The sequence below is a fragment of the Chenopodium album genome, chromosome 7 (genome assembly GCF_948465745.1).
Source record: "Chenopodium album chromosome 7, dcCheAlbu1.1, whole genome shotgun sequence".
Lineage (NCBI taxonomy): Eukaryota > Viridiplantae > Streptophyta > Magnoliopsida > Caryophyllales > Amaranthaceae > Chenopodium > Chenopodium album.
Window position 1 is genome coordinate 69,680,940 of NC_137840.1, and position 110,704 is coordinate 69,791,643.

The window sequence follows — 110,704 nt, forward strand, 5'->3', positions numbered from 1 at the left end:
TTTGAATGTTTGTATTCCCTTTTTCAAAATAATTTTGTAAAATAGAAGTAAAAAAGGGAGGCAATTTGATGATTTTACTCTTTAACGCGTGGCTTTGCACAATTATACTCAAGTAACAAGTTATGTACGATTGGAAAAGTTCATGTGCTACTATGCAATTAATTTTGTAAGTCATGTCACATCCAAACCAATTGTGCAATTTTTTTTATTTTATTTTATTTTTTTATGCTATGGAGTATCTCCGTTTGTTATTACTCTGTACTCCGAATTTGCAACTAAGGGCCTGTTCATATTTACTGAACTGAGCTGAACTGAACTGAACTGAGCTGAACTGAACTGATTGGAGCTGAACTTAACTGAACTGAAAATAAGTAAATATGAACAGACCCTAAGGAGTAAGGAAAGGAAGTAGTATATTCTACTACCTCCGTTACATATTATTTGCAACGATTTGACATAAAGTAGAGAGGGAAAATGTCTAATCGTTGCAAATAATATGTAACGGAGGTAGTACTTAATTTCTACAGATTTGCAATATCTATATATTCCCTCCGTTTCTTATTTCTTGTTACATTTGCCATTTTGGGGTGTGGTTCACATTTCTTGCAACAAACTTATTTTTTTCCTTATTTGGAAACTTTTTTCTGTTAAAATGACCCATATACCCTTATTTAAAATTTTTTAACACATAATGCTACACATAATAACAATCCATTATAACCTTAATCTAAATTAATTATGTATGAAATCACACCCAAATAATCAAACCCATTATCTTTCTCTCTTCTTCTTCATCTATCATTTCATCATCTTCATCTTTCATAATCAAATTCCAAACCACCCTTTTAGTGGGTTTCAGATCTGATTGTTGGTGAGTTTGATGGTTCGTCGATGATTTTGCAGGTGGTGTCGTGGGTTTTTGTGGTTCGGTGGTAAAGGTGGTTTTTTTGGTTTTTGGTTTCACAGGGGTGGAGGAGGGTCGTGAGGTTAGTGGCGTGGTTCTTGAGCTGGTCGTTTTCGATGGTGTTGGTGGTGTCGGTGGGTCTAGATCTGGTAGTATCGGTGGTGTTGGTGGTTTCGCAGGGGTGGAGGAGGGATTTTGGTGGTTTCGTGGGTTTGGTGTGGTGGGTCTGGGTGGTGGTTGTGGGTGGCGTGGGTTCTAGATCTGGGTGGTTTCGGGTAGAAGTGGTTTCGCTGGGTGATTTCAGGTGGTTCTAGGTGGTTTCTGGGTGGTTTCGTTGGTGGTTCTAGGTGGTAGCTTTTCGTTGCTGGTGGTTCTGGTGGCGTGTGCGTTGATCAGTGGTGGTTCTGAACTTTTAGTTCTTTAATTAATTATTCACTCTCTCTCCTTAATTACATTATTTACATGCCCTTACTTTTTAATAAAACTCTTCAGAGTTTCCACAAATCTACTCTCCTACATAATTAAAACTGCAAAGTTTGTGACTGCTAAAATAGATTGTAAATTCAAGTGAACTGTAAATCAATGACATACATGATAAGGATTGACTACTATAGTCAAGCTTTGTCACAACTTGAAGAATACATACACAGTATCTAATTTTGAAAGCTGATGTGCTTTTGAGATTAAAGAGCAGAATCCACTCCAAACATCGATCATCTCTAATCTTTGCAAAGGACCTGAAACGGCTGTTGAACAATTCAGGAGAACAATGGTTTGTATTAGACCAACTAAAACTGTTGACAAACTTTAAAATTAAGACATGTAAAGATAATCATACGACGAGTACCATTTAAAGAATCTACCTATTAACATACAGCGAAAATGAATACATATTAAAAGCTACCCTACAGAATTAAAAATATGACCTGAAACGGTAGCAATGAGGCTAGGCCATTTTGCTAACTGATATGAATATTTGGGATATGTGAGATGTGAGGCCATTCATATCCACCGTCTTTGGCACATCTTTCTGTCAAAAGTGGGCAGTCAGCAATATATAGAGCTTGTAATGTAGCATGTTTTAAAGGTAGAAGACATTTCAACTTGTTGCAGTGCAGTAAAGTCAAGGACTGAAGAGATGACAGGTTGCCTATCCACTCTGGAATTTGTTCCAATTCATCAAATCTAAAAATTTCTAGAGAATGAAGGGTAGAAGGGAGGAATTGTTGATGCAGAAACTTGATATTAGGGAAGTCTTGCAATGATAGGTTCCTTAGGGAATGGGGATACGTAAGCTTAGGAAGATTCGGGGTATTTCCAAATCCACCAATTTTTAATTCCCAAAGGCTATGAAGATTTGGGATCCACTGCAGACAGGGAATCATCAACTCCCCTGAATTTATCAAATACAATTTTACAAGTCCCTCCAATCTGCCCAAATCTGGGATGGGACCCTTAATCAGTGGACACTCACAAATACACACGAGCTCTAAAGATGAACATTCCTCTAGACTTTTTGGCAAACTTTGTAACCCTTCACAATCAATAACAATCAATTCACGCAGAGACGAGAGGCCATCTGGAATACAAGCTAGCAATGGGCATACTCGAATTTCCAATGTATTCAGAGAAGAGAGGTCATCTGGAATACAAGCCAGTGATGGGCATTTCTGTACCGCCAATTTCTTAAGGGACATCAGGCCATTGGGTATACACTTCATGTTTTCACAATACCTCACAGTCAAATTCTCCAACTTTGAAAAATATGACAGCTTTTGAGGTAGGACCTTCATTTTTTCCATTTTCAAGGATTGTGTGTCACCAACTTTGTCAAGTTTCAAATCCTTCACTGATTGTAACTGTAAACAAGGTACCTTTTCAAGTTGCGGGCATCTTTGTATCTCAAGAGTTTCAAGTTTAGGAAATAAAATTTCTGATTGTATATAGGGTGATGCTGGCATCCATATGGTCAGCCTTTTACAAGTCATAATGCGAAGCTCTTGTAAAGATGGAAATAATACCTTTTTTTCTGCACTCCCAACCACAATGGCCTCAATACCGGCACTAGAGTTGTTATGTCCACTTTGATAAAATGTCTCCCCTATACATTCCAAATCATCCAACATACCAACCATCAAGATCCTCAATAAAGGTAGTTGCCCAAGCGAAGGAAGCTCTAGGCATCTCAGGCAACGTAATAGCCTCACCTCTACAAGATTCATATGTGCTGTCATTATCCACCAAGGAAACCTCACACCCATGAACATATCCACGTATAATGACTGTAAGTTAGAATGAGGTTCAAGGCTATCCAAAACATCCTCATCATTGTTGACTTGAGAGACTGCTTCTCTATCTGCACGCCACTGCAAATGTAATTTGACAATCTTGTCCTTCCTCCCAAGCCCAGCTTGTCTTGCTTCTTCTTTGTTTTTCACATGTTGAAGACCTCTTATTATAACCTCACCCTTAAGTTGATCTAAAGGTCCTAGTTCATCAATGGTCCATCCTTCACCATCACGCAGCTCAAGGGGAGGTAAAGTCTGAAGGTTAGTTAACTGTCGTAGTCTTGTTGATGCCAACAGGGTATCTTGCGTCACTATGTGTCTTAAGTTTTCCAACCTATGCAATTCCCTGGGTAGTGGTTCCAGTTTACTGCAACCAAATATTCTAAGTGTTTGTAGCTCATAAAGTTTGCAAATGCATGCCGGCAGTATATCAAAATCATTATAAGATAGGTCAAGATACCTTAAATGAACAAGCTGCCCAATAAAAAATGGAACCTCTGTTAGCCCAAGATCATCCATGATTAATACTCGCACAAATCTTGCACTGCCAAACAAGTTTTTCCAGCTTGGCACGCTACCCCGAAAACATAATGTTCTTAGCTTTCTTGTCGTCAACCAATGAGAAAAAGTTTCAGGTGGTGATTCATTCTCTGCTAAATCAAACACCAAATGTCGAACATGGGAGAAATCTACCCGTTTGCTTCCAACTTTCCAGACCAACAATTCATTCTCTAAAATGTAGGCAGCAAGATCATGCACTAAATCGTGCATCTTGTACCTTATTCCATCAACGTAATAACCTTCTTTCTTTTCTAAGAAGGAATGATTCAGCAAGATATTAAAATATGTCTCACCAACCAATTCCATTGTCAAAGTGGAGCTGCTAGTTGCAGATTTATCATGAAGAAAACCTTGTGCCAACCACAGATTAATGAATTGATGCTTGTTCATATTGAAATCTTTAGGGAAGATTGCGCAATATGCAAAACATTGCTTAACGTACACATGATTCAAATGGTTGAAGCTCAACATTAATGATGGAAGGATATCATTTATATCTCCTGGTTGAAAATCCCATTGTTCACTATTCTCTATCAATTCCCATTCATACACGTGCTTCTTTGACTGCAATGTGCCACCGATTGCTTTTATGGCCAAAGGAACACCTTTACACTTGTTAACAATTCTTCTCCCAACATCATTGAAAGTAGAATCATATGGACATGTCTCACTAAAAACTATTTGTTGTAACAAAGCCCATCCTTCATCTTCAGATAAATATGGCAATTTATGTTGATAGAAGGCACGTGCTTTCTCTGCAACATCAATGCTACGGGTGGTAATCAAAATTACACATCCTCGTAGATCATCAATACTCAGCAATGAATTTTTGAAGAAATTCCATGAGTCTTGATTGTTTTCCCAAACATCATCAAGCACGAGAAAGAATTTCTTCCCCTTTAAATGTTCTTCAAGTTTATTTGTAATTGCACCTGTGTTTGTCAAGTCACATTTGGATGATGTTAGATGTTCCACCATCTCATTCAAAAGTCTGTCAACTTTGAAATCCTCAGATACACAAATCCAAATTTTCTTGTCAAAATGGCCATCATGTTCATAGAGCCTCCGAGCTATAGTTGTCTTGCCAAGTCCTGTTTACATAAGATAAAAGATTATTATCCATTATTAATTTGTAAGACCCATTTATGAATGAAGCAATTTAGTAGTAACTAACTGAGAGATACATCAATCAAAATTCTAAATGTTGAAAATGTTAAAGGTGAAGGGACTCATGAATTATTATCATGATGAATCAATGTCAAAGTTTGGTTAAGCATAGCACTTAATTCAAATTCTAATAATTTATTTGAGAGGGAAATGTTGAACCTTAAAAAAGTATGTGTAATTTGATTAAAAAAAAAGAGGGGGGGGGGGGGGGGGGGCAATTTCTTGGGGAGACCGGGACGATATCCATTTGATCAAGTTCTGAGTGATTTTATACTTGTATGTTACTTTAGCACCCAATAACATAACAATATTTCATTAATATAAATGAATAAATGTAAGCAAAATCAAGTCAGGTAGATAACACTATCATGAAATGCTCTAAGAACAAATGACAATGGAAAATAATATACCTCCAATTCCAACAATGGCAACAGTGGAAAGACGATCAACATCCTTGCCAGAAGGATTCAGAATCATTTGCAGCAACTTCTCCTCATCAGACTTCCTCCCAACGAACTCTGAACCTCTCGCACCAGCATGTTTCCGATTTTGATGCAATGCTTCATCATCAACATAGTAGCCAACATTAGTCGATGCTACTGCTTCTCTGGCTAGCTGCCCGAGCTGTATACCATTTTTCTTAGCTTCCTTGTGCAGCTCATCAAACTGGGAGAGGATCTCACGAACCCGATGACTCATCCGAATGCGGAAGACAGCAGGGTTAGTAGCAGCACTAAAAAAGTTGCCACACATTTTCTTGAATGAAGGATGGTTGTTCTTCAGCTCAATTTTCCTACGGAGTAACTCATATTCATAGTCATCCATGAGTTCATCAGCAGAGTAGGCAAGATCAGTGAACTTTTTGAGCCAGAGATTCACAAATCTGCTCTTCTCAACAAACTTAGCACTTCCCAAATCCTCCAATAATGCCTGAATGTTGGAGAATTTGTCATGGAGCTTTACAAGTTGATCTTGGAAACCACAAGCAAGTGTTATCTCATCCAACACCCGAGCTGTCACCAACTTTGTTGCGGCTTTTGCAGCATCTACCGCTAATCCTGTTGCTATTGCTTCCGCCATTGGTCGGTCGATCAAGCAGCTGTATAGAGAGAGAGACCAGAGAGTATAAGGGTTGTTTGTATGTTGGAATGAAGTAGGGCTAGATGCTAGTAATGAAGCTTTAGTTATGATGAGTGTGAAGTATTGTATCTGCAACTTTTATTTTATTTTTTTGGGTTCGGGAAATGAGTACTCTGTAGTTTTTGAGAATTTTTTAAATACATCTGGATATACAGTGTATTCAAAGGGTTTTTTTATTTTTTTTATTTTATTTTTTTTCTCTTGTTTTGATGATCGTTACTTATTTAATCATCACTGCATCGAGCATCTTATTTTGTTGTATTGTGAAGTTGGAAAAAGAGAAAGAGCTGGGAGTTTCAGAGAAATTTTATAAAATTGAGGAGTGTTTAGTATAACAATAATTAGTATTCTTTATTCCATATAATTACTGACACAATTGGCTAAATTACTCCGTTAACTACGGCCTTTCTCTTTTAGTGTGTAGCTTTTGACAAAATGCCTCCCACTCCAACTGGAATAAACAAAGCACCAAAAAACTTAATTCTTGTTTTATCACTTCTAATGATTTAATTTTCAATTGCCACTTTTGGATGTATCTTTGAAGCTCCACTACAAGGTCTACACAGGCCCAAGAAATAAGTGTTTAGCCGTTTAGGTAATGATTAAATGTTATATACAGCATTTGGGTACCAATGCTCAAACTACTATGAGAACAATTGGTAATAATTGACATCTATATGCAACTCTTAATTTTTAACAACTACTCAACAGCTAAAAGCTATCCGTTACTACTAATTTGACGTATGATGTCTAGTGCCTAATTTGTTCGTTCCTTAAACTTCGTGGAATCAGGATGAATGCGCTAAGCATTTGAGTTAACTATCCCTCACACTCTATTAATTTGTTCTAAACATGTACAAGTATTCCGTACGATGTACAGAGTTTCATAGAAATTGGTTAAAGCAAAGCCCTTATTCAACTATAAAAAAAAAAAAAATTGAACAGCTCCAAATCAAGAAATTAATTAAAATTAATAGATGCGAGATTACAATTGAAAAAACAGCACAAAATTGTTAAAGGAGAAAAATATAATACCTGCCCAAGAATAAGCACATCATAAAAAAATGAAAATGGTGGAAAATATCTTGATTGTGGAGAATTGTTTTTGGGGTAATTGCATTGCTGACCCATTTTCCTATAACAAAAATAAAAAATAAATATACAATTGAGGTGAAAGACAAAAGCAGAAATGCTTGCATTATATAATTGAGTATAGACTACTGATTAATTAAAAATTAACATGCAATACAAAAATCAACCATTAAAATCGAATTGGAATTTACTACTTACTAACTAAAATTAAAAAATTGATAACCTTTGAAGAAGCAGAAGATGCACTTGGTGTCTTGATATTAAAGCCTTCGGTATTTACCAAAAAAAAAAATGTAATCAAGTTGCAGTTGATTAAATTTGGAAAGGCTCTCGTCAAAAAAGTTGAAAAGGAAGAAGTTTTTTTGTTTTCTTTAAAAAGGAGTCCAAATCCTCTCAATCCCACTATTGTGTTGACAAACTGAACTCACAAAGCCACGTGGGACGATTGAAGAAAAAGTTAATTTGACAATGGAGGGCAATGTTGCCAATTTAAAAACGCAAGTACTTAATGCAGTACAAAATAACCTAAATGGAGAAATTAATTAATGATATGAAAATAATAAAATGACTGAAATACCCTTTTCCAAAATAAAAAACTGATTTGCCATTTCACCAAGCTTTTTGTTTTTACATTTAATTTTTTTTTCTGGGTTTTTTTTCGATTTGAAGTTTTTTTTTTTCTGGGTTTTTTTTCGAGTTCAAGTTTTTTTTTCTGTCTTTTTTTTCGATTTCAAATTTTTTTTTCTTTTTCTGGGTTTAATTTTTTTTTTTCTGGGTTTTTTTTCGATTTCAAGTTTTTTTTTTCCTGGGTTTTTTTTCGAGTTCAAGTTTTTTTTTCTAGGTTTTTTTTCGATTTCAAGTTTTTTTTTTTCTAGGTTATTGTTTTGATCGATTTCGAAGTTTAATTATATTAATCAATTTTTTTTTTGTTTTAATTGGTGCAGGTATGAATTCTAGATCTGAAATCGAAGAAGCAAGATACAAGAATGAATGGGATTTTTTTTATTTTTTTATTTATATTGTAATTTTTTAAAAAAATTTATATTGTAATTTTTTTTTTATTATTTATATGCTGTAATTAGGGGTGTTCAAAACCCGAAAACCCGGGTACCCTCCTCCGGGTACTTGAAAATTTGTCCCATGTCCCGACCCGAATATTTCGGGTACCCGGGTTCCGGGTACCCGAATTATTCGGGTCGGGACATTGGGTACCCAGATCTCTTTTTATTTTATTTTATTTTTGATAAAAAAAGTCATGAAATTAAAATAATCTAGTAGCAAAACATATCAAATACAATAATAATCTTTATCCTTAATTCATTAATCAAATAATTGTATTAGCATATCATAAAAAGTTGAAAAAAAAAAAAAAAAAAAAAACTTTGATTTAACCCCAACAATATCAAATCTATTGATGAATAATTGAATATACAAATTCAAACACAATAAAATTAATTTACTACTAATTGAATTGTAAAACACTAAAACCCAGATTAAATTGGGTAAACATATTCATCCCTAATTAACAAGTATACTCCATTAATATATTGGAAACTTGTAATCTTGTAGATCTGAGCATGAGAAGTCATGGTCAGCCACCTTATCGAAGCAAGCACACCACCGCACCTACCACAATGTTGCTTCGATTTGCTAAGAATTGTTGTTGCTTTGTTGTTGCTAGACGAAGATCCTTTGTTGGGGTTGTTGTTGCTTCGGATTGCTGGATGAAGAGAGCGTGACGGAGAGAGAAAGATGGGAACGAAAAAAACAGAGACATGAAGGAGAGGGACAGCCGGACAGGGTAGAGATGAAGGGAGACGACGAAGGAGACGAAGACGGAGACGGAGGAGAGGGACGAAGAGAGAGAAATGGACATAGAAGATGGAGGAGAGAGATAGGGGGAGATGAAGGAGAGAGAAGAAGGTGGCTGTTGTGAAATGAAAAAAACCCTAGCAAAGCTGTATATATATTTTTTTTTTTTTAAAAAAAAACAACTTATCGAGTCTGCGGGTACCCGTCTAACATATAGGGCGGCCCATGTCCCGACCCGGATAACAAGCAATTTTCCCGGGTCGGGTACCCATCCCGGAAAAATAGTTTTTTCCCCAAATTTCCCATCGGGTATTTACCGGGTCATCGAGAAATTGGGTCGGGACAATCGGGTCGGGTTTTTTGAACACCCCTAGTTGTAATCAAAATTTTTATATGTTGTAATATTTTTTTGATCATATATTGCAAATTTTGATGATGATTGATATTGGCTTTATGTTTTGATGTTGTTATTTATTTTAGGCTATTTAATTTTTAGATGGAAAAAACAATATATATATATATATATATATATATATATATATATATATATATATATATATATTTGGGCATTTTTGGTACCGGTTAACCGGTGCCAAAAACAACAAAAAAAATTTTGTTGACCATTTTTGGCACCGGTTAACCGATGCCATTGCCAAGTTTTGGCACCGGTTTGAACCGGTGCCTTATTAAACCACTTTTGGCACCCCCCACATTGGCACCGGTTCAAACCGGTTCCTTAGGCCGGGTTTGAACCGGTGCCAATTTCATTTTTTCACGTAGTGAATAAAAGTACATGGGAAAACAAAATTTACGTGGGAAATATAACTTTGCACAAGTATTGTTGCAAATTGGAGGGAATTTTAGTAAAAAATTAATGTTAATGGTTGTTAGAAAAAGCAAATGGGGTGAACATTTTGGGACTAAAATTTGTCCATAAGGGACTATCAAAAGGGGACGGAGGTAGTATTATATACTTCCTCCGTTTCTATTTAGTTGACGCGTTTGATTTAGGCACATATATTAAGGAGAGGAGAGAGAGTGATAGAGAATGAAAAAGCAAGTGGGGTAGCTTTTAAATGCAAGGTAAAAAATTTACCCAAAAAGGAAACGTGCCAACTAAAAAGAACCTTCCTAAAAAGGAATATGTGTCAACTAAAAAGAAACAGAGGTAGTATATATTTGGAGTCACTAAATGGACAGTAATGAGAATATATTCCAAGATCTTTTGTAACAAGGAAAGAAACACTAACCACTTGAATTATGCCTCAATACCTCATGTAATCCCCCGTATTTTTAAATATTTTATAAATGAAAATTTATTTTATTTATAATATTTATTTGTTATTTTTCATAATTTAATTTCAAAAGTTTCAAATTATTAATCTGGGTCGAAATTTATTTGAACAAATTATTTTATGCACCTTTATTCTACAATTTATGTCCAATCACACAAGTCTAACCCATTTGTTTACTTAATCGACCCATTATTTTTATGAGGCCCAATATTATTATTTACCCTACAATTCTCTCCTATAAATACCCCATAAATCCCCAAAAAAATTTCCCACACAAAAAGGTTAGTCTTATTTTCTTTCTCCTTAGTTTTATTAATTTGTGTAATTATAATTATTGATTTATGGGTTTTGATTTTATTGTTTGAAACTAATTTAATTAGTATCAAATTGTATTTTGATGATTAAACTTTATAATTTCAGATTTTATAAGTGTCATAATTCTCAGATTTTGTAAATTTTATAACCTAGGGTTTTTAATTAGTGAAAATCATGATTTTAGGGTTTTTATGAACAATTGATTTAGGGCTTTTATAGTAATGATGTTTTGAAATTTTGGTGATTATAACTACTGATTATTTTAAATTAATTCCAGATTATTTTAAACACTTAAATTCGTGTTTTAATTTTAAGATTTCCGTTCATTAATATTAATCCCATTTTAATCCCGATCAGCATCTGAACTCATCCGATTTTGACAAAAAAAAGTAGTGTTTTCCATGTGGAAACAACGTTTTAAGAAAGACTCACTACCTTTGGTAGTGAGCACCACCCTCTCGTGGCCAAATTCAGCCTCTAAATATGATTTTCGGGCAGTTTTTTATTTTAACGAAGTTTTTTTATACTTAAAATACTATCCTTGAGTTTGATTAATAAAATTAATTATGTTTAAAGTTAATTAAGCATAAATATATGTTTTTTTATTGAATTTTTAAGTGTTGGAAATAGTTTCTAAGTACTACTTTTGATGTTTTATAAAGAGGGTTTAATCACCCATTAAAAAGGGAGATTATTAGGGGTTTTAAAATAATTTTCAGATTTTTATTAGACTTTAAACTTGCTGTAATTTCATGTATAAGAGTGTATTTTAAGGTTTTTATGAATAAAATTTAAAGAACTATATATAAGCCTTTAATTTTAAACTAAAGGGAAGAAGGTTTTAGAGTGTTGTTTGATTTGAATTTTGAAGGTTTTAAAGTAAGTTAGTATTGCTGTAAATTTGATTGATTGGGTATTGATTGAGATGTTATTATTTGGCTTAGGAGAGGAGTTTATTGAAGGTGATTTCTAGTTAATAAAGTGGCATACCAATTTGTTTGCTCAAGGTACGTACAAGTTACGAAACCTTTCTTTTAGGTGCATGTTTAAGGACGAGAGAACTTAGTATCATGTATAGGGATGACCGAGTTAAATTGTTTGGTTATACATTGTGAATTTCGTATGACGTGCACTATTTTATATTGCAAGTATTATTTGTGCTCTAATTATGCAAGGTGCGCTTAGAGGCAAAGGTATATGATTGGTGTAATGATTAATTTATTACTCATTCATGATTATGCAAGCAGGATGAGTAAGGGAAGAATTTAAGTCTTCTAAGACGAGGTTAAGGTTTTGGGGTGCCTTATGCACTCAAGGTGTTTATACACCGAGGTAGTAAAGGAATAAATAATAAATGTTGCTTGCCACTAATAAATCAAGAATTGAAATTGAAAAGTTGTTTTACTTGATTGAATTGATATTGGATTGATTGTATTGTTATGCATATGAGTCATCACCGAGTCTAAACCTGTAAATCACGTAAAGTGCAAGATGGATGAGCAATAAAACTCTGGATTGGTGCACTTCTGGAGTAATGACAATCAGGGGTTGGGGTACATGGGGTATTAGCCGTGTACTTTTCTCGAGGCCGTCTGATCTACGAGTCTCTTATTTCAAATATTTTTCAAAACTAGGAGTTAGGTGAGATCTCATACTAACTACGGTCACGGAGTCGCGCCCGTGGTCGTTGGATGTTTATTGATGTTTCCGAAAGGAGGCATGGGGTTTTTCTTTTATTGATGTTCCAAATGGAGCATGGGTTGGACAACCTTGTCTATTGCGTAATCCAATGAATAAAAATAATTATTTACCTATTATTAATTAATGGAGTCTTAGTAATATAAATAGTTGAGTCGTGTGTTGAGTCTATAATTTAATGGTGCATGATGATTGATTATTAGTAGCATGTTATGGATTTCTTAATTTATTTTGCAGCTTGTATGTACTCAGCTTTGCTGATTGCGTGCTTTTGTGTATGTCTTTCTTTGGTCATGGCCTTCGCCTTTCAATGACCCTGTGACGATCCAATTTTTACACTTGTAATATTGGGGAGCAGAATTACCACAGGTTCTTACACATGCAGCATTCATCAGGGTTGTGGGATCTTGAGTAGAGAGTTGGTTGTTTGCATTTTATTTCTTTTGCAAGTTTGAATTTATTTTAATTCGATTTTATTCGACACTATTTCTTTTGGGTTTGAAATTATTTGAACACTGAATTTAATCACTTACTACTTTTATTGGGTTTTGAATAAGGGCCTTAATGGTTCCAAGTTGTATGACTTAATTTGGTTTCATTCGTTGGTTTTGAAACTTATTTATAGCTGATTTAGTTTTTCTGCTGCTATTTTCTAATAAAGCTTTAACGTTTGAACACGTGGCGGTAGCACGCCAGTAATTCTCTTGAATATTGTTCAGGGTCCTCACAGGTTTAAAGAGAGAATTATTGGGGTGTTACACCTCATTCTCAAAATATCATTAATGTTGTGATTTGGATATGTTCAAGGACAAGTCAGTTGCATCGAATACTTGGAGAGGGATCATGAGTAGTGTGGACATTGTTCGAAAAGGAGTGAATATGGCAGTGGGAAATGGGGGAAGAACCTTTTTCTGGCATCACAGGTGGGCAACCAAGGCTTCATTATTGGAAAGTGCACATCCTGAACCACCTATAAGCATCCAAGACTCGACAGTTAAAGAGATGTGGGATCAACACACGGGATGGAAATTCGAGTTGTTTGTCGATTTCCTTCCTCGAGAAATATTGGGAGAGATTGCTTCCCATGATCTAGTAGAAGATGAAGAGGCAGCGGATGAAATTTATTGGAATGGAAGTGCCTCAGGGGGTTTCACGCTGAAGTCGGCATTGGACATCATCCGAAATGGTGAAGAGATCAATAATGCTGACTCAGAAAAATGGAAAGATATTTGGAGAATGCCAGTCCCTCAGCGAATTTGTTTCTTCATGTGGCTTGCAATTCAAGATCGGTTAATGACAAACGCAAATCGCTTTGTGAGAAATCTAACAGATGACCCTCGCTGCTATGTGTGCGGAGAGGCAGAGGAGAATTCTGAGCATATCATCCGAAATTGCCCTGCTGCTAAAACAGTATGGAATAAACTAGGCGTTCGGGATGATGCGGAGAGACAAGGACTTGGTTTAGAATCATGGATTTTGTGGAACATTAGAGAAGGGAAAGATGTTCGTGGGAATGAAAAGTCAAGGGTATTTGGAGTGGCTTGTTGGTGGCTATGGCGGTGGAGAAATGAGAGATGCTTTAGGGATAATCCGGAAATTCCAATCGACCAAGTTAGCTTTATTTTTGCAAGAGTGGGGCTGATAAAGCAAGCAGTGGAGAGGAAGCATACTCAAAGAGGCACTGGTACTGGAACTCGGGTACAGGTTTTCATAAGGTGGCAAGTTCCAAAGGTAGGATGGGTAAGATTAAATACGGATGGGGATTCGAAGGGTAATCCGGGAAGAGCCGGAGCTGGGGGAATCATTAGGGGATGCAATGGAGAGGTTTTTGAAGCTTTTGCAATAAACTGCGGAGTGTGTACATGTACCAAAGCAGAGTTGCAAGGCGTGCTGAGAGGTCTGATCGTGGCTTGGGAAGCAGGGCACAGGAAGATACAAATCTCAGTAGACTCCGAGGTGGTAGTAAGATTGTTGGCGGAAGAACTTCTAGACAACTCACCATATATTCATATACTCCGGAAATGTAAGACACTCATTTTTTGAAGGGATTGGGAAGTGACGATTAGCCACTGCTATAGAGAAGCAAACCGCGCTGCGGATTGGCTTGCAAACTATGGGGTGGAATCGGTAGAGAAGGTTGTTATGTTTGAGGCGATCCCTTCGGATCTTCGTGTAGTTTTATTGGAGGATCTCAGTGGGGTGGCATGGTCGCGGATGGTGCCGAAAGAGGGAAGCAATTTCTAGCTGGAGAGATTGGCTTGATGGTCTATGAGTTGGAGTATTTAGCCTTTTGTTTTTTATTTTAGCTTACTTTTACTGCTTTTTGTTTCAATCTTTGTTTTAATCTTGGGGATTTTCCCCACTTGTCCACCAAAAAAAAAAAATAAAAAAAAAAAATAGTATCATTAATGTTACAAATGCTTTAAAAATGTTTTGGTCAACCTTGTTGCAGCCAGTTCGTTTTGGACTAGTACAAAATCCCAAATGAGACATCTTATTTGTAGATAAACTAGATAATAAAATCAATTAGAACATAGATAGAGTTATCCTTTTATAGAAGATAATCTGTCAATTTTACAGCATATTTTATAACAAGTCAAAGTGTCAAATTTATCCAAATAGTTACAAAGATTAATAATAAAAAAACAATTAAATAAGCTCACTGTTATCTTATGGCACTCCCTAAAAATAAGGCGATATGTCCTCCCTTCCAAGTTTATGGTAAATTCCACAAGCACCAAAATTGTATGCATTTTCTTTGATACGTTGAAAATTTCTTTTTTTTTTTTTTTTTTTTTTTGTTATTTTGACATAGAAATTCAAAAAATTATTCTTTGAACATAATTGTCATTGATTCATTAAAATATCAAGATATCTAAGAGGGGAAACAAAAGATTAAACAGAGAGAAGCAACAAAGGAAGGAAAAGATGCTGCATAGGGCAGCAACAAGTGCATATTCATGGTGGTGGGCTAGCCATATTCGAACCAAACAGTCAAAATGGCTAGAGCAAAACCTTCAAGGCTAGTTTCTTTCGCTTTATTTTTTTCCTCTTTCAAATGGCCATATTTGATTTCGGGTCAACTTTGATCATAAAATTGTCAAAATTTTATTGTATTATAATGCGAAAATGATTTTATTGTATTATAATGCGAAAATGACATTAATAAATTTTTCATTTTTTCCGTAGTTAATGCTCCGTATATTTATGGGATTTAATGTTATTGCTAATAAAGTTTTACCATAAAAGTTGACGTGGCCTATTATTCTAAGACGTAGTTTGAAATTGTTTATGGTTAATCTTAATCATCAATAATTTTTGCCTTTCTAACAACTAGTTGATTAATACTCCGTATAATTTATTATCATCAAGGATTGCCTAATTTATAATTTAATATTGTTTCTTTTGCTTATCAAGAAGTTATTTTGAATTGATTGAGAATTAAAGCGGGTTAATAAGATAATACAGTATTGTTTATAGGGTAATAATGGTAAAATAAATAGATTTTTCGGAATTTTAATTCTCATTGCACGGAATATATGTTGTCAAGTCTTTCAATGTGCATCCATTTCATCCTATTCCATAATTCGACACAACCTAGGTATCAATTCAACCAATTCCATAATTCAACACAACCAAGCGACCTAGGTTTTTTATTTATGCATTCCTCCAGTCCACTTACATAGCATAAAATTTTCAAGGTATTGTGGGACTTAAAAAAATCAAGCAAATATTGTTTGTTCTTTATTTTTCTTTTTGGTTATGAACATGATTTAGTTTTTACTTGTACACATCGAAATGCACATTAAAAAAGTTACAAATATAGAATAGGGAGGAAAATTTACTGACAAGTGACAACTTTGTTGTTGTTTCAGATATGGAGGAGAAGGTACAGTTCATGTTGAAGATCATAGATCAAGAGGGAGACTCATTCGCGAAAAGGGCCGAAATGTACTACAAAAAGAGGCCAGAGCTTGTAGGTTCTGTAGAAGAGTCATATAGAGCATATAGAGCTTTAGCAGAGAGGTTTGATCACTTATCAAAGGATCTACAATCTGCTAACAGAACCATTGCCACTGCTTTCCCGGAACAAGTCCAACTATCTATGGAAAGCGACGATGAAGACAGTTTAGCAGGCTCTACTTCTACTTCTCCTTCCCCTGATAGCTTATCAATGAGAAACTCATCCCCTAAAAATTTGCCAAAACCTCCAAAACTTCCCACTCCTAGGATGGCTAATGCCAAAGCACAAGCTATGTTGGCCACAAGGAGAGAGCAGCTCAGAAAAAATCTCACTACTTCAGGCACTGTATTGACTGCCAATTCAGGGCTAAGCAAGGAAGAAGCATTCAAAGAAATCGACACCTATGAAAAAGAGATTTTGATCATGCAAACAGAGAAGGAATTTATGAAGAGCTCGTACGAGAATGCACTGGCAAAGTTCTTAGAGCTTGAGAGTAAGATCACTGATTCACAAACCAAGATTGGCAATTTGCAAGATGAGTTTGGGTTTGGCGCAGTCATTGAAGATTATGAGGCACGTAATCTGATGGAGGGATCTGCCCTAAGGTCATGCGCCAAGGCCTTAGCCAAGTTGCAAGAGGAACAAGAAAAGTCAATATACGAGGTGAAGGATGAGTACAACAGAATCAAAGAAGCTCATGACAGGATTGAGGCTCTAAAAAAATACTGTGGACAGAATGAAGAGAGCTCCAAAGAAGGTTCGATAATGGGATCAAGCTTGAAAGAAACAATTGTTAGTATTGAGATAGAGGATGGAACAGATAATGTGGATGCACTACGGGAGAATATAAGGGCGCAATTGAAACTGGATTCTAGCACAGCTTTCACTGAGCCAGAGATGGCTGAGAAGATTGATAATCTAGTAGATAAAGTAGTTAGTTTGGAGGCTACAGTTTGTTCCCAAAATGCCCTGGTGAAGAGATTAAGACAAGAGATAGATAGGCTTTTGGGGCATATTGAGAGCTTAGAAGAGCAAAAACAGCGACTGCAGGAAGATTCTGTCATGAGAAATAGGTTGAGAGAATTGGAAGAAGAGCTTATCAAAGTTAAAAGCTATAACAAAGTAGTCGCAGATAAAAATAGCAGCATTGATGCAGAAATTACAGGGGCTAGTTGCAAACTTGATCATCTTCAGGAGAAATTGCACGATGTGAAGCCATATGAAGGGGCTGAGTACTCCAATGAAGGAAAATCTGAACAAGAAGCAGAAGAAGAACAAAAAGAGATCAGAGAAAACAATTCTGAAAAGGAGAGTTATAGTAGTGATACCGAGCCACAAAATGAGATGAAAGAGTTGGAAGAAGAGGAAGAGAAGCAAGACATATCAAGGACCGCAGAAAGTACCATTGAAACTGAAATACAAATAGGCGAAGAAGATGGACTTAATTGGAGGCAACTCTACATGAACAATATGGAGGAAAGAGAGAGGATTTTGGTAGAAGAATACAGTATAATCCTCAGGGACTACAAAGACATAAAGATTAAGCTTAGTGAAATGGAGAAAAAGCACAGAGACAATATTTTTGAATTGGCAAGTCATGTGAGGGAATTAAGAAATACAGTTGCAGCTAAGGATGAGGAAATTCAAATGCTACGAATTAAGCTTAGTGCTCTTAAAGGAAACGGAGATGGAAATACGGATTTATGGCTGGAAGAACATGGTGGCATGAAACCGGAAGATCAGAGTGAAAATAAGGAGTTTCATCATTTGGGACCTTCCTCCCATAGCACTGAACCAGAGAGAAAGCCACTTTTCTATCATTTGTACGGAGAAGATGTTGTTATCAATGAAACAGTTGAAGATAACGAAAATGAATATGAGAATATAGCTTCACCTAGTAATGAATTAGTAAAGAAAGTAAACATAAACCTTGTTACTAAGACAAGGTCAGTTTCAAGAACTGAAGGCAGGCTTCGTTCAGAGCTTGATAATTTACTAGAGGCAAACCTTGATTTTTGGTTAAGGTTCAGCACTGCATTTCACCAGATTCAAAAGTTCCAGACCACGATCACAGACCTGCAAGCAGAGATAGCAAAGTTAAAGCAAACTCAGGAAAACGGAGTATGCGATAAGGCCCAACATCAAGCAAAATCAGATGCTAGACCTCTATACAAACATTTGAGAGAAATACAGACTGAACTTACTTTATGGTTAGAACATAGTGGAGTATTTCAGGAGGAACTACGAAGTAGATTCTCCTCATTGAACAACATTCAGAATGAGATTACAAAACTATGGAAAACCAATTCCAAAGAAGAGAATGGGTTAAGTGATTATCAATCAGCCAAGTTCCAAGGAGAGATTCTTAATATGAAGCATGAAAACAGCAAGGTTGCTGAGGAACTACAAGCCGGTGTTAACCGTGTCAAAGCACTCAAGTTTGAGATTGGGAAAGCACTGGTGAAGTTAGACAAAGAGCTTCGTCTCTCTGATTCAAAGGGTTGTGTAACAAATCCACCGATCAAGCCAAGAATCCCACTGCACACATTTCTGTTCGGAATGAAGCTTAAAAAGTATAAGAAACCACCAACACAATCAATGTTTGCTTGTGTCACAAACCGATCATTATGTTAACGTTCAACATAGTCCATTGCTAGATAATTCACAATAGAATACTGTGTAATTTCTTCAACATTTACAAATATCAACAAAGGAATTTTATTAATCTTTAAAAATCGTCTCTTATACTGTAATTCGAGCTTAAGATACTCCCCCAAACCTTCTTATAGCAAGAAATTATGATTAGTGACTTTATGATCATACACCAATGTACTTACAATGTAATGTTTCACAGAGAAGTATAGAACAGTTGCCAAACAGAACTTGAACCACTATTTATAAACACTAACACAACAATAAGCAGAGAAAAATGGCAGACATTTACATATATAGACCTAACCACAGTACTATAAGTTTGTTTGGTTAGATATTTTGACACTAACCAATACTTCTTTTGAAACCTCCATCTTTTCAGCACCCTCATCAACGATCCTACTTGGTGGAACTTCAGGTGTTCCTTCCACACCTGAGGTACCACTTTGAAGATTCTGAACAGCAGAGAGCTTCTCATTATCACTTTTTAGGGCTGAACCTTCAAAGATCTGCTTGCAAGCATCATCTTTAACTTCATTCCTGGCTACATTTGCAGATTGAGAACTACCAATATTGACCATACATTTACTAAGACCCACATCTGCAACAGTAGATGTTGCCCGGCACTTATCAAGTGATGAGTCTGGCAAACATTGGGGATGGGAAGCATTATCTTCTTGGACTCTGGTCAATTTAGTATCTGAGCCTTGAACATCTACTGCAGTTGAAGTTCTATTTTCCATCTGTTGGGTAGCAGTAGTTCGCTCCAGTCCTACAGCAGATGGGGTTCTTGCCTTCGGAAGCTGAGATACTGCAGCTGGAGGAACAGGGGGCTTTATTGCACCATTACCCTTGGCTTGTTGCCCTGCAACACAGGATGCAGTTCCAGCAGAAGCCGTGAAAGTTGGTGTTGAAGATAACCCAGTGCGTATAAAATGTACATTGGGAGGCAGAGGGCTTGAACACCCCACAGCAGAAGTCTTGATTAAAGAATCACCTCCTCTTATATGCATTGCTTTTTTTGACTGTACAGCCTTGAACATAGATGCAGCAGCTGAGGGACTGACAATTCGGGCCCCTGCAGCTACTGCAGTAGCTTGAATGGAATCAGTACTGACACTTGGTTGAGCTACCTTTTTCTGAGGCTGAGCCTTTGGCACAGATGATGTTACGCAGGTGACCGGAGAGGACTGTGGCTGAGATGATGGAACAGAAGCTCCGGTAATAGTTAAGTCCGTTTTTGAGCCACTTATTTTAGGTGAAGTAGTTACGGCAGGTTCATTGCCAACTACAAAATGATACAAAGTGAGCAAGTTATCACCAGTCGGATAATATAATAAAATAAACAAAAGGAAGGCTATGACAGGAAGAGAAGGAGAGGGCGGGGAAAAAAAAAGGGGGGGAGGGGGGGGAGGAACACAAGAGAAAGAGCATCTTTAAGGCTTTAAAATCATAGAGGGAGAGCCTGTCAAAAAAAATTAAAATAAAATAATAGAGGGAGAGGACGGGGGGACAGGGAGAAAAGAGGAAGAGGGGAGGTGGGGTGGATACACAAAGAAAGAGTATCTTTAAGGCTTTGAAAATCATCTTGTTTAAAGCTTAAAGGATGTCCTGCAACTCTGCAGGCATTAATAGTTTCATTTTTCAGCACAAATTATATACTGATCGATGAGACCTCCATGAAATATAAGACCTTACCCCTACAAAAATAGATTAAAAATAATTATTAACTAATAAAAAAAAATCTAGAGAGGATTATATTAACACACACGAAGATATTCAATATACATCCCACTGTGTTTCGCTTGTTGGACCTTGGGGAAAGAGTAAATTATTCATTAGAAAAACACAGCCAAAACCAAGATGAATAAGACAAGTTCACCTAACCTATTATCAATAAGGCCCTTGGACAGAGAATGACGAAACAATAGATCAAGCATGATTTTCCAAAGCTAGAACAAATGGGGAGCCTGCGCTATCAATCATATCCCACTAAATTTGATGAAATGCTTAATCGTACCCCCTGATGAAAAGCATATGAAACACTTTGAAAAGGCTTCAAAAGTTGTTGATAAAGGAAATGAGACTCAAACAACAACAAAAATGCGAAGGAAAACCCGCTTCCTAAATTAACATGATAACTTATAAGGGACTTCAAAAACATTGTCAGATTGTTCAAAGTCTTACATGATTATGGTATTAATACGTATGAACACAAAGTAGGAAATTAGTGATACTGAAATAGCTACATAAGAAGTTCTCATAAAAAACAGTAGTAGATAATATAACAACACAAAACTGGAAGTTCCATATTACTTGAGCAAAATAAAATGCACAAAAACAATAAAGATCATACCAGTGCTACAACCAGTTGATAGCTTGTCCTTGAAAGCCATATCAAGAGCACGACGGGTAGCCAGCTGAGCCTCCGTAGGTTGTGGGCTAGCTATTTTGGCCCCTCCAATATTTAAGCTGCCCTGTTTCTTCCTTATAATATTCCACCTCTGCACACACAAGGCAACTCTGATATACAGCATTTCAAAAAGACATTTGCATAGACAACAATTTAAAAGCTTGTTTGAACTAACCAACCTAATGTAAACAAATCTAGCAAACTTAGCAATGAAAAAAATAAAAAAATAAATAAATAAAATAAATAAATAAAACAAAAAAGTACAGCCAAGGTATAAGTTCACCATCCCACCATGAATGTCAAGTTTTAAATATTCTGCGCTTTGCCTCATCCTAATATTTTTGCTCTACACCTTTAAGTCTGCCTATGTGCAAAACCACACTTGATGACTGATATTCCTTTGAGACAGAAATCTTCCCAAGATAAGGGCTAAACATTTAAGAACAAACATAAAATTTTCTTGACACAAAACTAAAATTAAAATTCATCATTACTACTGGCAAAGCATGAAACAAAGCAGTGTAAAATACATAAATAAAAACAGGGTAACATTAATAAGACCTGAGCTAGCTGAGTAGCGTTTCTATTCCCCTTGAATTCTCCTTTTAAGATTGCCGCCCAACTTCCCTCACCAAATTTTTGAACGGCAGTAATCAGTTCTAGATCTTCCTCCTCCGACCATGGTTTTCTTCGCTTCCGATTGATTGGTAATCCATTTGCATCCAGCCCTTCGCCAAAGTTTCCTGAAGCTTCATGTGATGAATTAATATTAAGTGCCCTACCCTCCACACTTGAGCCGTTGGGGATACTAGACTCGATAGCCGATCCAGAAGCAAGCACCTAAGCAGGCAAACTAATCAGCATATAAGACAAGCAATATGGTAATAATTTATGCATCAGACTTAGATATAGAAGCAGCATCAAATATATTGCAACAGAGATTGATGTTGCAATTAGTGACCCAGAACAAATCCATGAACTAGTCAATGAAACCAGAAACATCATACTACAATAGTCCATCAATCCACCAATAATATTCTCCTGGTCAGAGCTGATTAAAAAGAAATTGGTTAAGCACCAACCACCAAGTCTTTCACTTCTCGTGCTCCTGCCACAGAACAATCAACTATCCTCTGGCTCTTGGAGACAAGTCACTACAGCCACAGTGCCAGGTGAGTCAGCTTTCTGATTAGCCCCATATTTGAGCAATCTCTTTCAGGTGCAATACACTATTTTAAAAGATCAGGTTGCTTGACAAGCTCCAGTTCAATTAAGCAGTTATGGCTTGAGGAATGAGGATCACTGTGTGGTCCATATTCCTGATTCCTGAATCCAGAATGTGTTGTTTTGATTTTAAGTATGGAATGCAAGTCCTATACTCCGCCTTTGTTGGATCCCATAATGACAAGGAGACAACAAGTTTGATGATGAGTGAATTCTAAATATTCTAGAAAGTTGAGATTGCCCAACGAATTGGAGCATGAAGAGCAAACTTTGTATAGGAAGGGTGAGGTTGAGCGTCCCTACTCCATATATAATACAGTTAGTAAGTTGTTATCATAAAGCATGCCATGAACATGGAGATTGAATCCCTGCAACCAAGTTACATAGTTTGGCCTTTTCTTTGAATCTTACTCATGCTGTTTCCGCTCCGTAACTTCATGAAGCAGATTCAAGTGATCAAATTACATTCATTTGTATTAGATTTAGATCCAGGAAACATTGAATGCTGATGCAGGAGGGCCTTTGCTTTCTAAAAATAAGATAATTCAGTTTCAGCCAGGAATAACAAGGTTAAGATTGCTAATGTCCAACTTTTTGGAATATGTTTAACAAAATTGAATATTAACAAGAATCAGTTGGGTGCAGTAGCAAAACATAACAACACAAACGCCATTATTGCGGCTCCAATGACCATGGCTCTATTCTTTAAAGCAATAAGAGGGAAGCAAAATAGGATATTATCGTTCAGGATGTTTGGTTTTAAAATCCTGTAAGGCTAAAGGTGGTATTGTAGCTTGGAGAGAGAAGATTAAGAATTCAAAAGCTAGAACTCCTAAATGGCAAAAGCCAATTCAAATGGCACTGTAGTGGTGCATGCAGAGTAAAGAATGAGTGGATCTTTACGAGGCAAGCGCAAAGCTTGCTTACCTGACCTTCTCGCAGTTTTTATTTTAGTCCAGTATTTGTGGTTTGGGCACTTGAGAGTAGAAGGGACTAAAGGAGGGTAAGGGAATCCCTACCCACAAGGCCACAACCACTCTTGCTTGGCAAGATATGAACCCAAACCCCAAGGGTATGAGGTAAGAACCTTACCTAGTGAGCCAAGCCCTGGTTGATAAGCAAAGCTTGCTTGGCTTCAAGAATTTTTATATCCTATCTTCAAACAACGATGTATCCTAAGAGCATTAGCCAATCTCCATATTATATTCGAATCATTCATTAACACATGGCCAATCTCCAAACTTAACTACATAGAATAAAGTTTGCATCATCTGTTTTAATAAACTAGAGAGGAGAATAGGAGATCTAAATTCAGACAGCTAAGCAGACATCTAGAAAGCAGAAACAGAAGGTTAATATGGCAAGCGAACTTCCACTCAGGCAAAGATTTAAAAAAAGAACCCATTACCAGCATATAAATAGCTAAAAAAGACTAAAATAAAATCAACTCTGACATTACTCTCTTAAAATATAATTTATGTTGAATCTAACCTTTACACAGTTCAAAGCCTCCGTGGCAGCTTCATTGCTAACTGGGGGATGTGCTTCTAATTCATATTCCAGGTCACTATCATCATCCTGTATGCATTGGCATCTACATTAAGCTATAAAATGTTCATCTGAAACCAAGAAAACATGAAAAAATAGAATGCTTATGATGCTACATAGGGCATGTCATGCAATGTTACATCATTTATTATTAACACTTGCTGCCCATACAAATTAGGCACCCAGACATTACACTTTCTTATTCCTTAATTTATTCTTATTATGTTTCAATGTTTGACATATATTGGAGGAGTGGCTAATACAAAGAATTCACCAATCTATTTTTCCATTCAGTTATTAAGGCTAATTTACTTTGAGGGTGTTGTAAATAGTACTCCCAGCTACCCTCTAAGAGAGCTAACAACCCTTGGGAGGTAGAGAATGTATGTTTTTGTCCCTAACCCTCCTTTCGCAAATGGTTGATACTTAATTCCTGTCTTTCCACTACATATCTTTCTTAGCCAATAATATATCCAAGTTAAACAACACTACATCATCTATAATTAATCATGTCAGCAAGAAAAACAAAAAATTTCAAATAGTCTAAACACACGATTCTACAAATACAAACAAAACCTTGTATAGATTGGCAAAAAAATAAACCAAATCAATCCAAGTAATTTCCTTTTCACTTCAACACAGGTCACAGGCTCAAATTTTGCATTTTTGCACGACGAAGTTTACAAAAAACCAAGCAATAACCCAATTTCCTTTCAAGTAAGATACACGGAAAAGCAAAACAAATGAATTACTGAAACAATTAATGAGTCATTTTTCCTATAAAGTATCATTTCATAATTTCAAAAAGAGAGAACTGAGTTTCTAATTTTAAGAAACCCAAAATAAACTCTCACAAGAGTTTCTATCCATCAAAACTCAAATCAATTACAGGCAAGTTTCATGTCCTAATTAGTTATTACTATTGCTCCAAACTCGGCAAAAACGCAATCATGATTTTATTCAATTCATCTCAAGATCTCAGTGCCATTCAAAGTGCACATTTACCAAAAACAAAATCATGATCCAAAATCAATATACAAATCAAAAACTAACCGAAGGTTGATCCTCAGAATCAATATTCTCAATCAAGGGTTTGCGATAAGCCAAATGACGCCATAACATCTGATACTCCCTTGCAGTTTTGATTCCAGTTTTCGTCTTCTCCACTAACGCCTGCCAATCAATTTTCACCTCTGGAAATTGCGCAACTTCTCTAAGTAGCGACAAAACTGTCGTCGCTGAATACCTAATTTTTCACCAAAATCATCATCAGAATTTCATCAAATTCAACAAAAATCATACAATTATGAAGAATTAGAGGAGAGAGAAAGAGAAAATATACCTCTGTAAGAGAGTGCAGACATCTTCTTCAGTGACGGCAACTTTCTTGAGCTTAATCTCTGTAGCATCAACCATGGCTTCCGATTAATCAAAATTCGAAGCTTACTACAACATGATTTGGTGAAGATGATGAAATTATTTTGAAATTTTCCCCAAATTGAAGCTAAAACCCTAAGCTAGGGTTTAAGGTACAGTAATGGCGATGGAATTTTGAATGAATTGTTGTGAAATTTCAGCAATGGAAGGAGAAAGGGGGAGGTGAGGAGGTGGGAGGAGAGAGAAAGTATCTGAGTGACAATGACAGAGCATTGAAGAGCGTGGACAAAGATTAGTGAATAAACAAATTGCGTTTAAGCACTTAAGCTTGTTTATTAAATGTGGAGTTAAAAATATGAATTTCATGAACTTGTTTAAGTGATTGAACCAATTAAATGTGGAGTACTCATTTATATAATTTCATGAACTTCGCTAGACAAAAAAAAAAAAATCATATTTTTATGAACTTTTTATTTTTGTTCATCAATAATTTATAGGAAATATTATACATAGCAATAATGTATAAGTAACTTACAATCAATCAATTCAAACGCCAACAAAAATCTAAAAAATCGCAAGAAAATAAAAGTTTAGAACCACTGCGAAGACCGATGCTAGCTTAGTAGCAAGCTGTTGTTGTGGGGATGCGGTTTTTAGTGGGTGGAAATTCAAGGGTTGCTCTGCTTGTGGTTGGTGGAAATTAGTGGAGAATAGTGAAAAAAAAAGTTTTACGTTTCATTATGAGATGGAGGGAGTATTAGTAAACATTAGGGACATATCAGACATTAATAAAAACGTATAAGTCAACGCAAGAAATATATCAGTCAACAAATGTAACATATCAGGTAACAAAAGATACATATATATCGGACAACAGAAGGAATATATCAGCAAACAAATAAAGCATATCAGCCAACAAAATGATGAAATCAGCAAACAAAAGCACATGTTAGCCAACAAAATAAACACATCTGCCAACAAAATGAAATATATAAGCCGTACAATTAAAATATACATACCACCAACTAAAGAAATATATTAGCCAACTGATGTTTTATAACAGCCAACAAAGGAACAAATCAAAAAAATTTAAAAAAAGATCATATCAGCTAACAAAAGAAATATACTTTGTATTAGCCAACACAAAAACTATATCAACCAATACATGAAACATATTAGCCAACAAGTAAAATATATCAACCAGTCTGCCGCACGTATAATTTTGGGTACGACTCATTTGAATGCAGTAGTCTGCACCCAATAGCTTCTCTATTTATTAATATTCCTGAATAAGTTTGTTCATAATTGTTAGTTTAAGTTACTTGGTTCGAGCTGACCTACTACTACAACTACTAAGTTACTTGGTTCAAGCTGACCTACTACTACTAGGCTCTTTCTCTAAGTTTTTTTTTTTTTTTTTTTTCAATTTCACAAATGTTTCTTTTTCCTTAACCTTTTCTAAAAAAAGAATACAGAGTATAATTTAGTGAACTATTATCCAACTCCGTCATAGACCATTTTTAAATAATCATGGTTTGTTTATAGACTTATGTATGCAAATACAACGCTTTTACCAATCATCTAATAAACCAGAACAAGATGAAAAGCAATTGGTGAAGAAAGATACATAAAACTAAATTCCAATATAAACATAAAATTATAAGCTTTATTCTTGATCTTACATGAAACAAATAGTGCAATAAATTTCAAGTGTTTCCTAATGACCTACAATCTCTTGCGAGTATACTTGATAACTTCTGCAACTGCCACAGCCTTTGATTGTAGAAACAATAAATGTATATAGATTCAACAATGTTCTATCCTCTAGTCAGCCAAAAACGGTGACAATAGATACAGAAAAGTGGAGTAAACAACGGCTTACTTCCCCCGTCCACTATCATCTGCTATAGGAATTTTGAGTTTGGATGGAAAATGAGTCGACTGTGCTCAAAGAGCCCTGTAATTACTGCTCAGACGAGATCAAGGTAACTCCTAGATACAGCTTACCACACATCCCGAAGGTATCGTCCATCTGTCTGCAATTTCTTCACAACAGATTCTGCATTCGAGGAGTCTACCTGCTCCTGAAAACATATCACAAAACAGTATAAACTTTGTCAAATCTGTACAGGTTTTGTTATACTTCGTATATGACTGCCATACAAAATTGAGTCAGCCAACTGGAACAGAAGCTCCTAATCATCTTCATCCGTTTACTATACACACTACCGAGTACAAAAAAAGAGTTTTCAGTTTTGACAGCACTTGGTCAAGGCATAGAACAATAGCACATATTACTCTTCTATTCAACCTCCCCTTCGATGCCATTAAATGATAAAGTAAAATATCAGGTCTAGGAAGAGGGGCAGAGAAGGCATAGAGTCCAACAAAAATCCAAACCAGAGATCGAGGTCACTTCAAAGTTCAAAGGCATACGGATATGAACAAAGGCCAACTACCTATTGACTTCACAAGTCCTAATGTGGGCAAACTAACTGCGAATATGAAATTTATCTTGTAGTTTACGACTTGTTCGTATTAGAAAAATGTATATATTGGCCAATGAGAAGTAAGCATTTTAAGTAATTCAATTTATTTCCCCACATATACCTGATATCAATGTTCAACTAAATAGTTCACGGCTTTCATACTCTTTAGAAATGATCTGAAAAATGTCATGGTTCACAAACCAATCATCATGATTTTCGACCTAAGTGAAGCCAAATCAAATTTTGGGAGGTGCTGCATTACCAAGGCATCTAGCAACATGATCAACATAACTCTTGATTTTGAATTACAAAGCTAAAATTTTAAAGACAACTAGCTGAAGTAAAAAGATCAGAGAAACAATGATAAGGAATTAAGAATTCCTGCAGGGTTTCATAGCAGTTAAATTCAAACAGTGCTTCATACGATTGACATAGGTCTAGACGAGATGATAATATGAAACATAAACTGCAGTACTCAAAATGCTTTTTGTTGGGAGAGGGGGGAAGGGGGCATGAGTACCTGCTCCTGAACAATATTGTGCAAAGTTCGATGAACATCTCGAGCCATGCCCTTGGCATCACCACAGACATATAAGTAACCACCAGAAGAAATCAGACTCCACAAGTACGAGGCCTGCAAATCACAATTTTAAGGTAAATCATTGCTTGGCACGATTATAAAGGAGACTCACTATTGAATGTGAAAGCACACACCTTGTCCATCATCTTATGCTGAACATACTCCTTTTGAGACCCCTCCCTTGAAAATGCAAGAATCAGCTCAGAAAGAGCTCCTTCTTCGACAAACTTGTTCAGCTCTTCCTCATAGATGAAATCCTACAGATTAAGCATTATATAAGCACTAATTTGGCCAATAAGATTCCACAAAACTTACAGGTTTCAGAATACCATTCTACGATTTCTACATCCAAAGAAGAGTATAGCAGGACCAAGCTGGACGCCGTCCTGTTTTAAAGCCAGTCTTTCCTGCAAAATAGATGCACAGTTAAAATTTGAAAATTCAGCCATCTAAATAACCCATTTATGTGCAGAATATTAGAGGACCATAAACCTGTAAAAATCCTCGGAAAGGAGCCAAACCAGTTCCAGGTCCCACCATGATTATTGGAACTGAAGGGTCTGCCGGCAACTTGAAGTTAGATGCTCTGATAAAGATTGGAGCCCAGCTACAATTCTGGCTTTTCTCTAAAGGAACTGAATTCTGGCCATATAAGAAAAAATTTCAGAAAACTGTCATGATTTGACATGCAACAGCATGCGGTCACAAAACCCTCAATACAACACATAAATAATGGGCTACAAAATATATACAACAACATTCTAACAAGTAATATGTGTTTAACTCAATGCTAGCATAAGCAAAGTTTGTTCCTATTACCTTCATCCAAGTTGAACAGATCCCTTTGTGGATTCTCCCTGTAGGGGTAGGACCATAAACCAAGGCACATGTGACATGAACTCGGTTTGGATATAGTCTGCAGACACATGTTAAGCAGTTTAGAATCTCCCTATTCTTCATGAGAATCAATACACCCATAAACTAATACAAGCCTAAAGTTGAGCCACCTTGGTGAGGATGAGATAGAATAGTAACGTGGTTGTAACCGAGGAGCCACAGAAGCGAAAAATACGCCAAGAGGAGGCTTTGCTGATGGAAATTCAGACATGACCTCCAAAAGACTCCTTTGACTAGCAACAATCCAAGCTGAATACTCATCCTAACAGATATAATTTCCAAAGAGAATGATTTAACAAGATCAGGGAGAACCAAAGTACCAAAAAAAAAAAAAAAGTTAAATCAATTGTTTGCAGAAAGACCATTTGAAAAATGTAGATATATGAACCTTGCCCTCAGGTGATGCCAAATGCTTCAATCTCTCTGCCTCACCGGGCTCTGATGCATGAGCAGCCAAAGCAAGTAGTGCAGCCTGAGTATAATAGCTAAATAAGAGCCAATAATGCCAATTCCCCAGTATGAAACCAAAATCAACAATAAGCTCAAGTGTAAGGGAAAAGAAAGATAATAACCTTTCTAGGAGAGGTTAAAACATCAGCATATCGCGCCAGAGCAGAGCGAAGTGTACAAGGACCAGGAAATGGTGGTGGTAGGGAGCCACCCAAAGGTGTACCATCTTCTGCATCTGTGTGAATCGAGAAAATCAAATCCAGTGGCTGACCCAATAGCTTTCCTGCTTCTTCCACAATTTCATCACAATTCTCAGCATAGACTCCAACATGATCTCCAGTTTCATAACTGAAACAATAAATGATAAATTTTAAGGCTTTTCTCCTTCAGAGAACAGAGCGAATGCAGAACAATTTGATAATAGCTTACAAGCAAAGTTTTTCTTTCGGAAATAAAAAAAGATGGAGAAAAAACTCATGGAATCTCTTTGAGCACCAACTTTATTCCAACTAGACAATACATGAAGTAATAATGGGCAATAAAGAATAGTCAAACTCTTATATAGTGCTCTTGCACGCTTGAACACAAGTAAAATTGTACATAACAGCGTGATGCAATGAAATACGGTAGACATGACAAGAAGGGACTCTGCCATATATCTTATATACAGCAAGGTGCCAAGGTTTGTCAGTTAAATGAATACTTACGTTAATCCAGTGCCTGCTATATCAAACTCCAAGTGTATACAGGAGCGGTCAGATTCTGGTTTATGAAGCTCCTTTTGCAACGCCACATTAGCTCTTTTGGAATTTCAAAATAAAAGAAACTGGTTAGCCAGACAGATTCAGCAAAAACAGGAAACAATGTGTGTGATCTACTAGGCAACCTATAATGTCCACTAAGATAACAATTAATCGTACTTTATAGTTTCAATATTAGGTACACATGACAGTAAGTAATAAAAGTGTGGTATCATAGCTCAGGGAAAAAAAAAAAAAAAAAAAAAAAAAAAAAAAAAAATCAAGTCTAATATAAGCTCGTTAATCAAAGGAAAAGCTTTGACAATGTCTGCCGCAATGTATAAAAAGGGTCACGGCGCACCAAGGCGCTTCAGAGCTCCCTGCGCCTAACGGCTTAAGGAGTGCCTTAGTACGCCTCGTTGAAGTGAGGTGCATATAATAAACAATTTACAAAATTTTTGGAAAACTGTAGTGCCCCTTAAGTTGCGCCTCACCAAAATCATCTCGCCTAGACCACAAAAAGCACATGACCCAAAATGCCTTGCGACTAGGCAGGCCTTTTCAAACACTGGTCTGCCAAACAGAGACACTAAAGACTTGGCTTAATATGCCACTAGACAATTATGAGTCAATAAATAAATTAAATTATAAAATTTCAACTGCGAGTCCAGGCAGTATTTGAATATACCTGCATGGATGATGAATATCAAAAGCTGCATTGCCATTTGCCATAGTGTTGTACTGATTTTCTAAGGTTGTGACAGCAGATTCGTGAATGACTACACGATATTCAAGAATAGCAGCTGTGTATGGTGTTGATACAGTATTTGTATCATCTGCATCTTTCAAAATATTGTCTAACTCTGGCCACAAAGATTCCCGCCTATATGGAATATAAACATTTAATCAATACAACAGCAAAGAATCGCCAATAAGGATAATCCCAGAATATCAGCATTGGATTAAAATCCAACTGACACACACCAAGCAGTAAAATCGTCCTCAATACATTGATCATCATCGCCAAGACCAACAGGGACCAGACGCTTTGCACCTGAGACACATGGAGCACATTAAAAGAATTCAATAGATATTTGTTAGTAAGCCGCCCATATAATGATATAAATGAAAAATATGAGATCAAGAATAGATAATACTCTACATAAAGAGAGTACAGAATTTCACATTAAGAAGAGTAAATGGGTTAAGTACATTAATTAGTATTTGGCCTAATTTAGCCACACTTAAGAGTTGAAGTGAGGTTCTAGAACTAAGCAAAGCATAACTACTTGCGAAACTTAGCTAAGTACATACCTTTGTACCCAACCTAATCAATATTTACAATGGGTATTAAAAGAAGATTATTTTTTTAAATGGTACTTCTCAATCAAGTAAACAAGATAAGGTCCCTTATCAAGCTAAGAGTATTTCCCAACATTGCAATATATATTTCATACATAAACAAAAATCTGCTCTTCATAATTTTAGCTACTCATTTTCTTATTCCATTCTGTAATAATAAGATGTTTTGTAATTTAGATTACCCTATTTAATTAAACAGATAAAACTTGATGTAATTGTAACAAGAAAAACTCAACACATTAGCTAAACTGGTAAATTTTAAATAGAAATTAGGCTTGAACGCTTAAATGGGTCAGGCAACTTAGGTTTGTGGACCCAGTTTATTATACAGGTCGAGTTTGTGTTGAAGTTTTATGGCCTGATTTTTAAAAGGGTCGTGTTGGTGTTGAAGGTTCTCCAACTAGTTAATCTTCAATCTAAACACAACCCAACCCAGCCTGTTTGCTCTAAAAAGTACCCAAATTCTACTTGAAGACATCATCGCAAGTGCTAGTATAAATCAAAATACGCCTACTCAACATGGCAGTTTGTCAGTATATTATTGACCATATAGAAGTATGGAATAAAAACAACAAGATTTTTAGGTACCTTGTTCAACAAGCTTTTCATCTAGATCCTTTCCAATCTGTTCCAGAAAAGGTCACACCATTAGTTTGTAAGCAAAGGAGTAAGAAGTGGTTGGCCTTAAAAGATAATTTACCTTGTTGAAGTGTTCATACTGACGATTTCCCAAGCCGAAAACACCATATGTCAATTGCTGAAGCCATGGTTCCCTCTCATTACCCTATACAATTTTCAAAAAAAAAAAAAAAAAAAAAAAAGACCCACCATGTTACAGAATGCTGTAAATGAACTTACCACTAACCTCCACAAAGAGCTCCTTCCACCCCCACCCCCCCCCCCCCCCTCCCCCAAAAATATTGGACGGGGAAAAAAATGGTAGAAGTTGAATTGGTGGCAAGAAGCCAATACCTCTGTGAACCATTTGCAAAACCGGGCAGCATTATCAGTAGGCTCCCCATCTCCATAACTACAATGTCAATGATGTCTGTTTATAAATTACTTGACAATTAATAAACAACAAATTTAAGATATATACTCACAAAATAAGTAATCTTACGTGGCAACCATGAAGAATGCTAAAGTTTCTTTTTTTAGTTTTTCTTCGTATTGGTCATCGTCCGCAGCATAATCATCCTATTTTAATAGATGGGAAACAACAGTTTTAGACAAAATAAAGAAAAATAGATCTAAATAGAAACTTGCAAAGAACACTCTCAATCAACAAATAGAAGGAGTAGCTGCCTCACTTACCAGGTCAACAACCTTCACTAAAGCCTTTTCATATCTTGCCTTGATCTCTTCTGCTAAAGCCTGCAGACAATCACAAAAAATAACAAAAATGACACTGATACTTCATATGCTACAAGTCTACAAGAGAAAGGTCACTGAAGGTACAGCAACAAACAGAAACAAGTTGAATGCTATTAAAACTCTGTAAAACTATTCCATACCCACTCTTTATACTACTACTACGACCATCACTTCATATTATCCATCAGCCTAACTAACTCTTGAGGATTGGTATGACCTCTTGTCTCAGTCTAATTTCTATCTTTTTAAGGCTAAAAAATTGTATGTAGGGATTTTCCAGAGCCTTGGCGCCCCTCATTGGGATAAGGCACACTTAATAAGCAGCAAAAAAAATCCTGGAAAAAAGCTGTGCACCTCAAGACTCGCATCAGTGCGCCCCTTTGCGCCTCACTGAAATCGCCTTTCCTAGACCAAAAAAAAAGAGCCTTAGCACCTAGAGGCGTCTATACAGTGGATTATAAGGAATCATAAAAAATAGGACAGCAAGAGGACGTCAAACCAACACAAACAGAAAGGCTACAAGTAATCAACCAACAATTTCCATTGCTCCAAGACATGTACATATCTCCCAAAATCAAAAGAGACGTACAAACAAAATTGAATTATCCTCGATCCATAAACATAAATGATCTTGTCTGCACAATCATAGAAAGATAGACGATTTTCATATCAAAGCGCTTGACTCCAACCATACAAGATCGTTTAAAATTGAAGATTTGAGTAATAAGGTTTGGTCATCCCTTCAGAAATCCGCCAATTCCCCGTCCAAGTACACCAAATAGCCAATAGAACTAGTTTCCACAATTTGAAATTTATTTATCCTTCAAACTCGCCTTTCCAAGCTACTTAAATATCTTTGATTAGTCTCTCATTCCAAAATCATGGTTCTTTTAATTTTATTGAGAGATAGTTGAACAATGCCATACCATATGCACGTCCCACATTAAGTTCAATCATTAGGAGGAACAAACCATGAGGCAAGGTTGTAATTTCTAATTTGTGTAGAGCTGTCATCAGCCATGTCATAAAAACTCTTTGTCCATGTAGGAGCTGAACAAAGCTGCGCAGAAACAAAGCCTCAAATAAAAATGTAAGTGAGCAGTGAGCATAGTTGCCTCCTGAGTCATACTCCTCGTGCATTAATTGCAGAGCTAGTGAAAGGAAAAGCACAATCAGTTGTACTCTGCAAATAATTTCCAGGGACAATTGAAAACTTATCTATTGAAATAAGTCGTGAACTTCTGTCAAATAGGGAGACTGCAAACTTGAAGGTCACAAATCTCACAATCTCATTTTTCCTTTCATCTTTCTCTCCATCTTCTTTCTCGGAATTCTACATGTCATTGTCTGAATTCCATTATAAATTTTCAGACTTAAGTATGTTCTGCAGTAGTAATCAATCCATGATTCCATGGTAGATTTCATTATAGCTTATCACATACTTCTCAAAATACAAGCATTTAGTGAATTTAAAAGCTTTCAACAGCAAAAATATAAGGTTTGTTAAACAAATCGGGTGCTATCAACTAGCGTGTATGACTTGATTTGATTCAATTTGATATGGACTTATGGAGTACAGGAGCAGGGATGAAGAGTGCAAACATCTAACAAGTATAGTCATACACACATGTGCGAGCACACATATAAAATACTTTTCAACACTTTTCACTAGTTGCAATATCGAAATTATAGAGAGAATAAAGAGAATAGTGGAGTTGCTAGCTAGCCCAAGTTGGTAATTGTTTTCAAAGGATTAATTATTAACCTTTTTCACTACATTTAGGGCATTTGGATATCAAATAGACTTCAACCATGGAAGTGAAAGGGTCGGCTGATCGCAAGCCACTCCTCCTTTTTTGAGACACTTGCAAAAACAATGGCCAGGTCAGCAAAAATTTAGATTGACCCTGTCTACTCTGACCATGCACAAACTAGTGACCCCTAAGCTTTTGCACTTCTAATATGTAAGCCATTGCTGTAGCCTGTAATCCTTACATCAAACGATTTTCAATCTATCTAATCTGAAATCACTTCAATTGCAATAATTGTGGGACAAAGTAAGACAATTTCAGTGGCGGTTGCTAGCAATCAGAGTTGCATAAGACCCGATACATCCCATCTAATTTGCAAGTTTGGGGTCCAACCACATTCATTCTAAGCAACAATGTTATCTAGCCCCAGAAAACAAAAGTACCAATTTATATCTTTGCCTATAGAACCCCGCCTCTGTGAATTCATATCAGAAAATTTGGCTCCAACCCCCTCTAAGGATCAATGAAGTATCACGTCTTTAGCATCTTTTAAAATACTACATCTTACTTTGGATTATCCTCTGTTTCTTACTCCCTGCCTGCACTGTTCAATATTTCCCTCTACAAACATCCATTTCTATGGTTTACCATGAAGAGCCTCAACAATATCATCTCCATAGTATTTTTCTAAACTTCCAACCAAACCTTCTCAATTTAGTGCAAAACCTCAATTATACTAGCTTTATACTAATACTACCGCCAAATTCCATTCCATTTTATGATAGTTCCTAGTTGATGTATAGATAGTTTACATTGATGATGTCATGCAAATTAGGTCTATTTTGTTGCTAATATCTATCTTTTTGGTAATGATGGGCGTTTGGTTCAAACAATGGTATGGGTTTGGAATGAGGAATGAAACCCGGGTGGTATGGGATTGGAACTTGATACTTGATTTCATGTGTTTGGTTTTTATCTAGGAATGACAGTTTTCCTTTTAATTTTAAACCTAAAGGTATGGGTATGTGCCATACCCACCTCCCCCCTTGGGTTTCAAAAACTCATACCTTAGGGGTTTGAGGTATGGGTTTGAAAAATAAAATTTCTAAAAACAAACACAAGGTAGGGGTTTTGGTCATTACAAACCCATACCTTATACCTAATATGCTTGAACCAAACGCCCCAACGTAGAAATAACTAGTTGTTATTTGTCTTTTAATTGACTATAGATTTAGTTTAGAAAATAATTAAAAGTATGTTGATTTAATTGAATTGAAAGTATTAGCCGAGAAGGCTAGTTGAATTTTGAAGTTCAACCTAATTAACCGAGCTTTATCCAAGCATCTCGGCTTCTTAAAGTTCAGCTCTCAAACATCCATCTAATTAACAAGCTCAAAGTTCAGTTCTCAAACATCTATCCAACAAACACTTCTGCCTCTCAATTACACAATATTCCATCCAATTAACAATTCAACATAATCTCAACAAAATTAGCTCATCTAATTCTTCCACCACCAATTCTTCCACCAATCAACCAAATCACCATGAATTCGCTTTCATACATCGAACTTCATCTTACTCGCGGCACTTTTACTAGCAAAGCACAATCTAATATCCAATTAACACTTCCAATCCTTAATAACCTACCCTAACACTCGAATTTTTACCATAAAATCCACAATTTCTCAACAATTCGAAATGCATGCAATCAACCAACAACAAAACAATCAAATTAACATCAAACTCGTAAAAATTCACAATTTAAAACCACAAAATCATCAAAATTACCTTAGCAAAACCCTCGGCAGTACCAGTTTGAGTACCAAAAAACACCGTAACCTTAGTTTTACCAGCAGCAATCTCAAGCTCATCTTCCTCAGGTTCAACCTTCAATGGTTTAGGAGCAACAAAAGCCGAAGAATCTCTACCTCGATCGTTCGATCTTCGCCATAGAATAACCACCAATCCAATAATCACTGCAATCGAAGTCGTTAAAATGACAATCGCAGAAGAATTTGACGATGAATCCAATGAAACTCCGAGCATCGATTCGATGGATCGGATCAAATCCGAGCTCGTAGACGCCATTGATGAGGTGATTTTCTCTCTCCTCTAAGGGTTTCTCGAAGGTTCAGGAAACCCTAGGGATTGATTTGAGAGGGTTGGTGAAACTCACTGATTCAACACAACCTCTTCTCTCTTTCTTCTTCCTCCTATCGCTTAATGGAAATGGGTGGACTTTTTTTTTGTTTTTTGTTTTTTTTTTTTAATTACTTTTATTTATTTTGTTATTATTTTTATAACAAAAAAATAAAATAAAAAATAAAAAATCATGGATTTTGAGAAATTAAGGCAATTCTTATGTTTTGTGAAAGTGTGCAATAAAAGGTGATGGGGGGATTTGATCATTTTTATCACTATGATATGAAAAAGGTTGCTTTTCTTCTTGACTTTTCTTGATTTTTGGTTGGTAAGATTTGTATATTCTAGTATCTTATCCAATCCTTTTCTCAAAAAATTCATACATTACGATAAAAATACATGTACTTTTCCTCATTTCAAAATACACAAAGTTTCATATACGGCTGGCCGTACGGTGCGGCCAGTCATTTTTTTTAATTCTTCTTATCTCTCCTCTTTTCTTCTTCTATCTTCTGCAACATTTTTCTTTTTCCCCCAATTTCATTTCTCTCTCCTCTTTTCTTCTTCCATCTTCTACAACATTTTCCTTTTTCCCCCAATTTTATTTCTCTCTCCTCTTTTTTCTGTAAACTTCATTAATGGTGTCATCTTGTTAGCCCAAATTTCTTCAAACTTCATTAATGGTTTACTTTTGGAAATTTATGTTTTACGAATTTTATGTTGAATTTAAGCTTTTGCTGAAGATTTTGATTATATAACTTGTAAGTTGTTAAATTTTATTACTTAATTTTTTGTTTAATTGAAGAACGAAAAACAAATTGTTTTCGTGTATAGTGGTGGTTTCGTGGGTGGGTAGTGGTTGTTTTGTGGATGGGTAGTGGTGGTTTCGTGGTTCTGGGTTCTAGATCTGGTTTCGTTGGTGGTTTAGGTTGGTAGTGGTTCGTTGGTGGTGGTTGTTGGTGGTAGTTTTTTGTTGGTGGTGGGTAAGGGGTTACTATATCCGGTCAGGGGTTACTAGGTCGACGGTTAGGGGTTACTAGGTCGGTTAGGGGTTACTTGGGGTTACTAGGTCGGCGGTCAGGGGTTACTTGGGGTTACTAGGAGTTACTAGGTCGGGGGTTACTAGGTCGGTTAGGGGTTACTACGTCGGCGGCCAGGGGTTACTAGGTCGGGGGTTACTAGGTCGGTTAGGGGTTACTTGGGGTTACTAGGTCGACGGTCAGGGGTTACTTAGGGTTACTAGGTCGGGGGTTACTAGGTCAGTTAGGGGTTACTAGGTCGGGGGTTACTTGGGGTTACTAGGTTGGGGGTTACTTGGGGTTACTAGGTCAGTTAGGGGTTACTAGATCAGGGGTTACTAGGTTAGTCAGGGGTTACTTGGTCAAGGATTACTAAGTCAGTTAAGGGTTACTTTTGTCTTGGGGTTACTTTGTCTGGGGGTTACTTTGTCATTTGCTGATTTGGTACCCTGCCGCATGGTGCGGCCAGCCGCAACAGAAACGCACTGTTCAAAATATGTTTATTAATTTCACTTTTATATTTGTCAATGGTTAACTTTGATAATTAACAATTTTAATTTTACGTTTGTAAAGATAATTAAACCCAACAAAAAAATGTAAAATATTTTGAGGATATATAGTTATATACGAAGTATTAAGAGATTGAAACTAATTTAACAATATTTAACATATTTTTATATACTAGTAAAATAATTGAAGTCAAACTTAATTATATGCTCTTCATGTGACATACTTGACAATATTACTATAGATGTTAGCTATCAAGTAGTAAATGAAAGATGTTCAACACAAACTAGTAACTTACAATTTTAAGAGTGATGATATAATGTCATATTGATATTATATTGGTTCTTAACAAATTAAACACAACTTAAAAACTAGTTTTGTTAGTTTTGGTACAACATTAATTTAAAAGTTAAAATCTATCATTCATCGCATGCTAAAACTGTAGTCGTATGGAGTATTTTGACTTAGTTATTCTGGAAGTTATTATTGATAGGGTATGGTCGTGCAAGTAACCGAAAAACTTGAGCCAAATCCAAAGCCAAGAAATTTCGACCCATATATGTGGGTAACCAAACCAAATATCACTTGTACTACATGGTTAAGTTTATAGGAAACTCAAGAAAATTAATTAAAAATACCAGAAATGTTTATTGAACTATTTGTTTAACTATCTTACATTACTATAATTAAAATAATAAGTGATTTATTCTAACAGTCTTAGCTTGAAAAATAATTAGAACTTTATTGAGATTGTGTAGGTAAGTAGAGTTTATGTACAAAGTACATACACAACAACAATAATAAAAACAGCAACAAACCCATAGTCATCTTCTCATCTATTGAAAAAATTTAAAAATAGAGTTAAAGTACGTGTAACAATACTAATAAACAATCAAGGAAGAATATATGAAATTGAAAAATGCAATTGTATATATAAATTGTGGTAATACATTTCCAAAGCTTGAAATATGAAGTTTGCAAAGCTCTTCATTTTCTCATTAATATATTTATTTTATCATAACACTAATAAATTTATTTCATCATAACACTAATATATAATACATACAACAATATTACAAATAAATAAATGGAAGGAAAAAAAAACTTTAAATTATAATTATGCAATGCACCATTCTTTGTTTAACTCATGTTTCAAGGATTCAATTTCATTTTCATCTAGATGTAGCACAACAAGTTTGCCATCTTTTCTGCCTGGAAGTACCAAAATCGATCCTTTATCCCCAACTCCATCAATAGTGTAACTAGCAAATGTTGGACGATTTCCTTTTATTTCAAAGCCATAAATATCAACTTGTTCCATGTCAACAAATGTTAGGTTTGTCCCATAAACAATGTAGTCAAATTTACTCATATCATGATTCACCAATTCTTCAACCATGTTGCTCTCATCAACATAATTTTCAGCAATCAAATGTACCAGTGTCAAAGGATCAGCACTCGACACTGAAAATTTCGCCTCGACTGTGCCCAACACTTGTCCATTATAGGGCATCCCATGTTCCTTCTTGATTGTTTTTGGTCTACAAATAGTCACATTTTTGGTCTCCAAATCATTCCTAATTTTTGCTATGGACTTCCATATAATTGCTGTAATTACCTCAAAAAATTGGCTTGATTCTTTATCATTCATTTTGGAACCATGCACCTTCAAATGCAATTGATCAAGTTGTTGTGGAGTAAGATGAAAAGTATGGGTACCTATCTTACAATTGGTTGGGTTAACCCAATGATCACCCACCGGGTTGACCCGTTTCACTGAAGTGGGTTCTTGAGTTGGGCTCAAAGGCTTGTATTTGGGCTGTGAAGGATGTTGAATGGCAAGAGTTTTGGGGTTTTGATGGTGACCTTGCATATATTGGGTCCACATGTTCATAAATTCTGTAGCTGAGAATGCATCACCAAGAATGTGAGCCCAACTTAGGCCCATTGAAATTCCTCCACATTTGAACCATGTCACCTACAATCAACTTGAGTTAGTATTAAGAGAACCTTAAAGGTGAAATTAAAAATAACAAAGTGTATTTAGGTAAATTGTAAATAATTTTTTAAAATGGAGGTAATGCAAAGTAAAGGTAACTAGAAAGCATTTTTTCTTTATTGATTTGAAGCCCTTTCTATTAACAATTTTAATTCAATAGTCATATTCTCTTCACCTAATTTATACCAATAAGAAAGCAACGGACTTTATTGATTTAACCCCATTTTTACTCATAAAACACCATACAAGGGAGAGATGTATAGGCAGAAATCAATCTCAATCAAATCTAGAATATCATTCCTAAAGACATAATCAAACCTGTTACAGAGTAATTACATGCAATGAGGGACCTTCCAACCAGGCTAGTCAGGGGCCTAACCCCTGTTAGATTATTTTTGTTAGTTGTTAAGGTTACAATACCCCATTCTACTTATAATAATTTGCGTATAGTGATTAATATTGAGTTAGGGATTCAAAAATATTTTAGGCCAATATTCGCCGCAGATTATATGTGATAGTACGTATAGCTACTCATGTATGTGAACTGTAGGTGGTACGTAGATTGGTAACAATATATGTAGTACTTAAATAATGATTAAAGCAAGTTGGCAAGTAGGGTAGTAATGAAAGTGTGTAGCTGTAATGCCTGTAAGTTCGATACAGAGTAATGGATGAACTAAGGAGTTACAATACGTATATATTGGAGTAGTTGGCCGTTGGAATTTAATCGTCACATGAACTGTTGTGTTTATGCAGTTACAAAACAGATACGATGTTCGTACGAAATTAGTTGCACTAAAACAATTCAACTAACTTTAGCTGTCAAAAATAGTAAATTAAAAACCAATCAACTAACCTCAACATCCCTATTTATAATTATTTGATGGAATGAAAGTGATACACTCATTCTTTCCTTTGCATGATTTACTTTTACGTTTTAAAATTTATACTCCCATGCATATCTTTGATTAATTTTATAGATGTAAAGTAAAAATTACAACTTGATATTTTAAAAGTAGATATTGAAATAATTGTTATAAGATTTCAAAATTTTGACTCAAAACAGGAGGCTGAGATTAGGGTAATACTCATATTTAGCTCTAAAGCTAGTTTGTATGTTTTTAAATTGAAAATTAAAGTATGCTTTTAGTTGGAAATTGGTAATTATTCGAAGGGCTACGTGTAAGAATTAAGTAAAGGATTAAGAATGTAATTAACCATCAATTATACCGATTGAAGCACATTATTGTCATAAATTTTTTAGGACAAAATAAGTTATGATAGGTGTAAAATAAGTTTAATTTTTAAGTAAAATAAGTTAAGTGAAAATGAATATGCACCATAACTTTGGATAATTAATGTGCGTCTAATTCCATTTGCATTAATTTTAAAAAATCTCACTCAATTTATGAATATTTAGTCCATTTTAAAGGCGTCATTATACAAATCATATCAATACTATGGTATGGTACTATGGTGTGTTCAATTGTGTTCTTCAACTATTCAAACCTAACGGATAAGATTAATTGAATTATTTAGAACTTATCAAAACTTAATTTAGTTTTTGAATTACTTATCAAAATAGATATTATTATATATATATATTTTTTAATACTTACCTTAATGTACTTAATTATACAAAGACGTCTTTTATAGGAAATAAACTATCAATTATGTGGGAAAATAAAATGAACATAATAGGGCCTAAATTTCATGATTTAAATGATTGTTATTGATTCTGAACTTTCCAAAAGTGGCCAATTAGTTTTGCACATCAATGTAGTAAAGAAATTGACCTAATATCCTAATTTACTCCTTGCTCAAAATATACTAATTAGAGATTTAGAGTAATTAGTTAATTACATATCCATTAACATGTTATGTGGTCTCCATTACACATCTTATATCGTTAATGTCTAAAATTCTTTTTGTTATACTGGTATATAATTTTAAATAAAATACAAGTATGAGAATTCACTTTAAAATGAATCAATTCAAACAAGATTTCTCCTTGTACTCTGTATATAATTAAAGTAACAAAAACGGTCAAAGTTTTATAATTTCGATCTGAATAGTAATGGGTTGAACACATGAACTTCACAGAGCTGAGATTGCATCACTACAACTACTACAAAACAGAAATAACTACCTACAATATAAATATTGCCTCATTGGAAATTTGGTATAGCTATTTTGGTCAAGTGCACATTAATATAAATATAAATAAACCAAAAGAAGCTAATTTTGTATGTGTGGGTTAGATTAAAGATAAATCAAGAGAATACTTATATATGCATATACATATTTCGGTAAGGAGAAGGATCCTACTGGGCAGGAACTTCTCGCAGGTTCTCCCTATCCGGATTAGCGGGCTAGACACTTTCAAAGTGGACGGGAAGGGTAAGGGTAAGGGTAAGAGATCAGAGTACTTATATGGGTAAATTCTCTTTAAAGTGAGGCAGAGCAATCAATGCATGATTACTGTAGTTAAGACACACTGCATATGCTAAGGTAGGTAGATTTAATTTATGGTAAAAAAAAATAAAATAAAAATAAAAAAAACTGAAAGTATTAGGCTATGATCCTATGGAAGCCAGTGAATGAGACATCTAAAACGTAATCAAGCATTGTTTTAGCTAGCTTTTGCTAGAGGTTGCATCGACAGTAATTATTAAGGATAATGATGTAAACGACAATTAACTAATAAAGAACGACATGACCCAATAGTCAATTTGAAATCACATCACTACTCGTTAATTGGACACTAATTAAATCATGATCCAATCAAGATTAGACAAGCATATTAATTAAACAAGCAAGCAACGAACCAAAGCTTAATCATACATTAAAAAAAAAATTACATACCTGTAGACAAACAAGAGGAGAAAAGGGCAAGTCAGGACCAAGAGAATGGTTATAGATAAGTTGATCTTGCATCGACAAGAAATCCTCCATAGCAAGCAACTCGTCGACAGTCTTGCTCGACTGAGCCTCGACAACCCTTATACCGGCATCATTGAGCTTAATCGAGGGCCGGTCACCGGTCTCATCAGAAGAGGCCCGGATCCTCCCACAAGCCACAAAGTAAGAGATAAGCCAATCATACATATGCACACTCTTCATTTCTTTAACACTCCAAAAGTTACTAGTACCATTGTTATTATTATTAGTACTATTAGTAGTAGTATTAGTTGTTATGTTGGTGTTATTGAAGAAATAAAGGCCTTTAAGATAATGCAATTTCATGGCCAAATCTATGCCTTTTAACTCATATGTTTTGTTTTCACCAGTAATTTTTCCAGGCACTACTGTTGCTACTCTTATGTCAAAGACTAAATTTTTCTTGGATTCTTCCTTTGGAATTGGCATTTTTTTTTTCTTCCTTTTTTTGGAATTTGGTGTTTATTAGTTTGGTGGGAGAAAGAGGAAGGTTTAGTTTAGTTTATGGGCATTCATGTAGCATGAGTTTATATAGCTGCTACTCATGCCTTTTTAACAGCTTGTTAGGAATGATTGCTGGAACAAGTTGAGTCTATTTACAGTAATTTTGAACAATTTTACACTATCGCAATTATTCTCTTGATCGTGGGATTTTGTTAGATTTGTCTTGATATATTGTCAATATATTTACTTTCGTTTTTTAGTTGACACGTTTTGACTTTATGCACTATTCACATAATGTACTTTTGACTTTGTTTTATGATTTAGTGTTGAATAAAAACAGAGTTATGTGGGATTTTGTTAGATTCATTTCAATGTCTATTTTCTAAATATCAAATTTCATAATTTTTTCTAATACGTAACTAAAGATATTTACATTTAAATGTATGAGTTGACAAACGTGCCTAAATGTAATGCATCAACTAATAACTAATAAAAAACCGAGGAAGTAATTTTTACTTTAAGATAAGTAGAATATTGATTTATTATAATGTATGTATGTATATCGACAACCGTGATACTTCAAATGTTGAACTATAAATGAATTTAACAAAGTATAATATTGTACATTATAATTTTCCCGACTAATTGGTGGTCCCTATAGACGCCTGTACGGTGCAACTAACGTACAGTTTTTGTCAAAAAAAAAAAGTGAAAAAAATTATACAATACAGTCGTGAACATATAGCTATAGTGAATTAACATACTATTAAAATTTAATAAACATATATTTAGAGTGAAAACAACATACTGCTAAAATGTACTCCGTAATAAACATATAGCTAGAGTGAAATCAACATAATTGCACCAAAAAAAGAGTAAAAAAAAGTAAGAACATATGTCCATGTTCTTTTATTGTCAATTTAAGGTAATTTTATTTGTGACCTAATGTTCATTGCTTAATTAAAAAAAAAAAAAAAAAAAAAAAAAAAAAAAAAAAAAAAATTTAAAAAAAAAAACAAAAAACTTGATGTTCATTACAAAACAATCATATGTTATTAACAAAACAACTATATGTTATTTACGAAATAGCTACATGTTTTTTCAACGTTTTTTGTTTGCATGGTACAGATGCATGTATCTTAAAATTTTCATTCCCCGGACAACATTAATAAAAGTTCTTTTAACTTTTTTTATATGTCCCATAATTAAAGTCTTACATCAAATCAAATTTTTTAATAAAAATAATAATTTTGTAGTCAAATAAACAAAATCTAATCTTGACCTCCTTAAACTAAATGTCATCATGATAGTATTAAAAGTTAGAGATGAAGGGATTGATCGGTATATTAGAATAATAATGAATATATGATGGGATTGATTACTATAATATTCGGATATACTAGAGTGTATCCGTGCTAACGCACGATATATACGTAACATGTGTATTTAGAAAGAAAAACAATAGGAGATGAAAATTATTAGAAAAAATGAAGAAGTGGATGTTATTATTTAAAAAAAATGGAGAAGTAAAAGTTATTATATTGGAGGTTATAGCAAATAAAAAAAATAAAAAAAATTGCATGAGATTAGAGAATTTGGCTTTTGGAGGAATGTAGTTAAATGACTCTGCAATTATATAAAAGATTATTATTTTCTAGTGTACCAACTTATTTACAAGAAACTTGTTGCTATAAACGAGTATTTTTCAGCCTCTAATAATTTAGGTAACTAGGTGTAAGCCCATGCGATGCACGATTCTAGTAAATCATTCTATTTAATTTAAAACTTTGTATATTTATGAAGATCATTCATTAGATATATGGATAAATTTTTTTAATATCATAAGATAATTTTTTAATTTGACACTAAAGTTATCTTTTGTTGTTTTATTTATTTTACGTGATGCTTGAATTTAAAATTCCAAACCTTATTCACTAATTTTGCTTATGTGACAATTTAAATTTTTAATTCAAAAAAGAAATGAAAAATGTCGTTTTTTTTTTTATCAAAATGAGTCTTTTGCCTATGCGTTTATTTAATATACTCGTTTTGTTTAAAATATTAGTCTCATTTATAATCGTTTAACTATTAAAAATTATGGGAAATCAGTTATATGAGATTTACTTTTATTCGTCTTGAGTACATTATTAAAATTGAACTTTTATAATATTTGTTAGGGAGAGATTAAAGATACGTAGTATTTGCCATTGCATAAAAAATTTGCATCCATATATGTAAAAAAGACATTACTTAGTTTTTTTTATTTAAATTTTAATTTTTCTCTATTCGTAAAATCAAACTTTTACAATATTTTTTAGGGCGAGATTAAAGATATTTGTGATTTTTTTTTTTTTTTGAAGGGGGGAGATTAAAATTCATTAATAATAAACCATACGACACTTACATAAGAAATCGTAATCGAACAATACAAAGACAAAAGAACCAATTACAAATTCGAAATAAAATAAACTACAATTGCACGCGCAAAATGACTTTCTGAAATACCCTTGACTCATATAACGCTGTCCTATGCAGCCTCTTGCAAGGGGGTCTGGAAATATGTTGTAGTTTTTGACGTGAACCTTCATTGGCTCAGAATCCTGTACTCCTCGACCTGAAATCAAAATTGGTGTCGTACACTTCACCATTGACAAGACAATCTCCGATTCAAACACGGATATCGGCATGGAAGCATAACCCTTTAGCCCAAACCAACAGAAGATCAAACCAAAGCCCCATAGCCAAAAAACCCGGCTCAAATCCTGCACCAGAAGATCGGCACACCGATCTGCACACCCAATAGCACACCAACACACCACACAAAAAGAAAAAATAACAAACCCAAATAAACCACATACACAAAGATGGAAAAAAGAGACCCAAACACCACACACACCACTAAAAGAAAAAACAGAAGGAAAACTAAAAACAAGAACTACGATCGTAACCATAACAACCCACCCCGCAGCCAATCTGAGCACCACCACCAAAGCTCCGAGGTTCACCAACCCAACCCACATACCGCCGGACAGTAAATCCCGAACCGCCGAGACCCGCCCGAGAAGCCCAAACCCCACACACCCCTGAACCGCGGCAACGACGGCTGGAAACACCAGACTGAGAACGACCCTATGCGAGGGACTCAGAGGGAGATAACTCTCCCTCCCCATTCTCCTACAAAACGTCGCGACGACGGGCAAAGCGGTGGAGCAGAGGCACGACGGGGAAGCGGAGAAGAAAGACGGCGGCAAGCCGGCAGCAAGGCCGGTGAGGAAAAGAGGCGGCCGAAAAGGGGGAGCGGCGCACGTTGCAAGGTCGACCAGACAAAATACCAAAACAAGAAAGGAAAAAAAGAACCTAAGGAAGTAGATCGGAGGCTCGCCAACGTTGTGGCATGGGCGGTGAGCCATACGCCCGCCGGCGAGCCTCATGGCCGGAGCAAATTTTGAGAAAAACGGTAGGGTTTTGGGAGAGGGAGAAAGCGCTAGAGAGAGAAAGGAGAAGGGTACTGAGTTTTGTTTGTCTATTGTTTTCTCTTATTTAGATATTTGTGATTAAAAATTTGCAACCATATGTAAAAAAGATACTCCCTCCGTCCCCGAATGATAGTCACTTTTGGGTGAAAATCACGGGAATTAAGGAGAAATATATAAAGTACATGGGAACTAAAATCCAATCATTTGCAAAACAAAAAGAAGAAAGAGAAACTGATTGTCATTAAAAAGGGAGACAACTCATTCAATTAAGGCACAAGTACAAAGACAAATATGAGGGTATTTTGGGAAGCATAGATATTACAACCAAAAAAATGAGGGTATATAGGTCATTTTGTGTTATTGTATGGGACCTAAAATTGTGAAATGTGACTAACATTTTGGGTGTCCAAAAATGGAAATAGTGACTATCATTCGGGGACGGAGGGAGTAATTATTACTTAGTTATTTTTTTTTGTTTTTTAGAATAGATAATTATTATTGGTTTTTAAAAGTGATTTAAATTTTAATTATTCTCTACCTATGTGTCAAAATTCTTAAATCCTATTCGTCACTTTTGCTTAGGTGGCGAGTAAATTTTTTAATTCTAAAATAAATTATTAATCTAATTTTCATTGGTCCAAATAATACCTTTTCTTATGTGGCGCGCCAAATGCTCCCAAAAAAGGCCTACTTTATTTATATATATTAGATTTTTTACTATATTGCTCATTGAAATTAAGATATGTATTGGTGAATTGATATCCATCTTATTATCGAAATACTTCTTCGATCAATATTAATAACAATCGCAAAATTTAGAATGTAACCCTTGGTATCAATAGACCTATTTGTTAAACCTAAGATAATATCATCGAAACATAGCTTAATAACAATAATCATCATTAGTCACTTATGTCCTATCAATATTAGAGCAACTCCAATGGTTGTAGCTAGAGATTTTCTTGCAATTTCAATTATTCCCTATCTATTAGCTTGGCCATTGGAGCTAGAAAACTCAATTAGCTTGGTTAAGCAAATTAGCTTTGCTGGGAATTAAACTTGCCAAAATAAATGTTCGTTGCACCAGTTATAATAATAATAATAATAATAATAATAATAATAATAATAATAATAATAATTTCTAGGTTTGGCAATTGGCAGTGGCGGCTTGCCACCTTACCGTTTACGTTTGGCGGATTTGGTATTTATTCCGCAAGTGATGTTCGTCATAACCTTCTTTTTTATTAATAAAACAATCATATTGTTTCTAATGTTGGTGATCCACAATAAATTAGTGTGAACCAGGTCAATTTAAGAATTTGTATGGGTCGTGAAGCGAGTATTGATTGACATTTATAGTTGCATAACTTGCATTTTATCATTTCATCGATTTCAATTATCATCCATTAGTTTTCCCTCAATCTCATAATATAATGCCTTCTTTCTTTTTTAGATAAATATTAAAATACAATGCCTTTTCTATTAAAAGGTTGCTGGTACTTTTGACATTATTATTAGTTTATTACCCTTCTTTTGATGGGTTGTCCTTTTTTATTATTATTATTATTATTATAGTTTTAACATTAATTTTCAACACTTTCTCACTCTATCTCATCAATTATTCCAAATACTTCTTCTTTATCTCTACCTCTCTCTAACCCCACCCACATGCACATATATACATCTAATCATTAGTTTTAAAAAATTACAACTTTCTTAATTCTCGGCTTACTGCGTAAAAACCCAAAGAGGCATTGTATTATGAGATGGAGGGAGTACTTTACTTTTATCTTTTATTGGTTTTGGAAACAATCTCAAAACTCTAAGTTAAAATTTATTTTCTCAAAAATTTAATCATTTGTACTACTCATAAAGCTTACTAGTATATAGAATCACACATGATAGCTAGAGCCATAAGTTAATATAAAAATATAAAATGTATTTCAAATAATAAAGAGCTAAGTACTTTATTTTTCAATATGAAAAAAGAGACTTAAGCAACCACACTTTCAACGTGAGATGTTGATTAAGAATACTTAAAATATACTATAAGAAGAGTGGACGCGCGCCGAGAAGTTAGTTAATGCCGGACTTCTCCTAACCACCTTTACAGGCCCATGTTTAATTAACAACATTCACATGTTTAATGGCATATTCTTTCTCTTCCACCACCTTTTTTCTTTTTCTTGATCCGTATCTTGTTTTTTGAGACTTAAGGTGTTGCCACAAGTTCGCATACATATTTGATAGCCGTTTTCCTTAAAAAAAAAAATAATTTTTTTTTTTTTTTTACATATATATAACATATTTCCTCCGTTTATATTAATCGTCAGCCAAGTTGATTTTCGCATATGTTTGATCATCTATAACAATTTAATTGAAAAGTAGATTAATGAGAGCTTAGAAAGTACACGAGTTTTTTGAATGCATGAATGAATGAAATTAAAGAGGCCGGGTGCCGTGCAAGGAGAGAGTTGATTTATTAGTGAAACCATGAATAAATTTTTTGAATGAATAATAAGCAAAGTTAGGATGAGCGTAAATGAAAAGTGTAATATAAAAATTGGGAATTTGGGACACTGGAAAATTAAAGTTCGCATACGTGTCAACTAAAAAAAACCCAAGAAATATATGAGATTTCATCTAAATAAATGTATCAAAAGAAAATCATGGGTTATTCCATTATTTTTCAAGCATCTCATTCATGCATAATAATTGTTTAGATAATTTTCAAAGCAAATGAATATATATCCTAGTTTCACTTACATAAAATAAATAAAATAAAATAAAAAAAAAAAAAAAAAAGATACATGGAAATCGGGTGAATAGAAAACATACCTTACATCATTTTGATCCAAAAATTGGTAGAATAAATACATTAGAGGTGTTAAAAAAAGTCGAACTTACGTATAAAATCCCGTGCCTAAATCCGCAAAAGAAAGTTAGGCTTTTGGGTTTTTTTGGGCTGAGATCAAGTTTTGATCGATGTAAAGATCGATACATTTTTAGGGTTGGATTGGACCAACATATAGGGCATTGTTGACCACCTCTAATTTTTTTTTTTTTTTTTTTTTTTTTTTTGTTTACACTCGAGTTCAAGGTGCACACCCAACAATATTTTTTTAAACTATTTGTTGCTTTTAAATCTCACATAGAAATAATAAGAAAATATTTCTTTATAAGTAAGAGCACATTTCTTTAGTATCACTTTTTTGGCGAGAAGGTGACCAAAAAACAAATTTTTGTGAGCTAGTCCCAAAGTGAACATATCATATTAATGTGTAGTGGAAGTGTGGTTGCTGCAATCATATTAATATATAAGACAATGAATCGGCGATCATATTCATGACTACACTAAATCGATATAGCCCAATGACAAAGGTAATGAATTTTCAAGTAGACTATATCTCAATAGATTTGCCAATCCAAGATGACAAGAGAAAAAACTAATGAAGATTTTAATTTATTTAATTTATTTATTTTTTCAATTTTTGTGTGTGTGTGTTTTGTGTGTGAATAGAATTAATGAAGATTGAAGTAAGGTCAAATACAACAAATTGACAACCGATTAACACATCCACCAATCAACTAATATATCCAAGAATTAATCACTTGATACACAAAATAAGACAAGTGGCAATCATCTATAATGAAATTGAACCCAATAAAATTAAGATTTCAGCAAGAATTTAGCTGGCTAAAACTTGGAGGAAGTAATGAATTGAAGCAATAAACGTGCTCTAGTTATCATGAGGAAACAACGACCCCAAAAGGTAAGGCTAACCGTTTAACAACGACTCTAGGACATGTTTGTAGCCTGGTGGCCTGGTGGTTGATCAGCATAAAGTTAACTATTTAAGGAAGGTTGCGTATAACATAGGATAATCGTGCATCACTGCATATAAGAGCAGTTTCAATGATAAGTTGCAATACCTTGTAGCTTGTGACCACATCAATTTTTTTAAATACAACACTTCATTTTTTAAAAGTATTTCAATGATGAATTTTGACATTTGCTAGGTAATAAAATCCGTCTGTCCTACTATACAATCTAGATGCACCGTGCACCGTTTGGAAGATGAGGTAAGGGAATTCGAATCCCAAAGTGCCCTCTATCGAGCCTTAGAGTCTGTTCTCATTGACTTAACTCAGCTGAACTGAACTGAACTGAAATGAATATTTTATAAGAGAAAGAAATTAGGAGCTAAACTGAACTGAACTGAAGTGAGCTGAACTGAACTGAACTAAACTAAACTAAACTGAATTGAATTTCAACATATGAGAACATGCCCTTAAGCCCTTTAACTACTTGACGACCTGATCTTGGATTTTTGGGTCATATGTGATCAAATGATTATTGATAACTAATTTATCCTCCTCAATATTTTTTAAAATTAATTTAGCCTTAAGCCCGTATACTTGAAGTATTATTTTGTATTTATGATTTAAATTAAATTTACATTATTAAATACTTCATATAATATTGAAGGTATCATATCAAATTAAATAGAGTACTAGTTGATGATTAATAAACAGAAAGAAGTATATTTCAATCGTATTAATTTTTTAGTCCATTTATAATAAATTTGCATGGTCCTATTATATTAAAATCGAAATAATATTGTTGACTGCATAAATATTAGATTATATATCACAATCTTATTAATATTTTAAAATGACATGTAACCGGACATTGATGATTTAATATTGAGAAGTGACATTTCTCTTCCTCTTATATTTCAGCAATATATAGCAAAGTGACATTATTATGAATAACTACTCGTATTTTTATTTTTTTTTTATATACATTGTTATAATTCTTATAAATATATACTTCCTCCGCCCCTTAATTATGTGTCTATTTCTTTCATTTATTACTCACATAATAATAGACATATAATTGAAGGACAGAGGGACTAGCAAAGTGACATTATTATGATTTATATATGGATCTTACTAACATTAAAATCATGCGTTATTCGGTGTAATTAATGTTAGTTTTACTCTACTCTCTTCGTCCCTAAATTAAATTCCTATTTCTAGCATTTATTTCTCACATAATAGAGGAAAATAGTAATGTAATTTAGGGATGGAGGGAGTAATATTTTCACATTTAATTCTCTTATCTAACGCCCCGGGACGCTCATTAGCTTTTGCCTTCATATATTGTTATAAATTATGAATAACTGTAAACTATTTATAAGAGTGACATTATTATAAATTGTTACTAATTTATTATGATGATGACCTATAAGGCTATAATCATTTTTCTGAACGCATAATTTTGTACTTGGATTGAGAATTTAAGAGATAGATCTATATAGTAAAAATAATTCATCCGAGAAAAAAAAAAAAACGAAAATCAATTATGGAGTATATAGCCTCAGTGTTTCGCTAAAAAAAATTGAACAATACTTGGAGTGTATAGAGATTAGTCGATTAGAGACACATAATGAACAGAAAGACTTGGTCCACAATAATATTATTGTGGACCCGAGATTTATACACACGTAACTGACATTATATTGAACATAGTGACCCTTATTTTTAACACAGTAACCTTTATTAATACTTGTACTACCTCCGTTACATATTATTTGCAACGATTTGACATAAAGTAGAGAGGAAAAATGTCTAATCGTTGCACATAATATGTAACGGAGGTAGTATAACGTTTTAACATTATTGTGAATTTGAATACGATATTATGACCCTAATTTGAACATAGTGACCTTTATTAATCATATTAACCAGTATATAAAATATTTCATTAAAAAAATTAACCTCTTATAGCCTATATATTACCAAAATGACTTTTATTTCAACATAGTGACATTGTTTTTATTATAGTGATTTTTTTTTATTAATAAAACAATCATATTTTTTCTAATACTAGTGGTCCACAATAAATTAGTGTGAACCAGGTTTATTTAAGAATTTGTGTCCCCGTTAGGCCCTATTTGACAAAGGTAGTGGTAGCGAGTAGCTTTTAACGGTCGAGTAGAGAGTAGTTGTTAAGGTTGCGACTAACCGTCAATTAATAGTGGATATAATTGAAGTTAGCTATCAAAGTACTGGTTAATAATATGAGTATTTGGCAAAGTAGCGGTTGCATTACTAAAACATATTAATAATAATATAAACTGTTACGGAGTAATAAAAAGTAACCAAAAATTAATAAACGTTACTATTTTTAACGTTTGAGAAAAGTAACCTAAACGCTACCGCTAATCACTACTCACATCCTTACATTGCCAAACACTCTTAATTTTTTTTTTCTAGTAGTGTGTTTTGACTGGTCAAAACGCTAACCACTACCTCAAACGTTACCATTAAACATGCATGGACTTAGATTATAAACCGAATGGTACGGTATTGCTTTATTTTTTAATGTTGGACTAACAATATTCAAACTTGCACTAAGGGCCTGTTCTCTTACGTTGAAATTCAGTTCAGTTCAGTTCAACTCAGTTTAGTTCAGTTCAGTTCAGCTGAGTTCAGTCAATGAGAACAGACCCTAACACATGAGAATATTATACTCCAGCCCGTCTTGTGTGTGGTTGGCCACACCGTATAACCACTTATAAAGCAATAAAGTAACCCCATAACATTGACCAAGTAACCCCTATAACATTGAACGAGTAACTCTTATAACACTGATCAAGTAACCCCTATTACACTAACGAAATAATCCAAATACTAGATGGCCACATATAAGACTTTGTGAAAAACAAAAAAGCAACCATAACTTTTGTGTTGTGTCTCAGTCCACATAGTATTATTAGTTGCATTGCATACACCCAATGCTACGCAGACACATAGTATGACTAGTATATATATACGAGTATAGCTGTATAAGTAAAGCACTAGAACTACATTATTGTTACGTAGTACGAAGTACATGAGTACTGCGTCCACTGTGTCTCCGTTTATATTTTGAGTTTATTATTTTTTGTTTTGAAAGTTGATTTCCATTTTGATTATGTGCACTGTGTTTGTGTTGGGAGCTTTTGCTCATCAACAATTTTCAGGTACATAGAGGGGAATTACACTGGGCGAAACACTACAACTACGAGCAGTCGAGGTATGTTAACTGAAATGTATATGTATCAGCTATTAAGTGAGGGTCATGCCGGAGGCCAAGGCAGGCCAGAGTGTTGTCCAAGATGTATCTAATGTGGTGGCCGGTGGGGATAAATGGTATGGAAGGGGATGGCCTGGGAATGGATCGAAAATGGTCCGAGAGGGCGGATTATATACGATTTTTCGATTCCATGGTGGCTAAGAGTAAAGGCGTTACAGACTTACCAACCTTGCCATGCGTGAAATTATATACACCTTTGCTTATCAAAAAAAAAATGTACATATGCTAATGAAATTGATTTTCTCCTTACAAAAATTAAAATATTGTAGACTATTGCAATTGTTTAACTTGAACAAATTAAACCAATTATAGTTTATTTCGTCGTCTCACTAGTACATAACATATGATATAATATAACAATAAGTCAATAATACAAGAAAGATCAAGTCACATCCCCTTAATTGCTATTGTGAAGCCAGCAAGCAATAAGATAAGGGTATTATTCAGTGGCTTGGTGCACCACTTTTTTTACAACCACATTTCAATTCTAGCTTAGGCATAATCCGTGAATAATAACTTTACATTCTACTTCACGCTTATATATTAAGACAACATACATAAATTATTTTGAAATTAAATGATGAAACATTAATTATTAAATGCACCATTCTTCCTTCAACTCACTTTTTAAAGGTTCAATTTCATCTTCCGGAAGTTGTACCACAATAAGTTTGCCATCTTTAGGTCCTGGAAGTACCAAAACGACTCCTTTATCCCCTATTTCACCAATACTATAGCTAGCAAACCTTGGATTATTTCCTTTCATTTCAAAACCATAAACATCAGCTTTTTCTACGTCAACAAATGTTAGGTTTGCCCCGTAAACAAAAAAATCAGACTCACCCGTCTCTTTGTTCACTAATTCTTCAACCACGTCATTCTCATCAATCACACCTTCAATTATCGCATGTACCAATTTTAACGGAGCAACATTTGATACTACAAAATTCGCCTCAACAACACCTAATACTTGCCTGTTATGAGGTACTATTCCTTGTCTTTTGAATGATTTTGGCCTACAAATAGTCACAACATTTGTCTCCAAATCCTTCCTAATCTTTGCAAAGGATTTCCACATAATTGATGTAATAAGCTCAAAAAATTGGCTAGTACAATTGTCATTCATTTTGGTACCATGTACCATTGAATGCAATTGACCAAGTTGTTTTGAATTTAGATGAATAGTGTGGACACCTATTTTACTATGGTAAGGAAGGACCCAATGGCTACCAACCGGGTCAACCCGTTTCACGGAAACAGGCTCTCGGGTGGATTTCGAAAGCGGGTATTCGGATTGTGGAGGATCTTGAAGGGAAATTAAATTTGGTTTTTGTTTGTTACTATCTTGAATTTGAATATAATGGCCCAATGTGTTCACGAATTCTACAGCTGAGAATGCATCACCAAGTACGTGTGCCCAACTTAGACCGACTGAAATTCCTCCACATTTGAACCAAGTCACCTGCACAGTATTTACTTATAAGTTACTTTGACTTCATTTTGTTATTCATACTTACCGGAAAAAAAGTCTGGTCTTGTTAAATTTGTATTAGTGTATATTTTCGTATATGTATAGATCTAATTTAATTCATCTCAGTTTACAACATTAACCTTTAATAATCTCATGTAACACGGATATATTACTCTATATTTATTATCGTACAACAAAATTACCAAAAACATAAAATAATACCTGAAAGCAAACAAGAGGGGAGAAGGGCAAGTCAGGACCAAGACCATCATCATTGTACACAAGCTGATCCTGCAAAGAGAGGAACCCCTCCAAAGCAAGCCACTCTTCGACAGTCTTACTAGATTGAGCCTCGACGATCCTTATACCGGCATCATTGAGCTTGATCGATGCTCGTTCTCTGGTCTCGGAGGACGACACCCGGATCCTTCCACAAGTCTTGAAATAAACTACAAGCCAATCAAACATAACTTTTTTAATATCAAGTATACTTACAAAACTAGTCTTTTTTCCTTCATTATCACTAGTACTATTGGGATTATTGAAGAAATAAAGACCCTTAAGATAATGTAATTTCATTGCTAAATCTATGCCTTTTAACTCATATGTTTTGTTTTCTCCTGTGATTTTTCCAGGCACTACTGATGATATTTTTATGTCATAGACTAAATTATTTTCTCCTTCTTTTGTAACTGCCATTATTTTTCTTCTACTTTTTTTTTTTGGTGCGTGGATGAAATGAGATTTGGGTACGTGACATGTATTTATATTATGTTACCCGTACAATCTAGAAATTCGGAAAAAACCAAGTTTATCTTTCGGCCTTTTTCAAGCTAAGCAATCAAGGACAAAAGGCCAGGTGTCAATATCGGATTGGAACCTTATATCAACTCAAATCGTGTTAACTGTATCAATTAGTAAAGTCGTTGAGAACAAGGGGAGGGATAAGGAAATCAGCACTCTCAAAATGTATCTAGGCGAGATTGATCCCATAATATGAAGGTTAATTGTCAAGAGATGCAACCTTTATTTGTCACAAAATAATTATTGTTTAGTCTTTATCAAACATTTAATGCGGAACTATATGACAAGGATTTGTCAACAATATAATATGATAACATGAAACATGCATCAATGTATGTTTTTGAGACTTATAACTATAAGATGGTGGACCAAAACAATAATCCTAGCCATAATTTGAGCTAATTCAAAAGTAGTGTTTAGACTCTCTGCCTCTCTGGGAATCATGTATAGTTGGCGAAGTAATTGCTGAAAGGTATATATTACAAGTATAATAGTATATGATGATACACGTAATCCTTTTTGATTTGTTCGGAGTTTTGTCACATTGTTTGGGGTTAGATTGGTTGGCGAAGTAATTGCCGAATTTATATACTTCCTCCGTTTTTTTAGTTACAACACTTTTAAATTTACGGTCTTTTAGGTAATTTTTGAAGATGTGACCAGATAAAGAGATAAATTAAATAAGAGGGACCCAAATGGGTAGATAGAGAAAAAAAAAATGTCAAAAATGAAAAATGTTATAAGTAATTAAAAATTTCCAAAAATAGAAAAGTGTTACAACTAAAAAGAAACGAAAAAGGTATATTTCATGTAATCCCTATTAATACGGAGCTATTTGTCACATTGTTTGGAGTTAGATATTCATGGATAAGATTTTCACCATGATCTTGCAAACAGACTATATTTTTTTTGCTTGGTTAAGGGTTAAGGGTGTTCCAAGGTAGCTTTTGAGTAGTTTTTTTAGTAGCTTTTAGTGGTTTGACCAAGTTAAACCATTACTTAACAAAAAATAGGATTGTTTGGTAATGTAGTGGTTGGAGTAGCTTTTAGTGGTGATAGTAGGTTTTTTTTTTTTTTTTTGGTTTTTTTTTCTTAATCAAAAGTTAGAAATATTAGCTTTTCAAGTTAGAGGTAGCGGTTGAAAATTTAGTCTATAGTTTTAGGAAAAAATGTTGATTTTTTAATGTAACAGCTAGTTAACCGCTATTTTTGTGAGAATATGAAATATTCAATTATTCATAATGTGGAACGGAGGTAAGTATTTTTCTTAAAATATAAAAATGTATAAAGTATAATGTGAAATGTACATAAGTCAATTTGTAAAAAAAAAAAAAAAAGCCATAATCTGTGTGGCTGGCCACACCATGTTGTCGGGGTTATTCAGTCGGTCAAGGGTTACTTATTGTAGGGTACTTAGTTGTTTATTGCATTTTATGTGTGAGAGTGACCCCCTAATTGAGTAACTCCTGAATAAGTAACTCATGTCTCCTTCCACACGGACACATGATGTGATCAACCACATATGAAAATTGGTATAATAAAATAAAAGTAATCCGTAGTACTGATATTATTAATATTACAAATTAAAAATATAAAATAGTACAATGTGAGTATTTAATTCGGACAGTAAGAGTACATAAACGATAAACGGAAACCTAATATGTAGGCGATAGTTATTATGCCTGACTCATTTAAGGTTGCTTCAGCTACTTTAAAAGGTTGATTCAGCAACATAAATTACATTTAAGTTTGAACAAACTAATCCTAACGTATGGTATAGTAAAACCAAAATATTCATTTTTGAAATTGTAGAAGTATGTACTTTAGGATTTAAGAACACCTGAGTTTGGAAGACCAGAAATTAATTAAAAACCTTATTGACGATAAAATTAAAATGAGGGATTATAACGTACTGTAGATATACTAGGGTTTCAAATGAAAGCATTTATATAAGAAGTTTAAGAACTATATTTGATGAATAACATTAATAGTATTGTAAAACAAATACTTCATAGAACAAATTTATGAAATAGAAGTCTTCAAAAAAAATTTATGAAATACAAAAACATGTATTACTTTTGTCGCTTAATATCTTTCTCCATTTTTAGAAGATCGTGACTAAGTGAGGAATTCTTCTTATTGATTCCCATAACATATCTCTAGGGGTGAGCATGGGACGGGTACCCGTATCGTTAGTACTAACGGTTTGGGTACCCAATAACCAAAATCACTAAAAGTGATACCCATAACCGATCGAAACCGATAATTTCGGGTACCCGGATTTTCGGATCGGTTATCGGGTACCCAATAAGATATCCAATAATGATAATTAAACTTAATTATGCAGTTATTATGATATAATTTACAATTAATTAAAAACAATACCATATGATCTTGACCAAATTATTAATAATATTACTAATATAATCATTGATATTATAAAGTGATTATGAAGTAAAGTAAAAGTTTAGATTTATATTAATAGATTTAAGTAGGGAAAAAAAGCAAAAAATGCTTATCGGATCGGATCGGGTAACCATTAATTTTAAAATGATACCCATAACCATACCCGATAAGAAATTATCGGAACGGGTACCCGAACCGTTATGATTATTGGATCGGGTACCCTAATTATGGGAACTGTTATGAATCGATTTTCGGATTTTCAGTTTTTGGGTAGTTTTGCTCAGCCGTACAGGCCTACATATCTCACACACAAAAAAATGGTGTATAATACAAATATTTAACCAATATAAATTCCCTTTTTTTTTTTTTTTTAAATGTATTTATTTTCCTACTCCCTGATACCTGCACCCTTTTTAATATAGAAAAATCAAGTAGCTGGAAATATATTAATACGTACAGAGTTCACAAGTAGTACAACACTACAACACCAACGATCATACTTTAAAACTATTAATTGTTTTGGTAGAAAATTTATTGTGCTCACCTCTGTTTCACATGTTTATTGTCTCACCATTATTTTATATTTTTTATGGAAAAAGTTGTGTTTTAAAAAGTTGTCACAAGTTGATTCCAAAAAAGAAAAAAAAAATTGTCACAAGTTGTATGAGGATTTGCTATAATCCAACATTCCTAACCTGATTTTTGAGCTTATAATATAAGTGAAATTTGATAACCCAAATAAAAATTAAATATTTGAATTATCATAAACGCATCGCTCACTAACCCAAATAAAAAATTACGATTTTTTTTTTTTTTTGAAAGAAGTCCTAAACGACACTAACTTTCATTGATTAAAGTCATACAACATCTACAATTGACAAATAACAATAATGAAAACGAATTGAACAAAATCAAACAAGAATTAATTATTGCAACACTTTTCTAGCATATTGGTTTGTTATATTTCTATCTCCCATTATTATAAAATTCCCAATATAATTAATTTCTAAGCTTTCTTCAAATTATAATTAATAAAAGGAAAAATTAGAAAAAATAATCCTACCTTTCATCAATTTTGGTGGAATAATCCCAACTTTCTTTTATTCTGGAATAATCCGAACTTTGGGGGGTATTTTTTTTCTTCGATTCCAAACTGGTCAGCGAAAGTCAATGACTTGTTATAGCAGGTTATGTGCCACGTGTCAAGCTGCAATTGGTCCAAAAAAAAATTAAAAAATTAATTTAAAAAAAAATAGAAAACCCTTATATCCCCTACCTGAACACCGTAACCCCCCCCCCCACCACCACCACCTGCCACTGCAGGCCGCGCATACCCCTCCCTTTCCTTGCCCCAACAGTGCGCCACTATCCCCCCAAACCCCTGGTGTTATCGTTGCGACCCACCTCCATCCTCATTCCCCACACGAAACCACCAATGAAACCCCTCCCCACTTTCAAAAATCCCATATCGCTCCTCCCACCACCTCGAAACCCTTGCGGCTAGGGTTTTCAATGGGGGAGGTGGTTTTAAGGGTGTTTCGAGTGGAGGAAGAGGTTTCAAGGGTTTTAGAGCGGGGGTTTCGAGTGTCGCCGGAAAACAATAAAATGAAAAAGAGAGGGAGGGGGAATCAGCGACGAAAGGGGAGGGGGAATCAGCGGCGCAAGGGGGAGGGGGAATCAGCGGCGAAGGGGGTGGTTGTTGGGATTCTGCTGGTGGCAGGAATTGGAAGGGGTTGGCTGTTTTTTTTTTTTTTTTTTTTTTTTTTACTTTTGGTTTTTTTTCGAACCACTCAATTTGTGACACGTGTCACTTTAAACAAAAAAAAAAAAAATACCATTCAACCGGTATTCGGCATTTGGGATTGAAGAAAAAGAATAACCCCCAAAGTTCGGATTATTCTAGAATAATTCAAAGTTGGGATTATTGTAGCAAAATCCATGAAAGTTGGGATTATTTTTTCTAATTTTTCCTAAAATCTTTATGAGCAATTTTGTATCACGTGGAGATGTCATGAAAACTCATGATATCATTCAATTCTCTGACCATTTTTTTTAAACTTCATTAACTTTCTTTGCACTTCCTACAATAGTTCTTAGATACAAGTCATACAACACTATGCCACTATCATTTCACACAAAAAGTACATATTGTAGAACTACAAATCTAAAAGTAGAAAATAGCCTAATAACAATTGATTACAATTGCTTGATTCATGCATTTAGGTTTTAAAGATGATAATTGACATCCAAACACGTAATTTTCTTAAAAGTTTTATAATTAATTCATGTACAAATCTTGAAATTCTCTAGTGCTTCTCAATTGTAGGAATGACAATGACTAAAAGTGTTATAGATGCCATGCCACCGGAAATGTAGAACAACCCTGAGAAAGGCTAAAGGCCGACACTCGTACTCGTGTTGTTTGTTGATGAGGCTGAGCACTTGTAATCTTCTCCAACATCTCAATCTCTCCCCTTTCTATCGCTTTTAACATTGCTTGTGAGTTGTGACATTTCTATTGATAGCGAAGAACCCTTTGGAAATGCATGTGAGGAACTAAATATTGTTAGCGGTAATTACTTTAAACAGGTATCAAATTGACACTTTTTTTTCACGTGAATTTACTAAATTAGACTATTACCTCCGTTTCATATTATTTGCAATAATTTTATGAAATAGAGGTAGTAAGTTACTAACCAAAAATTACTACACGGGGGATAAGGTCAGAGAGAAATTAAATTGTTTGGGTACCAAACATTTTGTTTGATATAGACTTTAATAATTTGAGGAGCATTAAAGTTGAAAGGTAGTACTCACAAAACTTAAACCACCAAAGTAGTAGGTTGGACCAGCAATAGTGTAATTCTGGCAGTATTTTGCTAGAAATACTTGAGCATATGATGTAACAAAGAAAGCAGCTTTGATTTCACCTCTTTGGAATGATGTATGATACTCGCAATCGATCACGTTGGCCTAATGTTGCTAGATTTAAATTGCAAAACATCAACTAAGTAAGGGCATAGGAATGAATTCCAATTGCACCCAACAGGGGCATTTTTGCTTTTTAGTGTGTCGACGTCTTTCACAGATGGTGGTAATTGAGAAACTGTCATTAAAGACGTAAGTGCAGCTGTGAAATATATGGTCAGCATCAATATTAGGAATTGCCATGGTGCTAGAACAATCTTGGACAAATTGCTCCTCGGCGATTCATCTACAAGAGTAATGGTGGGTGTCAATATGGTTTAGTTGAAGAGCTGTCAAAAACTGACCCGACTTTAGTAAACCTGACCTAAATTAAACAAAACAAATCGGATTACTAGACTTGCTATTAGTGTACAATTAACAATTGCACATAACCTTAAAAATTCAATTCAAACCATTAAAAATTTAAAACCCAACCTTATTATAGCTATCCAAAACTCTACTGTCGAACAGGAACTACACAAAGTTAAATTGATCGATCAAACTAAAACATGACCCGACCTGACCTACCAATTTATACATCATTACTAAGTCAAGGATGCTTACTGCTTTGTGCAAATAATAGCAAACTGAAGGAGAACCAGAAAATTGTACCAACTTGTTGGAAGAATGATAAGTCTACGAATTCTGGATCATCGACGTGTTCTATCAAACACACAACAAACCCCATAATGAGACCCATTAATGGAATGAGGATCCACATCTTCCTGTCAAAAACCTTCAAAAAGATCCACATCTCATTTGTGCTGTCATGTTTTACAGTGACAACCATAACCATACCAGACTTAGCATATGGCTGTGAAAAGTCTGCCCACTTGTATCTTTCTTCGAGTATGTTAATGTCTCCAACTGCTGCATCAAAGCCCTTAACACACGCAACAGTTGGTTAATTAGTACTGAAGCCCAGGATCGACTTATATACTCTATCAGAAACTGACCATTCAAATTTTGTGTACACTATTACATGAACAACTTTTAAGTAATTTAACTGAAAACAGGACAACATTGCTTACAAGAATAAAAATGATGCTGAAAACTGATATAAGTTGTTATATGGCTGACTAGATCTGTATGTGACAGTGTTCAAGGTCTCTCGGTTGATGAGAAAAATTAATTAAAATTGAAGATAACTGTAAAATTGAAGAGTTACCTTCAGATGGATCTCGTGTATCAGTTCATCATATGTGCCGTAAAATGGAATCAAAGTAAAAGGCAGATCATAAGGTAGGTACTTCAGAGAGGCTCTGAACACATCAACAGCAAATCCTGTGATGAAACTGTCTGTTGGCTGCCTGGCCAATATATAGGACCAAATTTAATAAAATGGTTTTTCCTGCCACTTTGTGTAGGGGCTTTCGTCGAAAATCCATCTGCAGCAGACCAGAAGGCTAAATCGCGGTACCCATTTCCCACCACATTGATAATTTTGAAGGCTGGGAGTTGATCTATCATGCCATTTCTGAAGCTTATATTCCCACTCAGACCCACAAAGTTACTGGTGTTAGAGTAAAACTTTCCTACTGAATCCTTTTTCGCGTTGCCAATTGCCTGTACTGCATCATATGCTCTTAAAGAGTATATACTAGGATATGGATTTCCTTGATCATTGGGATGTTTTGTGAGATAACTTCTCTCAAATCTAATCTTGAACTTTTTGTATAATTTACTGGTATCAACAAAGCTGGTTTTGTATCCTATGGCACCTTGAGAAGCAATGACTGTCGAATCAACAGAATCGAGTAAACTAGCAATCTCATCTGATATTATCCAAACAAAACCTTTCTCTACCATCCCAATCTGGTGTGCTTTTTGGAAAACACAAGTGGCTAGTTGAAGAGAAGATTGCAGAACTACAAAGACGCGGTTTCTTCTTATACTGAGCTTTCGGAACTCTTGCTCAATGGCAACTTCAGGGTCTGACAATGAGTTTACAGGAGGGAAAGCCAAGTGTTGCTCTACAGTTGAATCAACTGACTTCAGTGAATCTAACAGAACAGAAATAATATCAGAATCCAGGGAGAAATACTGCTTTCGGAACTCTTGCTCAATGGCAACTTCAGGGTCTGACAATGAGTTTACAGGAGGGAAAGCCAAGTGTTGCTCTACAGTTGAATCAACTGACTTCAGTGAATCTAACAGAACAGAAATAATATCAGAATCCAGGGAGAAATACTGCTTCTTTCATATATAACTGTCACTTTTCGCCACTGGAAATAGCTGACTATTGAGGTCAGGCATTGCATGTCATCCGATATATTGCTGATCATTCGGATCAAATTGGATGATGGCATTGGTAGTGATGCAGTAACAATAGCAGTTGGAGGCAAGAATATGACAGGAATGTCCAAGAAGTTCTTGTGAACTTCAGATAAGACAGCAGCTTCGGGCAGTGAAAATGTTCCAATGATTGCTTGAACTTTGTTTTTGTGCAGGAGTTTTAGTGCTGCAGGCATAGATAAATTAGACTAACATAATCGACAACTTTATATAAAATCGAATGATAGACTAATGATACTACATATCCAATTCTATCATCGCTCAAACTAAATAAAAACGGGCAGAAAGAAGCAGCTGAGCTATCCTGCCCTGGCTTCATCTCTTTTAAGCAACTGAAAGTAAAATGCAATGTTCCAATTTCCAAAGGACTGCTGAACTGCTGTACCCCGGAAATATGACACAGCAGAAGTTACAAATATGAAGTTTCAAGAATTAAGACCATATATATATTTGTCTAGATATTGTCAGATTAAGACTGCTTATAATTTGCATCTTCTTTGACAATAGTAGCCAAAAGGGTCATTTGGATCAGGTTTAGTTCAGATCGATTCAGTTGAGGTCATGTTCAGGGGACAACTGGTCATATTCAGGTTTCATTGTCTAATAGCTTGTTATCGTGACAATCTGACCAATGAATCAATATTAGTCTATTCAGGTAGGTCATTTTGGCTACTTGTTAATGAGCTAATATTTACTAGTCTCAATTTATGAAAATATTGTTGCATGACATACTTTGTAGGTTTGTAGAGTAGTGTGAAGATGCAGAGTTTGAATTTTTTGAGTAGTTAATGAGATTTATTTCTTTTTGGCTAATGGGAAAACAATACAAAAGACACCCACTACTCCCGGGTAACAGCCTTTTCTTATGTTACACAGACATTTTACTCGACACTCCCATCTACAAAGAGCTTCCAAAACATGACTAACAGATTGTACCAAATGCCTAAGGAAAAAGATATATGCTAGTGATAAGTATTTAATTAGTAGTGTTGAGTAGGTAATGTGTTATTCATATAGAAACACAAATACCGAAACTTTTGCTTGGAACGGAGCAGCAATATCATACCAGTGGAAGTGGCAGAATTAGAACTTTCAGAATATCTGAAATGCAGTGTCAACTGAATGCAGCTGTCTCTATAAACATCTTGAACTGCAATCTTCATTGCTATTTCCTGTTCCTTTCCTACACGAGTGCTGCGATCAATGATCACACCAATTCTAACCGCGACATTCTTGTTTACTAAGCAGTTGTATCTTCCTTCATTGGCGCTACTTGTGCAGCTTGGCATCAGAAGCAGAACAGCTGCAAGTATGTATACAGCAGGAAGCATGATTTACTTAACTTACAAAACTTTGAAGTTAATTAAGCTGAAAAAGGAACACCCTATTATTGATCAAGAGGAAGTTGCCTTGGCTAATTCGTGCTAAAAATTTCGTACACTGCATAGAATTAAGACATGTATAAGGAAAGATTCGAAAGTAAGGTCACTTTTAAGGTTGACATATTCAAGCTATGCTACTGTAAGCCTGATTAAAGATCTCTCCTTGGTTGTTTGACTGACATTTTTTATTTACAGGACATTTGTTCATCAACAAACTTATGGAATCTATAACTTAAAAATTCACCTAGTTGTTTGTGGGAAAAGCTACTTAATCTTACTTACATAAGGACACAATGATGAAATCATTTACAAACCGTTACTATTTTAGAATATGTCACTTTCTTCGGTCCAACTAAAATAGTATATGTGACTATTATTTTCAAATGGTTACCCGTGGATCAATTAGGTGATATTATAAATCCCTTCAATGGTAATTGTTTATAGGAAAAATGGAAACAAATAATCCCGTTTCTGCTCAAAACAATCCTACCTTTTCGAAATTCCAAAATAATCCCACCTTTAACCCCCACCTGCTCAAAATGATCCCTTTTACCCATAACTTGTTTAAGAGGTTTTTTTTTAAAAAAAAAATAAAAAGAAAATAATTTTAAATCTCTTTTCCCTAACTTCTTCAATGGCAACGCCACCATTACCACCACCCCTCCATAACCAGACCACCACTTCATCAACACCACCACCACTACTTGACCCAATTAAAAGGCGTCTTATCGGAGGGAGGGGAGTAATTGATGAGGCCCCACGTGTCAAGAAAATCAAAGACGCGGCGAATGGAGCCCACATCTCCGACAAGCCACCTCCTGACCTCACTGAAAGTAAGCTTCTAATAAGGGTTGGACCTGAAATTGCTAACAATGGCATTTCTGTAATATTTGTAAACATGAAGTTCCTTGATGCTGAATTCCCTTCGAAGAACTTCAGCATCCGTACCTCGCAATCGTCAATTTTGTTCCATTTGAACCAACTTCTTAATCAATGGGGTTCCTTCTTAATTTTCAAATTTCAATCAAAAATAGAAAAAACAAAAGAAAATTAAAGAAGCAATAAATTATAAAGGTTACTGGACTAGCTAGGAACGGTGACGAAATCCGGTGACTTTTTGGGATCAGAAGGCTGAGGAATTGTCTCCGGCGCCGAAAGCGGTGGGGTTGGGTCGGTCTTTGACTCTTTGTCGGCACAGAGATGGTGATGCCGGTGTCAGCGGCGGTGGTATGAGTGGTAATGGTAGTGGGTGTTGGGAGCTCCATTAACACAGATGTTTCAGTTTTTATTGCTGCAATTTTCCCAGGTCGACAACATTATTAAAATTATTTTTGTTAATTTATTCCTAAACTGATATTGGAGTGGGGCTGGCAAGGCTGGGGAAGGGCAGCTAGGCCTGGTGGGGAAGGGGGAGCTCCGGCAGGGTGGCTGGATCTAGAAGGGGAGCTCCGGCAGGGAGGTACTTGGGGAAGAGGGATTAAGACAAGTTTTTTTTTTCTTTTTTAATTAATCTTAATTTTTTTTATAAAAAAACCAATCAGAAGGTGACACGTGGCAAGTCACCTTCTGAAACAGGTTACCAATTTGTAAATTGGTAAAAGGCTTGTTTTGAGTAGATGGGGGTTAAAAGTGGGATTGTTTTGGGATTTCGAAAATGTGGGATTATTTTGAGCAGAAAACCCAAAGGTGGGATTATTAGTTTCCATTTTTCCTTGTTTATAATTATGTCTACAATTTCTTATTGATGCTAATATTAAGCTCAGCCCTACACAAATCTGGTCAATATAACTGAAAATTATAACTGAAAACCAAACCACACATAATATAAGCTTTTCTCTAACTAATTAACCTGTCAATTTCTGTCACTGATTGAAACATCTTGATCTACAAGCTGCAAATAATAGCGAGTTAAATTTCGAAGTATTGTCCCTGCGATAATTTAACTTAAAATTACTTGCTTAATTATATATTGCTGAAAAAAACCTACCAGAGTTCTGATTCTTATATTCCTTATATAGAAGATTGGAATCTTATTTATATATCATTTTCACAGTTGAATGGTCTTTATCTACAAGGATATACAATCGCTATGACAACACTTATGATGGAAAACAATATTTCAGATAAAATTAGTCCAGATAAAATATATTCAAGTCGTGTAAAGTTCAGAAAAAATAAGTCTAGACAAAACAATATTTCAGATAAAATATATTCAAGTCGTGTAAAGTTCAGAAAAAATAAGTCTAGACAAAACAATATTTCAGATAAAATTAGTCCAGATAAAATAAGTTAGAATAAATAAGTTAGTCTTTTACAGTGTAGCAGCTCATAATGTTTTGCATATGCTTATGTAGTGGGATATGGTCTCAACCATGGCAATCTAAACCTGGTTCGGTGTCTCAACATCATTGACAACCATGAACATATTCTACTTCTTAAAATTGATTCCTTAACAACACTGAAAATTCGCGATTGCAGCTCTACTGAAGGAATTACAATGACTAGAAGTGCTACAGCTGCAACGCCACCAGAGATGCAGAACAGCCCGGAGAAAGGCTTAGGGCCTACAAATGTGGTGCTGTTGTTTATTTTTGATGTGGAGCACTTGCAACGAGTGAACATATCATGCTCCAAACCTTCTATTTCTCCCTTTTCTGTTGCCTTCAGAATAGCCTGTGAAATGTCTGCAGACAGTACAGAGCCCTTCCGAAAAGCCTGAGATAACAGACAATGGACCAACATGGAAATAAGTTATGGCATTCCAGCTGCAAACTATGAAGAATTAAAACGACAAAATTAAATAAAATCATTTAAGCCACTCACAAAGCCAAAGCCACCAAAGTTGTAAGTTGGTCCTGCAAGAGTGTATCCCCTGCAGTACTTTGTCAGAAAAACTTTCGCGTGTAAGGTAACAAAAAAGGCAGCCTTGATCTCACCCCTTTCAAAAGCAGGAGGATAATCCTCAACAGCTCGCATTTGCTTAATGTTTTCTGGCTTAAATCTTAACACGTTTTCTAAGTACGTACAGACAAAGGAGTTCCAATTACATCCAACAACTGCATTCTCTGCCCTCAGAGTCTCCACATCTTTCACAGACGGTAATAGTTGAGAAACTGTCATTAGGGAGGTGAGTGATGCTTGGAAATATATCGTAAGCATCAATATTAGGAGATACCATGGTACAAGGACCATCTTGGAAAGATTGCTCCTAGGTGACTCCTCTACAAAGGTAACATAATATATTAATAAAACAATACAAATAATGTCTTAAATAAACTTATCAGGCCATTTCTGACAAAGGTGTGCTTACTTTGTGCAAAGAATAGCAAGGTGAAGGAAAACCAGAAAACTGCCCCAAGTTGCTGGGATACTGAACCATCAGCAAATTCTGGATTTCTTCGACGTTCTACTAACCATACAACAAATCCTATGAAGAGGCCCATTGACAAGAAAAGAATCCACAGTTTCTTTTCGAAGACCATTGCAAATATCCATATTTCCTTTGTATTATCTTCTTTGACTGTCACAACCATGTTCATTCCAGATTTCACAAAAGGTTGGGAGAAGTCAGCCCACCTGTATCTTTCATCTAGTATTAAAATATCGCCAACTGCAGCATCAAAGACCTAAACAAAATACAACAGAAATTCAATGTTCACTGCTAATTCTTATTATCAATATGCACATCTTATAGTTGAGGTAACACTAAACAGGACTCGAAAGCAAGAAAGAAACCATAGACGTGCAATTAGATGAAGAAAAATAAATTGATGCTTACCTTCTTATGGATTTGATGTACCAGATCATCATATCTGCCATAATATGGAACCAACTTATGAGGAAGATCATAAGGAAGGTACTTAAGAGAGGTATTGAATACGTCGATGACAAATCCTGTGATGGATGTCTGGTTAGGTGCCACAATGGTTACATTGACCAAACGAAAAGCACCAGAAGCAGGTACACCTATTATCAGCGGCTTTTCACTGGTAGCACCAATATTCCAACCTCTTGGAACTTCCTGCAGACCGCCTGGCCAGTAAATAGGGCCTAATTCAACAAGCATGTCATGATTCTGGCTATAATTCCTGGTTTCCTTTGTACCGGTTTTTGAAGATTGTTTCTTATAGAATCCAAACTCAGAGGACCAAAAGACTAATTCCCGGTAGCTTTTCCCAACCACATTGATAATTTGGAAGGTCGGTATGTCTTTTAGCTCGCTGTTTCTAAAGCTTACATTCCCACTCAAACCTTCAAAGTTACTCAGCAAGAGGTTGGGGAACAACTCTGTAGAGTTATACTTTACTACTGCCTTTTTACTTTTACTAATCGCGTGTATCATGTCATATGCCCTCAAAGCAAACGAGGTTGGGTTTGGATTTCCTTGATCATAAGGAAATTTAGCAGTATAACTTTGCTTGAATTTGACCACAAACTCTTTGTAGGATCTACTGCTGTCAATAACATTTGTTCTGTATCCAAGTACTCCTTGCATAGAAGCAATGACTGATGGTTCAACAGAATCAAGTAAACTTGCAATCTCATCTGATATTATCCAAACAAACCCTTTTTCTACCATCCCCATCTCATTCGCCTTTTGGAAAAGACGTGTGGCTAGTTCAAGAGAAGAATGCAGAAGTACAAAGACACGGTTACCCCCTCTTCTAAGGGTGTAAAGCTCTTTTTCAATGACCACATCAGGTTCTGACAAGGTACTTACAGAAGGGAAGGCTATATGCTGTTCTACGATTGCATCAACCGACCTTAGTGAATCAGATAGAACAGTAAAATGTGATGAATCCAAGGGGAAAAGACTGCTACTTTCATATAATACTGTCACTCTCCTCCATCGAAAATGACCAACAATAGCAGAAAGGCATTGCATATGAACAGAGAAATTATGGGACATTTGGAGCAAATTAGATGGTAGTGGCACTAAAGGTGAAGACATTGCAGTTGGAGTTAAGAGAAAAATAGGAACTCCCAATAAATTCTTATACATTTCTGACAAAAATACAGCTTCTGTTAACGAAAACGTTCCGATTAAGACTTCAACTTTCTTACTTTGCATAAGCTTGGATGCTGCAGGCACAGACAGACATATAACATACTTATCTTCATTGCAGAAAAACATATAAATAAAAACTGTTTACTTTTGGAAAAGAGGGGATATATCCTTACCAATGTTAGTGGCATGCACCGAGCCATCAGAAAAATTTCGAACATGCAGAGTAACAGGACTGCAGCTGTTTCTGTAAATATCGCGAACTGCAATCTTCATAGCTATTTTCTGCTCCTTTCCCACACGAGTATTGCCATCAATAACTACACCAATGCTGGTGACAGAATTTTTGTGCATTGAACAATTGCGTCGTCTTAGACTAGCACCGCCTTTCATGCTTGGCATCAGCAGCAACACTACTAATATATAGAATACAGAAGACATAGTTATGTAAGAATATAACCTTTAAAAAGTTTTTTTTAGTAAATCAGTGATCAAATTACATTCCTAGACTAATCATATATATATATATATATGTACTGCATCTTAACATCTAAAAAATATGTTAAGGGAATTTGAAGTGAAATTATAATAACAAAAACTTTGACTTTGACTTATTCAGACATGCTTAATTAATCCCAATGTTTAAGTTCCAATTTTTCTGATTTGATTTAATCATTCCCCTAATCCCCTGCAACAAGTAAAGCACTTGTACTGCATGTGCCATGCAACCATCTTACTTGTTAGTAAAAACTTACTTGGATGTAGACTAAGCTATAAACAGCAGTGTCTAATTTACGCTGCTTATAAATTAGAAATCTTGACTAATTCTTTCATTTACCAAACCTTCCAAGTATATGTAGTAACCTATGTTACTCATGTTCAACTGTCATACCAATATCAAGTCATCGACTTTGAGACACAACACATGAGGTGGCGGGGGGTGGTCCTTTTGGGGAAATGAAAAGTCGGCGTAAGGCCCGTTCACTTCACCTTACAAAAATAATATTCAGTAAAAATCAGTAACATCAAAAAAAAAAAAAGTTTAGCAAAAATAAGGTAAAGTGAATAGGGTCTAACATAGGTAGCGACTTATTAGATCAGATAATAGTAAGCCATGTCATGCTCAACGAAATTCAAACCGGTATGCTGAACTTGTGACTAGAATATGACTCAACTTATGCAAATTCTACAATTTGATCAGCACATTTATATAATAAATCAAAACTAAGGAAGCACTCAACAGATAATGAGATACTTATCTTACTGGCTAGTTACTAATTGCATAAATGTCATAAAATAATAATCTCACACATGTAATTATAATAACAAGTCAATGGGTGTACAGTGTATTATTATGCATTGTAATCAACTTATAATAATCTAAACTTGTTGACTGACTGATTTTTATATAAATTAAGTATAAAATTTATTCTTGATCTTAAACTGTTGGGGCCCTTAGAATGATAGACTATCAAGAACCACATAAAATTTTGTTCTTGTCACCATTTATCAACAACCAAATCGCTGAAAATCATTGGTACTTTTAGACCAATCTACATATAACATATTACGTGCATTTCTTCCGGAGGATCTCATAGTTGATCTCAAGGTTCAACATAATACTTCAGTTGCAAATTTTAAGAAGAATGGTACCATCCCTTAGCGAAAATTCCCAAGTAGTCTGAGGAAAATCTAACCACATAGCATTTAGGCCCTGTTCTTTTGAGCTTCTGGCAGAACAGCTCAAAAAAACAGGGTCTTAGTAGTATATATGAAGTAGTCCATCAAACTTATACGTTAGTCATTCTCCCTCTTATAATAGTCTTAATTCACGTGTGGATTATTATACCTTTAGCAAATGGACACGATAGTAGGGGTACAAAATGACTCCCATGTAATTAAGGGGCTTATGGTAGTCGAGATCAACATAAAAATCAGTCTACCATTATCTACCAATTAGTCCTCTTTCTCCAACAGAAAAGTCAAGTCCTTTTTCTTTCATTACTCATCCTAATAGTATAATTTCGAAGAATTTTGAATATTGCTAAAACAAGGACCACTAGCAAATAAACAAAAAAAAGGGGACCATTTCTTTAGTTAAAAACACTAGCATTGTCAAATGTCAATCTCCCAAAAAATACTTCAATTCGTATTAATTAATCTTGAAATTTGATGAAACTTCAAGAAAAATTCATACGATTAATTATATTTACAAGTATGTACATTGTACACTTTAGCAAAATGACTATTGAAAGTTTGAACTTGAATTAGGAGAAGTTACCTTGTAATTGTGCTAGGAAATTAAGACACTACATACAATAATAATTAAGTATATATTACCATGTTAAGACTATGACAGGAAAATAGAGGAAATTTGACTTTGTCTTATTCAAACTTCATTTATAGTATATAGTAATGTACTCAATCTTCCGTTATTAGTTATTTTTTTTCTTATACTTTTCCTTTTGGTTTTTTTTTTTTTTTTACACAACGAGTAAATCAAAGGATTACACAAACTATAAACAGTAAATAATAATAATGATATCATTATCCTTTACATAAAGCAAGTAGATTTCCTTTAGCATTGTACGAGTAGCTGCCTAAGAAGGTATTCAAAAAATCATTCATTGGGACAATTCTAATACTATACGATCCCACATAACTATAGTTTTTTCTTATGTTTAATTCACCTATATTGGTCAAAGCTAGTGAAGTGTGTGAATACTGAATAGTGGAAGCGGAATCATTAATTCATTATCACCCCCCTACATGCACAAAATGGTAACACAATCATACAAAGTGTTTGATAAGCTCTAATGCAGTGTGCTTTCCTAAGCACAAGCAGCATAACAACCAAGTGACAGTAACTAGAGAACAGTCATCATCAAGTATGCCAAGAATCTTGTCCGATATCAATTGTCACATAAATCAATATCAATTAGTTAGCAAACACACATCAATCAATTAATTTAAGCATTAGATTGCTAAAATTGTGTAGCCGTTGGGAATTTTTGAAGTTTCTTGTAAATCAATCAATGACCCAAAGCCCTATCCATTAACATTTAACATTACCTCTCCACCAATTTTGATCTTTGTTGTGACTTGTGATTATATACAGTTTCAACTCAATGGTTTGGTGGGCCCCAAACCTAGAGTTGATCACCAGTGACCTGACCCATTGGCTCGGTCTTGTCCTTAAACTCGGCCTCAGCTAACCTGATTTATCATTCCTACAACCCGACCTGAACCTTACCAACCTAGTTTTAGCAATTGTTTGTATTGAAATTTTTGGGCTTTTGTGGTTGTTTGCTTGACTCTTAGGCCCATGACAACAAAGGTTATAGCCTTTATGTAAGCTTAATTTTTGCCTAACAAGGCCCGATCCTGGTGTGTCTAACTCAACCCGTAAAATTTCGTTACAACACTATTCTATCTCAAATTTAAAATGAGAGAATACAAGTATCTCTTTGATAAACAAGATATGTATATGTTTATCAAGTGGCAAAATTGTAAATAAATTAATAACCTTTTTTTATTAAAAATGGGCAAGTAATTGTTGATTTATTTACAAATATGCTACTATATAATATTGTTGATTTATTTACAAATTTATCACTTGAGATAAATCGGGGCTTTCTCATTAAAATACTCTAAAAATTAAACATTTATTAGATTCAATAAGCTGATGCCCATCTCTTCATTTATTTATTTGAACCAATTCCACCCAATATGACATTAAATTGATCCATAGTTTAAATGAACTCGACTTCAAATGCCACAATCCTCAACCAAAGAAACCAAATGATTATATTTTTAAGATTTGTTTTATCATTTACAAAGCTAGTTATGGATTGTGTTGCCGACGCAACTTAATAAGATTTTAGACCATACGAAACAAGCAAATATAATCATATTCTATGGTCTCGCAAAATAAAAGGTCAGACATAACACAACACACGAGTCCACATACCGGTCCGCTTAATTTTATAAGCCCCAAAAAAGCAAACAAGAACAGAGGCGCGTGGGGCATTGCCTCCCATGTAGTTTATCCATCACAAGTTCACAACATAAAATATAATCTTATAATTAATCAACATAATTAAACCTCTAAATTATACTCAAATCAAAATTAAGCCAAAAAAATATTAAAAAAAAAAGCTCCAATAAGAAGGAAAAAACAACACTTGATTACACAAGCTTTGGGTTTGGCCCCTCCTCTTGATTCGGTTCTCGATGTTAACCCCATTTTTCCTGAATTTTACAAACACCCACCAAAACTCACACAACACACTCTCTCTTTACATTCTCTCTCCTCTCTTTGTCTCTCTTCTTTCTCTCTCTTCATCACCTTCTTCCTTTCAACTAACAATGTCTAACACCTCTAAACTCTAAAGGGTCTTCTTTATATTTTTTATCCTTTTTTTTCTGTATATTTTTATTAATTTTACGGCATGGAAGCGAATCTTAAAGGTGAAATTTTTTTTGGTGTTTTTACGCTTTTTTTTTCATCTTATGTTTTTTTGGGTTAATTTTGATGATCTGGCTGTGGTTTTCGTCGCTTTATTATGTTTTTTGACAATGTATGTTAATTGATGATGAAATAATTCTGGGTTTGTTGATTTTTGCGCCTTTTTTTGTGGGTGTTTTTTTTTTTTTTTTTTGGGAAATGAATGTGTTGCTTGTGTTTTGTGGGGTTTGTTTGCTGTTTATGTTTGTTAAATGCATGTAAATGGTGTTTAATGGGTGTTGGTTTTTTGGGATTATTGTAATTGTATGTTTTCTAAACTTTCATTAGATAGAAATAGAAATAGAATGCACAATGTTGACAGTTCCAAAAAAATATATATATATATTTGATAGCGTAAAATGTTGATGTGAGAGAAGGAAAAGGGTGTTTTTAAGGTGATATATGTGAGATTTTTTTTTGGAGTAGATTGTAAAAGGATAATGGAAGAAAGGGTGTGTTACTATTGATTTATCATGCTTTGTTGTTTGATTGTTGCTGTATTATGTAGCTTTGTATGGTAATAGAATTTCTTGTCAATTTTTGGGAACTGTTGATCTTTAATCATGAATTGGAGCGCGCTAATTCGAGATGAATGATTCTATGGTGTAAAAGTGCCTCAATTATGTATGTACTTTTAAGAGAAAAGATAGAATATGGTGTAATTGGGTGAGAAAGGCAAAGATGGCTCCCATGATATAGACAGCTTTGTCCTGTGAAGTTTGAAATTATTTGTAAGTTGTTGGCTAATTTCATTTGGAAGAGCTCTTATTAAGCTAGCTAATGGCCTGGATTTGTTGCAGAATGAAGGAAAAAAAATTTAAGCTTAACAAAATATGTACTATATGGTGAACAGTTTATGAAGTAATAGGTTATTATCAGGATGAAGGGAGATTTTTAGTTCTGGCATTTGTCTAGGTATGTAGTTGAAGTTTCTAAAACAAGTTCCTTGGGAAAAAGTGCTCTGTCTAAGTTGTGCTCGAAAATTTGAGAGTACTACAAGCTTTACTATATATATATGTGCATATCCGTTCTCCATTGGCAGTATTTATGAAGCCGCCATGTCAGTGAATTTGACTTATATTCCACAATGTGCTCTAAAATTTGCTCACTTTCTAATCATGGTGTCACTCTTTCACCACCCTTAAGGACTCAAAGCCTTTTTCTTAGATTATGTTCCATTTAGAAAACAAATGATATAGGTAAACTGGCAGGGCGGTCAGTCAACGATTATGCTTTCATCAGTCATGTAGTGAATGATTACATACTTCAAATGTCTTATCTGGTCAAATATCAGTGTATTAATATCATTATTTAGTATAATTAATATGCTAGCAGTCTAGGACTACATTTTTAGTGTTTTTCTGGATTTGATTGGTCAAGACTCAACGTAAGTTTTGCAGCTCAAGTGGTACTGTGCTACTAGGTATCCAAAAGTTGTCAATATTCTTAAGAGCTCATATGAATCACCTCTTTCCTTGCTGGACTAAAATTAGGAGAATACTGATGTTGTGAAACTAGCTTTGCTGGAAGCATCCATGGCAGATGGAAGCAATTTGTACTTGAACTATGTATGCCCAAATTGGTAAAGTAAATTTGCATGAGAACCTGATTGCTAATCCTCGGTTAAGCATATTATATTTGAAACTTTAGGAGAGGTTCCTGTTTACTGCCCATTTTAGAGAGGGTTTTGTGGTGGGGTGAGGGGGGATGCTGAATATGTTGGTCTTGTGGGATTGTTTGATATGTTGAGCATTCACCACTTTACTCTCTCTGAACAGGTTTAGTCCTTGACCCTGCAAAATGTGGTGGTCTTCCTTTGGAAGAAAAGAGGGAGCTAGTTCGTGAAATTGCACAGTGTTCAGAAGATGCACCAGAGATTCTTAGTTCTTTTAGCCGCAAAGAGCTTTTGGAAATTATCTGTGCTGAAATGGGTAAAGAAAGAAAATATAGTGGGTTTACCAAACTTAGAATGATACAGCACCTTCTAAATTTAATGTCTAAAAACATGAAGAGGAAAAATACTGATAATGATCTTGATTTATCTCTGGCCAAAAGTTCTAATGGAGCTAAGAAGCAGAGAAAAAATGAAAGCCCTGCACAACTACCCACCAACCAGGAATGTGTGCAAGGTGTAGGTTTAAACAAGAGTGAAGTAAAAACCTTATTATGTGAAAATCTAGCCTGCAGAGCTACTCTTAGTCAAAATGACGGTTTCTGTAAGAGGTGTTCTTGTTGTGTCTGTCATCACTATGATGATAATAAGGATCCAAGTCTTTGGTTGACTTGTGACTCTGATCCACCTAATGAGGGTGGTTCATGCGGGATGTCTTGTCATATAAAATGTGCACTGAAGCATGAAAGAAGTGGCATAATGAAGAATTGTAAGCGTGGAAAAGTTGACGGGAGATTCTATTGTGTTTCTTGCGGAAAAATCAATGACCTTATGAGGTAAGAGCCCACTGAAAATTCCACTAAAATGTACAGGTTTCAGGTGCTTTTGGATCTTGAAGTTGGAATTACATCAAGATGCAAGATTATGCAAGCATAACATAGGAAAGTAAAGATTAACAAATTTTGTCCTATATAAATTCCATTCATCTACCTTGGTGATCTTATTTAGCATTTGCAAACACTTCTTATTTTATGGCTTGTATGTGGTGGCAAAATCTTTTTTTTTTTTTCTTCTCCATTCTATCGATCTGTGCAACAGCTAATGTTAAGATATTTATTACAGTAAAGATCTTTTTGCCTTCATGTGTGCACTAGTATGTAGCATGAGTGATTGAAAGCTGCTCAGCTGAAACCCCTCTTCATGTTCTTGATTTTGGACCATTTGTTTCTGCCGGTATCCATGCATATTTATCTTTTGTATTTCATTGAGGCGTCCAAAATGACATGTTTCTATACTATAGTATGAAGTATTTTTCTACTTCTGTTGATTTATGCTGCTTGCTGTAAGATGTAGTGGCATGCCACATTATGTGAACAGATGCTACTAGGTGGTAAAATAAACGTTCATTAAACATTACACATATAGGAATAAGGTAACTAGTATATTATCAGTATTTACCTGGAGAACATGAAACACTTTACAGCTTTTTAATTCTGCATTACTTACAGAATTTATATTCTGCACAGAGCAATGTTACTAGTTATTGATAAAGTTATGTTGATGATTTTTGTTTGTGTTAAATGTCATTGACATCCAGTACATGGAGAAAGCAGCTGTTGGTTGTCAAGGAGGCTAGACGTGTTGATGTGCTATGTTTGCGAATCTCCTTGTGTCACAAGATCCTTGATGGAACTGAGCGATACAAGGATCTACATAAGCATGTGGATACTGCTGCAAAGAAACTTAAGAAGGAACTTGGGCCTCTTGATCGTGTATGTGAAAAAATGGGCCGAGGAATAGTTAACAGACTTGCTTGTGGTGCTGAGGTTCAGAAGCTATGCGCCTCTGCTTTGGATGCTTTTGATAACCAACCATATAAAACCGCTGTGAATCAAAAGAACACTCTGAGTAAGTCCTAAAAGGAAATTTTAAGCTAAATGTTTTTCATATTTTGTCCCAGATAAAAATATGTTTAAGAACTGTGTTATTTTACAAGCAAATGTTTGTGTAAAACCACTATAACTATAGTCTCACCCCCCAAAAAAAGAGGTAAGCTAAACTTTTCACTTCATAAAACTAGTCACAGAAGTATTTCAAAAAAAATAAAAAACTTCATGCACGATATAGTATGCCACAAAGCTCTTTCAATATAAAACATATATAATAAAAATCACCTAGACTTGACTTCTTTTTTACTGAAATGATTTTAAGTGCTTAAGATTGATTGATTCAATGGAACCCTGGCGAGTTTACTGTTACCAAATGAAAGCACGTTGTCAGTTTTCATATATACATCCTCTTCATCCTTGACCTTTTTATGTATCTAATATGGTTTTATAGCTAATCCATCTTGTTTCATACAGCATGTCAAATAAGCTTTGAAGAATCTTTCCCAACATCAGTAGTCATTGTATTGGACTATGATAATAGACTTCTTGAAGAGTTTTTGGGATGTCGGATATGGCATCGAAATTCTAACTTGAAGGATTACCCAGAAAAGCCCTCCTGTATTGTTCTTAGGCCGGAGAAGAAATTCAAGATTTGTGACCTTCAACCATGCACAGAATATGTATGTAGGGTTTCTCTGTTCAGTTGCACAGGTGTTTTTGGGACTTGGGAAGCAAAATGGGTAACTCCTCAATCAATTGGAACGAGTGCTCTAGTTTCCGATGAACATGATGGAATAATTGATGAGACCCCAAGGAATTTTTTTCAACCCTTTTCTGAATGCAACAATGCCAACAAGTCAGCTACAGTTGACCATACTGCAAAGCTTCGATCCCTAACTGACATCAATGCCACTCATATAGTGAACTTAGGATCAATCCCCACCACACCATCAAAAGTAGACACAAGGCAAGATTTTGTTGGCGCGAGCACCAAGATGCTTGAAGCATTGAATAGAAACTATGAATTCTGTGTTAGGGTGATCAAGAGTTTGGAGCAAGATGGTCACTTGAGCATAGATTTCAGGGTGAAATTTCTCACTTGGTATAGCTTGAAAGCCACAGTGCAGGAGAGAAGAGTTGTCAGTGCATTTGTGGATACTATGTTAGATGACCCGCCATGCTTGGCTGAGCAACTAGTTGATGCCTTTGCTGATATAATTTGCAGCGAAAAATCCACTTCCACAGCATACATTCAGCCTTAAAATTACAATCCTTTTTACTCTATTCTATTCAACCAGAAAGAAAGAAAGAAAAAAAATTTAACTTATTTTAGGGTCTTTTAGGCAGGAAGATTGCTTTGTTAGTGTTTTGCTTTTGTCTAGAATCTAGATTGGCATTGATATTGGTATATGAGCAGAGATTTTAGATTCTGTTTTTCAGCAAAAGGCTTGTTAGCATCAAGTGGATATGATGAATACTCTAAATAGTGTATAGTTTGGAGGAATGCATTATTCCTTTTTTCAGGCTTTGCCACTGTCAATGTATTTGGTGCCCTGTTTTGAACTTTTCTGATGCACTTTATTTGAAATAAGTACATCCCCTTTGTCCTATTTTCCATAACAAATTAACAAGTACATCAATGTAATTCCCTCCAAAAAGAAAGAAAAAAACAATCATTACAAATATACTACTTTTTCTGTTTCTGAAAATTCGACTTATTTACTATAACGCGGTCAAAATTAAATAATATTGACATTATTTTACACTTGATACTCGTATTAAATATCTATCAAAATAAAATAGCATCTAATATTTTCAAGCACATTGGAGACATAACACAAGTCAAGTGAGTCAAACTTTCATATATAGAGGAATGCCAAAAGTTGCAACGGTTGGTGGCTATTGTATTGGTGACAATTTGAGATTGGTGCAGTGGTCTAGTTAGGGCTGTCAAACGGGTCGTGTCGTGTCGGGTTCGTGTTCGTGTCGATGTTAAACGGGTTGAAAAACCCTTGACCCAAACCTAACCCATTTATTAAACGGGTTGAAAACCCTTGACCCAAACCTAACCCGCTTATTAAACGGGTTACCCATGTAACCTTTTACCCATATAGTATGTAATAAACTATAATATTCAATATCAAAATTTAAAAGACATACATCATTAATTCATTAATGATACTACAAGAGTTTAAAGTTAGTAATTATAGCAAAAGTACTACAAGAATTTAAAGTTGGTTGCTTTAGCAGCACAACCATACATAAGAATTGTCCCAAATTAATAGCCAAATTTTAATTTACAAAAGTTGAAATTTATTTTATCCGCCAAATTAACTGCCAAAAATTACCTAAATGTATACATGGTGCCAAGGCAATTTACAAAATTACAAGTTTAGAACAAAATTTTCGGTTTTTGTTACTACTTTATTAATAGGTTAAGCGTGTCGGGTTCGGGTTAGCGGGTTGTCGTTCAACCCATTTATATAATTGGGTTACGCGTGTCGGTTTTGGGTTGAAAATTTCAACCCAAACCTAACCCGTTTAATTTCGTGTCGGGTTCGTGTCGACCCAATTATGTAAACGGGTCGAGAATACTTGACCCAAACCCGCTTATTTCGTGTCGGGTTCGTGTCGAGTTTTCGTGTCGTGTCAGCTTTTGACAGCCCTAGGTCTAGTACTCTAGTGGACTTATTATCGCCATTGTAGACAGCCCTAGCTTACATTGGCTGAAGCAAGCACAACGGATTAAAGAATCTGGAGATCAACTAGAAGTCTAGAACAAAAACAAACCTACAGGGGTCACTTGAGAGTATTAGAGCAACTCCAATAGTTGTAGCTAGGAACTTGCTTGCAATTTCAATAATTCTCTAACTACTAGCTTGACCATTGAAGCCAGAAAACTCAATTTGCTTGGGAATTAAACTTGCCAAAATAAAAATGCTCATTGCACCAATTAAGTTATTTCCATGTATTTTCTATCCAACAACTACTACTTAGCTAATAACTAGCCATTGGAACAAAGAGTAACTAAAATGATAATTAGCTTAAAAGCTTATATGACATGGTAAGCTAATTGTCAAATTAGCTTGTCATTAGAGTTGATCTTATAATCAATTTTTTCTATTAAAAATAGTCACGTTAAAATTTAATTAATTAATTAACGGCGAATTTGGAGCACAAGCTTAAAGATGCATCATATATATATATATATATATATATACATACATATATATATATATATATATATATATATATACATACATATATATATATATATATATATATATATATATATATATATATATATATATATATATATATATATATTATAAAAAAAAAAAAAAAAAAGAAAAAGAAAAAAGAAAGTACACATCTTTATCATTCAACTCATTTACTCATCAATGAGATCAGAACCATCATTGATAATTAACCGTTGCCAGCATTCCTCCAATAACTTTGAATGGTTAATGCATTAGATTTCGTACATTGCTTATGCTAATTGTTACTGTATATTTATAAATTTAAAAAAAAATTAAAAAAAAAAAATCTACTGAAAAATACAGTACGAGTACAGTTTATCAAATCCTATCCTAGGAGGAGCCAAACTCAACCACCAAGACACCCCTGTAAATGAAAAAATAAGAAAGCATTATAATATAGTGGCTGCTGCTTCTTCACCAGCTTCATCAAAAGATTCAGCTAAGTACTCAGCCAGGCTCCCACTCTCTTTTGAGTTGGATGAATCGAAAGAATTAAAGACCCGAGGTTTTTTTGCACAAGGAGTTTTTTGAAATGTCTGAGTTTTCTGAAAATAACCTCGGTTATTAGCGAAACTTTTAACCTCATTCTCCTTCTCCCCTTGCCAAATAACAGGCGTTAATGATGCCCAAGGGTCCTCCACCATGGACTTGTTGTAGAAAGACCGTGCTTGACCATAGTCGTAGCTTCTTCCCCTTCCTCTTCCACCAGAATATCCTGAACTAGGACTCATCCTACTGCCATCCCATCGACCCCTCCCTCTTCCTACGTTAGGGCTAGGACCACCTCCACGTCCAGGACCAGGGCTGGGAGGCCAGGGACTATTGCTGGACCAGTGACCCCTTCCTTGAGGAGGAGATCTAAAATTAGGGCTACCTGCACATTCAATATTTATAGCCAACAATGAATAAAAATCATTCCTGAGAACAAATACAAGCAACCTCATACTTCATCAATGACCACAAAGTACCTTGATATGGAGGATAAGGGCTACCTCCACATGTACCAGGAGGACCAGGACTAGGATTATTATTAAACCAGTGACCCCTGCCAGGTGCAGCACCGAAGTTTGGACTACCTGCACATTCAATCTAGCTATAAGGGAGCTTGAAAAATTCTTCCACTGCATAAAATCAAATCTTTCAAAGAAATACAAAGTGTATCCAAGACTTTTAAGGGGTACCTTGGTGCATAGGGTATGGGCTCCTAATCCCCATTGGACTTGAAGTCGAACCAGGTCTGCCTGGGTTATAATAGGGATCTCCACCTTGGTACATACCCGGATGAGGAGCAACATTATGTTGGAATTGAGGGGCACCAGGATGCATTTGAGGATTCATTGGTCCTGTTAATTCCACATAAAAAAACAATAAATCATTTTCATGCAGAAGATAACAATTTAACAGAACAGTTGGGGCTTAATAGCTTAATTGGAAGGAAAAAAACAATTTGATGGGGTTAAATGTCTCAGCAGATCCAAGCTCAACTATTTATCAGTGATGACAATACATTGACGGGATTCTTAGTTTTAAAAGGCGCAAATGGTCCTTGCAGCCTAGGCGCAAGGCGAAGGCACGCACCTTTTGTATGCAAGGCGCATGTATTTATATATTTATTTCAAATTATTTTTTACTTTGATTGTACTGAATACCAATTAAAAAGATTCATAATAAATTAAATAATAATTTACCTTTTTTTTTTTTTTGAGGAAAATAAATTAAATAATGTTATATGTAAAGCTAAGGTAGTCTAAATTTGAAAAAATGTCCATCATTCTTTAATTTATAACTTAAATCTTAGTTATTTTCCTTGAGGCGCAAAGCGCTTTGAGGCACTGGGAGACAGAGGCGCGCTTTTTAAAACTAAGACGGGATTAACTAGTGCATTATCAATGCAAAAGAAACTATGTACTCCCTAAGGATTTCGATGTCCAAATAACGACCTTTCCCAAAGAACAACCTTTCTTATACAGCTAACTACCCTGTTATATTTTCCCTTGATAAGCTACCCCCAACGTACCAGTAATATTTTACTGCCTTCACTTAAATCAGAAAACAGAAAACAATCACTTTGCTTGCAACTTAGGAGGTCGAAGAAAGCATATACAGACCACAACAGTATCCAAATCAACAAGTCCATCTAAATTAATTCGGGCCTAAGAGTATACGGGAGTGGACAAATTCAACAAAATTCAACCTTTAAACGCATATTCGCAATGCATCACTATTAAAGAAGACGAATGCAAAAGATAATTGAACAATAACAAGTTGCACCTAATCATACAGCTAATCAGTAATCACTTCTTAAACCATCACTATGATTAAGCAATAGATTATTATCCCTTCTTTTTGCAAGAAGAGATAATATTGAACTATTACATCAATACAAAATATAGCAACCCAATATTAGTAACTAGTAAGATCAAATTATAACCCATCATTCATAGTTTCATACCCACCCAAATTCCCAATTTCATCAACAACATCAAAACACAGTAACATTAAACAAACAACAAACTTGCCAACAAATATACACCAATTTGATATAAAACCCATAATTATACATAATCAAGTACAATTTCTAACCTTTCCCAGTTTCCCACATCCCTAATCCCCAATTTCATCAAAACCCAAGTAACCCATTTAAAAAAAATAATCAAAAAAGATAAAAAATTTACCTTGAGGAGAGGGCGAAACATGAGGTCTAGGAGTGAAAGGCCGCCGTTTGTCGGTGGAGTAAGCGGCCATTGGATCGGTGTAATAATCAAATCGCGGTGGAGGAGTAGCAGCTGCTGCGGCGGCGTCGGAATCTTCGTTATTGAGTAATGGTGCTGGTAAAATTGAATTTAGGGTTTGTTGAGGGAAAGATGATGGAACAGCATCAGTTGTTGCTTCTAATCGCATTGCTCTTAGTCTTTCTCTTCTCTTCTCTGATTCCTCCATCTTCAAGGAAGATGATGAAGATTTTTGGGGAAATTTTTAGGGATTTTTAGGGAAATTTTGGGGGGTTTTGAGTTTGGTTGATAAGAAGCTTAATTGATTCAGAAATTGGGGGTTTACGTCTTTACGAGTTCAATTAGGAATAGGAGAGGGAAAGTAGATTATACTCCGTACTTTTTTTTTTTTTTTTTTCTTTCTTTCGTTTTTTTTTTTTTTTTTTAACAATAGATTTTACATTTTCTGTACAAAAATCCGTATATTTTAAAAAAAAAAAACAAATTAATTTATTAATAAAAAAATCATCTGCTCATAGAATAATAAATAAAATTTAAATTAGCAAATAAAAATTGTTTGAATAAAAAATCATACGACAAATACAAATGAAATATTGACAATAAAATTACTTGTATGATGAGAAAAATACAAATGGTTTGAAGTTCACATACATGTAACTTTTATCCGATCAATGTTATGTACTCCGTATAATGTTATGTATCAATTTAGTACAATTTGTTTAAAGTTCACATGCATTGTTTTATTTTGTGGACTACACCATATTATATAGGATGGCTTAAGGTGATCAAAATAACTTTGATCTTCTTTAAATTTTCATCATAGTACAACATTGAAAATGCTAATTACTACAATACTACGTATGATTGTAACACCTTCGATTTACTATTAACAATAAACAATAAATAAAAGAAAAATAAACTACCTTTAAATAAAATTGCGGAAGCATACACCTAAATCGGAGGTATTACCGCCACACTCGACAACTTGACAAGTGTTAAGGCTTACAAAAATCCCAATAATTACGACCCAATAAACTAGGTGAGCTATTTTATACAACTTTACAAACTTGTTATAAACAAACTCAACGAAACACTTGAGCTCATTTGGCTACGACCACTTGATCAACCTATTTAGACAAACTTGACTGCTCACCATTAAGGACAAATTCCAAAATAGATCGTCGCAGGGCCACCATAAGAAAAAGACATGGCCGCAAACACAAATAGCAAAACAAAATAACACATGTCGGCAAAAAGCTGAGTAATCACCACATATCAGAACGAATACAGAGTATAATAGGATAATCAACATTACTAGCTCAATTAAATAATGTAGTTCAAAACTACATAACACATTGTACTCTGAAAATAACCTTTATCAACTCAACCTCGAATAATAATAATACCATTCTTTACTCAACTCTGTATCCCATAAGTGTGCCATGCTCGTTGTCCTATACCTAGCCTTGGACATGGGTAATTCGAATAAAACCAACAAGTATAAAAACTTGAATACTCCCAATAACTAGAAAACACCTTGAACCAGACCACATACGGGTCAATTCCCACTGTAGGGGACCATAGAAAAATAAATAATAAAGATTGTACCTCATTCTTAATTCATGATCATTATCTCATTACCAACATGCCAAGGACTAAGGTCTATAACGCCGAGCCTCAAACCCATAACAAAATAAATAATTCTCAACCTTTTGATCTCACACATTGATCAAATAACCATTCACAAATTAATTTATAATATCTCAATATTGGCACATGTTCCCAAATAACATAACAATTCGATTCATAATATCTCAACTCTTAAAACACATACTAATAACCCAAATATAATCATATCTCAACCTAAAAATAATACTCTGCATTAATAACCCTAAAACCTCAATAAAACAATGCTCCCTATAACAACAACATTAAAACCCTGGAAAAATAACACAATCAATCAATACCACAAAAATAATACGGCAATTAGAATCATATAATACCACACACTAATCATATACATATAAATCATGATTGTATATAATTCACAAATTATAAAATTTACACATAACAATACGGAGTACAATTAATACTAACAATTTATAATCAAACAAGTCAAAAAATTAATTAAGGTAGTGTGATTACATATGCTATAAATAATACAATCAAATTATAAACAAACAATCTAATTAAGGGTTGATAGTGTGATTATCTTACAATAAAATTACGATAAAACTACGAAGATCAACGTAGCAATACTACGAGCCTTCGTTACACAAACAAATGGGGGCATTATTATACAATGATTAGAAAATAATGGAGATTGGAGATGAAATAGAATTTTTTTTACAAGAAATTAGTCTTTGGGTTTGGGTTAATGAATATCACCGAAAATGGCTGGCAGCGGCTGCTTTTCTTTTCTTTTCTTTTTTTTTTATAATAATAATAATAATAATAATAATAATAGAATAAATAAAGAGAATATTAGGGTTTAACATAGGTTATATACTAAAAAATAAGTAGAGTCCATATAAATTAAAATATGTTATCAAATAAATATTTTATTAAGATATGAAATAAAATCTTATTTTAATATAATACGGAGTATAAGATAAAAATATACGGGTATTACAATCTACCCTCCTTAAAACAAGTTTCGTCCTTGAAACTTAAAATAGAAAAATTTTAGGGTATTACAATCTACCCTCCTTAAAACAAGTTTCATCCTCGAAACTTAAAATAGAAAATTTTAGGGTATTACAATGATATTGTAAAATTTTGCCTAAACAAAGGCAAGTTCACAATTGTGAACATAAAAATTTTACTAGCTAATCCAGTGAGTTTCAAGTCTTCCAACTACCAATCCTAATCCCCATTATCCAACAATGGTTGGACCTATGTCCAAAGTATCATTTTACGAGTAAGTTTCAAGTATTTTATTCATTTAGGGTCTGTTTATATTTACTGAACTGAGCTGAACTGAATTGATTGGAGCTGAACTGAACTGAGCTGAAATGAATATTTTATAAAAGAGGGAAATTAGGAACTAAAGTGAACTGAACTGGAGCTGAGCTGAACTGAAATTTAGTAAATGTGAACAGACCCTTATTAGACTTAAAATCCATCATTTTAGACTAATCTAAATCCCAAGCTTGGATTTGATTGCCCTTGGGCCTTGGCAAAAGTCTAATCTAACCCATCATTAATTAGACATGGTAAAACTAATTATTACTCTATAATCAAATTAAACTCTACTTAAAATAAAAATTGACTTGAACCAATGTTAGATTGGCTTAAATTAAATCAACCCAACCCCATAATAATCCCAAACAGTTTTCCATCCCAAACTCAACCACATAAAAAATAACAAGTTCCAAACTCGATCCAAACAACCCAATTGCTACCTTATAAGGATTTGACCAAATCCGGCATAGACGTTGACCTTCTAGTACATCAATCTTTCTAGTACAGCAATCTAACCAACCATGAACCATTCCTCCAGTCAACATTTTCCAACCCATAAAGCAAGCCAAATTTGACTCACCATTTAACAAAATTCCCAATTCCTCTTTCCTTCCCCAAAAAACTCCAATCAAATACCCAATTTCATCATCAATTCCAAATCTCAAACCAAACAATCAAAACAAACCCTAAAAAACCACAATCTCAAATCTTCAATCTTGAACAATGTCAATGTGGTGGGATATCTCTCTTCAAGCCCTAATCTTCTTGGTAAGCATCCTCACATACCTTTACACCAACAAAATCCCCCAAAAATTAATCACCCAATACCACTCCTACCGCAACCGTCACAAACACCAAGCTCGCCGTCACTTCGTCAAAGCCGCCGATCACCTCTCCAAATCCAAATTCTCCGCCGCCGTCACCGAATCCGACGCCGCCGTCCTCCTCGACCCCACCGACGCCGCCAATCACATCATCAAAGCACTCGCGCTCGAACTCCAAGGGTTCAAGACCTCCTCTCTTGACGCGCTCAACGTCGCGCTCTCCCCCCTCGCGGTTGCGTCGCTTGAGAAGGAGGAGAAGGCGGATGCGATGGTGAAGCGAGCTGGGCTGAGGATGGAGGTGAGTCGACTCAGTCGGGTTGATGATGAGGGTGGTGTTGATGAGGAGGTTTGGAGGATGGTGGAGAGAGAGTTGAGAGAAGCGCTGGAGTTGAGGAGAGAGAGTGGGAGAGCTTGGTGTTTGTTGGCGGAGTGTTGTGAGGGGTTGGGGAAACGAGAGGATGCGGTTGTTGCGTTTGAGGAAGCGGTTCGAGTTTCGCCTGACTCGGTTGTGGCTCGGAATGGGTTAGATCGGTTAAAATTAGTTACCGAGTAAATGATACGTGTCAACTAATATGAAAAGTTAGTTATCCAGGAAATGATACTTGTCAACTAATATGAAAATTATTATTTATTTATTAATTTTTGTAGGTTGGAAATCTTGTATTAATTGAGTATTATTTTTGTATGGGTTTAATAGTGTAATTTTTAATGGGTTTTGAGCACATGAAAATGCTAGATGTTTATGTAAGATGTAGTTTTCTTTTTAAAGCTAACCATATAATAATAAATGGCCACTTGCTAATTAATTTGGAGTTTTTAAGATGGGTGTTATTGTATTATTACTTTAATCAGGTCAATAATCATTCCCACGAGTTAAATATCAATGGAGGAATATAAAATACGAAATAAAATGCAATACGTGTTGCAATTTAGAGACCAATTAAACAATGAATTTTCAAAGATAAGGGTGTTATTGTGATATTTTATAAGGTCAATCTTGTTTTTTAAATAATGTTTATGAGGTCAATCTATATACTATTTCCGTTACAGGTTATGTGCAACGATTTGACATAAAGCAGAGAGGAAAAATGTCTAATCATTCACATAACCTGTAACGGAGGTAGTATTATAAGTCCATAATGCTCTAACCAATGATTTTTTAGGAAAAATTTTAAAGGTAGCACACTAGCACGTTGTGGTGTTGGTAGAGCGGCTAATCGGCTATAGCCCATGGCATGAAACTACTAACGTTCCAACACAGCCCACCGTGACACATTGGTGCAAGCCAAGTCAAGTCACAACACATTGGTGCGAACCAAGAGCGGGAAGGTGCTTCTGCACAGCTCACAGCACACACAGTGGCCAAGACGAGCACAAGTGGATATATGGGCTCCATACGGGCTTGAACAAGACTTTTTGCAAAAGCGGAAACTTTGAGGTTATGAAACTAGACACAAGATAGAACATTCAATACATTTAAGTACAATTTTCTTTTTTAAAAAAAATCCCATTCCTCATTTTCTAGTAAGAGTTGTTTTTAGATAGACTAGTATCAACAACGGTAAACAATCGTTATATCATAATTCATAACAATAATATAGCACTATATCGCTCGTTAAACCATGCATATTAGAAAAAGACCTTCATCTAATTATCTAAATATAGTTATCAAAAAGGGAATATGTAATACGGAATACTAAACATCTTACAAATTACTCTTACAGAAAAATTCAAATCGTTCTTGCAAAGCAATCTTATATAGTCTCAAAATACAGCATTGCAATCAAATTAAAACAGAGTTGGTAGTTGGTGACCCATAAAAACCGGGTATCCATGAATAAAACTGTCACCTTCTTAAAGTTGTCATCTATGTAGACACTACAAAGTACAAAGTAATGCATCAATCACAATTCTCCGGCATTTACACTTTCAAGGATTGGTTTGCCTATGGACAAGGGTTGGACAAGCAACACCTTTCAAACAAAAAAACAAGAAAAGAAAGTAAAAACCCCAAGCTTTAGTGGAGATTATTTTGGTTGCCAAATCACAGAAAATCGTTAGCTTAAGTGAATTTCGAGCCATTTTCATTTATTCCCGATGCTCGTTAATTATGGTCCAGGTCCAGCCATTTGTATGAGCTGTGTAGGAGATTTCAGAAGCTTCTTTAACGTTTCAACTATTTTCTTGAAAGATGGTCGCTGACTTGGATCACTGCATGGTTAAACAGATTATGATGATTATTGGTCAAGATATTGTTGAGACAAACAAGCAATTGGATGAATCATAACGAGAATTCAAAACAAAAATGATTTCAGTTAAAAGACCTAGCATTCCAAAAAGATTTCAAAACAAAAATGCACATATTGCAGCAGGTTAGAAATCTTACTCTGCCCAGCATGCTTCCATGAGTGAAGCCAACAAAGGAGAGGTATTTGCTGGGATAGTGAGCCTCCTATTCTGAAAAGCAACAGCTCCGACCACCTGAAATAGTATCGTTGTGGGTATGTTCTCAGAATATAGATGGCAAATCCAAAAGCTTGAAGATAATATATGGTACAAATCAATAAACCAACCTGAGCTGGGCTAAGTCCATTCCATGGTTGTTGCATTGTCACCAGCTCCCATAAGATGACTCCAAAACTGTAAACATCTGATTTCTCGTTGGAAGGTTCTCCACGAAGAAACTCAGGGGCCATCCACTCAGGCTGAAACAAAATCAGTTATAATTCATTAATCAGGATTAGCAACTTGATACAGATAAACTTGAAAGGAAACCTTCCAAGTTCCACCAGGCAATGTCAAGCATTCAAACTATCATGTACAAGTATACTTTTGCAAAAGGGCAAGTGAGAATTTTTTAAGCATCTATATGTCAACCACAAAGTTATAAAGTACACGACAAGATTTTAGCCATTGTAAGGGTCAATATGTGTTTTAGCTTGATAACACCCATAAACCACCAAAAAAAAATTATGCCCAGTGGAATATGCCTTAGTAAGATCATAATTTTCATGCACAATGAATTATACAAGTATTCTATGATACAACACCAATGCATGAGACTTCTGAGTTCTCTGACAGAAGTAAAACGTATCGTCCAAGACAACATCATCGAAAAATAGTTTTCACTTAATTGCATCCTTTAATTGTTCCACAATACATATAAATCTCGTTTTCTTACTCATAATTCCAATTTGTAATTTGCTATAACTATCTACAATATACACAATCTCTTTTGGAATGACAAATTACAAGAGTTAATAATGGTAGAGGCTAGGAAAAGCTTACCGTTCCAGCAACAGACTTTGAAGAAATGAATGTGTGCGCTTTGAATCTGGACAAACCAAAATCACATACCTAGGAGAGGGCACAAAGCAAAATCAGACATGTGACTTCAACACCAAAAATCTTAGAACCAGCCAGTAAATGGAAAATGTTCAAATGAGTAATCATACTTTCACTGTCCAATTCTTGTCAACCAGCAAATTGGGAGATTTTAAATCCCAATGCACCACAGGAGGGCTAAGACAGTGCAGATAATTAATCCCCTTGGCCTACATATAACATTTAATAGATAAAAAATTCAATCAATCTTTTGAAGAAGAAGAAAAGCCCAGAAAAGGAAGACTGGAAAAAAATAGTATCCAACAGTAAGTAGCACAAACCACATCCAATGCCATCCGTAATCTCCTCCTTTGATCCAAGACTTCACCAGAAGCTGGTCTGTGCAAAAGCCGGTAGAGGCTACCTCTGGTTTCCAATGAGACAAAATGATGAATATTTTATATATGCTCAGGTCTTCAAAACTTTATAATGTTTCAAAGTCTTACCTCGGCAGATATTCTGTCACTATGGATAGGTGAGGACGCTTGGTTACAGCACCCATAAAGAGAACCACATTGGGGTGACGGACACGTTTCATTATTGCAACCTTCACAGAAAAATTAACAGGGAGTTAAAGCTTGAAATTGCACAAATAGCTACTCTTCTTGATTAGTTAAGTGTATATTAAACAAACATATGCATCAAGCTCTACACTAAGCAAAAACTGCTGGCTTTGGTTTGGAATAATATCTTATCGACATTACCGTTACCCTCACAAAAACTAGCATGTCCCTTCAGTTAATACTTAATACATAAACAAGAATATATGTACCTTTCTACATATACAGAAAATGACCTAAAGCAGGTTGCAATGTATTTGCATAAACAAATTTGGGAATGATGTATGTCTGTACCTCACGGAGGAACTCCTTCAATTGATCATCTTGAAAATCTTGGACAGTTAAAACCTTCACTGCGACATCCTATAACAAAGGAAGGATGGCAATTGTGAGAAAAATGGGATAAAAAAGCGAAAGGCATCATATATTTACATCACATCCATATATAGGTAATGTACTAAAGTATATGTTGATATGAGCTTGCTTCTATATAATAAAAAGATCTCTAGAAGAATCACCTCATGTGATAGGCAATTTAAAACATGTTTACAACTACGGGGCGCAAAAATTACATCAAGAAATCAATCAGAATAATAATAAAATAAAGAGAGAGAAAAAAATATATGCAACCCTGAAACAAAAAAATCACTTACTGCATTCTTGCTTAGATATATGAATGAATTTTATGTATTTATGCAATAATATTAACAAAACAAGTATTGTTTTGAGTTTTGACTTCTTCAAAGAGATTATTTGACAGAAAATGTCATTTGAGTACTCAAAAGATCCATGAGGCACAGGAAACTTGTTCAAAGAAATAGGTTTCATTTGAAAGATTTACAAAGAAATGATGTGATGACTGAACCATTCGAAAAAAAAAGGCAACGTAAATACCATATAAATTACAATTATAAGACAGTAATCATGGGGATGAGGTACTAACCGATCCATGCCATTCAGCACGATGCACAGTCCCAAAAGAACCTGAAGAAAATCAGTCAAAAAACACAGCTCAGAGAGAATGCCATTTAATAATCCCACTAACAGCAAGACAGGAAAATAAGATATCCCCCCTCATCCTTCAAACAATGATAATAAATACTTCAAATCCAGGAGACAAGGACAATGAACACATACCAGCACCAACACGCTCTTTGAGATGTAAGTCATCCCAAGATATCTCCATCCAATCCATTGCAAGAGAAGGTTCAAGGTCCAAAAATCTGATAGCTGAAGCAGATAACATGCATTGTTGACCATCAACCTCCTGAACTACAGGCTGAACATTGTCAACTCTAGGTTGCTGCACAATCATGTCTGTCTTGTAATTTTGTTGTATATATTCTTCAACACTAAGGCTTGATACTGCTACAGGGCTGGCCAAAACTTTTGAAACTGTTTCGATGGCAAGCATATCAGATCTCTGAATGACTGGATTCTCAGCCTTTTCTAGCACCAAAGGCACCACAGATGATTTCATCCCTCTACAGCTTTCATCGAGAGGATTATATACATTGCTATTCCCTTCTTTGAGCAATTCACTTTCCTCATTGTGCCAACCTCCTCCATTGCCTGCAATCATCAAACTATAAATTATAAAACAATGGACATGTAGCTGATGATTGCTTAGGAACAACTTAACACTTCGTGCTGTAATTTGTTTACTACACATAACAAAATTACTATCCAAAATCCAGCCCTATAACAGAGATTAAAATAAAGTTTGGGCTATAAGTATTTCAATCACTAGAGTATATTCAGATTGCATCTCAATTCCTTTCATTCACAAACTTCAAACAAAATTATATACAATAAACACCACTATACCAGGATTTAGAAGACCAGACGAAGCACATGTGTGTTTTGGCATGGGTTTTTGGCTACAAGAGGGATTGTATACAAAATTCTGCTGAAATTCTTTGAGACGAGAAATCTGAAATGGTGAAGACAGTGATGTAAGCAGACCTCCATTGACTGATGAATCTGGACTGCGGACATTTCCCGGCTCACAAATCAAATCAACTACATATTCCCTGTTGGAAATTGCATCCATATAGAATTGAAAGGGACAAAAGGATTAGAATGCAAGAAAAGTTACAATCATCCCATTTTAAGATATTGACATTTGATCAGCACCTAACAGAAATTAGAATAACAATAAATACTATATGCAGATAAAGTTCAAAAAATGCATTAAAAAGGTTCTTATCTGAACTAGATTTGAAATGTATATACTGAAAGCTGAGAAATTAATGCTGCACAGCAGAAGAAACCAAACACATATATTCTAATTGCATATGCAAAGAATCCCATACCTTGGTAGCTGCCTGTCATCTTCAATTATAACAAGGCAAGATGACCGGTGATCTGCAGCACAATACCTACAACCTTGAGCAATCCTGCATGGCAATCCTACATAATCCGCTAATTTCTGCATAGAAGATATCACCATTAAATATAAGGTGGCAACCACAAAAAAAAAAAAAAAAAAAAAAAAAAAATAGAGGTTTCATGTATAAAGTCTAATTAACATGAAAGTGTCTTGGGGGAAGAGAAACTTCTCACAAAGTTTCATTCAGTACCCCATTATTGATCATTCCACACTATGCAAAATAAGACCTGATCACTAACAAACATACTTAATCAGCTTTTATATAAACTCAATCGAGCAACTGTTCATATGGACTTATTTCAAAAGGTTTACTAAGAAAGTTAGCATTGGACAGTTTGGACTTGATTCAGCTGAAAAAAGACATACAACTTTGCCAAGAACGCTATTCAGCAGAATACACATGACTCATGCTCCTTAAGATTTTCTCTGGTGGGGTAGCTGGTACCAAGGTCAATGCAGTCAATTATGTATCTCGTTTTAGTTTAAGATTCTACCTACTCTCAAGTCATTTGTGGCATGTGTGAAGGGATAAGGTTATAAGCTATCTATTTTTCAGCTGGGAAAGGTGTACATCTACAATATAGTAAATGTGGTGCAAAAGCAAGGAACATAATATTTGGGGGGCTAAGGTTGATATCTTTAGACCTAGACCCAAAAGGTTAACAAATATCCTGGTACTCTGGTAGCATAATACGAAGTATTCATTAACCTTTCGAAAATGAGGAACTAGCCAGTAGGCACCCACATCCTTAATTATTCCCAACATCTATAGTTAAGTTAAATTTTACCATTACTAAACACGAAATAGTCTACTCTTTATGTTTTTCCAACTTTAATGATCACTCTAAGCCTGATAACAATATGTGGTACTTAATAATGTTTTTAGTTAGTATTCCTAAATTGTATTATATATGTAAAATTGAAAATTCCCAACATCTTAAAACCACATAACCAATCATACTCGGCTGACAGATAGATATTGGGTGAATATGAGGCTCACTAGCTCTAGATAATGCACAACCTACTTTAGAAATAGGTTTTGATGCTTTCTTGTTAATCCTCCTCCAAGAATAATTACTATGACAACAGTGATTTTAACCATAGGAATTCATGCTTAACTTGTCCTTTAAATAGAACAAGTAATTTTTGTATTCTATGCCAAGTACCAATGCTTACAAGGAAAAACCGATTCTTGATACACAGTTGATTATGTACATGAAACCTCCTTATCCAACAAACAAATTAATAAATTTCCTATCCCATAACTTAATACCGAAAAATTGTTATTCTAAATTAAATGAATTGAAGTTCAATACATAATTCATCCAAATCCTCTACAAACTGGGAGTTCCAAGATAATATGCTGTAAATTTAGATTGGTAATAATGGAAAACTTAATTACCTTAAAAAGAATTGCACGGTGCCTACAAAGCCCTGAAGAGAGACTACCAATGGGCAGCACTATGCACTTGTGAAGCTCCTTCAGTCTCTTACTAACCACTTTCCAGCGCATGTGGAGATCACCTTGTTCCACCGGAAAATTACCCCTAATGCCAAAAAAATTGGGTTTTCAATATAAAGGTGCATGAACAGAACATAAAAACTAGTTTAAGGTGCTAAATGAGAAATCTACCCCATGTGAATGGAGACAAGTTTTCCGAGCTGCTCCACTAATACCAATGCATTTTGTGAAGTGCTGGAGAGTTCTTGTGCTCTATCCTGCAGCTCCCTAAGTCTAGAATCACCATGTTTATCAACCATAACTACCTCCATTGATGTATCATGGGGTGAAATAGCTTTCAGCGACGCCAACGATGGAACCCCTTTAGCATCCTCAACATCATTGCACATCACCCAGACATGAGGATTCATCCCCAATATATTGTAAAAGCCATCCGTTATCTTATCGTTATATGACAAGCACCCACTAACCTGCAGAATATCAACTGCACATAAGTCAAGAAGAATCAAAATATAGTTCTTAATAGCTAACGAGCAGGTCTAAAGCTACCAAACATATCCTACCAGATAAATTTTTTTTAGCAGGCTAGTAAATTGGGGGTAAAAAAAAAAAAAACAATGAGTTCAGCAAAATCATGTGCATTAGATTGTATTCATTAAAAAATAAAAAATAAAAAAAAAATTGGAGGCACTTGCACCTTTTAGACAAATTTACATACCATTTGATGCAGGAGAATGCATCTTTGTATAACACATTAACACCAAAAAATGGACCTACCTTAGAACAACATGAATACAGGATCATGTAGGGTAAACTCAAGCAACATCAGTAATTTCTCACTGCAGCAGATCCATTCCATTTTTCAGTTCAATTTACATTATTGTGTATTTGGTGATCATCACAGTGAGTTGTCCGTATATATAGATATCCTGTTAAAAAAAAAAAGTTTTGATTTCATGAATTTTGTCTTACTTGTCTCATTACTCCCATGTAACACTTTCTATTGCTCCTTGAAAAGACCCACTTACTAAAAATGGACAGGAGATGGACCCCATAACAACAATTGATGGTAGTCCATTTCACTTTCAACACAACATAGGAACGTACCCATCTTTAACCCCTGATCATAATTTCATTGTCCCTCACCAAAATATCTGGATACACGCAACGGGGGGTCCATCCTCCATTGATAGATAAATGTTACAGTTACCCATAAGGTAAATTACCCATTAGACATAGACAAAATAAATCTATTTAAACACTTTATCCATATTCTATATTTCTATTGTACGATATAGTACAAATCAATTGCATTTAGTAACGAAACAAAATTCAAACACAATAGGACTAAACGAGTAATATTCTTACTCTATAAATGACGATCCATTTTTTGGATCATGAGTATCTCTCTTACCATCACACATTTATGAAAAGAAATCCTCGTGCCACAACTAGAGAGATGAGAGACTCATGATCCAATAACGAATCGTCAATAATGGTGGACCATACTTCCAATTGAATAAAACCCTGATTATGAAATGACATAAACATGAAAAATTAAGGATAAAGAAAAAGTACCCATAACCGATAAGACAGGGTTGCAACATCCGAACTCGACCCATGGCCCTCCACCCCACCCTCAAACAAAAACATAGTGGGTTCATTCCCAAGATTTGCATGAGAAGCAAGCCTCTTCGTCAAGGTAAGCTGCAAATAATAACTCTCCCTTGCTTTATCCGCTAAACTCTGCTCCTTCTTGTCTCTCTCCTCCACCTCCTCCGCCACCTCCACGCCCACGACCTCCGTTATCGAGCTTCGAATCGTAGACCGAGTAGTCTCGTGAATCTCACTCGAGAAAAAACTCCCAGCTCCATAGCTACTCCCACAGCTCGAAAGCCGTGCCAACGACGAATCCCGGTACAACCCACAACTCTTCTCCCCTGGAACCACCGTCTCCGACACCTGCACCGTAGTAGGAACAGCTTCCGGCTCCGGAGGCAATAACAGCTCCTGCTCATCATACGCCAACTTCGATCTCACAACATCACCACCACCACCACCTTTATTCTTGTTCTTCTTATTCTTCTTGTGATTGTCAGCTGCAATCCAGTTATAAAAGGCGGCCAACTTGTTGCTGGTATTTGTAACACTAGTAGAACGAGTGATATTATCAAATGTGTTAAAGTTGTTGGCGTAACTGTTACCCGTGAACTTCTTCACTAGCAGCTCTTTCGCATCACTTTCAGTGAACGAAGAGCTGCTGCTTTTGTTAACAACCTCGAATTCGTTGTTCTTTACTTGCGATTGTTGCTGGTTCTCGTGACGAAGATCTGTTGGAGTAGTTGCAGCTGTTGTAGTTGGTGCGACGGGTGTTTGTGGTGGGAAAGTACCCCGAGTGTCAGGGAATTGCCGTGGGAAAAAGTAAGTCGCTCTGTGTGGCATCTTTTTCTTCTCCTTCCTTTTTCAAACTCACGGGAGAGGAGAGAGAAAATCACTGTGTCTCAATTTGGTAAATTGATCAAACCAGCTTTTTGCACCGAAAAAAATCTGAACCAAAAAAAATAAATTTAAATTCAGTAAATTAACGGAGAACACAATATCATCGATGATATGTATTTAAAATGCAGAAAAATTATGAAAAAAACCACAAAAATTAGATAAAAATTTGTAGAAATATAATCAAGCTCAAATAACATGAAATATCAACATATATTGAAAAAAAAAATCCATAAAAATTGGAACTAATGTATTTCACAATAGTAACATGTAAAAATGCAGAAAAATTCCCCAAAAATTAATTAAAAATTCGTAATAATATGATCAAGCTCAAATAACATGGAAAAAATCCACATAAATTGGAAAAAAAAAAAAAATTACACATAAATAGTAAATTTAGTGAAAATCGTAAGTTGAAAGTGTTTTTTTAAAAAAATTTCCTAGAAAATATGGTGGAAAAACTGAGAATCATCAACTAGAAGTAAAATGGAGAAGAAGAAAATACCGGAGGAAAATGCGGTCACGTCTTAGATAAGATAGCACGAATCATGATGAATTATCCAGTATCAAAAACTTTCGAAGCATTCACAACAATTAAGAGAGACGTTGAGACGTCTTAGAAACCTATAAATTAATACAGATCTTACTTAGATCGGTATAAATCAAGTAACACAGATCACGTCTTAGATAGAATAGCTCGAATCATCTTGATTAATGAGAGACGAATTTTGAGGCGTAAATAATCACTAGAAATCGCATCAAAAAAACAACAACAATCACTGAAATTGATTTGAAATCCCTAGAATAAACGCAGAAATCATCGGTGTGTAATGATTTAATCAGTTGCAGAAGATGAAGAATGAAGGTTGAAGAAGGAGTGTGTGATTGTGTGAAAGGGAGAGGTGAGAGAGGAGAGAGAAAATAGGGAGGAATTTTAATGGCGGTTTGTTTGAGTGTTGAGAATGGAGGAGAGAGAAAGAAGAGAGAGAAGGAAGACTGAGTGTGGGAGTTTTTATATTTTAAGGGAGGGAAGGTGGTGGCGTTGGTGTAATGTAATGTAATATTGTTATGTGACTTGTATGGGGACGTTATGTGTAATTGTGTAACAACAACAAATGAGGTTTGGTGTGTAGATTAATGTTAACTAGATTTCGAAATTCACAACAAAGTTTGTTGAAATAAAATTGCAAATGGGGTTTGGTGTGTAGATTAATGTTAACTAGATTAGCTTCCATGCAATGCATGGATATCAAAAAAAAAAAAAAAAAAAGAGCTATTTAAATAATATTCTATAAAAAAAAATCATAAGATATAAGGTAAACAGTTGTCAAAAAGCTTATTAAAAAAATTGTGAAGAGTTTAATGTACAGTATTATGTATTATAATATTTTGTAGTCAATATTTAATTCTTTTTTTTAAAAAAAATGTGAAAGAGAAAAAAAAAATTTAGGTAGGAAAATTTTGAAGGAGAAGTACAGTTAACACGTCTACAATTTGGATAAATGAATGATGTCAGCAGTAGTTCTTTTAATATTAGTTATAGATTTTTTTCAATTTTAGTGATTAGGGATTGAAATTTGGAAATTAAAAGGAATAATTAGAATAATTAGTAATTGATTATTCTTTTCCTAAAAAAAAAAAGAGTAATTGATTATTGTACCTTTTTTTTTTTTTTAAGAATTGATTATTGTATTACGAGTAATATATTTTGTTGTAAATGAATTAATTTTTTGGTTGCATGAAAAAATTTGTTTAGTTTTCACTTTTCAGCCTATGAAAATCATACTTTCACTATTTTTTAATAATTACAACATGAACTTTTCACGGTATTTCAGAAAAATGAAGTTCAAATGATTTAATACACTTTATAATAGGGTGGGAGGTTGTTAATAATAATATAATTTAGTGGATCATGTGCTTTAAATAAGGGAAATAATATAACTTTTTCCTGAAATAACTAACTTTTCAATTATAATGCATGTATCGCAAGTATTGTGAATTTGTAATGATATTTCCGTTTTAGGAAAGTGTTGTAATTATTAACAACGGAGGAAGTATTTGATAGAATAGATGATAGATATTCGGTTATATACTTATATATGATAATATTTTGTTATATTTTTTTTTGACGCAAACCGAAAGCACGGAATATTATTAAGTAATCAAGTTTGCAACATCGTTACACAAAGCCTCTTGAATTTCAAAAGGGAACTCTTCAAGCCAAACCCGATATTCACTAATATTGCAACTTAACTTAGCTAGACAATGTGCTACCTCATTATCCGATCTTCTAACAAAAGAAAAGAATACCCTTCGACAATCTTTCGAGAGCTTCATCAAGATATCCTTGATCACCGTACCAAACTCATTCGGGGGGGGGTATGTTTTATACTCTATCAATATTTATAGGTTATTGATCATTTTACTAATAATGGGGATGGACAAAAAGGTGATAAAATTTGATGTTTTGAATAATTGTTTGTGGTAAAATAAAAATAAAAAGTAATTGTTGGTAGCTATTATTAAAGCGACAACAATAGTAGGTGGTAATTATCAATCTTTTCTATTTAGTATAATTAAATCAAAAAGACATGACCCTGCATGACAACGAGTTTATGATATTTGTATTAGTTGTGTTTTGACTAACTTTTTAGCTCTCATGAAAAAAATGAAAAAAAAAAAAACACTAAATACTATTTCAATTAGCTTATATAATGAGCTGTTTTTTCAAATAGCTATTTAGACCCAAAATTTCAATCAGCTATTTATCAAATACTCCAACTAGGTTTTTAAAATGGTTAGACAATCCTTTTTTGTTACAAAAAGCTCTTAACCAAACATCCTCATAACTAAAAAAAAATTAAAATAAAAAGAAAACGATTCTCATAAATAGGTGCAAATTTAGACCCTCACTCGTTGTTTAGTCCAAGTAGGACGAGGAAGCTAAGCAGCATGGTTACTTAACACACATAAGTTAGGCCATGTTATCAGATCATAAGATTATTTTCTTTTCAGTCCATTTCTGTTCAACTCGAATAAGCTCGGTTCAGTTTAATTCAGTTTAGTTCAGCTCTTAATTTCCTTCTCTCATAATATATTCATCATTTCAGCTCAGTTCAATTCAGGTCTAATAAGTTCAATTCAACTCATTTCAGTCAATGAGAACAGGCCCTAAGGGTCTGTTCTCATTGACTGAACTCAGCTGAACTGAACTGAAATGAGCTGACTGAACTGAACTGAACTAAAATGAATATTTTATAAGAGAAGGAAATTAGGAGCTGAAGTGAAGTGAACTGAGCTGGACTGAACTGAGCTGAACTGAACTGAACTGAATTGAACTGAACTGAACTGAATTTCAACGTAAGAGAACAAGACCTTAATGAATGTGCCTGAATTACACAATAGTTACTAACTTACTACAATATTTTAGTTGTAATTTTGTAAGATAATTTTGTTTATAGTAATTATGGGTTTGTTTTTTCAGCTTTTTCAGTTCAGTTCAGTTTTTAATTTCCTTATCTCATAAGTAATTTAGTTTTTTAAGCTCAGTCAGTATATTAGAACAGGCCCTACTTGTATGTTTCAAAGCGGTGGACAATAACCAATGATAATTTGTTGTTTTGTATCCATCTTTTTTTATTGGGATAGTTATTTACTTTCAAATTTCGAAGAGGTAAAGTTGAAAATCATAAAATAAAATAAAATACTTAAATAAACTAAATAGGGGGAGTACTACAACAACTACTGCTTTTGTACTGCAAATCTGCAATCGGATTCCTCATTGTTTAGTGTTTTTTTTAACGTACGAAAGAAATTATTTTTGTCAAGAATGCATCCTTATTGGGAAATTGCAAGAATGTGGTCCTACACTCCTACTCCTACCATCTGACGTTTTTTGTCCTTTTTTTGTGATAATTTGCCTTTTCGGGTTTTATTTACTTGTTTTAGAAAATAGGTTAGAAGTTTAGAACCCGTGATATAAAGCTTATTTTTAATTTATATATTATAAAAATAAATGCTATTATACATGAATATAAATAAGAATTACGTCATTTTGTAATTTTAAATTTTTTTATTTTAATCAAAATTATGCATATAGTATCAATTCAAAGTTGTCTAATTTATATTTCAATGTAGGAGGTCATTTATTAGTGTGCTATTTAAAATTGTTTCAATTTCCTACGATAAATTGATAGATTTTAGTTGTAATGTAGAAGCTTCCAATATTTAATTTTCAAAAATGTTAAATATGATGGCTTTCAAAAAAAATAAAATAAATAACATCATCATTGCATTTAGACGAGAATTTTTTTATTGAGAAAGCGACACGTGGGCAATAGTGATGTCAGCAAGTTTTGTTTTAGTAATAGTTAATAGATTTAATGATTTGCGAGTAATTAGTCTTTGTTTTCTGTTAATTTTTTTTTTTTTAAAAAAAAGATAATTGAAGGGAAAAAAAACTATATATGTTGCGTATAACAAGCTAAAAATGAAAAATTGATAATAAATAATCATTTATTACACCGATTTACTCGTGAAATTTTTGTAAATTCCCACATTAATACTAAAAAAGGAAGTATATTAAATGTTTATATGCAGCCCTAAGAATTACCCAAAAAAACGTTGTCAAACATTCGTATTTATTTTACATTTCTTCAAGCAAATCGTTATGAGTTAATCATTTAATTGTTATTAATATATTTAATTATCATTATTATATTTAATTATTATTATTATATGTGTATATATATATATATATATATATATATATATATATATATATATATATATATATATATATATATATTAGAGGGAATTATAGAAGTTTGACTATAAAAATAAAAAATAAAGACTGAAACGAATGGAGCATTTATCAAATTTGTGGATGATCTTGTGCATTTGTAGTTCACATTCCATAAATAATAAACCTAGTTTCTAAATCCGTACTCTGTAAATGTTACTCCGTAATATGTATTGTCTTTTTTTAAAAAATAAAAATAAATTTACAACTATATCCCTCCATTTTTATTTGTTAGTCCTATTTTCTATTTTAGGCGTTTTAAAAAAAAAAATTACTCATATTGAATATATTCTAAGCTTATAAATTGAATGTAGATTGATGACATGACTATAAGTAAGGAAATCCCTCACTTGAATTATGACTGATGCTTTCTTAGAAAAAAAAAAAATCATAACTTTAAATAAGGCAAATTATTATGAATTGTTATTATTGTATTTTAATGTTATATTCTAAATATTATTATTTTATTTTACGTGATTGATTCCAGATGAGACTATTATATCATTAATATGAAAAACGAAGGGAGTATAAGTTAATAGAGTAATTGTATTACAAGGTGTGTTTTTTTTTTTTTTTTTTTTTTTTTTTGGGGGGGGGGGGGGGGGGGTGGGGGGTGAATGAAGAAGTAATTGTTTAACTTGAAAACATAAATGAAGGGAATGAAGTCTGAAGCTTGAAGCATGAAACCATAAATTTTCTTATGGTTTTGCAAGTTGTTACTAGCATACCTCAAAATAAGATCAAATTGTGATTAAAACAATTGATAAAATTATGTTGGTCAAACTGGTAATTTTTTTCCCAAAACTTATGACTCCTATACTTCAAAATAAGATCAAATTGTGATTAAAAAATAAATAAATAAATAAAAAATTGATAAAATTAAATTAGTCAAGCCGGTATTTTTTTTCCCAAAACTTACTATCCTATATTTCAAAATAAGATCAAGTTGTGATTAAAAATTTGATAAAATTATGTTGGTCAAACCGATTTCAGCTTAATTTTTGTTCAGTTTAGTTTCCAATTTTTGTCTCTTATAAACAATTCAGTTCAGTAAATCAGATAGACCCTAACTACTCTATATTTCAAAATAAGATGAAATTGTGAAAAAATAAATAAATAAATAAATAAATAACAATTGGATAATATGGAGTACAAAATAGCGGCGATGTCATGTCATGCATGATGCACAACTCCAATATCCAAATTAAACCATTTCCTCAGTACAATACTTCGTATAAGGAAAAACTTACCACAAATTCGTTTGGCTATCGTCATACACCAAATATCGTTGGTGCACTATACTTTATTCCACATTAAAGATACTATGTACGAACAAGCTAATCTAGGAGGAACAATAATAATAAGAAGTTAAACATACTTAATTATATAATGTTATACCACGTATATTATTATGCTATAATTATGTTACTTATTAAGAGGTTGTCAATTACGTTACTTGAATACGTACTTATTTTGTTGAGACTATCATCGATCTACTGCATGATATTGCATGCATGCACTCGGGTAAGAAGAATTAAATCAAAGACTAGCATCTGAAAAAGGTAAGGAGTTTCATCTATTAATCTTAAGATCAGATCAAAAGATGCTATTTCTATACAATAATAACCCTAGCTAGCTAGAATAACTAATTAAGGTAAGTTAATTATCACTTGTTTAAATTGGCCAATTAATAGAATTCTGATGACTATGTTGTCTCATATATATAAAAACAAAAAATGATGAAAACTTAAAAGAATTTTATAAAAAAACTGAATAATTAAGTTGAATTAAAATAGTTGCAATGAGTTGTGGTCCTAATCATTTCCAAATGTGGTTTTCGTATAAATAAATTAGTACTAAATCACCATAATCTAGGAACTTCATCACATCGAGAAGTGATAGATCATAGCTGGAGTTTCTTTTTTGACCAATTAGTCTTCGACTCGTGGTCCAATTCTTTGAATAATTATGTAAAGTACCCAATTAGTTTAATTAACTTTTAATTAGTTTTATAATATGAGTCATTCTGCATTGTCACTTATCTCATTGTAATATTAGATTCCATCCACTAATAATGATTATATTACCAAATATCGTACTACTTCTTATAAACTCCCTCAATTCAAACTATTATAAGTAGTATAATGCTTTATTTGTAGTCGTTTTATGTTTTCGTATTTCGATTTTCGAGCATTTTTGAAACTAAAAGTCAAATGTGAAATATGTTTACTTACTTATTTTTTAAGACGACATGATACATATGCAAAGAAGTTAGGCACGTCTCCAATCAAATATTTCAATATTGTGACTTAATTTACAAAACTATGGAAAAAATAAAATAGTATCTATAATTAAGACGGTACTCCTATTGTTTTTCTTATTGATGAGAGAAGGAAGGTAAGGGTGATGATAAGTCATCAATAATTAAAATAAAAGTAAAATTGAAAATGCGGGATTTGTTTGGTATTATTTTTGTTTTTAAGTTTTCTAATTTTTTTTTTTTAAACTAAAAATCAAAACAGGAAACAAGCGAAAGGTGTTTACACTTTTCTATTATCAGTTTTAAAATTATCATGATTTTAATAAGTCTAAATAATTTTCAGTTTCAAAATTATCATGATTTTAATAAGTCTAAATAATTTTTTATTTATTATGTGACATATATCATATACTTTTGAAAAACAAAAAACCAAAAAGAGAAATTAAAACCACAGCAATGCCAAACAAACCCGAAGTTTATTAGTTCAGGCCGGATGTAAATCATATATATATTAATTAAAATCAATTATTAATAAAATCATAAAACTATAGTAAAAATCGTGATGAATCTAACAGCCCATGACTAAACATATATTAAGTAAGTATAAGATTCTATTTGTATTAGAATCTTCTAATAAGCTTCCAAATGAGAGAAACAAAATAAAATGGAGGGAATAGTATTAAAAACTATTAGAAATTAATTTTATTATTCCACAAAATTAATAATATAATTGTAAACCCAAATTTTAAATCTGTAAAATATAGATTCAAAATAAATGAAACAAAGTGTTATTTTTATTAATTTGATAATTTTGGGTACAATCTCTAATTTGATCCTCTGATTCGATCTCCACTTTGACTTTGACGTAATTCAAAGATTATTGGCTTGATTCTCGAACGAGGGCCGTCGAGGCTTGATCTCGATCGAAGATTTGATGTAGACCTTTGACTTGTTGTTGACGTAGACCTTTGACTTAAATTCTTGATTGAGGGTCGACGAGGCTTGATCTCGATTAATGAATATTTGATGTAGAGTTTAAACAAATGTATGTTCTTGATGATTTGAATTCCTTCTTTATTCCGTGTTGAGGGTCGTCGAGGCTTGATCTATGCTTGTTGTTCTTTTAGGTTTGAGATGTTTTCTCTAAAATTAGAGTATTTGTTCAGAGGTTTTCTCTGGAGAGAGGTTATTTGAGAGGCTTTCTCTGTATTTTGATCTCCTTGTTTACTCTAGGTTTTTTATTTTCTCTCTCTCCCAAATGAAGTAGAGAGAACTCTATTTATAGAGTGAGGCACCTCTAGGGCTAGGGTTTGATGTCCGATCTATTGGATGTTGGGCTTGCTTGATTATTATAACCCATTTTTAATGGATTTTAACTATTAAATAAACAATTTAATTAAAATAACTAAAATGGGCAAATTTAATTTATTTACCCAATTTAATTCATTTGAATTAATAGTCAAATTAGCATCAAGTCAATAAATTGACTTTTGACCCATATAATATCCAACTCGAATAACCCTGGCAACTCGAGTAACCCCTGACCAAAAAATCGAGTAACCCCTGACCGAGAAACTCAAGTAACCTCGGAAACTCGAGTAACCCATGACCGAGAAACTCAAGTAACCCCTTACCGAGAAACTCAAGTTATTACCCCTATCGCACGGTATAATAGGCCGCATATTAAAATTTTGATTTACTAGAATTTGGCTTTGTTAGTGCCTGCAGTGTTTTATTCATTTGATTTTTACTTATATTAATTTATCTCATTTTATTTGATTCAAAACTTATTTTCGTTGTAATTTAAACTTGATAACCGTGTATAAACCTTTATTAGAACTTATTTGTTGAACTTATATTTATCTATTTGAACTTATGAAATACCTTAAAATCGGGTGAATGGAATAGTAGGGCCTTATCTAAATTGTACCCTAATTATATATATTTTTTTACTATTTTTTTTTAGGCACTTAAATTTATTATACGAAGTATATATTATAATAAGACTCGAAATAAATGAACATAAGATCTATAGTTTTACATAAAGAGAAAGGTCATTTTGGTTGATAAATTTGACTTTTCCCAAAATGCCCTTTTCTTTTTGCATAATTACGTCTTATAACAAAAAAAAAAAAAAAAAAAAAAAAAAAAAAAAAAAAAAACCATAACTTCCTTTAGGCGGTATATTCAACAAAAATAACTTCTCTTAGGCGGTTATTAGCCTATTTATTCGGTTTACTTACCACTTAAAAACTTCTCTTTTGTTGTTTTGCATAGTATTCAATTGCATACATTTATATACTATATACAGAGTATATACTAATACATTTGCATCACTTTTTCTCAGGTTAGTTTTTCTTTTTTTTTTTTCGTCTTTTACTTTTATAGATCTTTCCTTTTTCCTTTCCTTTTTTCATGGGTATAATGACTATAATCTAATGGTTTATACAATAATTATATTATATAATTATACGGAGGTAGTATATCGATCCGCAATACTTTGTTATTTACATAGAAAATTTGTAGGTGGCTTAATATTAAGAATTTTTCTACGTACTTGGATAATTTGTTGAATACTTTGTTAGTTTATATATATATATATATTTTTCCGTATAGTTGATTTTTTGTAATTTAATTTGTCATTTGTTTTGGTTAGAGGAAGTAAAAGGTTATGGCCTATTACAGTGGTTGCCAAAGTTTCCGTTAAATTTGATTGTTTTTTGGTTGGTAATTTTGGTATGAAGTAGTAAATATAATTTATTGATCAAATGATTGCAATTGATTATTTAGTAATATTTTATAAGTATTCGCTCTTTATTAATGCGCACAGTTTTTTTTTTTTTTGGGAGAAAATTTTACGTTTGATAACTAATAAGGAGAAAATCTTAAAAGTTTCGGTGTATTAATTTATCTTTGAATGGAATAAATATTAATTAGAAACGTCAAAAAGATTTGGAAGGATATAAGTATATACGGAGTAGTGTTTTTTTGTTTTTTTAACATGTTGAGTTATACGATATATTTTCTCATTACACATGAATTTTTCTAAATAATATTTAAACTATTTAAAACATCTTATATTTTTTGCACGCATTGCGTGCGCCTCTAACCTTGTTAGAATAAAGCCACAAAATCATACTTGTATTAACAAAATTAAGATCAACCAAACAAAATCTTAGTCTATTTATTTTCATTGTTAATTAGGGATTAAAAGAAACAGTAATGATCACGCTATATCATTTTCACAATACACAGTGGACAATGGTTTTCAGTGGAAATTAATTTAAAAGTTGAAAGGGATAAGATAATTAATAATTGAGCTGACAAATTAATTCGAGGGCATAATCTTCGTTATCCATTGGTGGATTTTCTTGTTTAAAATAAAATAATGACCATTTGCACATGAAGTTACTCTTCTTTTGGCGACATAACTGCTTGTTGGAGATTTGGAGACTATTTTCTAATTGCAGAAATATTAATAGTACTAATTAAAGTATGGATCTTTAGATTGTTCTTTTGTCTAAAGAAGAATGCTCCAATATTATTTGTTTCATAGGGACATTAAATATGTGTAAAATAATCTCAAATTCGGTGAGTCATTTTAGAATAATCATAGATTAAAGTTGGGTTTTAAAAATGATCATTTTAGAGAATAATGCTTTTTAAGTGAGTTTTATACTCCCATTGATTGGGATTAATTTTCAATCATAAAAACAATCACAATCGATAATAAAGGTAACTCCGATTTGTAGTAGTCTACTAATTATAAAGTTGTCATTCTTGTTCTTCTTCTAAATCTTTTTTATGTTAAAGAGAAGGCCGGAATTCCATTAAACTTTAATCCTCGCAGTCTTTTTGATCGAGTATTTATGGATTAGACACTTAAAAGTATATAATGTAATATCAAAGTACATCTGTACATGGGAGGGAACATAATCACTACACCCAATCGCCCTTACTTGACAAGATTTGAAGCTCAATCTATCAAGCCTACAGAACATGAAGTAAGAACTTTACAAGTGAGTCAAGTAAGAAATTTAGAGTTTATAGTATATTGTTAATATTATTATATACTCCGATTCGTAAGTATTGCATATCATGTAATCTTGCTCGGATCATCTCAATCAGCAAAATCTGATTCGATATAATTTGTTATTGTTTCAATCACTCTTAGCAAAATCCAATGTTTCATCAATCTACCCAATTTTAATTAGCTGTGTTTAGACTTAAGAGCTACAACGTCTACAAGTTCTCCTTAAATTAACCCATTATTATTATTATTATTAAACAACCTTGTTTAGAGGGGAAACTGGTGAATGATAGCTAGTTATTATTAGCTACCCATTATTCGGTTATATATATACTTAGCTTCGTAATTTCGTATATTTAGTGCCAAAAGAATATTCCATTTGATGACATATTGACACATGACTAACAGAATATGAGTATTAACATAATAGCATAAGA

The 110,704-nt window shown here is 34.2% G+C and overlaps 10 protein-coding genes and 1 pseudogene across 11 annotated transcripts; 2 read left to right on the forward strand and 9 right to left on the reverse strand.

Annotated features, from left to right (window-relative positions):
• Nucleotides 1-2,288: 2,288 nt before the first annotated feature.
• On the reverse strand, nt 2,289-6,000 carry LOC145640594 (putative disease resistance protein RGA4). The gene is made up of 3 exons (XM_081691847.1): nt 5,331-6,000; nt 2,389-4,844; nt 2,289-2,297 (listed from the first exon to the last, which is right to left on the reverse strand). Exons 1-3 carry the CDS (start codon nt 5,998-6,000, stop codon nt 2,289-2,291), a joined length of 3,135 nt encoding a protein of 1,044 aa, XP_081547973.1.
• Nucleotides 6,001-14,925: 8,925 nt separating this feature from the next.
• Nucleotides 14,926-18,870, forward strand: LOC145640595 (protein NETWORKED 2A-like). Its single transcript, XM_081691848.1, has 2 exons — nt 14,926-15,294; nt 16,148-18,870. Exons 1-2 carry the CDS (start codon nt 15,201-15,203, stop codon nt 18,868-18,870), a joined length of 2,817 nt encoding a protein of 938 aa, XP_081547974.1. The 5' UTR covers nt 14,926-15,200.
• Nucleotides 18,871-18,934: 64 nt separating this feature from the next.
• Nucleotides 18,935-25,794, reverse strand: LOC145638257 (uncharacterized). The gene is made up of 6 exons (XM_081689222.1): nt 25,416-25,794; nt 25,127-25,319; nt 24,017-24,103; nt 21,863-22,141; nt 21,245-21,392; nt 18,935-20,176 (listed from the first exon to the last, which is right to left on the reverse strand). Exons 1-6 carry the CDS (start codon nt 25,487-25,489, stop codon nt 19,203-19,205), a joined length of 1,755 nt encoding a protein of 584 aa, XP_081545348.1. The 5' UTR covers nt 25,490-25,794; the 3' UTR covers nt 18,935-19,202.
• Nucleotides 25,795-27,060: 1,266 nt separating this feature from the next.
• On the reverse strand, nt 27,061-37,364 carry LOC145639332 (NADPH--cytochrome P450 reductase-like). The gene is made up of 18 exons (XM_081690552.1): nt 36,882-37,364; nt 33,283-33,342; nt 33,089-33,165; nt 32,941-32,998; nt 32,669-32,752; nt 32,557-32,593; nt 31,591-31,660; nt 31,295-31,489; nt 30,574-30,666; nt 29,989-30,214; nt 29,805-29,888; nt 29,527-29,678; nt 29,339-29,435; nt 29,012-29,161; nt 28,849-28,926; nt 28,654-28,776; nt 28,460-28,573; nt 27,061-27,534 (listed from the first exon to the last, which is right to left on the reverse strand). Exons 1-18 carry the CDS (start codon nt 37,179-37,181, stop codon nt 27,454-27,456), a joined length of 2,079 nt encoding a protein of 692 aa, XP_081546678.1. The 5' UTR covers nt 37,182-37,364; the 3' UTR covers nt 27,061-27,453.
• A 2,304-nt stretch (nt 37,365-39,668) lies between these two features.
• Nucleotides 39,669-44,219, reverse strand: LOC145639334 (protein ECERIFERUM 2-like). Its single transcript, XM_081690553.1, has 2 exons — nt 43,626-44,219; nt 39,669-40,739 (listed from the first exon to the last, which is right to left on the reverse strand). Exons 1-2 carry the CDS (start codon nt 44,127-44,129, stop codon nt 39,879-39,881), a joined length of 1,365 nt encoding a protein of 454 aa, XP_081546679.1. The 5' UTR covers nt 44,130-44,219; the 3' UTR covers nt 39,669-39,878.
• Nucleotides 44,220-55,097: 10,878 nt separating this feature from the next.
• Nucleotides 55,098-57,165, reverse strand: LOC145638258 (protein ECERIFERUM 2-like). The gene is made up of 2 exons (XM_081689223.1): nt 56,458-57,165; nt 55,098-56,226 (listed from the first exon to the last, which is right to left on the reverse strand). The coding sequence occupies exons 1-2, from the start codon at nt 56,932-56,934 to the stop codon at nt 55,360-55,362; spliced, it is 1,344 nt and encodes a 447-aa protein (XP_081545349.1). The 5' UTR covers nt 56,935-57,165; the 3' UTR covers nt 55,098-55,359.
• A 5,013-nt stretch (nt 57,166-62,178) lies between these two features.
• LOC145638259 (glutamate receptor 2.9-like) lies at nt 62,179-67,523 on the reverse strand (annotated as a pseudogene). The gene is made up of 5 exons (XR_014114637.1): nt 65,774-67,523; nt 64,604-64,873; nt 63,581-64,469; nt 62,977-63,295; nt 62,179-62,659 (listed from the first exon to the last, which is right to left on the reverse strand). The product of XR_014114637.1 is annotated as a glutamate receptor 2.9-like (transcript).
• Nucleotides 67,524-68,435: 912 nt separating this feature from the next.
• Nucleotides 68,436-71,535, reverse strand: LOC145638261 (glutamate receptor 2.9-like). The gene is made up of 5 exons (XM_081689224.1): nt 71,271-71,535; nt 69,868-71,171; nt 69,400-69,715; nt 68,913-69,310; nt 68,436-68,804 (listed from the first exon to the last, which is right to left on the reverse strand). Exons 1-5 carry the CDS (start codon nt 71,533-71,535, stop codon nt 68,436-68,438), a joined length of 2,652 nt encoding a protein of 883 aa, XP_081545350.1.
• Nucleotides 71,536-75,312: 3,777 nt separating this feature from the next.
• LOC145638262 (VIN3-like protein 2) lies at nt 75,313-80,665 on the forward strand. Its single transcript, XM_081689225.1, has 4 exons — nt 75,313-75,564; nt 77,380-78,049; nt 78,811-79,121; nt 79,577-80,665. The coding sequence occupies exons 1-4, from the start codon at nt 75,546-75,548 to the stop codon at nt 80,362-80,364; spliced, it is 1,788 nt and encodes a 595-aa protein (XP_081545351.1). The 5' UTR covers nt 75,313-75,545; the 3' UTR covers nt 80,365-80,665.
• A 1,791-nt stretch (nt 80,666-82,456) lies between these two features.
• On the reverse strand, nt 82,457-85,388 carry LOC145638263 (protein SICKLE-like). Its single transcript, XM_081689226.1, has 4 exons — nt 85,038-85,388; nt 83,544-83,705; nt 83,331-83,438; nt 82,457-83,236 (listed from the first exon to the last, which is right to left on the reverse strand). The coding sequence occupies exons 1-4, from the start codon at nt 85,300-85,302 to the stop codon at nt 82,752-82,754; spliced, it is 1,020 nt and encodes a 339-aa protein (XP_081545352.1). The 5' UTR covers nt 85,303-85,388; the 3' UTR covers nt 82,457-82,751.
• Nucleotides 85,389-90,575: 5,187 nt separating this feature from the next.
• LOC145639335 (serine/threonine-protein kinase CTR1-like) lies at nt 90,576-100,311 on the reverse strand. Its single transcript, XM_081690554.1, has 16 exons — nt 99,682-100,311; nt 98,259-99,227; nt 96,852-97,150; nt 96,621-96,765; nt 95,142-95,257; nt 94,654-94,859; nt 93,964-94,398; nt 93,770-93,810; nt 93,121-93,189; nt 92,713-92,813; nt 92,548-92,632; nt 92,338-92,436; nt 92,171-92,239; nt 91,456-91,587; nt 91,269-91,363; nt 90,576-91,093 (listed from the first exon to the last, which is right to left on the reverse strand). The coding sequence occupies exons 2-16, from the start codon at nt 99,120-99,122 to the stop codon at nt 90,991-90,993; spliced, it is 2,859 nt and encodes a 952-aa protein (XP_081546680.1). The 5' UTR covers nt 99,123-99,227; nt 99,682-100,311; the 3' UTR covers nt 90,576-90,990.
• Between the last annotated feature and the right edge of the window lie 10,393 nt (nt 100,312-110,704).

What these genes read in the sequence shown, in the direction of transcription:
- LOC145640594 (XM_081691847.1), bottom strand. Translation starts at nt 6,000, where the DNA reads ATGGCGGAAGCAATAGCAACAGGATTAGCGGTAGATGCTGCAAAAGCC. An exon ending in TGCCATTGTTGGAATTGGAG is followed by an intron (nt 4,845 to 5,330) that starts GTATATTATTTT and finishes TTATGTAAACAG; the next exon opens with GACTTGGCAAGACAACTATA.
- LOC145638262 (XM_081689225.1), top strand. An exon ending in AAAATCAATGACCTTATGAG is followed by an intron (nt 78,050 to 78,810) that starts GTAAGAGCCCAC and finishes ATTGACATCCAG; the next exon opens with TACATGGAGAAAGCAGCTGT. An exon ending in GAATCAAAAGAACACTCTGA is followed by an intron (nt 79,122 to 79,576) that starts GTAAGTCCTAAA and finishes TGTTTCATACAG; the next exon opens with CATGTCAAATAAGCTTTGAA.
- LOC145640595 (XM_081691848.1), top strand. Translation starts at nt 15,201, where the DNA reads ATGCTGCATAGGGCAGCAACAAGTGCATATTCATGGTGGTGGGCTAGC. An exon ending in GCTAGAGCAAAACCTTCAAG is followed by an intron (nt 15,295 to 16,147) that starts GCTAGTTTCTTT and finishes TTGTTGTTTCAG; the next exon opens with ATATGGAGGAGAAGGTACAG.
- LOC145638258 (XM_081689223.1), bottom strand. Translation starts at nt 56,934, where the DNA reads ATGGCAGTTACAAAAGAAGGAGAAAATAATTTAGTCTATGACATAAAA. An exon ending in CCCCTCTTGTTTGCTTTCAG is followed by an intron (nt 56,227 to 56,457) that starts GTATTATTTTAT and finishes AATACTGTGCAG; the next exon opens with GTGACTTGGTTCAAATGTGG.
- LOC145638263 (XM_081689226.1), bottom strand. Translation starts at nt 85,302, where the DNA reads ATGGAGGAATCAGAGAAGAGAAGAGAAAGACTAAGAGCAATGCGATTA. An exon ending in TGTTTCGCCCTCTCCTCAAG is followed by an intron (nt 83,706 to 85,037) that starts GTAAATTTTTTA and finishes TGGAATTAACAG; the next exon opens with GACCAATGAATCCTCAAATG. An exon ending in CCCATACCCTATGCACCAAG is followed by an intron (nt 83,439 to 83,543) that starts GTACCCCTTAAA and finishes TTGAATGTGCAG; the next exon opens with GTAGTCCAAACTTCGGTGCT.
- LOC145639334 (XM_081690553.1), bottom strand. Translation starts at nt 44,129, where the DNA reads ATGCCAATTCCAAAGGAAGAATCCAAGAAAAATTTAGTCTTTGACATA. An exon ending in CTCCTCTTGTTTGTCTACAG is followed by an intron (nt 40,740 to 43,625) that starts GTATGTAATTTT and finishes AGTTGATTGTAG; the next exon opens with GTGACATGGTTCAAATGTGG.
- LOC145639335 (XM_081690554.1), bottom strand. Translation starts at nt 99,122, where the DNA reads ATGCCACACAGAGCGACTTACTTTTTCCCACGGCAATTCCCTGACACT. An exon ending in TGAAGGAGTTCCTCCGTGAG is followed by an intron (nt 92,814 to 93,120) that starts GTACAGACATAC and finishes TTTTCTGTGAAG; the next exon opens with GTTGCAATAATGAAACGTGT. An exon ending in ATGGAAGCATGCTGGGCAGA is followed by an intron (nt 91,094 to 91,268) that starts GTAAGATTTCTA and finishes TTAACCATGCAG; the next exon opens with TGATCCAAGTCAGCGACCAT.
- LOC145638257 (XM_081689222.1), bottom strand. Translation starts at nt 25,489, where the DNA reads ATGGTTGATGCTACAGAGATTAAGCTCAAGAAAGTTGCCGTCACTGAA. An exon ending in ATTCTGAGGATCAACCTTCG is followed by an intron (nt 24,104 to 25,126) that starts GTTAGTTTTTGA and finishes CAATGCATACAG; the next exon opens with GATGATGATAGTGACCTGGA. An exon ending in ACGCTACTCAGCTAGCTCAG is followed by an intron (nt 21,393 to 21,862) that starts GTCTTATTAATG and finishes TTGTGTGTGCAG; the next exon opens with AGGTGGAATATTATAAGGAA.
- LOC145638261 (XM_081689224.1), bottom strand. Translation starts at nt 71,535, where the DNA reads ATGTCTTCTGTATTCTATATATTAGTAGTGTTGCTGCTGATGCCAAGC. An exon ending in CTTGCTATTCTTTGCACAAA is followed by an intron (nt 69,311 to 69,399) that starts GTAAGCACACCT and finishes TTACCTTTGTAG; the next exon opens with AGGAGTCACCTAGGAGCAAT. An exon ending in ACTTTGGTGGCTTTGGCTTT is followed by an intron (nt 68,805 to 68,912) that starts GTGAGTGGCTTA and finishes CTGTTATCTCAG; the next exon opens with GCTTTTCGGAAGGGCTCTGT.
- LOC145639332 (XM_081690552.1), bottom strand. Translation starts at nt 37,181, where the DNA reads ATGGCGTCTACGAGCTCGGATTTGATCCGATCCATCGAATCGATGCTC. An exon ending in GCATTCTTCATGGTTGCCAC is followed by an intron (nt 32,999 to 33,088) that starts GTAAGATTACTT and finishes TTGACATTGTAG; the next exon opens with TTATGGAGATGGGGAGCCTA. An exon ending in ACAATATTGTTCAGGAGCAG is followed by an intron (nt 27,535 to 28,459) that starts GTACTCATGCCC and finishes ATATGTTTTCAG; the next exon opens with GAGCAGGTAGACTCCTCGAA.